General features: G+C 38.9%; 5 protein-coding genes and 1 long non-coding RNA gene across 7 annotated transcripts; 4 read left to right on the forward strand and 2 right to left on the reverse strand.

The window, feature by feature from the left end:
- The first annotated feature begins 2,145 nt into the window (after positions 1-2,145).
- Positions 2,146-3,716, forward strand: LOC135082061 (uncharacterized). The gene is made up of 4 exons (XR_010259332.1): positions 2,146-2,351; positions 2,983-3,135; positions 3,372-3,481; positions 3,572-3,716. It is a non-coding gene; the product is annotated as an uncharacterized LOC135082061 (long non-coding RNA).
- Positions 3,717-4,037: 321 nt separating this feature from the next.
- LOC135082478 (fatty acid synthase-like) lies at positions 4,038-11,103 on the forward strand. The gene is made up of 13 exons (XM_063977273.1): positions 4,038-4,204; positions 4,378-4,490; positions 4,758-4,922; positions 5,573-5,745; positions 6,340-6,486; positions 6,857-7,069; positions 7,215-7,320; positions 7,647-7,821; positions 8,354-8,504; positions 9,080-9,224; positions 9,718-9,894; positions 10,265-10,367; positions 10,508-11,103. Exons 1-13 carry the CDS (start codon positions 4,051-4,053, stop codon positions 11,101-11,103), a joined length of 2,418 nt encoding a protein of 805 aa, XP_063833343.1. The 5' UTR covers positions 4,038-4,050.
- Positions 11,104-14,003: 2,900 nt separating this feature from the next.
- Positions 14,004-50,115, forward strand: LOC135082479 (fatty acid synthase-like). Its single transcript, XM_063977275.1, has 39 exons — positions 14,004-14,209; positions 14,613-14,805; positions 15,573-15,693; positions 17,010-17,213; positions 17,437-17,553; positions 17,885-18,060; positions 18,455-18,597; positions 18,950-19,153; positions 19,612-19,798; positions 24,336-24,498; positions 25,071-25,240; positions 25,711-25,862; positions 26,256-26,439; positions 26,787-26,935; positions 27,277-27,461; positions 27,986-28,105; positions 28,199-28,308; positions 28,964-29,154; positions 32,325-32,491; positions 32,666-32,917; positions 33,268-33,385; positions 33,463-33,717; positions 33,872-34,303; positions 34,385-34,540; positions 34,755-34,870; positions 35,236-35,386; positions 35,538-35,709; positions 36,597-36,709; positions 42,646-42,801; positions 43,163-43,335; positions 43,706-43,855; positions 44,058-44,261; positions 44,425-44,533; positions 44,684-44,837; positions 44,998-45,148; positions 47,361-47,502; positions 48,748-48,924; positions 49,209-49,317; positions 49,450-50,115. The coding sequence occupies exons 1-39, from the start codon at positions 14,063-14,065 to the stop codon at positions 50,016-50,018; spliced, it is 6,942 nt and encodes a 2,313-aa protein (XP_063833345.1). The 5' UTR covers positions 14,004-14,062; the 3' UTR covers positions 50,019-50,115.
- Positions 50,116-50,566: 451 nt separating this feature from the next.
- On the forward strand, positions 50,567-63,903 carry LOC135082372 (asparagine--tRNA ligase, cytoplasmic). Its single transcript, XM_063977168.1, has 10 exons — positions 50,567-50,723; positions 50,796-51,143; positions 52,180-52,400; positions 52,796-52,914; positions 53,386-53,559; positions 56,566-56,694; positions 57,461-57,605; positions 58,402-58,506; positions 59,636-59,846; positions 63,682-63,903. Exons 1-10 carry the CDS (start codon positions 50,711-50,713, stop codon positions 63,864-63,866), a joined length of 1,650 nt encoding a protein of 549 aa, XP_063833238.1. The 5' UTR covers positions 50,567-50,710; the 3' UTR covers positions 63,867-63,903.
- A 1,251-nt stretch (positions 63,904-65,154) lies between these two features.
- Positions 65,155-90,878, reverse strand: LOC135082508 (fatty acid synthase-like). Of its 2 annotated transcripts, none has more exons than XM_063977306.1 (39): positions 90,647-90,878; positions 88,389-88,581; positions 87,789-87,909; positions 87,180-87,383; positions 86,656-86,772; positions 86,390-86,565; positions 85,893-86,035; positions 85,517-85,720; positions 84,877-85,063; positions 84,297-84,459; positions 83,084-83,253; positions 82,541-82,692; positions 82,028-82,211; positions 81,800-81,948; positions 81,541-81,725; positions 81,352-81,471; positions 81,153-81,262; positions 80,191-80,381; positions 79,840-79,997; positions 79,418-79,675; positions 79,215-79,332; positions 78,840-79,094; positions 78,320-78,757; positions 77,833-77,988; positions 77,527-77,636; positions 77,171-77,321; positions 75,505-75,676; positions 75,102-75,214; positions 74,772-74,927; positions 70,866-71,038; positions 70,403-70,552; positions 69,946-70,146; positions 69,468-69,576; positions 68,766-68,919; positions 67,979-68,129; positions 67,461-67,608; positions 66,989-67,165; positions 66,325-66,427; positions 65,155-65,923 (listed from the first exon to the last, which is right to left on the reverse strand). In XM_063977306.1, exons 1-39 carry the CDS (start codon positions 90,779-90,781, stop codon positions 65,343-65,345), a joined length of 6,936 nt encoding a protein of 2,311 aa, XP_063833376.1. In that variant the 5' UTR covers positions 90,782-90,878; the 3' UTR covers positions 65,155-65,342. The 2 variants fall into 2 exon arrangements, with proteins under 2 accessions (XP_063833376.1, XP_063833375.1); XM_063977305.1 differs by having other exon boundaries at positions 69,468-69,591.
- A 15,163-nt stretch (positions 90,879-106,041) lies between these two features.
- On the reverse strand, positions 106,042-120,801 carry LOC135082373 (apolipoprotein D-like). Its single transcript, XM_063977169.1, has 6 exons — positions 120,571-120,801; positions 112,499-112,653; positions 108,780-108,847; positions 107,677-107,828; positions 106,885-107,062; positions 106,042-106,250 (listed from the first exon to the last, which is right to left on the reverse strand). Exons 1-6 carry the CDS (start codon positions 120,685-120,687, stop codon positions 106,114-106,116), a joined length of 807 nt encoding a protein of 268 aa, XP_063833239.1. The 5' UTR covers positions 120,688-120,801; the 3' UTR covers positions 106,042-106,113.
- Between the last annotated feature and the right edge of the window lie 2,051 nt (positions 120,802-122,852).

The raw sequence follows: 122,852 nt of genomic DNA on the forward strand, positions 1-122,852 counted from the left end.
TTGAGTACATTAAGAGAGGCTGATTTATGCTTAAATGAGATGGATTTTAAATCTATAATTTAAGTGCATATTGCTTGTTGCAGGTATTTGATGGAAAAGTTGTACTTGTAGAAGGTACTATAAATGCTATAGCGAAGGTCGTCGTTTCTGAGTCAGTTCTACCTGAAACCGTCACGATGCAATTGAACAAGGATGACATTTACAAAGTATTTTATGAACGGGGACATGATTATTCGTAAGTTTCCAAACAAATCTAAGAAAAATAATATAGATAATATTATAAAAAAACATTATTTACCGATCTTCGAAATTTCAGAGACCAGTTTCGCTGTATACACAGTACAAATACTTCTATGACTGAAGCTAAAATTCAATGGACTGATAATTGGGTAACGTTTATTGATGGTCTCATACAAATGAACGCACTGAGACAAAAACACCAAGGAGTCTCTCAACTAAGCTACATTTCTCGTCTCACCATTGATTTCAAGCAAAATATAAGTGATAGAGTCTATTTTGATGACCTGCTATGCGCCAAGCATGATTTAACACAAGGACGAACTATGTAAATATGTGGTCGAAATAAATAAATTTATTATTATTATGTTTGTACGCTTTGGAGCTCACGGGTCAAAAGTGGCCCGGTCCTTTATAAGGCTTGCGTGGGGATACAGATCCAACACGTAGAGGCCGTTTTAAGCGCAAAATAATCGACAAAAGTGAAAGTGGTGCACATGCTGGATCTAGTCTCTGACTATATCATGGGATGTAGCCAGAGACCATCCCCAGCCTGTGCACAGGAGCTATTGCAGTTATTGAAGAATGGACTAGGGTTATGGATGAAGGATGGAGGGACTGGTTACTGGGCTATGGATGGAGACTACGGGACACCTGCCTGGTTCATAGTCTCGGACTGAAAAAATGGCAGGCGGTGACTAGCCAGCGACTAAATGGGCCCCCCCTGGCGTCATGGGTCGTATAGACCGGACTGAGGGGCAACATTGGCGTCTGCCAGCTCAGGGGTGTAGAGAGGTGTGCTGCGCTTTCTCCGGAGTTACTCGCGGCGTTATGCCCTTTAACACTTCCACCCCTGGAGCATATAGCTCTAGCGACTCCACTCTGGCCGGCCGGTTAAGGCAAGCCAGAGGTGAAAGTCCTGCAGACCCTCTCGGATTCCACTTCGGCAAGCCGAAGACGAGGGTCTTGACCGACTCTCGGGAGCACTCGGATTAACAACTGGCCCCGTGGTGTCGCTACTCACCAACAGCTCGCCACAAAGCTGCCCTGCGGGGCTTATTATTATTATTATTATTTATGAATTTTCTATTGTTATTTACTGCTTACAATTTATTGATGCAGTTGTAGTAAACGTTAAAATCCATAGCATAAGCTAAAATTGCTTTGTTTCTTGCTACAGGTGCAGTGGAGTAATGATTGAGCAAATTATATTCAAAGACAAACCTTTACCTAAGAGGCAAGAAGTGGTATTAAAAACGTTAAAATTTGTGCCGTTTTATCAAAACGACAACATGGATGTAAGTGCCAATACAATTTAAACAATGTTGTTCATAAAAAAACTCTTATTAATTAAGTATTTTAATTTAAACAGCTCACCAAAGCGATGACCATCTTAATGCAAATGATTAGGGAACATAAAAGCAAAGACGAAATAACTATAGCTTTCGTTAATGCTCCAAACAAACTTGATTATGCTAAGAAGATCGAAAAAGTGGTGAATAATTTATCACAGTTAAAAATAAACATAACATCAGTGAAGCTGCAGGACATTTTGGTTTTAAAACCTTTGGAAAAAACACCTGATGCAGTGTTTCTGCATGATCTGCTTTCTGATAAAAAGGTTTGTTATCACTAATCAATTTTATTAATCGAGTGAGACTTTATGCTATTGACATGTAAATAATTTAATATTTTCGCAGATCTTCGAAGCTCTCTACCAAATTCTTGTTCCTGAGACTTTGGTCATCAGCATTGGAGCAGATACGAAATCATATCCCTCATCGATATACAAAGCAATCTCTGTCATTGGCAGTGGTAAAACTAAATTGGAACTGGCTAGATTCAGACCAGCTCCTGTACCATCAAAAACTACAGCTATATCTGTGCGTAACTTGTCAGATGTTGATCAGTACCGAGTCAAGTGTGAGGAATTGACACCAAACCATAGGCTTTTGGTCCTGGCACCATATCCGACACCAGTTGGTCTGAAAGACCAGGTCAATGTGTGGAGGAAGCAGAATAGAAATGTTTCTATGGTCATGTTTGATCAGCGGAACGTAATGGATAAGGAGCTTGAAAATATACCGGATATGCCATTTAGTTTGCTGCATAATGTAAGTATTCTGGTGTTTCCGGACAGATACGACCTGCCAGTTTTCAAGAAGAGAGCGTATCTTTACCTTAAAGGCCGGCAACGCACCTGTAACGCCCCTGGGTCTGCAGGTGTCTATGGGCGACGGTAATCACTTACCATCAGGTGATCCGTCTGCTCGTTTGCCTCCTGTCACATAAAATAATAAAAAATCTCTTATGTGTTTTCTTCTGATTGAAGGTGATCTTCCTTTGGGTAATTAATTGTTCTATACTCTATGTGGGTAGCCTAACTCTCGCACAAAGGAAGACCTAATGAAAGCCTAAGAATTGCGATACATTTGGTCTGAGTTAAGAAATTGTCTCGGGTACAAAAAAAAATGAAGATGTTTTTATTACTTTCATAAATAAACTTGCTTGAATTTTGGTAACATTTTAAACTATTATGTTGCATTTTTTTACTATAAAATTATCACTTCACGGGGTTTAACGTCGGGAGGGTAAATATTTCATTTATCGTTAAAATAGATATTGTTGCAATAAATCCCGTGAAGTGATAATTTTATTTTGGTAACATTCCTTTTAAGTATAGAAATACCTGTATTAGGAAGAAAAGAAGCTTGTTAACGTGGATTTCAAACTAAAATTTTACAGGGGGTCTGGGGAAGTGAGTACTACTTGCCTGTGTCCGATTCGGTTCCAACTAAAAATACAGTGGCGTTACGTTGCTCCCAACTGGGAGACCTCAACTCGCTAAGCTGGGCAGAAGTCAGCGAACCAGTGGAAAAGCGCGGAGTTGATGTTACGGTAATTACATTTGGACACTCTTCCATATTTTGACTAAATAATAATTGACTAGATAGTAATTTTGTATTTTACGCATCTCACTTACCTAAAATCAAAATGTGACCGAGCGAGACAAAAAAGTTCAACCCCGACTCTAAGTTCAAGTTGATGGTGACGGAATGAGTTCAGAACCAGATTTAGATTAATCCTGTTTTAAAGAGAAGGCAAATCCTCAGTTTCATTGATCGTGCATACAGGTACACTATGCTGGACTCACCGCTATGGATGCATCGAAAGCACTTGCAGAAACACCAGAAGGATTGGTAAAAGAAGGATTTGGAATGGACTTCAGTGGAGTTACTGCAAGGTAGGTTACAAAAAATTTTAGAAGTAAAACAGCTTATGATTCTCAGTAAAGATATTAGACATCATCTCCTTTATGTGTTTGGATTCTCAGGGGTGAGCGAGTAATGGGATTGTTACCAAGAGGAGCAGCTTCTAATAAAGTGCGTGTCGATCCTAACATGTTGTGGCCTGTACCATCCCACTGGACTTTGGAAGACGCTGCCACTGTTCCGTATGCCTACGCGCATGCTATTTATTGTTTGGTAAGTCTATAAAAGACTTTCTTCCTTTTATAGAGCACGAAAGAGGATATTTTAGGCACTTACTTTGAGAACTCTATGCTCATCCTTCTAATTAATGAAATATTATGGCCCTGATTTTGATTTTAAATTAGATGAATATAAATAAGTAGAATTCATCATCTTCAGGTCATTAAGTCTCCACAGAATGAGCACAATCCTCTCTAATTTAGTGGACTTAACCTCCCAACGCTAGCAATACATGGAGAGAAGAATGAATGATTAAAGTTGTCATTCTTGAGTTCTTTTAAGAATCCATTTTCTTCATTTGCAGTACATAAAAATTTGGCTCATGCCTGGTATGAACGTGTTCATATACGGCGGGGCGGGGGCTCTCGGGCAGGCTGCGATATCCATTGCCCTAGCTCACGGGTGCCAGGTCTTCACCACTGTCAATGACGTCAGGAAGAAACGCTTCTTGAAGAAGCTGTTCCCTCAGTTGAAAGGTAAAATCACTTGAACAGTTGAAAGATAGACACTACTCCGATTGTTCCTAATTGTTCTCTACGGAAATTGTTTGCTGATTCTATAAATTAACAAGGAAAGCAGACTCTTCATCAAGACAATTTGTATCTTTACCAAATATTTTCTGTTCTATCTGATGTGACTTCCTCGCCAGATCTACATATTGGGAACTCACGTGACGACGCCTTCCAATCTGTGGTCAAGAATGCCACGAAGGGTGAGGGTTGCGACATATTCCTCAGTTGTGCTAAAGGGAACTTGAAAAAGGTATCACTTAAATTCCAATCATGATAGATGTTCCACAGTTCCATCTACGTGTTTGCTCATCACTCAATCACGGACGTATCATTGAATCCGTGAACTTGAATACTGACATGTGTGAATTGAATCACTGACGCAACACTGAAGCACTGATATTTAACTGAGCGAACACGATGACGGAACCTGTGGCTTTACTGATTATGTGTGAATAGACCTTTAATTGACTTTGGTTTTCGCCTTTGGTCGTGTATATCTATATTTTTTATCTGGCAGAGATACTTCTCCTGCATTGCCCTCAATGGAAACATCATAGACACCGCACAACTGGTTTCAAGAGAGAACATAGAGTTCGAATACCGATTCTTGGCTCGGCAAGTCTCTTACCACGCTGTTGACTTCTCCTCCATATTTGATGAGGGAAAAACATTGGAAATTAAAGTGAGTATAGTGTGGTGTCATCATAAGTAACTGAAAAATGCCAATTAACTGATGTATCTAGGTAATCATCGAGATCTTTAACCATTATGCCTGAACCCATAAACTCTCTTTTAAGTCTCTTGTCTGTACGAGCAGTTTTCATATTTAACTACTTTGTTAATTAATTTATTTATTTATTTGTGCAAGAGTAGCCTTTTACTTAAGAAGCGACCTGTTTCTTTGGTTTAATTAGATATGGCTTTCCGCCCGCGGCTTCGCCGGCGTGGAATTTTGTCTGTCACAGAAAAACTTTATCGCGCGCGTCCTTGTTTCAAAAACTGGGATAAAAACTATCCTATGTCCTTTCCCGGGACTCAAACTATCTCTATGCCTCATCAAAATCGGTTCAGTGGTTTAGGCGTGAAAGCAAGACAGACAGACAGAGTAGAGTTACTTTCGCATTTATAATATTAGTATAGATATAGATTTAAGCACACCCATTTCCATATTCTGTTACTCGCTATCGTAGACCTTTTGTTCCTTCTTTGAGCTCTAAAGCTCAAACAATAGGTCTACGGATAGACCTGATCACGTTGTAGTGGTAGGCCCCGTAGAGCACATAATTTAATTAGAACAGCTGAATAATTAATTGATGATGCAACTGTCAACAGAAATTGCAAATAATGCTAAGCGAGGGCATCATCCGAGGATACGTGCGTCCTCTCTCACGAGTGACTTATGAGCCTTATGAGACTCCGCGCGCCTTCCGATTGTTGACCGCCAGCCGCCACCGAGGCAGAGTGCTGCTTAGTTTGAAGGAGAAGACGCTCGTGGTTGAGCCTAGGTAAGTAGATAATATCCAATTCAACAGGATAAAACACTTGTGGTTAAAGCCAGGTACGAAGATCAAAATTTCAAAGCTGGACGTTATGGAACTACCTTACTTAAGCTTAAGTTATGCCTCTTTTTATACCCCATGCGCCGCGACGCAGTGTCACTCTTGATTCTAAAAACGAAAATCTTTAGAAGATTAAGAGTAGGCGCACACCGTTGATTTTTAGTTGGCCGATAGTTGTGCCCGATTTTAATTTGTATGAAGAATCGGCCAAATCGAATCGGCGTAGTGTGCGCACTCCCATACATGCCCATACTGATCAACTGCCCGAATAAACTATCGGCCGACGAAAAATCAACGGTGTGCGCCTACACTAAGGTAGAGACATGCTTTGACCATACCTGAGTATTTATTCCATGGTAGGTAGTAAGAAGTAAGAAGTTCAAAAGCTCTGGGCAGAAGTTCAGAACCCTGGACTTCCAGCCTCGGCTATAACAGAACTTACGATAGTAAAATCACCAAACCTGATTGAATCTCTTTCAAAAATAATGACAACGAGTCACACTAGGTATTGTATTGCGTAAATGTTTGTGTATTTGCCAGGATATCCTGCCATCCTTCTAGCAGCTACGTCGTGGTCTACAACGATGAGATGCTAGGTCTGCGAGTAGCCGAACTCTTGGTCGAACGTGGGGCCACCAACTTGTTCATTCATGGAGAACAGACTTCGTACTTGCACTATAAAATAGAGTAAGATATTTTAACAACATTCTATAAACAAAATACAAATTATTATAATATCTAGCGGCCCGCCCCGGCTTCGCACGGATGCAATGGAATTTCCCGGCTTTTCTCTTCTTTAAATATGCATGTTTTATACCTATACCCTCCTCTTGAGTCACTATCAAAAAATCGCATCAAAATCCGTTGCGTAGTTCTAAAGATCTAAGCATACATAGGGACAGACCGCGGAAAGTGACTTTGTTTTTATACTATGTAGTGATATTCAGAGTTCTATAATACGATGACTGTGGACCGCTTAAATAAAATAGCTACTTGGCCCAAAGATTAACTTACTGGAAAAAAACATCTTCTGTAATGTTTCCGATGTCTTTTTCAGAACTTGGAAGAAACGTGGAGTTCGTGTGAAGGTTTCTTCAGCCAATTTGGTGATTAAAGAAGAAGCGATGGATTTTCTCAAATACTCCAACAGTGTCGGTGGCATAGACGGCATCTACGTCGTTTTTTCAAACCTGGGGAATAATCAGAAAGCCGTGGCCTCCATTTTGTCCAACTTGGACTCGGTTTCAAGACAACTTTGCCCTAATCTTAGGTAACTACTTAGATACGTACTTCTCATTGCAGTCCGAAGCATTTAGCCTTGGGGCTTTTTTACAACGTCTACTTTATCCCGTCTGCAATAAAATATGTATTTTTTACATTCTTTTATTTAATTTGATAAATTAATTTTATTTTAGACACTTTGCCTTGATAAGTGAGAATGATAAGTCGTGGCGAGAAATCTTAAGTAAAAGAGCTCATGACGGTTATCCAGCCTTGTCATTGCAAATGCATCTTAAAAAGGTATGTCGGTTCATGTAATATAATATTTATCAAGACTCAGTTTATAGTATTGCTAAACATTGCCTTAAACTTGTAAGTATCGACCAGATCTGCAGGAATCTGAATCCACGCTATGAAGATAAAGTAAAAAATTTCAAGTGCATTTTACGCAGAGAACCCATCGATCCCTTAGGTCTTAAAATTTCGACAGGTCTTTTTAGTTATTACATAATTTCTTTCTACACAATTATTATAATGTGGAGGGAAACTATAAAGACTTGTTAAAGACAACCACTGTTGTGACATAATTGAAACTTACTTAATTACTTACTTAACTTTATTTACAGTATATTGATTCCGAAGAAATAAACAGTCAAACACCCTCAAGCGACTCAAGCCTCGCCCTTCACAGCGCTATAAGAGCTATAGAGAAGGCGCTCTACAGCAAAGACACCATCGTCCAAGCATTCGCGCAGAAGATAGTTCCGCGTAACATACTGGAAGAAGTGGCGAAGATACCTGGTACGTAGAAAATACAGAACTTATACGAAAATTGAAGTCTTTGAAAGTCTCCAGGAAATGATATGTGGAAAACTAACTGCTGTTCTTTGATTACTAGTATTAGGTACTACGCCTTATATTCCATATTATTCCATGGTATATTGGTTCCATAAGTTAAGTTTTAGATCCAATGCGCCAATGTGTAGAAACAGTCTTTGATTGAACATAAACGTAAGACCAAGACTGCCCTTGGAACCAATATACCTACTTAATGTGTGGAGTTGGCATAAACCGCTGAACTTGATGAATTTGGAAGAAGAACATAGGCTTATTTTTGTCGCGACTACAAATTCGACGAACGTACAGGTACTATTTTCTACCTCCTGTCCTTCCATTTCCCTCTAACTGCTAAATTAGAGCAAACTCAATCTCGCCTGCAATAAGTGATTTTGAATTAGCGGTGGAGACTAAATGATTTGATGATGACGGTCATGACACCACTTGTACTATACACCATCATCATCAATCATCAATAATGAACAATATATTCCAGGTGTGAACATAACCAACGCGACGGTGGACAGAACGAGCCTAGAACAGGTGGGGGTAGACCAGGGCCGAGCACAGGAGCTCTGCTACCTTCTGGAAGACAAGTTCCAGATTACGATATCACCAGCTGATGTACCGCAAATGACCATTGGACAGTGAGTATAAATTCTGAATCTGCTAACATAATGAAACTAGCTGAATTCTGAACTTTTGCCACCTAATAATCATTGTGTTCTATGTATTAAGAAAAAGATTCTAACGCCCGTATTCACATACGATGCTTGCTTAAGTGAAGCAGCAAATCGAACGCACAGTGTTGAAAAGCGCTCTGCTGTGATTGGTTCGTGCGTCCTCTTGCACTGTGAGACCTCATTGTAATGACTGTTTGTGAATATGGGCATAAGAATGGTCATTTGGTACAATGTCTCACGTATAAAATTAATGCCATACACACTGCAGCGCAATGGCAGACACACGGCAGCGTATAAAATTAATGCCAAGAATACAAAAACAACAAAGAAACTGGTGACGTAACAGACGTAGCGAGCGGTAACGTTTTAAAAGCATAATTTTCAAAACTTGGCATCTAATTAGGTCTCAATTTTATTCTTTCATCGAAGAAGACTTACATTTAGATAACTTGGAAGGCGAGAAAATTCGCATCACTTCAACAATAAATAGCTAAGTTTGTTTTGCTGTATTTTTCAATGACCCATAATATAATTTACAGATTAAAGCAGTTAAAGGTGGAAACCGAAGATCTAGAAAAAGAAGTGCCTGGTTTCGGGGCGTATTTGAACGTGTTCGATGAAAAAGCATTAGAAGCCACTGCCAACATTATCGTGTTGCCGACACTCGTGCAACGAGACGAATGTGTAAGTTGTTCATAACAGTTTTTTTTATATCCACAACGAGGAAGCTCTTGGCCTGCATCTTATCTGATATAAAGTGATGATCAGGCCGTAGGTGGCAGTGAGCTTCACCAGCGAAACCTTCAATCACAGAGAAACTGGCTATCTTACCTCCAACTGTAAAAAAGCTGTCAACATTGTTGTTATTGGCGACAGAGCCGACAGACTTAGGTAAGATGGTGGTAGCTACCCAGACGGACTTAGAACAACTCTACCCGCATACACCTATTAGAAAAATTTGGCCCCAATGGGAATCGAAGCCCGGACCTCTGTGTCCGAGGCGGGTGATCCTATCATAAGACCATTAATGTGATTTGATTTATTAATGTCAGACGCCGATGGTATCTTAAGAAGTCTGACACCAGGGTTGTGGCCTTAGATATGAATATGACTCAACTATCATAATTATCGCCACGCTATTACGCACCCATCAAATTCATCGTAATTTTCTTTTCAGAAACTCGAAGATTTCCACGCAAACTTCGAGTATCTATGCATAGTGCCAGGCTTAGACGGGCATCACGGCCGGTTCAGGTCTCTGTGCGAGCGGCTGAAGATTTCGGCGGCTGTCCTGCAACCAGGAAACCAGTACCCGCAAGAGACTGTGACAGAAACTGCTCAGAGGATGGCTAAGGTAGGTACATGTAATACGACAATAGCCCCAAGGCGCCGGTATGGGACTGCACAAAGACAATACACACTAGTTTGATCCTCTTCAACTGCTGGACAACTATAGTGAACTAAATCATACCACAATCATAATTTATTTGGCTTCTTAGCTGGAGAGGTATATACTAGTATTTAGAAGTCCAATATCGTACACCAAGAAATCTTCTCAAAAACCCGTTGTTTTAAGATTATAAAGCCAAATATCTTGCAATTAACTTGGTAGTGCTGCTATAAGTCTCGTTATATTGCTGCAATTCTTATCCACCTCTCAACCATCTTTTTCTTCTAATTCCTACTATACCTAGTACCTACTAACTTTTACCGTTGTTATTCAGGTTATTATGCAGTACATGAAACCGAAGAAAGGGTACAATATTCTGGGGTACGAATACGGCGTGCTGGTAGCCTTAGAAATTGCGGCTATACTTGAAAATTATGGTAAGTTACTGTATTAAGTTAATTTATTTTACAAGTACCATCTCTTCCCATGATCAATCTGAATTAGTGTACCTACTTCTAGCTTTTCTCTAGTTTCACTTGTTGTATTCACTGATTAAAGTAATACATTTCTTCCACAGGCTACACTGGAACTCTGTACATGGTTGGTGGAACTCCCGAAGACATCCGGACGTCTTTCAACGAACAGTGGAAAGATTATGATGATAATGCAATGCAGAACGAACTTCTCCGGCATATGCACACTTTGATCACCCAAACCACCTCCCCTGACCTGGAAGGCATTCTCCAGAAAGCGAAAACCTGGTCTGAAAAGTTCGATTCTCTGATCGCAGACCTGAAAAACAAAGTGCCACACTCCATCCAGTATATGAGAAGCACCATAGAAGTGATATACTCCAGGATCAAGCAGTTGCAAAACTACAGCATCCAACCTCAAAAATTAAAATCTAAAGTGGTGCTCCTTCAAGCAAAACCTTACAGATCGTCTTTAGAATCCCTCAAACCATATTCTCATCAGGAACCGTCCTTGATCAAGCTTCGAGCGAAGCTTCATTTGGCTCACAAAGATTTGAGCTGTTCCAATATCATCAACAGGTATCTGCACCCTGAAATCTTGGAGGAATATGAGAAAAGCAATCACTGTGTGAAGCTGTATGTGACCGTGGAGGAGAAATTGAAGATGATTGGTGTAAAAATAACTAGAAATGAGTCTTAATATGAATAAACTTTTTTGGTTTCCGGACTAGATAAACTTTGGTTGGTATTTTAACTGTTGACTGTTCAATGTTTTAGACCTATTCATGTTTGTACTTACAATGTTTTAATAAAAGTTGTTTGCATTATTTGTATTATTTCATTAATTCGAGTATAATTACTAACTGTAGTATCTAAAATGAAATGAAAATGAATGAAAATGAAAATGATATTTATTTAGTCCAAAAATATTACAGTACATGATCTGGTTACTGTTACATTCAGATTAAAAACGGATTACAATTTATATTTATACAGTAAGTACTAACAGCATCACTGGACTCCACACTAGGATTCCCTGTGTCGTGGAGACCAGTCTTCCCATTGAAATTTCGAGAAAAAGTGCGTGCATGACTTTGTATGTATTTTAAAAATTTTAACTAACTTGAAAAAAAATCGAACTGCCTAAGGCAGGAATTGAACCCACAAATATTTATAATTATTTATAATTTTCAAATAAGTTTGAGATGCGAATGCTAAGCTAATTTGGTTGACATTTGATCTTTCTAATCAGAGCGTCATCACCAGATAAGGTTACATTGGTAAATTAGGTAGTTAGTTTCGCTAACTCTTTTGTATTGCAAAGACCTAGGGACTAGGGAAATACCTACGTATATTCCCCGCATAAAATATGGCCATATTACATTCAAGCCAAGAGATAAAAAATGAGTAGGCACATTAGTCAAAATTGCAGACAACTTCATGAAAGGGTGTGGTTCTTTACGAGTGGTTTATGTCCAGCAATGATTTTTTAGAGGATTAAATTAATAAAATGTTAGTAAGTACCTTACATGACGAGTTAAAGGTAGTTCTGATTTTAAAAGAATGCAGACGCTTTTGAATATCAATCCTTAGACACTTGAGTCATAAATTAATATTAATTAGCTACAAGATATTTTATTATCTGAACCTTTTGAACCTAAGAGTTCCCAATCTGCATGGCCAGTGCAAAGAATGTAGGCCAAATTCTTGAAATCCTCAATTTGTCCGTAATAAAATTAGAGAAAGTCGTGCTCCTGCAGTGGTTAATGATGATGATTGATGACTAAATAACGTTAAAGAACGGTTTTGCATTACATAAGAATACAGTCCCGAGTAATCGTAGAACCAGTAGAACTTTTAGATCCGTATTGATTTAGATCGGACAAAGTGCGAAACCTCTCTAAGGGTTGCTGATATTTTCTATTTTGTGCCACCACGGCGAACCTCTTGGCTGCATCTCACCTGATGGAAAGTGATGATCAGGCAAACGCGTTCTTACGTCATAGTTATTAATTATTATTATTATCTTCGCTACACTAACCAAAGTAATCAGCTTACTTGATGTGACTGTGATTTCATAGACAATTGTTATAAATTGCAGATTTATTTTAATTTTAAATTATATTCTATTGCCGTTCAATGCAGGGCAAGTGAACTCTACATGTTCAAGCGCATTGGCCTTGACCTTGATAATAAACAGTAGGTAATAAATTATCTGATTGACTTAATATTTGAATTTAATAACTACAAAACTTATATCTACAATAGCACCGTTTTAGTTATTATGTTATTTTGTACTTGCATCGAATAAATACTTTTCTTTCTTTCTTTCAATGGTGTCGGTGTAGCATTCGAGTTACGAAGGAACGCGGGTTTGAGCCACGCCGCCGCCGGGCTATTGTGGTGAACAAAACCTAAACCATCTCAAAATATCCCAATGCTTTTGAAGTAAAGTTGCAAGTTAACAACACTGTAAGCGTACAAAATAGGCCTACTTTTGTGAAATTATTTCATAAAATGTACAACAATAACAGTCGCTGAAAATTTAGAAACAATAACATATCTCAAATACAAATTCCAAATATTTATTGCTTTATCAGCGCTTATCAGCGCTTTTGATCTTTTCACTACTTAGGTATGTCAAGTATTTTTGTATTAAAAGGAAGTGCGTATTACATTCAATTAATTAATTTTAATGTTACATTGTCATCGGTCGACTTTCACTTATATATTTGTCTTGACCTATACTCTGACGGTGTTGAATAAATACTAAGGAAATGCAAATAAAAAGTCTCTAACAGCTTTCATGGTTCCATAGAAAATAAAATAATTAATAATAAATGTTGTTTTAAACTTTCACGGTCACTAACATAATTATTGTTACTGACGGGATTGCTACCATTAAATAATTAAGTACCTAACTAACTTTCATAAAGTACTTTTGTCTTTAATACTTAATCGTCACAAGGAATACTTACCATAATGTATTACAAGACATAAGGATAATCTTTTTATGCACTGTATTTTTTGGAAAACCCACTTAACACTTTTTGTTTTTGCTGGGTTAGTAGTAGTTTCGCACGAAATTCGTGCGCACGAATGTGCGTAACGTCCCCTTTCAATAAAAATATTTTTTTAGTAGGTGTTTCGCCCGGATGTATTAAAAGTATTAAAATCGCATGGGAATCGACTCCTTCAAGAACTAGTAATCTCATACTACTAGTTCTCGGAAGAGTCGATTCGCACGCGATTTTAATACATCCGGGCGAAACTACTACTAAAAAAATATTTTTATTGAAAGGGCGTACGAATTTCGTGCGAAACTACTAACTAACCCTTTTTGCTGCGTTTCGCAAAATTTTTAGATGACTAGCCGAAAACTTGGTAATCCGAACACATTTCGACTTGTTGTGACTATTGTGACAAGTTCATTCAAAATATTTTTAACATGGTATGGACAGATCTGGGTACAAATTGTAATAAAAATTTTGCACATAGGTAAACCCTTTGCTTGAGGATCGCTAAACGGAATCTAATTAACGAATGCAATTATAAAGGCACCTTGTACATGATTAGCATTCACTTGTTGTTTTACATCGCTACATTACAAGTGATTATTCGTAATATACAAGTCGTTTAATTTCCGTGAGTCCAAGAAAATGCCACCAGTGCCTGAAAGCGACGTGGGTAAAGTGCCCCAAGTAGACTTCAGGATGGCTGGTGACAGCGTGGTAATCTCTGGTATGTCAGGACTCTACCCTCAGTCCCACTGTGTAAAGGAGTTGTCTGACATACTCTACAATAAGGTAAGAGTTGACTGGTTGACGCTACAATCTAATTGTGTTCTGTCTCATCATTATCATCATCTCAGCCATAGGACGTCCACTGCTGAACATAGGCCTCCCCCAAGTGGCAGTGTTCTGTCTACTTCATGCATAATAAGCGAATCATGCCTCCCCCTCCTCACGCTGCGCTTTTCCTTAGGTACGCCACCTTGTAGGACCTCATAAAGGTCTTCAGGCCGCTACCAGGTCTTTAAGGAAATCATTTTGGAGGCCTATATTCAATCCTATGCAGGGGACGTCCTGTGGATGATGATGATGCCTTCCCAACCCGAGAGTAAAATTATGGCAAACTGAGGGTAAGCCTCTGGTAAATTAGAGAGTCTTCATCCTGAAGCCAAAACTAATGACCTGATGATTTCTTCAGGTAAACCCAATATCGTGTACAGGCACGCGCTGGTTATACAACCACCCTGAAGTGTCTCAATACTCGGGTAACGTGCCTGACCTGGATCGCTTCGATGCCCAGTTCTTCGGAGTCCACTTCAGGCTGGGAAACACCATGGATTCCATGTCCAGGAAGATGTTGGAACAGACCTACCAAGCTATTTACGACGCTGGTAAGTGATTTTCCGATTAGGTGGTGAGAAAGGCAAAAAATATAAACAATGTAGGCGAAGTTTGTCATTATTTTGTATAATGGTGAATTTTTTTTAAAGAATCAGCTGTCGATTCTAATGGAGCCTTCAAACAGAGTAAAAATTAGCAGTAGTTAACAGAAAACCATTTTCGCACTACAACCCGATAGAATTAACTGCGCACCTCACTGGAATTCGACTCTCCCTCCACTTACCCCGTCCGTTCTAAAGCCTTGATCACACGTACCGAGTAATCGGGCGAGACAGTGCTCTCGGCCGAGTACTCGGTGCGTATGAACATAGCGCCGAGTGATCGGCCGAGTGCTCGGCCGAGCAAAGCGGCGAGACAGTAGCTCGCTCGACTCCCTTTCAACTTACTAGGCCGAGTGTCCACCCTCCCGCTTCCCCGCACTGTCTCGCTCGCTCGCTCGGCAGGTCTGAACGTGCACTGTCTCGCCACTCGCCACTCGGCCAAATGATTGACGTCACGTCCACAGATTAGAGACAAGAAAAGTCTCAATAGAACTGAACTGACTGTGCTAATTTCAAAACACGTGTGAACAGCTACTCGCTTACATCACTGTCTCGACCGAGTAAACATTTTACTGTCTCGCCCGTTTACTCGGTACGTGTGATCAAGGCTTAAAGCGTCGATGAAACGTCACGGCTGCCAGGTTCGCAGTTAACTCGACCGGGTTGTAGTTCTAGCAGAACAGTAAAACAGTACCAAAGTTTACTTGTCTTTGTAGGTTTAAATCCTGAGCATCTCTCCGGTAAGAAAGTAGGGGTATATGTCGGAACGTGCTTTTCGGAAACTGAAAAAGCTTGCTTCTACGTAGCCAGTAGCAGGACTGGATTTGGAATTGCTGGGTACGTAATACGTATATGAACACAGAATTTTATTTACGAGTAATATCAATAGACTACTTTTGTTGACTAAAATGATAACCACTGTTACTTGTACTGCAACCAGAGTGTATTGCTGCGTCATAGTACTGCCTCTTGCCCTTTGAGTATCCACAGAAGACAAACGTCGTGGTGTTCCTTACGACACCTCGACATGATGCTGAGTGGATACCGTTTCGGTGATCCGCACATTACCTACTTTATTTAGTTTTGGTTATCATTTTTCTTGATATTGTTTTGTGTCGCTAAATAATAAACCGATTTAGATCAATATGGTATAGAGATAGTTTGGGTCCCGGGATAGAATAGAACATAGGATAGGATAGTTATAACAGCATTTTAGTCAGCAAGTTCTTCTGTATCTACACTAATACCTATTATAAAGAGGAAAACTAAAATTTAAAAATTACTAATGATAAAAACTATTTACAAAATAAAAAATACTTCACCCCCAGCGCCGCAGTCAGGAATGGTGCCCAAAAGGCTGGCAGCATTGCCACGTTGAATGGCCACGCTAATTCTCTGACCGAAATAGCTGCCAGCCTTTTGATCACCGGTCGCCCCGGTGAGCCTCTTTGCCAGTTCCTTATAAAAGGAACGGGCGCTTGGACCCCATGGTCCCATAGTCTCAACCCCAAACGGCACAAATATATAACTCTCATTGAGAGCTGCATATTTGCGCCGCTTGGAGCACTCAGCCGAGGCAGCCGCCGCGCCTGCGGCAAGGGAGGTACCTCCTGTATGAGACGGAGCAAGCGTATCCGCTTTGTTTGTTTGTTTGTTTGTAATCAATAAAGTTGTACAGACCGAAACTCACGCGGACCCTCGCGGGGAAAGATATCGTAGTTAATTTATTTTGTATCTTTCCGTATTTATTAATAAAGCAGTGAATAAATTATCAACCGAGTCAGGGGTTTCATTTCCGCACAGAATAAATTAATATTTGTATACGTCATGAACACCTGTTTGCATTGTAAAATATTATGTACTAAAAAAAACATAATATTGATGTTTTATCCACTGTCTGGCACCCGTAGCATCCTTTGCTAGATGGGGTGGTAAACGATAATAGCCCTACGATGACTGATGGATGACGCCATCGAACTGGCTAACTCGAGATTTGAGGAACACTGGTTCGAACCCCGCTGCTGTACTATTTGATTGTGATGGACCCGCTCGTATCATAAGCATTTGTTTAGCTTAGCAATGGGGCTTAGCGGGACTTAAATCTTAAAAAAGAAGATGTCACGGTCTATAATGACCAAGGATATTTTTTACAGATGTAGCAAAGCCATGTTTGCGAATCGCATTTCTTACTGGCTGAACGCCAAAGGGCCTTCTGTGGCCATCGATGAGTCTTGCTGCAGCTCCACTGTGGCCTTAGAACAGGCCTACCAAGCCATGCTCCGTGGCGAGTGTGATGCGGCCATTGTGGGAGGGGCCAACTTGACTTTGCACCCGCAGTCCTCGGTACACTATGGAAGGTGAGTTTTGGTGTCTTTCGATGACTATTCTTTAACATTAACATTGAGTATGGAAGGTGAAGTCTTTCGCTAACTAATTTGAAAATTACTACTAACTGCCTAAGGTCGGAATTGAACCCACGACCTTTCACTTGCCGGGCGATTGCTCTTCCATCTGAGCTACTTAGACACTGGATAAACCCGTCGAAATTTCGATAACTATTCTTTATCTATTCTATATCAGGACTATAAAGATCTGCATGGACGGTAAAACCAAGTCATTCGATCAGGATGCTGACGGATGCGCGAAGTCTGACGCCATCAACGTGCTATTCTTACAGAAGGCGAAAGACGCTCTAAGGTGAGCACACTTTTAATTTGATTCTATCTGCATAGTAAGGTTCCTAACATGTCTAGCCAGCGTGGGGAGTGCAAACAAAATTCTCATTTACCTCTGGTAAATCAGAGAGAGTCGTCCTCCTACAGTAGTGAAGACATAAGTAATTCTAATAAAATTGAGTATCATCATTAACGTCTATTTTTTTTTCCATTACAAAAATAGATTGGAGACAAACCAGTGACTTTATTTGTTTGCCAATTTAATTAATTAATGCATTTCAGGTCAGTTGACCCTGGCTGAATGGCTGAAGTTGTTTTCTGCTGTTTTACTAGATAATTAACATTTCTTTCAGAATTTACGCAGAAGTCTTGCACGTGAAAAGTGAATTCTTGTCTTTAGGCAACGAAAAGAATCCACAGTTCGGTTTCTATAGAGACCCAAAGATTGTAAGGAACTTTTTAAGTAAATTCTACGATGAAGCCGGAGTAATGCCGCAGGATGTAGAGTATGTTGAAGCTTTTGGATCAGGTAATACAACGTTTAATATCACACAATTAGGCGTGGTTTTATGTGGGTTGCTTTTCCCTCTTACATTGCTATAGTGAAATATGTTTTATCTTGCTTTGTAATCTTTAAAAATGTCTGCAAATTTTCAGTGGTGTGCCCAACAGGGCCCTTATACTCTTCTAATATGCAAAGCGAAAGGTCACTGACTCACTTACCCATCATAAAATCTTAGAAACTACAAGTGCTAAGAGTCTCATTTGCATGGGGGTTCCTTTTAGAACGAAGGTGCTCACTAAAAAGGGATTTTTGCAAAATTCAACCCCTAAGAGGGTAAAACGGAATCCACGCGTATGAAGTTGCGGACGGTCGCTAGTAAGACCATTCTTAATATTTTTTAATCTTATCATGATTTTAGCGGTACCCAAAGCGGATAAATCAGAATTAGAAGTGATCGACCAAGTGTTCTGTGAGAACAGATCGGATCCACTGCTGGTTGGGAGCGTGATATCCAACATTGGGTATGCCGAAGCAGCGACTGGGATATCAGCTATAACAAAGGTCAGATGTTGTAATTTTACAAGTATAGCGCATAACTAAGTAGAATCCTCTGCTGTTCCTGTGCGTCACTTACATTTGATGTTGTAACACGGCTATTTATTCTGAAGCACATCTGAAGTAGCGCTGATGTTTTGACGTAACAAAACCACCCCTCTCGCACTGCTCCACTGCCGTAGGAACACGTTTAGTAATACGTTATACTTGTTAAACTAATTATATTGTATAGGATCCAAAGACAGATACAATAAAAAATACAAAAAAATCGATATAATTATGACATTTTTGAGACTTCGTGGAATTCAGAATGATCAGGCATTGTGGCATATTTATATGGGTTTTATTGTTTCTCCAGGTGCTATTGGGATACCACAATGGCCAATTAGCAGCCAACCTGCATTACTCAAAACCCCGGATGGACATCGCAGCTTTGAAAGATGGTCGAATCCAAATATTGACAGAGCACCAGCCCTTTCAAAGGGGATTGACTGCTGTGAACAGCCTATCGATTACTGGATGCAATGCCCATGTTTTGTTGCATGGACACTATAAACCAAAAGTAAGTTACTCGTACATTTTACATAAACAGCCAAATGGGGAGGTCTATGTTTAGCAGTGGACGTCCTGTGGCTGAAATGATGATGCTAATGAAATAGTCAACGCAGAATGTTTAGGACTTAATTAAGGTCTAATAAAACAAGGTAGGATACCGATTCTATAAACCCGTCTTAAGTTTCAGAAAGGGAAAGCAACCTTTCTTTTCAGCTTTTCTCGAAGTGCTGGTAGAGTCCAAAAGATAAAGAGACAAGTAAAGAGCAAATTGCAGTCAAATGGGAACCCTGTTAAAATATAAAAATTGCACTTCATTTTTTCACATTCACACAAAGATCGATCAACATGGATATCATTGGGGGAGGCCTATGTTCAATAGTCGACGTCCTATGGCTGAAATGATGATGATGATGATAACGACACAAAGATAAAAACTTACTGCATCGTAGCTCTGTATTATTTCAGGATCCAAGCAAATACAAGTCCAGTATCCCATACCTGGTAACAGTTTCGGGAAGACAAGAGTCAGCAGTGCAGTTGATACTGGATGACCTGAAGAGCCGCCCGATAGACCCTGAAGAGCTAGCGTTGCTGCACAATATCCATTGCACGGGCATCAGTGGACATGTTGGGAGAGGATTTACTATACTTGGTATTGGAAGTTGAATAATATTCTGTGTGTGTGATCCTTCTTCTTCCCTTGTGTGAACCTTTGTTTGTCACCTGTCATCCGCTTTTTAATTTATTTTATTTTATTTTATTTTATTTTGTTTTATTCAGAAAACAAACAGCTTACAAATATATAAATTGCATAGATACAGTGTAGTTGGTCAAAGCCTATAGTTTTCACCTCTATATAACCAAGGGGTATAAAATTTAACAAATTTTAATAATACGTAGAAGCAAAGAGAAAAAGAAAGAAAAAATGGATAGAAAGAAGTTCGAAGAAATTTGACTATACGTCAGGTCGACGAGTCTGACGCGTGAAATCACCTGCAATCAGTTTTCTTACAGCAGTAGGGTTGGTACAAAATAGGTCTACATGCGGGTGAGCGCTAACTATCTCATTGAACCTATTTGCCACCCTACAGAAGAACGAGTTCCGACGGTAGTTCGTGCGAGTCAACGGCAGGTGCAAGCAGGGGCGCTTTCGATTCTGTTTGTTGGGGACTCGTAGGCGGACATTACTTAAAAGTTGGGAATTATCAACACGGCCGTTACATATGTTCATTAAGTAAGTGATATCCGCAGCCGTCCTACGCAACTCAAGAGGAATAAAGTGGTGCCTCCTGCAGCGCACATAATAGTCTACATCGCGCTTCTTAGATTTGAACTGCAAGTATCTTAAAAACCTTCTTTGGATGGACTCAATTCGGTTACAGTATACTTTGTACTGGGGATTCCAGACCTGAGACGCATACTCGAGGATGCTACGAACGTAGGAACAGTATAAAATTTTTATAGGTTTTAGATTGGAAAAGCGTGCACATGATCTCATAATAAAACCAAGAGCCTTTGAGGCCTTCTTAACTATATAATCCACATGTCCATCGAACAGCAGTTTCGAGTCATGGATCACTCCCAGGTCCCTTATATGGTCGACATGAGCTAGACTATGGTTATTAAAAGTGTAATTAAATTTGGTTGTATTAGCTTTTCGAGTAAAAGTAATAGCTTGGCACTTGGATACATTCAGATCCAGCTTGTTGTGGATGCAGTAGTTTTGAAAACGAACTAAATCATGTTGTAGTAACATCGAATCATTTAAATTGTCAATTTTTTTAAGTATTTTCATGTCGTCCGCGAATAATAGAAATTCAGAGTTTTGGAAACACTTACCTATATCGTTCACAAATATAATAAATAAGAGGGGGCCAAGAAGTGAACCCTGGGGCACACCGGATGGGACAGACATCCATTTAGATTTGTACCCGTTCAAAACAACTATCTGAGACCTATTCTCAATATATGACTCGAACCATCTAAGTAGGTTACCGTGAACGCCGGCCAACTGCAGTTTCTGTAGAAGCATCACGTGATCAATTCGATCGAAAGCCTTACTGTAGTCCGTAAAGATAGCATCGACCTGGCCACCAGAGTCCATAGATGACGTTATGAAATCGTTGGATAGCAGAAGGTTCGAAACTGTGGATCGACGTTTAAGAAAACCATGTTGTTGTGGTATAAATGACGGCGCTAGAGAGGAGTAAAGTTGCTGGTATACAACTCGCTCAAAAACCTTCGAGAAAATGCATAGTTTCGATATGGGTCGATAGTTTTTAACATCGCCTCTATTGCCCTTTTTGTGGATAGGAGTAATGAAAGCAGATTTCCAGATGTTCGGAACAATACCTTCAAGCAATGAACGCTTAAATAATATAGAAATCGGTACAACCATACTTTTAGCTAATTTTACTATAAAGATGGGTGGTATTTCATCAGGTCCTGCACCTTTGGTTAAATCTAAGGACTTTAATAGTTTGAGCAGATCATCTGTATCCACCTCAACATTACCTATACTGCAGCAGGTGTCGGGGCAAGAGTCGGATATGACGTGAGTGCAAGACGTGCCAGCTTCAGACCCTAAAAAGGTTGAATGAAAGTAGGTAGAAAAAAGTTCACAAATAGCCTCCCCTGAATCCGCCGATCTATTTTCATAGATCATTGAAGCCGGAAAAGAGCATTCGCTATTTTTTAATGCTTTTATATAGGACCAAAATGTCTTTGGGTTATTTATAATAGAAGTTTCAGCTTTATTAATATATGTGTCATAACATTGTTTTTCTAAAATTTTTACTCTTTTCCTTAATAAAGAAAAGGTTTGATAATCATGTAAGTTATTATATGTTTTAAATTTGCGAAAATATTTATGTTTCTCTTTTAAAGCTTTTAAGAGTGCTGGACTAAACCACGGAGGTGATCTGCGTGTAATGATGGTTTTAGCAGGCACGTACTTATCACGCAAAGTGTATAACTTATCATAAAACAACTTCACGGCATTCTCGAGCGGTACACCATATAAACAATCATGCCAATTCGTCTCATCCAAAGAAAATGATATAGCCTCGTAATCAGCAGTATTGTACAGGTATTTACGTCTAGGTCTGGAGTCAAGAGACGGTGGGACAGAGAGATTTGCCAATATCTCCAGCGATTTGTGGTGGGGGTCCTCAGGTACAAGTGGATCGAGGCAGCACTGCACCGAGAGAGGCAGGGATGAACTAGAGAAAACCAAGTCTAAGACTCGATTATTCACGTTACGATTGTTGTTAAATTGAATTAGATTACATAATGTGATTGAGTCAAAAAAGTCTACCTGATGTTCGCCAACTACCCCCACTGGAGATAGATCACCATGGTCTTGGATCCAATCGACGTTGCTCAGGTTAAAATCGCCCATTAAAATAAACTTATCTTCCGGTCGTGAATTACACACTTCAACCATTTTATCTGAGTAATTTTTTAATTGAGTATCAAAAGAATAACCTTTGTTTTGAGGACACAGATATAGTACGCAAATATGAATTAAAGTCTGCTTATTGTTACTATTGTTAAAGATAATAGTTAACCACAGGTCTTCGGCAGTACTACACCAATCTGGTCGCTCAATTACGGTAAACTCGCGACGAACGGCTAAAAGTACCCCGCCACCCCGACTTTGACCCACCTTGGCATAATCCCTGTCTCGTCTGAACACCAAATAACGTCCATCAAAAAGCTCATTATCGTATATTCCATCCAATAACCAAGTCTCAGTTAGCGCAATAACATCGTATGAATTTAGGCAAACACTACGTTTAAAATCACTTGTTTTACTACGTAGTCCTCGAGTATTTTGGTAATAAATGTTAAGTGAATTTAGTTCTTTTATTTTTAAAAACGTCTAAACTAAATGCATAGTACGTTAAATTTTTTGACGGAATCCATAAATATCGTAAACGGTCACTCAAAGTGTAATTAATCACATTATAATCACGTATACTCGGTCCAGACGCACGACGGTCATTCCAATAAAAATACAAGTCCATAATGTTTTGAACTGTGATCATAACTAATGAACGAGAAAACATTGAGTATAGATAAAAATTAAAGGTAATTTTGTATTTCTCAGCCGAGCGAACAGCAAGCGAAATTAGGCTCAACGCGCATAGACGCAGACCGAATATGACCCTTAATGAGTAGACGTTAGCGCTCACTACGGTATGGATGGTAGCAGTTATAACACGCACAATACTCACAACAAATCGCACGAACGCACGAAGTACCGTCCCATCGAAGTTAAGTTGCAAGTCAGGTGCTCCCAAGCGCAACCCGCCGGCCCGCAGACAATAATAATATTTAGTTATTTCAAGCTTCTTCGAACGTAATGTTATAAAAGTAAACAATAATGATATCATAATACTTAAATTAAATTTTAATGAAGTTATTTTATTTTTGAAAGGTCTCTTTCTGTTTTTATAGTAATTATCGGAGAGGTAGGGGACTTTCGGGCCATTATCTTGCAGTGTTTTACCCAAACGAATTGAAAATTAGACTCTCTTCCTAGGGCCTTCGCTTTTGATAGGAGATTCTTGTTTTGCACCGTAAGATGGTCATTTATTAATGGAGGGAAGTCCAACCTTAACTTCGAACTCCTCCTATGTTCTTCTAATTAATTTCGTTGCGGGTCCAATGACAGTTTAACTTTCCCCCGGGACAAACTTGAGCTTCACTGGTTGGGTTTTTAATGCCGGTCAAGCTGCAGATCCTGGCTACACAGGAATTGCAGCGGTGGAAACGAGAGGTGGGAATAGTCCTGTTCCTTGTGTGATACGGTGCTGGGAGTACGGGGGCTGGTTGTCATCAAATAAATGACGACTATCATAGAATCATGATTCATAAACCCATCTACCAATTCTTTGTGTACTAATTCGAAAATCATTTTTAGAAATGGTTGATTCATCTCCTGTGATTAAGTTGCTGAAGCAATGTTGTTGGGTATTACTGTAGCTATCTAATATCTATTTATTATCAAGTATATCTACAATATTCCTACTGCATAATGCAGATTATTTCTTTATTTCATTTCTTTAGTAGACGAAATAGTGAATTTCCCAAGTTTTCAACTCAGAAGCTTTGTTAGTCTGATGAATTTTACAGTAAAGCTTCTTAGTTGTTTAGTTCTTTTACTTATTTTTTTGGTATTCAAGACACGAATGCGGAGTTGAAGACGTACAGCATAACAGAGAAGTGCGAGTACTTCGACGCCGCTAAAAAGCCGCTGTGGTTCGTGTACAGCGGCATGGGCTCACAGTGGGCCGGCATGGGCGCGCAACTCATGCGCATCCCCATATTCAGCGAGGCTATACAAAGGTACGATTTCAAGAAATTAATTTTTAAAACCGCTCCTTTTAAACGCTCTAAAAAGAATTTCTCTCGACTCTCGACACGTTTCGTTGTTTTATCAAATAGTTCTTATGGCTATCTTCCGGCTCCATTATCAGACCAGCCGGTTTGACCATAGACGATAGCGAAATGACAAAGCCACACAATATTGACTAAGAGCTTAGTTAGGACTTGTAGAGTTAAAAGCTTGGCTCTACATGAGATCTGATAACTTTTTCACAATGCGAGCCATCGTGGTCTCCTCTTGAAAACATTTTACTGAAAAATGATTTAGTGGGATCATCATTTCAGCAAATATAGGACGTAAGTCCTCCAAAGAATGTCACAAAATTCTTTCTCTCGCTTTTTAAATATTCAATATGTGTTTTTTATTTAATTCTGATAACTACTAGAGTGGGATCTTTGAAATATGAATGAGTGATATTAGGGTAGGCAAATTAATCTAGCAGAAACAATGACAGAACTATAAAAACATCTTAGAGCAGAAATGGATAGTAATACATCTAAGATCAAAATTTAATCATGGTTCTCATTTTCAGATGCGATAAAGTGTTAAAGCCTAAAGGTATTGACATAGTCCACGTAATAACTTCTCCTGACAAGACCACATTCGACAACATATTGCACTCCTTCGTCGGGATAGCTGCCATACAAATAGGCCTGACTGATGTATTGAAAGCTTTAGGTCTTGTTCCTGATAAAATTATCGGTAAGAATTTTTGAATCATCATTTCAGCCATAGGACATCCACTGCTGAACATAGGCCTCCCCCAATGATTTCCATAATGGCCGGTTGGTAGCCGCCTGCATCCAGCGCCTTCCTACATTTGAATACAATAATACTAGTTATTTCAAATCAATCTGCATACATTAATTAAAATGAAGATTATTTCTTTGAAGAATATTTACTATTGCCCGCGGCTTCACTTGCATGAATTTTCATTTTTACAAGAACTAGGTTTGTGTAACAAAAAAGTAATGAACAGTGAATTTTTCACCCTTCGCATTTTGACGATAGCGAAACGAAAATGCCACATTATTTTGAGTTTAGACCTTACGGTCCGTCTTGACGACATTGTACTTGAAAATATTAAAAAAGATTGGTGGGATTAGTATGGAATCAAAATGTTTTTAAAAACTCCTTAGTGTATTATGGATTTTTTTAAACTCCTTAAATAGGTCATAGCGTCGGAGAAGTAGGATGCGCGTACGCCGACGGCTGTATCACCGCAGAGGAGATGATCCTGTCCGCTTACAGCCGGGGCTTGGTGTCCATAGAAACACCCTTTATCTATGGCTCCATGGCGGCAGTGGGTCTTGGGTACCAGCAGGTAAAAAAACACTATTTTCGACAATAATTTCAAACGAAAATACTTCAATGCTGATGTAATTTCATAAATTGTTTCTAACAGAAATTGTCTAAAGCAGTGGTTCTTAACCGGTGGTCCGCGGACCACTGGTGGTCCTTGGAGGCATTCCAAGTGGTCCATGAAGTGCACTTGCACGCCTTAGTCAAAACCACTTTTAACTGATTTTTGCAGTCAAACTGGTTTACTTTTGAAGTTTTGACCGATTATGATTAGGAGATGGTCCCTGACAAGACAGCAATTTGGTAAAATGGTCCATCATGACTTAAAGGTTAAGAACCAGTGGTCTAAAGGAACTAAAATTTCATTTTGCAAAAAACTCGACCATAAAAGCCCCGATTTTGTAAACATTTTCAGATTGTGAAGATGCTCCCTGCAGAAATAGAAGTGGCTTGCCATAACTCCTCCGAGTCCAGCACCATCTCAGGGCCTGCTGGTGTGATGAAGGAGTTCGTAGCTTCTCTTACTGCTAAGGGAATCTTCGCTAAAGAGGTTGCTTGTTCGAACATTGCCTACCATTCGCGGTACGTCGCTGATGCAGGTAAGCTCAAATATCTGCTTTTCAAAAAACTTTGGAAAATACTACAATTTATTGTAATCAAATCAGACAGTAATATTATCTTTGTAAAACTAAACTATGAGTAAGTAGGAACTTCAAGTGGATTACATATTCTTATGAGAATAAATATTCTTTAAACCAGAGTTTCAGCACCATCTAGTCAAGATCAGAAAAGTGATTAATTTTTCGGGAGTGCCATAGGTAGTTAGTTTATCAATAAATATTGTTTGTTCTTTATTGTTTTAACTTCCATCCAGGGCCAACCTTATTAGGTACCTAGGTATTTTATCAATAGATAATTTTTGTTCTTTATTGTTTACACCTCCCAGGGCCAACCTTATTCAAGTATTTAACAGAAGTGATGAAAAACCCGAAGCCAAGGAGCGAAAAATGGCTCTCTACATCAGTTCCTCAGGAACGATGGGGCGAACCATCTGCCAAGTATTCATCTGCTGAGTACCATACTAACAATTTACTGGTGAGCAACAGTATTTATACAAATAAATTATTTGGAAACGTAGACAAAAATTTTGAGATGTTTTTTTTCTTGTTTTTGTTAAGATTAATGTACTCGTAGGTACCCTTTTCTTTCAATAGCTATGTTCTTAATATGTTTCGATTAAGCGTTTTTTACTAACTTATTTTATAAGACGAGAATAGGTAATTTATATTTTTATAAGACGACGGTTCTAAGTAGGTATTCGGGTGGTATTGTTATGGTCAATCTAATTATCAAAAAACATTTCACACAGTTATAGGGGCGATTTCCCAGCAAAAATTTATACCTAGTCTGATATGCTGTCATTTTGACGATTTTAGAATCCTGTGCTATTTGAAGAAACATCCCGACTGATTCCACCCAATGCAGTTCTGGTGGAGATAGCTCCTCACGGACTACTGCAAGCGATCCTCAAACGCTCGCTTCCATCAACTTGCAACAACGTTACTCTGACTCGGCGTGGACATCCAGATAATAATTTATTGGTATTGGAGGGAATTGGAAAGTAAGTGTGACTGGTCACTACCAGTCAACTCATCCTCAACATTTCAGCTTGGAGCAATCCACTGATGGGCTTAAGCCGCTTCTTCAGACACTGTCAGCTACCCTTCAGTCTATCTGTCCATTCAAGTTTCACATTTTGTCTTACTATAATAATATAATGTATATTACATATTTCGTAAAAATATCAAGCTCGACTTAGGGTGAGTTGCACCATCTTATTTTGACAGTAATTATGACGATAACCGGTGCTTTTTGTATGGAGTTTGACAGATTTTTGACGTTTGTCAAAGTTAAAGTAAGATGGTGCAACCAAGCCTTAATAGTATAAATAAATGAAGTAAGTAAGCAAGTTTATTTTAAAATCCATCGGCAGTTTATGCCTCCTTGTTAATTATCGAATGGTAGTCCTAATATTTGGCGGCAACCGTAAGTTGTTCATCCTTCACTGAAAAACAGCTCTACAATCTTACACAAATAATAATAACCTACTTCTGGCTAAATTGAAACAAAGATTCCCATTTACAGATTGTTTATGGAAGGGTACAATCCGAAAGTGCAAGTTCTGTACCCAAAGATCGAATTCCCTGTTTCAACCGGAACACCATTTCTTTCACATTTGGTGCAATGGGTGCACAGCGAGAAGTGGTAAGAGGAGCTATCTTTTTACCTAAAATAAACTTAAATATTTTTTGTTATGGTTCTAATTCTTCTAATACCAGGTGTGTTAAATGTTTTCAGGAATCTCCCATTATACATATCAGCTCGTAGGAATATAGCAGCAGCAACCAAGTACGTTATTACTCTATTTGATGAAGAACATCGCTATCTACGAGGAAATGTCATCAGGGGTAAGGCCAATTTTGTGATTTCCTAGAATAGTGAAATATGCAAGAAGAAACACTCTTTTAGAGGCTTTGATTCCCTTCTTTCTCTAAACTTCACCTTACTCCGCTACAAGAGTGGCTTTTTCAGCAGCATTCGTGAAATCTTTATGCGTGCAGTTGTTGGGTCAGTGGCCGAGTCCCCCAGTGTTCGACGCACCCGTGGTCGACGCCCCCGGTCAGTTAAATTCGATTTGAAGCAATTTTTAATCAAATGACTGTACGTCAGGCACAAAAATGTTTATAAACGAATAAATATTTATTAGGCCAGTAGAATTAAACACAAAAATGAATCTAATGAAATGAAAATAATTCCTACAAAAGTTTTTTGCTTCTTACTACTGCTGGTTTTGGGTTAAAATTTTGCTCCCAGATTGCATAAATAGCGTCAAACATGCATAGTTTAGTATAATAATTAGCTTGTGAAACTTTTTTCGTTGACTGTACTTAGTGCAAAAGCCGAAAAAAATATGATATTAAATTTATTTAAATCGGGGGCATCCACCACGGGTGCGTCGAACACTGGGGGACTCGGCCACGGACCCCAGTTGTTTACCTTACTATTCAATGAAAATTTTTCCGAAAACCTTTTCACCTCAGTATAAAGATAATGTGTTTTAAGGACGAAACGTGTATCCGTTTGCGGCGGCCCTGGTCGCAGTGTGGGACACTTTAGCGATGTTTACTGGGGAAACGAAGAAGAAAATGTCAGTGAAATTCAACGCAGTCGAACTATTTGTCCAACCATTTCTTAATCATCAGACCCCATTAAAACTACAGATATCTCTTCATAGAGGAACTGGTCGATTTGAAGTGAGTTTTCTTTATTATTTTAGTCTATACTAATCTATACTACTCGTAATAATTATATAAGGTGTTATTTTTTGTACTGATCATACTTTACCAACGCATCTAATAAAATCATACAAATACAACCCAAGTGTTTTTAACCCTAGAGTGCTCGCGCTATGAGCATTTTGCCGCCCTCTGCAAAAAAATCGAGTTATTTTCTACACGATGCGTTTGTTAAAGTCAAGCGTTTCAGTAGCTGCCTCCCCATACTTCACCTCCATGTATTAGAAATTAGAAGAAATGTAGTGCGCAGGTGACCGCAATAGAGAACGATTGTTGAACGTATGTCACGTTTTGCGGCAAATTGCTCACTGCGCGACTACTGACGTAAGTAAAATTTGTGTGTCTGGTTTTTAGTGTAGTTGGAAGATTATTAGTTTTCATTGTGTATAATGTTGTTTTGACATTAATGACGTCATAACATTGATAATTACTATTAGTGCTTAATTTATTTCATGTCGTTTTCGGTAAAATTCACGTAAAATACAAAAAATTAAAAAACAAGGAAGATGTCGGATTTCGAAGAAGCTGGTACACTAAAATTAGTGGAAAATGTTTACTAAAGTTATAAAGAAGGTAAGCATAGTCATAACAATACTGTTATAGAACAATCAGCGGCAGAATCTGAAGATGATGTGCCAAAGGTGCAATAGTTGTGCAAATTTACTGTGCAACGCACATTAAATGCACATGTGACAGGCCTGTTTTGTTGAAGCACATGTCATATGTAAGGAAAACCTTTAAGTGTGCTAGTAAGTTTAATATTTGATGATGTATGTAGGTAAAAACAATAGTGTTTCTAAGATTTCTATAAATATTTCCTAACATTTCCAAAATATATTTTTTTCTTTAAATTTTAACCACAAATCTTTAATAAACGTTATTTTCTAATAGTGTATGCTTTATTCTATCATTTTTAACTGATTTTCATATTTTTAAACTGTTATTTGACACAGAACCGGACTTTAAGTTTGGGCGGCAAAATGCTCATACGCGAGCACTCACGTTTCACGGAAAGGCGCGACTACTCTAGGGTTAAAAAAAAATTCAGGCTAGTTTTCGAGTAAAACGACAAAGAATGTTTCGAAAAAAATAAAAAATAAATCATCCTTTGAGCGCGGTGAGTATTCGTTTGTACGCACTATCGTAGTAGCCGGCCGAGGGCAACGACCACTGCCACGTGCCGCGCCGCGTGAGTCGGCCATATTGATATCGCTGCCAGTCGCTCCGCGCCCACAGCCCGCGCCGAGCCGCCGATCGGCATGCGGGAGCGCAAAAACATAAATAATCGTCCCAGTCCGTCCAATGCGCCCAAACGTATTGCAGTGTATGTGTGATTTATTACAATGCCGCGCTTGATCAATAACAAAACGCAGGTGAAATTATGTTTCGGGCACACTAACTGGCCGACGAGAAACATTGACGAGTCGAAAACCTTCATACCTTGCTTGTTTGGAGCCGCGCAGCGCTTCAGGGAGCGCAGCCGTATCCTGACTTGACGAGATTCCGTGCGCTTCGAGGACGAAGTTCTGGATTTCAATTTCAATCACCGGCACAGTGCTGGCGGTACCCAGATGCGAGCGCCGCAGACGGCGGCTTTTGCGTAAAAATACGGAATGCCTTATCAAGGAGTTGTTGCCAGAGGGCCACGACCGCGACCTAGTTCTATCGATGGTTATTGCGGAAGTCTACCTAGGTACATACCTACAGTGTGATTTGGACAGATGAGTTCTTGTTTACGCGAAAGGGACTTTTTCCGTAAAAAAGTTAGTGCGCGAATTGTGAATACAACATCCGACGTGGTGTCTAGTGAACAGCAAGCAAGTGTGCAGCCCGAAAGCATTACCTCAATTCGATCGTGGCTAGATTAGACAGTGCAAGACAGTGTTTACGTGAACATTCAACAAAGGCTTGACGTTCAAAATGTATTGTGATTAGTGTAATAATAACCTAGGAACTTTAAATAACAAAATTCAAAATAGGTAAATGTGTGAATAAGTAAAATCAATGAATCTAAAGTGTGATGGCAAATCATAATTTAGGAATTAAAACCAGGAAAATTGATCAGTGAGTTTTATTTACAACACCTATTCATATTCAATATTAGGGTGCATTTCCACTGAAGCGAAGCGAAGTAGTAATAGGTATGTACCTATCAATTTTTTATTACGTCTCTAAATAAATTGCGTAGGCATTACGAAACCGTAGATATTGAATTCCAATTTCTATCCTTTTTTAAATTTCTAGTTTAACGCGGATGATTCGCCTCGGTTCGTTGGAAAAGTCCCCCGCTATTACACTAATGAAAATACACTTATTTACCTACTTATGTAGCTAGATTTTGTTTCTCCCAGCGCGTAGTACCTATTAACATGACGTAACATCGTACATACTCACGAGTGATAATTTTTGGTAACGTAGGTCTAATCTAACCTTTATGTGTGTGAACGTTGAATGAATGCGCGCGGCCATTGTTCGTACTCGTATGAATGAAATGAGTAAAGAAAGAGAGAGAGGCAGTGAGTGAAGACAGGATGGTTGTAAAAATAATATCTTTTTTTTGTTAGGAAAAGTAAAAACAAAAACTAGCCTGAATTTTTTTTTAAAAACACTTGGGTTGTATTTGTATGATTTTATTAGATGCGTTGGTAAAGTATGATCAGTACAAAAAATAACACCTTATATATGCGAAAGTAACTTTGTCTGTCTTGCTTTCACGCCTAAACCATTTCGATGAAAGCGAGCGATTTCAATAAAATTTGAGAGATATTTTGAGTACCGAGAAAGGACATAGGATAGTTTTTCACGGTTTTTGAAACAGGGACGCGCGAGATAAAGTTTTTCTGTGACAGACAAAATTTAATGCGGGCGCAAAGCTAGTAGATCATACATGAAGCTTTTACATAAGACCAGCTCCACATATTGACTCAAACGTTGGTTCCAATGCCACTCGTCTAAATCTAGAAAATAGTAGGTATTGGTACCAACGTTGGGATCTTCACGTACTGACGACCCGACCAACGTGGGTACCTACCAATGGTACCTACATTGTTCGCAGCAATAGGCAGTAGCGCCAATGTTAGAAAAATGTGAGAAGAATAATATGTATAATTTGATTAAAATGTTTTCAGGTAATGGATGGTATTTCAAAAGTAGCCACTGGATTTATTTTTGCCTCTCAAATGAAACATTCGCATATCATGGGTTCAGAACATAGCATAGCAACCAAAAAAGAGGACATGATATTCAGCTGCCGAGACATTTATCAAATGCTTAATGAAAGAGAATATTGTTACAAGTAAAGTATCATAATTTACTTAAAAGTTTTAAAGTAGCATTGTAACAAAATATACCTGGTGAAACAGTTTTTTGGAATTCTATACTACCCAAATGTACCTGACCTAGTTATAGCAGATTTTTTTAATATCTTTATTGAGGGCTAATTTTACTTCCATCTTTTCGGCTATTTCAGAGATGACTTCCAGAGTATTCAAGAAGCGAATGAATCTTTCACTGAAGCCAATATTAAATGGAATGGAAATTGGGTAACATTTATCGATGGTCTACTGCAATTGAATGCTTTGAGACTAAAACGCGATGGACTATCACAACCTGCTTACATAAGAACTATCACAATTGATACTAAAGAGCATACTACTGAAGAAACCAGTGGTGATGGAGATTTGATGAGAGCAAGGGTGGATGAAGTAAATTCTACTACGAGGTACAATAATAATTACATTTAAAGTTAAACTGACGTAAATGAAAGCTTCATCATCATCATCATTACAGCCACAGGACGTCCACATCGTCCACTGAACATAGACCTCCCCCAATAACTTCCACATCGCCCGGTTGGTAGCGGCCTGCATCCTGCGCCTTCTTGCTACCTTCGTCGGTCCACCTTGTGGGTGAAAAACTTATTCCAACCAAAATCCGATTCTCATTCGCTTACATGTATGTATGTCCCATCTAGATACCGAACCTAGAACCTCTGATTTCAGAGAGCTCTACTCTATCTTATCAATTAACTATTGAAGAGTGATTATCTTCATCAGTATTGTTTGTTTTCAGCTGCGGTGGAGTTTCAATGAAAAATATACAATTTATGGATTTGCCTCCATCTAAAAAAGAACAGTTGTCACTCAACGCATTAACTTTTGTCCCGCGTTTCCAATTAGACATGACTGATGTAAGTAACTAATTCACTTTATTATTGTTGACGTCAGTTCAATAAAAATTACAAGTAAATGTTGAATCTTTTACCAGGTGAAAAGTTCGCTACAAATCCTTCTACAAATAGTAGCAGAAAATGATAACAAAGACGTTATAAAAGTGCTTGATGTACTCACTGATACTGATCACGATACTAAAAATGATGTGAGAAATATCATAGACGAAGGATTACAGGGCATTAAAATACAGTACGAAAAAATAACTGATCTAAAACTGAAACAAAGAAAAGGGAAAAGAATGCCGAACGTCAGCGTAACTTTACTTCAACGACTGATGTTAGACACTGATGTAAGTATTGGTAAATCTAACACTAAATATTTAGCTCTTTTTCTTATGCAACCTATCATGGGCCGAATTTTACCAAATAGTAAAGATATAGGCGACTAGAAAGTGAAATATAGACAATGCCGTTTCCATTTAACATTGCGTCATTTCATTTCAGATGTTACAACTTCTAGCTGGAATTCTGCCACCAGAATCATTCATAGTGGTCGCGGAAAACAGTCCCACCTTCGACGCTGAGTTTTCACCTTTCTATCGGGTCGTATCTTCTCACAAAATTGGAAATACTTATTTGAATTTAGCTCGTTGGTCAACTGCAGCACAACCGACCTCCAGAAAAGTCGTCACAGTTCGAAGTCACACCGATCTGGCTCTACTATCATCATCAAGAAATAACTTACAACCAAATCAGCAACTCGTTGTGGTTACGTCATATCCACCTGTAGATGGAATCAAGGAATTGGTCAGCAAATGGAGAAAAGATTCCCATCATAACCATGTCTATTTGGTTATGGTTAACCACAAAATCGCTGAAGAAAAAAATATGGATATGATCCCAGATCTAAATCTAGCAATTAACGTGCTAGAGAACGTGAGTGTTTTTGCATTGCATTTCATCAAGCAAAAGGAAAAAATCCCACTAACTATAATTGTATTTTTCTTGATGTTCTAGGGGATATGGGGAGGAGTGTACTACATTCCTCTGGCGGTGGAGGGATCCAGGGTGGTGCACCGCAATGTGGCCCTCCAGTGTGAGAATATTGGCGACCTCAACTCCCTACGTTGGTTCGAAGTGCCAGAACCTTCCAGTCCTGGGATTGGAGTAACGGTATGAGTTGTAGCTTCAAAACAAAATGTAATTCATTGCTTGCTTTTAATAATAGGGGAAATTGTGATGTTTTGTTTTAACCTATTGAAACAACTGGAGTCACAACTGGTTTTTGACTGCTGCTCAAGGCGTCTAAGATGGCTCAATCCGGTGATTTAAAAACACATTTTTCCAACTTAGCAAAATAATATTCTTAACAAGTTTTCAACTTTAGGTTTACTTCGCCGGTCTAAACAACAACGATGTGAAGAAAGCTATAGGCGTGCTCCCCACTGTAAATAGCGAGGTGCAGAATTCTTACGGGATGGACTTCAGCGGAGTGACTGATAGGTACGTAGACTTGTGACAATATCATCAGAAAAAAAGAGTAAGTTAAATAGAATAGGATATCACAAAGGCACATTATGTAGATACCGTACTATAGGTACATGTACACAAGTAGATCGCCAGAAAAAGAAGAAGAAGAAGTGGGCAATGCCACTATCTCTCTCAGCATTACATAATTTTTTATGTTGTTTCTTCTAGTTTTAAGTCCCTTTGTTCTGTTTTTTATTTTCTTTTTTTGTCAAATAAAGTTTTTCTTATTCTTAACTACATTAACTACTTCCACCACCCTGGTTTTCAGCGTATCGTGTAAACAAGTCACTTTGATTGAACCCTATAGGTACTCAAGTAAATACTATCATTCATTTCAGAGGAGTGCGTGTAATGGGCATAGTGCCGAGCGGGTCCGCTAGCAAGCGCCTTAAAGGCTTGCCGCAACTGCTGTGGCCAGTCCCGGACCACTGGACCATGGAGGAGGCGGCTACAGTCCCGCTGCCTTATGCCCACGCCTTCTACTGCCTTGTAAGTATGCCTAATTTGCAGCGATTAGTAGAATAGAGTGGCTATTATTTATGTAGGTACTTGCCTAGCGTCCTGATAAAACCAGTTGAGTGTGGTTTCTTGAATGCATGCAACTGAATCAGATAAATTGTGATTAATGGAACATTTTCAGGCAATCAGATGCAAGATATACGCGAATCAGAGCATCCTGGTCCATGGCGGCGCGGGCGCACTGGGACAGGCCGCCATCGCGATCGCACTCGCGAACGGCTTGGAAGTATTTACCACCGTCAGCGATGTGCACAAGAAACGCTTGCTTATGAGATTGTTCCCCGAGTTGAAAGGTAAGGTTTTTATCAGTCAGTCGGCCGTTTGGTGTAGTGGTTCGAAACGGACTACTATTCCGGAGGTAAGTAGCGGGTTCGATTCCCGCACAGTACAAACATTTGTGTGCATGAACTTGTTTGTTTGTATTGGACTGGGTGTTTTCTATGTACAATAAGTATGTATTTACAAAAAAAAGTATTTAAGTATGTTTATACCTAAATATCCGTTGTCTAGTACCCATAGTAAAAGCTTTGCTTAGTTTGGGATTAGGAGCGCAGTGTAAAATGTTGTCCAAGGATTTTTATTTATTTATTTATCACGTTTTTAAATACATGTTATGTGGTGCAAAATGAAATTAAGATCATTCTACACTATTATATCAGACTCTTTTAAAGCTTTTAAGCTCCATATGAAGCTGGCTTCCATCGTCAACCTGTGATGAAGCTTTTCCTGTGTGGGTAGGAAAAATCACAGTCTTGCATATCGTTTAACCTATTCACTAAGGCACGGCTAAGGCTGAGTTGCACCACCTTACTTTGACTTTAAGAAACGTCAAATTCCATACAAAAACACCGGTTATTATTATAGTTACTGTTCCTGCGCGATTAAACGGGACAGTCCATCCCAAAAAAAAAAAATAGTTACTGTCAGCGCTCCTGCACAGGACGCCGCTACCGCGCCGCTGCCGCGCCGTCGCCGCACATTTGCACTGTCCATACGCACCGAGTAAAAGCGCGACGGCGCGGCGGCGGCGCGGCAGCGGTGTTCACGCGGCGCGTATAAACAGTGTAGCGGGGCGGCGACGGCGCGGCGCGGTGGCGGCGTCGTGTGCAGGAGCCCTTAAAGTAAGATGGCGCATTCCAGCCTAAGTATTTCTTTACGTGTTTTTTTTTTTCTTTTTCAGAGGACCACATAGGAAACTCCCGGGACAACAGCTTTGGCGATATGGTGCTGTCCGTCACTAAAGGTGAAGGCGTCAATCTTGTCATCAACTGTGTCAAGGGAGACCTAAGAAATGTAAGCATTTGAACCTGAATTCTGAAAAAACCTGAACACTACATACGCTCAAGATAATACTAAAACGATCTAAGGCAGAGTGTTTCAACCTTTCCATGACACGACCCCCCCCCCCCCCCCCCTAGTTTGAAAAATAATTATGAGACCCCCTGACCGCTCGCTTTTTAAGGTTCCGTAGTCCTGACAAGGAACCCTTAAAGTTTCGATAAGTCTGTCTGTCCGTCCGAGGTTTTGCTTGGAAACTGTTAGCACTAGAAAGCTGTAATTTTGTGGAGATATGTATAATTAATATTAATCACGCCGACAAAACGGTAAAATAAAATTTTGAAAAATATATTTTTTTATTGTAGCTCCCATACATGTAAAGTACCAACGAGTGGGGTAACGTTATATAGGTCCTTTAAAATGTCTTAGGGGTTTCTAATTTAGGGATCTGTTTGCAAATTATTAAAGTTAAAAGTGCCATCTTTTGTTCGAGTTGGACGTAATTTATTGCTACTGAAACAACTACGGTACGCACGCACTTGGCCAATTTTTATTTTTTCATTAATTTCTCGTATAATGTTACAAAGATGATGTCGTAGGAACCGAATAATTTCAATCTATACAACATTAATGCATTTGCATAATTAGATTTCGGACAAATCTATAACTTTATAACTTTACTGATTTTATTATTGAGGTAGATTTTAGGCCCTTTTCGACCCCCCAGGTCGAAAAACACTGATCTAAGGCATAACTTAATAAAAGATTCATAAATAAATTGACCACAGTTAAGAACTTTTCAGTCTGAACTGAAGCATTTTAGTGAGAATCGAGATTTAAACCTCGATTCTAAATATTACAAACAATCACAATCATGACCAATTTCGTTCGTTCAATGCATGTCACTTTAGTCTGATTCTTAGCTAGTTATAGGCCAGTAGAATTAGATTTTAAATCGGAAATAATTCCTATAAAAGATTTTATTACTTTAATGGCTTCATTGGTTGCCCATTAAGACTCTCCTAGGTTTTCGACTTCGATCATTTTCTACTTTGTCCAAACTTACTTACTTTTTGTCCAAAACATATAAAGGTCTTATATAATGCAGGATTAAGTGCCCTTCAACCGTCATGAAGACCACTTTTCGATAGGGTAAGTCCTTTACGCGGTATAACCGGAAAACCGAAAAAACGCTTCTTTCGGGGCAGTGCCGTAACTAGCCTTTTATGCGCCCGGTGCGAGCTTTCAAAACTGCGCCCTTGAAAAATGCTCTTGTCAGAAATTACCAGAAATATAAAAAAATTAGTGTCCGACCGAATATGGATTTTCAGCCGAAAACGAAAACGAAGCTTCGGCTGCAGTCTCATTTTCGGCCGAAAACGAAAACGAAAACGAAAATGACCTTCAACTCTCAAATTTCAATCTGAAATTATGTAAAAACTTTGAAAACCGTTAATGTTTTGACCAAAAACATAATGACGTTTTACAGTTGATTTTGATAAGGATTGATTAAAGAAAACCGGCATTAATAAGACACAAAAAAATTAATTATGAATTCTTAGTAGAATATTATTTCCGGTGTATATTGAAATATTCGGAAGTGAAGAAGAAATAAAGCACCCTTTATCCAGTGGGAATTTTTCAACTTCAAAAATGTATTCAACAAATAAATTAATGATTTTTTATTATTTATTACTAATGCAAACTGAAGTTTAACAATGCGGATTTAATTTTTTATAGGCAATGTCTTTTAAATGATGCCCGTTTTACTATAGGCACTCTCACAGCCGGACCCTTACATTCGCAACTATGCGAGAGCAAATCGCGTTAATAATTTTCCTGCAACTTCACGGCGGATATTTTCTTTCAGAACCTGAATTATTAAGGATTGTTTGCTGTAAACTTTTACTTACTGATCATTTATTTGAAAAAAAAAATAGTCCTCAGTGTCTCCATCGAGGTACTCTCCGTGTGTGGTGAGACACCTTTTTGCTGAAATAGAGTTACGTAGTTGACCGGGATTCAGTTGCAGTTGTGGTATCAGACATTCATTGATCATTCGACAATACATTTCAAATACTCTAATAATGCTCAACTGCGAACGCTCTGTAGGCTCCCGACCAGTGACTCATGACGTATTTCAAATCCGCATTAGACTCTATTTTGAAATGGTTTTATTTGTATTCAATTTTGAACTTGGAAAATTCTCGCTGGACACCCTTTACAACGTAACCTCACTTCAACGTTATTAAAAGTTTTTTTCTAAAACTGACAGTTTAGCTGGAAAAAAATATTTTCCATCCCAATAGTACGCCGGCTGCGCTCGATTCGGATGATTCGGATATAATGACGTCACGCGGCCCTGCGTACGTTGACTTTTAGCGGCAAAAACGGCCTATGTTTATTACTTAATATTTTATCTTCGTAAGTAATGGTCCGATTTGGATAATTCAAAAAGATATACATATCTTTCTTATGTCTTAAAGATTAACTAGTTTTATTGAATTTTCTACAACAGTACCTACTGATCCTCATTGATCATCAATCATTTACCTAAATTCGAAATTTTGACCATTCCATGAAGACCGAAAAGTGACCGGTCGTATAAAAACGTGTTTCATGGATTTGCGTTTCACTATCGAAAAACATTGGCTAAAACTCATTTTTTATAACAAATAATAAATCAAATTCATGTTTAAATGCAGTTTATGACATAATTTTTAAATTGTCACTATTAATATTTTACTGTATAACCTGTAACCCTTTCAGCCCAGCCGAACACAATTGTGACGTTAGTTTAAAGAAAAATTTTGGCGGTATTTTAAGACGTAAGTGATCGGGCCCACAGCCGCACAATTGTGACGGATATGCTCTATCTATTGGTGTGAGTAAGATAGCCAGCAAGCGCCGCGAAATTCAAATTAAAACGGGTTCATTTTGCCGTTGTTGTTGTTTAGGGTATCGCTGCGTGTGAGTGATTCTAATTACATTAAAATTATGCCATTGCTATGTTATTATTGTGATTTATAGTTAATTATGAACTGTTTTACGTAACAGTGAATAAATTTGTTTATATTTTTGGTTAATTCTCAAGAAAAAGTGTCACAGAAGTATAAAGTCACAATTGTATCACTGCGGGCCCAACTACATACTACATTGCAATGGCTAGAGAATTTTTTTTCCTTAATTACGATACAATTGGGGAGTTACTGGAACAGTAAGATATGGAAGATGTTCATGGGGCATGTGTGCAAGATTAAAAGATTCTTACTCCTCCAAGAATGATGCTCCACTCTCATCTTTGAATGCAACCCCCAATCAAAATGACGGCAAATGGATAAAAAAAAAGATTTCGTGGCAAGACTACTAGTCAAGCTCAAGATAATTAAAGTAATGAACAGCCCAAATCATTAGCGGAGTACTTAGAAATTTATTTTAATGCCGATCTGTTTGTAATGTTTGCTAACGCTGCTGAGCAATATTAAATGGCCGAAAAAGGCCAGCAAATGAAATCGCAATGTAGATCTAATGAAATCAAAATAATCTTTGGGGTTCATGGGACTATGAATTGCATTAAATGCCCTCCAATCAAATTATTTTGTATAGTAACTTTGAATGAGTTGGGCCCACGATGATACAATTGTACGCCCCCTGAAAAATCATGAAAACAACATAGTACCACTGAAAATGTTCAATTTTCATTTTATCTGATCCCCAAAGATAATGAATATCGAGTTTTTTTATTACTACCTTGTTTAGTTTCGTCATGGGTCTGAAAGGGGTAAAAGTTAATTCTACAATTTCTGAAAAATCACCTAAAAGTAACCTTTTCATTAGTGTAACCTAAAAGTAACCAATGCAGTTCAAAAGTAACCTAAAAGGTTACAAAAGTAACCTTCTGGCAACACTGCGGCTATCTGAATGCGTGATTCTCGATGTATCGGGGAATCCCCGAACATTGGGTGGGACGGCGCGGCAGAATGGAACGTTTGTGAATCGTTTAGTTTTGTAAGTCATCCTTTTCACTCTTGTCGAACGATAAATTTTCTATCTATCTCTCGCACGCTAGTGCGTCAGTAACGCCGCACGTAGTTAATGAATAAAATCAAAGATAAAGGGAGGACCAATGAATGTGGCTGACAGCAATGACAGCGTAACGTGAACTATATGTACATCTCCTCAGCTAGATTGACAGATTTGCTTAGAACTTCTAAGTTAGAAGTGGCGCCCTCCAAATGAATATAGACAGAAATTGTCTCATAGTTACGGTATAGGTACTTTTGTTTGTGTATGTAATATTGCGAGCAAGACAAGGTGGATTTATATTTATCTGATGTGTTGTGACGTGACGCGTCAGAACTGTATCGGTTCCATACATAAGCCATCACAACACAACACGTTACGCACTAGTGTGAACGTTACCATCCTACTTATATTATAAACGCGAAAGTTTGTATGGATGATGGATGGATGTTTGTTACTCTTTCACGCAAAAATTACTGAATGGATTTTAATGAAACTTTACAATAATATAGCTTATATACATCAGAATAACACATAGGCTACAATTTATAAACATATTGTTCGAAATACTAATCCTGCGCAGACGAAGTCGCGGGCACCAGCTAGTACTAAATGTATGAAACCGATACCGTTCTGACGCGTCGTCACGTCACGACACATCAAACAAATATAAAACCACCTTTACAAGTGTTGTTGTTTCAAGATCGCTTGAAAAATGCCATATAGATATAGATAGTACAGAGGGCGCGTCTACACCATATTCGCAATAAAACAAAATGTAGGTACCTACTAACTACCATGCATGAAACAAAAATAGATACTGGTCGGGTCATTTCTGCGCCCCTCCAGGGTCTGCGCCCTGTGCCTGGGCACCGCTGGCACCGCCCTAGTTACGGCACTGTTTCGGGGGCCCCCACCACATAAGCGCAACTCCGTCGAAGTCGAAAACCTAGGAAAGTCTTAATGGGCAACCAATGAAGCCAACAGTGCCGTAACTAGCCTTTTATGCGCCCGGTGCGAGCTTTCAAAACTGCGCCCTTGAAAAATGCTCTTGTCAGAAATTACCAGAAATAAAAAAATGTAACCTTTTTGAATAAAAAGTAACCTTCTACGGGGGGGGGGGGGTGCGGAGCGATTGTTTAACGTTGTTCATGGATGGAAAATGAATACAATTGATTTACCTAAATTCGAAATTTTGAGCATCGAAAAACATTGGCTAAAACTCATTTTTTATAACAAATAATAAATCAAATTCAGGCAACACTGCGGCTATCTGAATGCGTGATTCTCGATGTATCGGGGAATCCCCGAACATTGGGTGGGACTACTGAATGGATTTTAATGAAACTTTACAATAATATAGCTTATACATCAGAATAACACATAGGCTACAATTTATAAACATATTGTTCGAAATACTAATCCTGCGCAGACGAAGTCGCGGGCACCAGCTAGTACTAAATGTATGAAACCGATACCGTTCTGACACGTCGTCACGTCACGACACATCAGACAAATATAAAACCACCTTTACAAGTGTTGTTGTTTCAAGATCGCTTGAAAAATGCCATATAGATATAGATAGTACAGAGGGCGCGTCTACACCATATTCGCAATAAAACAAAATGTACATACTAACTACCATGCATGAAACAAAACTAGATACTGGTCTGGTCATTTCTGCGCCCCTCCAGGGTCTGCGCCCTGTGCCTGGGCACCGCTGGCACCGCCCTAGTTACGGCACTGGAAGCCAATAAAGCAATAAAATCTTTTATAGGAATTATTTCCGATTTAATTCATTTTTGTGTTTAATTCTACTGGCCTATTGTTCCATTTTCTTGTTCTAGTGATAGTACCTATCAAGTAGAGTATTTTGTAATGTATCATGTTACTTATTTTATCATATCTAACTACATCTGTTCTTTCAGACTTCCATCAGATCCACTTCAAGCCTGGCTGTCATTTTGGAAACCCAAATCGATGAGAACTTCAATTTCGGGATGTCCCACCTGTTCGGGGATCGGAGCTACATAACTGTTAATTTCTCGTCAATGTTTACGCATAACATTTTTGATAATATGAAAGTAAGTAGACAGATTTGTATGTGGCACAACTTTTACTCATATAAGTTTTGGCTAGTTACAGCTTACAGCCATTGAGTTATAATGTACTACGTAGTAGGTACTTCAATGGTTACAGCAGTAGTGCTTCTATTAGGTATTATGTGATTACAGCTTCTTAGGCTATACATTTTGTCGCAATACAACATGGTGATGCCATATGTTTAAAAAAACTCGATGTAGGTACTGTAAATTGTCTGCCTACTTACACAATAGCCAGTGTCAAGAAATTTTATATTTCCTTAGTAATAAATAAGTGTTTTAAACCAGAATTATTACATCGCCATCAAGTCTAATGGTAGAGCCTTTGAAACTTCTTGTACAGAAACTCCAGTTACTCGTGAGTGAGGGTATCTCGCGAGGGTACGTGCGTCCGCTGACGCGCGTGTCCTACCCTCCACACGAGGCGGCGCGTGCGTTGCGTTTGCTGGAAGCGAGCGGTCACCGCGGACGCGTGCTTCTGCGACTTGCTGATACCACGCCGACTGCGCATCCTAGGTAATTAAAAGTAATTTAGCACAACAAATTACTTGACGGCACAACATCTTACAGTGAATTTTGGCCTCCAACAATATCGGCCAGTTATTGACGTGGAGATGTCTCCCCAAGGGTACATGGCACGGCCAACCGGTCACCGGCCACTTGATCATCCCAAGTACGGCTACTGCAAGGCTATGTCTGGCCAGCGTGAGGAGCTTTGGCTAAATCTTCTTCCGGTAACTCTGGTAAATTCAGGGTCGTGCTCGTGCTTCTGCTGTGGAGACTTAATGACATATAGAAGAGTTTGCTGGTGTTGACCATACATTCCTCTCTTTGGGAGTGGATGGTGGCGTCGTGAAAGTTATCAAATAATATTCTCTCTTTTCAGAATTACCTGTTCACCAGATAAATCCCATCTGGTATTTTGCGATGACGAGTATCATGGTCTGCAACTAGCTCAAAGACTCATTGAGCGTGGAGCCAAGAAAATAGTCCTACATCTTCCGACAGCTCCTACTTCTATTGTTTTAACGAAACAGTAAGTCAACCAATCAATCGTTAAGATAAACTCCTTTGGGTTTATTTTCTATCAATTATTATGTATGTTAATCAATTTTAGTATTAAATTGCTTTTTATGTGCTGTGTATAAGCAAGCCTACGGGGACTAGTCCCATTAATATAGCAAGAGAAATGTTTGCCTTGGAGTAATTGGTGAATCATGGTTTTAATCACTTTGTAGATTCTGGGAAAAGAAAAACATTGATGTGCAGACTTCAACAGTGGCTTTGAACGGAATTTCAAACATTCATACCTTGTTGAAAGACTGTGTGAGCAAAGGCCCAATAGAAGGTATTTACTTCGTAGCTACAACAGAGAAGAAAAGTAATCAAGAAATCTTGAGTGCGTTGGATGTTTTATCTAGGAAGATATGTTTGTCTTTAAAGTGAGTATGTTCATTGCTCTTCTCAGCATCTTCAAATCTTGAATTTTGAATGTTTTTATCAATCACACAATTAAATCTATTCTTGAGACTGGATTTAAACTTGAGTATCGTTTCAATACGGGCTGCAGGTATGTAATAAGATCGCTTTCAAATATTTTTGCAGATACTTTGCCATTGTGAGTATCGACAAAGAGTTCGGGAATCGAACCTGTATTTCGAGGGAGCAAGCCCGTTTACCAGCTACTAAAATTTCACTACCAAAAATAAACAGGGTAAGTTTTATTACCTTTTGACGTTATCCTTCTCCAACTCCGACAACTTAAAAATAATTTTTCAAAACAAGTTTTGATCTGATAGCTAAAGATGATGATGTTAATGGTGATGGGGATGATGATGATGATACCGCTTTCAACTTTTCGCAGTTGAATGCCTCAGATGAGTCTGAGATGGCAGTTTCCTGGAGCAGCGCACTGGATGCTTTGGAAAACGCAGTGAGGTCACCCATAACCGTTGTTCAAGCGCATCTTAGATGTGACGAAAAACTAGGGCTATTGCAAAAGATAGTCGCTACAGCTGGTAAGCATAGTTGTCAGCTAACTGTACTACCGCTAGTACCTAATATTATGTAATTTGAAAACAGATTTCGATATCAAATCCAACTTACCTTGATTCTAGAATAATGAGAAAACTACTGTAGATATTAGAGTTGAATTAATATCCTTGTATGTTTATTCAGATATAAAAATTAAAAGGGATGTAGAAGACACTACAATTCTAAGAGACATTGGTGTGGGCCAAGAAAAGGCGATGAACGTTGCTGCTCTATTCAAGGATGAATACCACACGTGCTTGTCCGCAGACGACATCCCTCTGCTAAGCATGAAACAGTAAGTAGATGGCCTATCAATTCATCATGAATAATTATGATTAGATAGCTAACTCCACAATAAATAATTTCAAGGCGAAACTTTTGTGAAAAAAATACTAAATTTTCTGAATAATCTCAATTTTTGAAATTGAAAGAAGAAAGAAAGAAAAAATGTTTATTCAGTATCATCGACAAATACAATACACTTACATAAAAATGCATAAAAATGCTCATCACAACTAATATTCATCCATCCATCCTTCATCCATCATAATAATATTATGGTTGAAAAGATGATGAGAGCTCATGAGAATTTTATTATAATAAAGTAACTCATTGATGAATAATATATTACCAGAGTAAATACAAATGAGTAGGTCATCTTCATAGAAACGCACCGAGCGCGGTTAGTATGTGAGCGCGCCAATAATACGTATGCGGCGCGCACGCACATAACTACTGACAAAATTCGGCGCACCTCACCGCTAAATTGCGCCGCATACGTGTTGGCGCGCTCACATACAAACCGTGCCCGTGCGTTCCTATGAAGATGACCTACTTACTCATTCGCACACCTAGATCTAAACTGAGACAACTCAAAAATTGTCAATTTTGACTTATGCTTATATTCAAATACTCGGTTATCATACGCATCTTTCCAACATAACAGGTTTAATAAAGCCTTGATCCATTTGCCGCTAGATGGCGTTAACTTACTTTTGTTGAATCAACGCTTGTCAACCCCTTCCACCTAAACAAGCGTTTTGTCAGTTGACCTTCGTTAGTATCAGAGAGTGCACGTATTAAAATAAACGAAAACGCGGATATTTAGATTTGTTACAGTTAAGCAGAATATATATAATGAGTTAATTTGAGTAGTAACAGTATTGATGAGTTGTTCTGCAATAGTCAACCAGAACATTATGACTTGTTCCAGTTTTTTTTGATAAAATAACTTATATTTTGTTACTATTTTGAGTTGAGTGTGTTTTGATGAATCAACTTGTGAATTTCTAGTTGGCGTAGTTTTGTTAGAACAAATTTCATTTCAATGTTATTCTATACAAAACGTGTAGTTTTGCACGTTTCACCTAAAATCAGGTACAGTATGATAATCCCTGTTTCTAAATAGTATTGTTTTAATTTAAACTATCTCCTATTTTGTTTGAGAAGTGTGTTTTGAGTTAACTTACTTTTGTTGGATAAGTAAAATTTACAGTGGATATTATTTTTATTTTCCGAAAAAAATGATGCTGGGTCGTTTTCTTGTAAATATTTTAAGAGAACAATGTAAAGATAATTAAAAAGGCAATGTACAGACGACGGAACTTCAAGTTAAACGCTGTAGTAACTTATTTAGTTGTAATACAAGTGTATAGTCTGATATGCTGTTGTCTGCACAAGAGATAAAACCTTCTTTATAATGTAGAAATATAAAATAATGTAGAAAAAAGGTCTATAATAAGTAAATAAATAATAAATAACCATATCGATCGGCTGATGCTAAGAAAAAGTGACTGAAGAAACTCAAACACCTATCATGTCCACCATGTCATAAAATCTTCATTTATATCTCTTTGCTGATCCAGATCGTGTTCAAAAAGAACTGCTTTCACAAACAATTCCTAAATTGATGATTTAGGATATCGAAACAATCAAAGAAAACCACTTTAATAGTGCAGGAAGAGGACTCAGCCATATCTTCAAATTTTGAAATACAGAGGACCAAAGAACGTGGAAGAGATGACATTTGAAAAGTTTTATGACACTAAAATCTTGCAAAAAATGTGGGGAACTAATTTGGTTTTAGACGAAAATCAGAATCAAGTTAAATGACACGATATAAAAATTTTAAGAGTGGAAAAGGAGAACTCAAATCTCAAAATGTCCAAACAAAACTGATTCAAGTCTAAATATAGTTTATTATTTGTACAAAGTCATTCTCCTAAAATGTAACAACTAAAAAAACTGCGATTAAAGGTAAAAGGGATAGATTTTTTGACCCACTTTATATACAGGGTCATTTCACAGCCTATCAATAATCTAAAATAAAACTGAGTTTCATAACTTCCCTAACAAAAAATGTAGCAATACGTTTTTTTCGCCTCCTGAAAAATGCCCTTTTTTGAGTTGTCTCAGTTTAGATCTAGGTGTGCGATTGTATTTACTCTGATATTACTCAATTCAATAAGTAGGTATACTAATAATAACACTGTGACTATTTTTTGTAGAATCCAAGAAATTGACCAAAACAGTGGGACAATATTGAAGGAAGTCAAAGGCTTGGACATCTTCTTTACCCATGTGGATACCGATGAGTTATCGGCTACCACGGAGATGGTGTTTATGCCCACATTACTCTGTGCTACTATGGTAATCCTCGTCTTTTTTCTTACTTGCTTACCTTCTTCAAGGATTTGCTTTTTGCTCGTAGTAAAATGAAAGAAGGACGTGAAAAAATTTACTCTCTAAGAAATCTTTAAAAATTTACCTTAGCATCAGGCTAAAGAATATTATGCCCATGCACTATTTTATGACTGCTGAACTTACCTACTCTTACTACTTGTACCGTTAATAGGCCAGTAGAATTAGATTTTAAATCGGAAATAATTCCTACAAAAAATTTTATTGCTTTAATGGCTTTATTGGTTGCCCATTAAGATTCTCCTAGGTTTTCGACTTCGACGGAGTTGTGCTTAAGTGGTGTGGGGGCCCCCGAAAGGGGCGTATTTTCGGTTTTCCGGTTATACCGCGTAAAGGACTTACCCTATCGAAAAGTGGTCTTCATGATGGTTGAAGGGCATTTAATCCTGCATTGAATAAGACCAAAATTATATGTTTTGTACAAACCGTTCTCGTACCTATATTCGACAAAGTAGAAAATGTACGTATAATTAATAACCCTCTCTACGTCCAATAGCTCGTCACCTGCAGGCTCCCAAGCCTTGTAAAGGGCCGCCTTAACCAGCGTATCCCTGTCAAGGCTCGCGAGTTAGATTCACCTATCCTTGTTCGTCTTAGCCGATCCTTAACTACAGCTGCTGCACCTCTTCCTTGCACTCTCCTGAACGACTCTTTGTTATCTACTATGGCTGCTGGCTGCTGTCTCTTCCTTGTACTGACTTGGAATCCTGCAGGTAACGAGCCATTGGACGTGGAGAGGGTCATTAATTATTAGTACATTTTCTACTTTGTCGAAGATAAGCACGAGAACGGTTAGTCCAAGATATATGAATTTGGTCTTATTTAATGCAGGATTAAGTGCCCTTCAACCGTCATGAAGACCACTTTTCGATAGGGTAAGTCCTTTACGCGGTATAACCGGAAAACCGAAAAATCGCCCCTTTCGAGGGCCCCCACCACTTAAGCACAACTCCGTCGAAGTCGAAAACTTATGAGAGTCTTAATGGGCAACCAATGAAGCCATTAAAGCAATAAAATCTTTTGTTGGAATTATTTCCGATTTGATCAATTTTTGTGTTTAATTCTACTGGCCTACTTATAAAAGTTTAAACAAACATTTTTCTGGTTTGATCTAATAACGATGATGAGACGAGCTCTTGCTTGCTACTAGCTAGATGTCTTCATCATCCAGATAAAACTATTACACTTTTACAGAGAGACGATGAGATCGACATGAATGCAACTACGTTGTGCATCGTCCCAGGGTTGGAAGGTCACTGTGAACGCTTCAGGGAACTGTGTGAGAGACTCAAGTTGGCAGCATTAGTCTTGCAGCCAAGCCTTGACTTTTTGGATGAAAGTATTCAGGAGACAGCTAAGAGATATGCTGAGGTGAGTCCGAGTTTTCGATCACAACTGTTTGCAAAACTAATTTAAGTACTGCAAGCATCACTAATGATTGGGAATAATAAGTACCTACGGTTATCTAAAAGGGTACATCCGATTCGTCCTAATAATGTTGAAAATTTTCTCGTTGTTTAGGTAAATTATATTAATACTGCCAGAAAAATATGACTCTTATAGGTGTGCCAATAATGATTTCTCCTCCAGTTGAACCAAAATACTTTTTGCTTGTTATTTATCACCGATCATTAAAAAAAACGTTTTTTTTTCAGATCCTGCTGAAGAGAATAAATTATAATGTAAATAAGAAGTTTTACCTAGTGGGCTATGAGAGTGGAGTCTTGGTGGCATTGGAATTAGCAACAATACTGGAAGGACTTGGTGAGAAAATCAGACATAAACACTTAATTAAATTGCAATAGTATAAATTATCTTAAAAGCTAGCTTCTCTCGCTCTCACAGGACACTCGTGTATTTTGTGTAACCCTTGGTTAAGCTTATTTCTTTTCACAGGATACGATGGCATCGTTTACTGTATTGGAGACGCACCAGAACAATTCAAGATGCTTCTTGAGGCAGAGTTCCAAGGATTTGATGAAGACGGATTAATCCGTCACATGTTCGGCTTGATGGGCGGGAAGTGTGGGGTGGCGTTCAGCGAGGGTTCATCGTGGGAGGAGAAGGTGGATGTATGCGTACGAGCGTTATTAGGCCGTGTGCCGCAGTCAGCGCAATATGTGCGCAGTCAGTTCAACGCAGCGTTGGCACGGCTCATCCAAGCTACTCAGTACACCCCTTGCCTAAAACCTTTGCGCTCTCGCCTCATCCTCATTCGTCCTAACAGCTTTAAATCCCTCAACCCTGAACCTTTGCAAAAGTACTCCCATCAACCCATAACAGTCCACAACCTGAGTTCAAGTCTTGCGCATGCGCTGAAGGACCTACGCTGCGCTACCATCATCAACCAACATCTAGATCCAGAAATAAGGGAAGAATTCGAAAAGAAGAATCTTTGCGAAACATATCTTTTGAATGCGGATAGTTACATGACCATGGAAGATTTTGATGATGAAGGCAAATAATTTAGAAGGATTACTTTGTGTTTTAGGGATTTTGGGATTATTAAGTTTGTTACTGACTGTTGATTAAAAAATTTGGAGAAACCTAAACTTTTTGTAAAAGATAAATACATAAATTAATAAATAGCTTATTGGAATGACGTCTTGTTTTGTTAATTTTCCTTTTCATATTGATCTGCAATGTGATCATCATTCAAGTACCTATAGTATGCTCCATAAAGTCAATATCTTATAAGCTCTAAACTTAGAAATTAGGTAGGTGATTGAATCTTAAATACTTAAGTTATTGACCAGGTGCAATGGGTTCGAATCCCACAGGCAGAACAAAGAAGGTTAATATGATCATGTTATGGTCAACTCCCGGGCATAGAGAAAGAGTCCAGTCCAGTCGCACATTCAAAATTCAATACCTATCACTGTGAAAAAGCCTATGCTTTAAATTTTTAAACAGTAAAAAGCAAACATCATAAAATAGGATATAAAATCGATTTTGGCCTAAATCGGAACAAAAATCAATATGCTAGAGCTGTCAATGTCAGCTGTCATTTATGTGTTCATCCATCTGTCAGGTGTCGTCTATTTCGTGGTGCAATGCGGTGAAAAAATTGCAGCATTTAATTGTAAAATAAGTTGCATTTCCACTAATCGTTATTAGTAGGGTCGTTTTTATTTATTTTTTATAATAAGCAAACACCATGCCGGAAAGCGGTAAGTTATATCCTACTTTATAACCTTATGGTTGAACACGTATGCAGTGGATGATATTAATAATTATTTTAGGTGAGATTTATACGTCTGATAAGACCGGGAGCGATGAGGCCGGGGATGGGACAGCTGAGAAGCCTTTTAAGACCGTTCTGCAGGCCATGCGACACGCTGGAAAGGAGCCCTTCCCTACTATTTACGTCGACTCGAAAGACGATGGGAAACAGTATGACGTCGCTGCGAAGTCCCAATTAAAGAAGATCCAGAAAATATGGGTCAGAGAGAACTACAAAGCGGCTGATAAAGCGAAGGCCGAGGAGGAGTCCAACGACAAGAGACAGCAGAACCTTGAAGATGCGAAGAAAATCGAAATTAAAGAGGATCCAAGTCTGCCGAAAGCTAAAGTCGTGAAGATTTTCCAAGGTAAGATAAGATGAGACTCTAATTTATGTATTACTTCCACAATAACATTGTAAATAACTATATTAAGTTCAGTATAAAATGATACTTGAGCCTGTAAAAACTCTATTTGGTCAAATATTTTATTTCAGTAGATCCTATTCATCATTGTGTATAGTTTTAACGTCTGCCTGAATTGAAACAGCGTATCAATGATAGCGAAAAGAATAGTTCGTTATTTTTTGATGAAAATATCAAAGTATTTATCAACTTCAAGTGTAAACACACAAACACTTGTGTAAATAGTCACAATTAAAACTATTTGTGTGGAGTTAAAAGCTGAATGCTGAAATTATTCAACATGTCAATGTTTAATTCATTGATTTCCATTTCAATACATAATATAGGTACATTCATTAAATCAAAAGCACCTATATGTAAAATATTGATTTGTCTGTTTTAATTTACATTTTTAAAATTAAATGTTGCATGACCTTGAGGCTGATGCAACACTGTAATTTCTCCCTCCATACATCCAATAGTTACTATCTTGGTGTTACTGGTAAAACCAAATAGCTATCAACTGAGTCACGATTGCAATTCTGACTCATACTTAGCATGTAGACCCAATGCATTCTAGTATTCAGTCAAGATAATAAACTTTAGTAGTTAACCAGTTTGTAAAAATTGGCATTAATATAACTTTATGTTGTATAGATACATATTATGTTGTATAGACAAAAAAGATAACCCTTGTCAATATTATTATCATTTCAACAAGTGATAAAATGAAAATGCTGCATTTTAGTTTTAGTAGCAAAACTCAAGGTTAAGGCATATTAAAAAACATCAAGAAATATAATATTATCTGTGATTAAATTGATCATCTGCATATTTACTAAATTCCTCATCTACTTTGTATCCACATCTATGGTTTACTTTGTTGACAGTAGTTGTAAATTAATACACAAAAACCTCATTACTACTTTCTTAGTGTACAGTAAAATTGTAAATTGATCTACCAAGTATTCTTTAAATATTATATTTCTTCTTTCTTCAGCCTCCGAATACCGTGGCCAACGCATATGCGTCCGTGGATGGGTGCATCGTCTCCGAAGACAGGGTAAAGCCCTAACCTTCTTAACTCTCCGCGATGGTTCCGGATACCTGCAGTGTGTACTACACGGAGTGCTCTGTCAGACGTACAACGCTCTTGTGCTGTCAACGGAGTCATCGGTGACATTGTACGGAAAGTTAGAAGCTGTGCCAGAAGGAAAGACGGTGAGTTTCGTACTATAAAGAATGTTTCCTACTATATTTCCTCGCCTTAGAGTGAAAACCTCAGGAATGCGTTTTTTATCATAATTATGCATTTTGCCGCTGGATGCAGGCCGCCACCAACCGGCCATTGTGAAAATCATTGGGAGAGGCCTATGTTCAGCAGTGGACGTCCTATGGCTAAATTGTTGATGATGATGATGCATTTTGGTCAATAAAATTAATACAATACAAATTTTGTAATTTTCCTAAAGACAAACATTTGCCTAGTCTAAACTGCTCTAGATTAACTACCTACATTTTGAGTCATATGTGATTCAAGGATCACTAGATTGACTACCTAAACTTTGAATGATATGTGATTCAAGGATCACTAAAGTCCATATTACATTTTCCAGGCACCAGGAGGTCATGAACTCACAGCCGACTACTGGGAACTGGTAGGCCTGGCCCCGCCCGGTGGAGCTGATGCAATTCTCAACGAGGAAGCCTTGCCCGACGTGCAATTAGATAACAGGTAAAGTTCAATAATATATTTCCAATCAATCCAACAAAATTTCGGAAAATTTGAACGCTGGCTCTTTCCTTGCACAAAGGCTTAGAATTGCTATCCAGCAAAAAAAAGCAGCCTTTGCTTCGCGGACACGCTTTTATTTTTGAGTAATCAACAAGTTATTTTTTCTTTCTTCAGAGTTAAGTTTGTATTAGAATTTAGTAAAAATATCTGTTTATTTTAATAATTTTTAATCAAAAAAATCGGACTCAAACTGGCCGCAAAATTAAAAAAAATGGCGTAAAGTTATGATTGTTCAGATTTGTTTGTGTCTAAGATACTAAAAACCTGACCTGTGGCATAGCCGCATAAGGAGTGTCTTTAAGAGTATTTATCTCAGGTAAACAAATTGGATTCTACATTGAAGACTGAATATGAAGACACACTTCTTCACCTTTTTTTCAAGTATAATTCCACTGTTCCCTTCTCTTCCAGGCACATAATGATCCGAGGCGAGAACACTTCCAAAGTGCTGCGAGCGCGTGCGGCCGTCACGCGAGCCTTCCGGGAACACTTCGCGTCGCGTCACTACACTGAAGTCACTCCGCCCACGCTGGTACAAACGCAGTGCGAAGGAGGCAGCACCTTGTTCAAGTTTAGCTACTTTGGGTGAGTCGTATTTAGTACCACTTCTACGCCTCATCCAGTTTCTAAGTTAGACGATTAATCCGGGAACACTTCGCGTCTCGTCACTACACTGAAGTCACCCCGCCTACGCTGGTACAAACGCAGTGCGAAGGAGGCAGCACCTTGTTCAAGTTTAGCTACTTTGGGTGAGTCGTATTTAGTACCACTTCTACGCCTCATCCAGTTTCTAAGTTAGACGATTAATCCGGGAACACTTCGCGTCTCGTCACTACACTGAAGTCACCCCGCCTACGCTGGTACAAACGCAGTGCGAAGGAGGCAGCACCTTGTTCAAGTTTAGCTACTTTGGGTGAGTCGTATTTAGTACCACTTCTACGCCTCATCCAGTTTCTAAGTTAGACGATTAATCCGGGAACACTTCGCGTCACGTCACTACACCGAAGTCACCCCGCCCACGCTGGTACAAACGCAGTGCGAAGGAGGCAGCACCTTGTTCAAGTTTAGCTACTTTGGGTGAGTCGTATTTAGTACCACTTCTACGCCTCATCCAGTTTCTAAGTTAGACGATTAATCCGGAAACACTTCGCGTCACGTCACTACACTGAAGTCACGCCGCCCACGCTGGTACAAACGCAGTGCGAAGGAGGCAGCACCTTGTTCAAGTTTAGCTACTTTGGGTGAGTCGTATTTAGTACCACTTCTACGCCTCATCCAGTTTCTAAGTTAGACGATTAATCCGGGAACACTTCGCGTCACGTCACTACACCGAAGTCACCCCGCCCACGCTGGTACAAACGCAGTGCGAAGGAGGCAGCACCTTGTTCAAGTTTAGCTACTTTGGGTGAGTCGTATTTAGTACCACTTCTACGCCTCATCCAGTTTCTAAGTTAGACGATTAATCCGGAAACACTTCGCGTCACGTCACTACACTGAAGTCACCCCGCCTACGCTGGTACAAACGCAGTGCGAAGGAGGCAGCACCTTGTTCAAGTTTAGCTACTTTGGGTGAGTCGTATTTAGTACCACTTCTACGCCTCATCCAGTTTCTAAGTTAGACGATTAATCCGGGAACACTTCGCGTCACGTCACTACACCGAAGTCACCCCGCCCACGCTGGTACAAACGCAGTGCGAAGGAGGCAGCACCTTGTTCAAGTTTAGCTACTTTGGGTGAGTCGTATTTAGTACCACTTCTACGCCTCATCCAGTTTCTAAGTTAGACGATTAATCCGGAAACACTTCGCGTCACGTCACTACACTGAAGTCACGCCGCCCACGCTGGTACAAACGCAGTGCGAAGGAGGCAGCACCTTGTTCAAGTTTAGCTACTTTGGGTGAGTCGTATTTAGTACCACTTCTACGCCTCATCCAGTTTCTAAGTTAGACGATTAATCCGGGAACACTTCGCGTCACGTCACTACACCGAAGTCACCCCGCCCACGCTGGTACAAACGCAGTGCGAAGGAGGCAGCACCTTGTTCAAGTTTAGCTACTTTGGGTGAGTCGTATTTAGTACCACTTCTACGCCTCATCCAGTTTCTAAGTTAGACGATTAATCCGGAAACACTTCGCGTCACGTCACTACACTGAAGTCACCCCGCCTACGCTGGTACAAACGCAGTGCGAAGGAGGCAGCACCTTGTTCAAGTTTAGCTACTTTGGGTGAGTCGTATTTAGTACCACTTCTACGCCTCATCCAGTTTCTAAGTTAGACGATTAATCCGGTAACACTTCGCGTCGCTACACTGAAGTCACCCCGCCCACGCTGGTACAAACGCAGTGCGAAGGAGGCAGCACTCTGTTCAAGTTTAGCTACTTTGGGTGAGTCGTATTTAGTACCACTTCTACGCCTCAGTTTCTAAGTTAGACGATTAATCCGGGAACACTTCGCGTCGCGTCACTACACCGAAGTCACCCCGCCTACGCTGGTACAAACGCAGTGCGAAGGAGGCAGCACCTTGTTCAAGTTTAGCTACTTTGGGTGAGTCGTATTATTATTCAGTTAGAGTAGGCGCACACCGTTGATTTTTAGTTGGCCGATAGTTGTGCCCGATATTAATTTGTATGAAGAATCGGCCAAACGAATCGGCGTAGTGTGCGCACTCCCATACATGCCCATACTGATCAACTGCCCGACTAAACTATCGGCCGACGAAAAATCAACGGTGTGCGCCTACTCTTACTCCGTGACCATGGCGCTTGCAACAGTGCCGAAATATCGGAAACTGAAAGTTAAGGTACATGGTAGCAATCCCGTCAGTAATAATAATTATAAATCATATTTAGTACCACTTCTACGCCTAATCTAGTTTCTTGGTTAGACGAAAAATTGACTGGGAGATAATAGTAAGTTATGACACTAAGTTCGCCTTTTGTACCCTTTTCTTTATGCAATAAAGTTAATTCGTGAATCATATCTGATACAGGAATAAAACTAAAATAATGCAGTGCACATTTACGTCGGATTAGACGCAAAATGTATCATACATTTTGTTGCGAATTTTCATTTGATGTGTAATTTTCTGTACATTAGTAAACTTATATGAGCGTGAAATTGTATTTAGTAACTGAATGACATGAATCATATATGATACATGACTAAAATTAAACACATTAAGCAATTATAACGCGGTATATTCTTACGATTTATTATGTTACTAGCGGCCGCCCGCGACTTCATACGCGTGGACCTCGATAGATGGCGTTTCACGGCTTCCCCCGCATGGATATTTACGAATGTCAAAAATATTTGTCCAGCGCTGTAGATTTTAACCAATGACGATAGATAGCGCTTTTTACCCACGTCTTATTTATTTATTGAAATTTAGTTTGTCATATATCGTCATAAATTATAGCCTATGTTAATCTGGGTTTCAACAAAATCCATTCAGTAGTTTTTGCGTGAAAGAGTAACAAACATCCAGACATCCACACAAACTTTCGCATTTATAATATTAGTAGGATTTATAATATTAGTAGGATTGTTATCAGTCCAACAGTTAACACTAACCCATACATTTGTCCGCAGCGAGCAAGCATACCTGACCCAAAGCTCGCAGCTGTATCTCGAGACGTGTCTGGCGTCTCTCGGCGACGTGTACTGCATTGCGCAGTCCTACCGCGCAGAGCAGTCGCGCACCAGGAGACATTTGGCCGAGTAAGTATATTCACAAATTGTATGTTACTCCCGTATTCACAAACATTACTATGAGGTCTCATAGTGAGCGTGAACGAACAGGATGAGACATGAACCAATCACAGAGCTCTATTCCACGCTGTGCGTTCGATTTGCTGCTTCACTTAAGCAAGCATCGTTTGTGAATACGGGCGTTAGACCTATAGACTAAGAGCTGGTGAACGCCAGACCTACGTCATTTTGTAAAAGCTGAAAATTTGTCAGCGTATGCTCCCAATATTGGTTAGAATGTTGGTGCATCATGAAGTTTGGGCCATCGTGGCTTTGGCAGCTAGCCTCAAAAGATTGTCTGGCAAGGAGTTGGAACTGTCAAAACTGTCTAGCTGATGAGGAAAAACTACGTCTAATTATTGCCCAAATATTATAATATACTAGCGGCCGCCCGCGACTTCGTAGGTGTGGACCCCGTTTTACCCCCTTAGGGGTTGAATTTTGCAAAATCCCGTCTTAGTGAGCACCTACGTTCTAAAAAGAACCCCCATGCAAAATTTAAGACTCCTAGCACTTGTAGATTCTGAGATTTCGTGATGAGTGAGTGAGTCAGTCAGTCGGTGACCTTTCGCTTTTATAAATATTGATAAAAATCAGCTTTTATGGTATAACGTAACCTAACTTCTACGGTGGCCTTTGCTGTATATTCATAACTCTACTTACTTACTCGTACGTTTGTAGTGAACTTTATTGCCCTACTGTCTGAACTGATAAAAATGACTTTATCCACCCACAGATACAGCCACGTAGAGGCCGAATGTCCCTTCATCACGTTCGAGGATCTGCTAAACCGGCTTGAGGACCTGGTGGTGGACGTGGTGGACCGAGTCTTGGCCTCACCTGAGGGACAGCTGGTCTACGAACTGAACCCTAACTTCAAGGTAGGAAAGTATTAATTAAGAAAACACGTGATTTTTTTTAAACTTCTATGTTAGTACCAAATAGCATTTGTGCACTTACCCCTTATTTGAGCACCAGAATCACCCCCTCTCAATCGGTTTTTACTCCTTATTTTTTGTTCTCAAAGACTACACAACATTGACTCTAAACTAGAAATGAAGGCCTAAATGCTTGAGCATTAAAACCATTTATTTTAATTAAGCTTTCAAATCCCGATAATGTATTTATTTATCAAAACAATTTTCATACACAGATATAAAACAGTGAGACTAAAAATAGGACAGAAAAGCAGTTTCCACAGTTCATTCATAGATAAAAAATTAGATGTAAAAAATAATAAGAGCATGAGTTTTTTCCTGTCTATGTACGTGGCAACGTGATGACATAAAGTAGGTTATGGTCATGACCAAAATTTTTATGCTACATTCTCAATGACATTGTAGTTTTAAATGTAAAAAAAATACCTCAATCTCACTCTTAAGGCCCAGAACAGACGGTGAAACGAAACTGCTAGTTACTTTTGAGTTGCATCTAAGTTTCTGCCATAGCGTCCGTTGAGAGACCACACGCGCGACCAGTTTGAAACTTTCAACTAGCAGTTGCAGTCTCGTTGCAGTTGCGTTTCACCGTCTGTTCTGGGCCTAAAACTAAACAATGTAGAACTCGTCTTTTGTATAAGCGTATGTATTGATCAGAATGACCACAATACATAGAACAGTACAGTGCATGTCATGGTTAACGTCCCCTCATATTGTTAACAACAAATGCCATCAACAGAAGCCGCAGAGGCCGTTCAAGCGCATGGCCTACACCGAGGCCATCGAATACTTGCGGGAACACAACATCACTAAGGAGGATGGGTCTTTCTACGAGTTCGGAGAGGTAAGGAGTTTTAGTTTAAAATCTAAATATGTATAAAAGGAGAAACTGACTGACTGACATATCAACGCACAGCCTAAACGGCTAAACGTAGGTACTTGAAATATGGAAGGGACGTAGCTTAGGTACCGTAAAAGTGCACTAAGAAAGGAATTCCCGAAATTCCCACGGGAACGGGAATTAGCGGGAAAAAACATTTGTATGATAAAATCTAAACCGCGTAAGATAGATGAAGGGGGTAAAACGGGATCCACGCGTACGAAGTCGCGGGCGGCCGCTAGTGTTTATATAAATTGGGTTTATTTGAATCGAAATCAAAAGGTCAAATCGAAAGGTCACTGAACACTGACTTACTCACTTATCACGAAATCTCAGAAACTACAAGTGCTAGGAATCTCAAATTTTGCATGGGAGTTCCTTTTAGAATGTAGATGCTTACTAAGACGGGGTTTTGCAAAATTCAATCCCTAAGGGGGTAAAATGGGGTCCACGCGTACGAAGTCGCGGGCGGCCGCTAGTATTTTGTATTTTTGCGCATTGACAGTTCAATAATGTATGGGAAATAGTGACGTATTTGGATTATATTGAGAGTGAATAGGCACTTACTTACAGGACAGATATTATTATGTACCATCCTAGACTGCATCTTACTTAACACCAGGTGCGATCAAATACCTGCCTTGTCATGCATGTAAAAAAAGTTTAAAAATTGATGGGAAGTGCACCAAAATAGAAAAAAATACTCAACTAACAGACAGTTTTCATAAAAGGTCTTGTACTCAGATCTGAAACATGTCAATAGGCTAGATGACAAAATTTCAATTATTTGTCCGTCAGACAGATAATTAGAAAATATTAGACTCATATTTTTTATTTTCTTTCATAATTAAATAATAACAGTGCTACATCGAGTTAAAATGGCGCGATACGTCACGCTTGAGTAGAATTTTTACTCAAAAGTGACGTCACGCGACATTTCAACTCAATATAATACTGTAATTATTCGATTATGGAAAAAAATAAAAAATATGAGTCTAATATGTATTTTCTAAATATCTGTCTGACGGACTAAATAGAATTTCGATTTCATGACCCAGTCATCATCCCTATTAACTGTTTTCACACATTTCAGGACATTCCCGAGATGCCAGAGCGCAAGATGACAGACGAGATCGGCGTCCCGATCCTCCTGTGCAAGTTCCCGGCGGAGATCAAGTCGTTCTACATGTCCCGGTGCGACGACGACGAGCGGCTGACGGAGTCTGTGGACGTGCTCATGCCGGGCGTGGGCGAGATCGTCGGCGGCTCCATGAGGATATGGGACCACGAGGAGCTCATGGAAGGTACGTGGGTTGGTGGCAAACAGCGCAGGACACACCATGGATCAGGACACATGACCATGAGGAGTTGATGGAAGGTACGTAAATTGGTGTGAAACAACGCAGGACATTACAGATTCCAGGGCGCAAAATTAGTCGCAATCCAGCGGGGCTACTCCAAAAAATATCATCCGAAGTTTCGAATGTTGCCATCCCTCTCACGCAAAGCGAGATGCCAGCATGAGCGAGGGTGACAGAAGACCCAAAACTTTGAGACGGCATTTCGGAGTAGACCTCTTACTCTGCAAGTTCCTGCCGGAGATTAAGTCGTTCTACATGTCCCGGTGCGACGACGACGAGCGGCTGACGGAGTCTGTGGACGTGCTCATGCCGGGCGTGGGCGAGATCGTCGGCGGCTCCATGAGGATATGGGGCCACGAGGAGCTCATGGAAGGTACGTGGGTTGGTGGCAAACAGCGCAGGACTTACAACAGATGACAGAGCTCAAGATGACAGCGGGGTTACTCTGAAAAACGTGACCCGAAGTTCCTAATGTTGCCATCCCTCTTACGCAAAGCGAGATACCAGCATGAGCGACTGTTACAAATAGACCCCGAGGTCGTCGGCGGCTCCATGAGGATATGGGGCCACGAGGAGCTCATGGAAGGTACGTAGATTGATGTCAATCATCGCTGGACACACCATGGACCAGGACACAGGACCATGAGGAGCTGATGGAAGGTACGTAAATTGTCATGAAACATAGCAGGACATTACAGATTCTAGGGCGTAAAATGAATCGCAATCCAGCGGGGTTACTCCAAAAAACGTCATCCGAAGTATCATATATTGCCATTCCTCTCACGCGAAGCGAGATGCCCGCATGAGCGACAGTGACAAATAGACTCGGAGATCGTCGGCGGCTCCATGAGGATATGGGGCCACGAGGAGCTGATGGAAGGTACGTTAATAGGTCCTATCCTAAAGATCCCAGAGCGCAAGATGACAGCGGGGTTACTCCGAAAAACGTCATCCGCAATTCCGAATGTTGCTATCCCTTTCACGCAAGCCAGATGCCCGCATGAGCGACAGTGACAAACAGACCCGGAGCCCTCCTACTGTGCAAGTTCCCGGCGGAGATCAAGTCGTTCTACATGTCCCGGTGCGACGACGACGAGCGGCTGACGGAGTCTGTGGACGTGCTCATGCCGGGCGTGGGCGAGATCGTCGGCGGCTCCATGAGGATATGGGGCCACGAGGAGCTCATGGAAGGTACGTGGGCTGCTGTCAAACAGCGCAGGACTTAACAGATTCCAGGGCGTCAAATGATAGTCGCGATCCTGCGGGGTAACTCCGAAAAACATCATCGCTTTCGCAGCACATCCTAAAGATACCAGAGCGCAAGATGACAGCGGATTACTAAGATGTTGCTATCCCTCTCACGCAAAGCGAGATACCAGCATGAGCGACAGTGACAAATAGACCCGGAGGACGTCGGTGGGTCTAACCTCTTAGACCCACATATGGATATGGGACCACGAGGAGCTGATGGAAGGTACGTCAATTGATGTAAAACATCGCAGGGCATTACAGATTCCAGGGCGCAAAATTAGTCGCAATCCAGCGGGGCTACTCCAAAAAATATCATCCGAAGTTTCGAATGTTGCCATCCCTCTCACGCAAAGCGAGATGCCCGCATGAGCGACAGTGACAAACAGACCCGGAGCCCTCCTACTGTGCAAGTTCCCGGCGGAGATCAAGTCGTTCTACATGTCCCGGTGCGACGACGACGAGCGGCTGACGGAGTCTGTGGACGTGCTCATGCCGGGCGTGGGCGAGATCGTCGGCGGCTCCATGAGGATATGGGGCCACGAGGAGCTCATGGGAGGTACGTGGGTTGCTGTCAAACAGCGCAGGACATACCACAGGTGACAGCACAAAATGACAGCGGGGTTACTCCTAAAAACGAAGCGAGATTCCCGCATGAGCGACAGTGACAAATAGACCCGGAGATCGTCGGCGGCTCCATGAGGATATGGGGCCACGAGGAGCTCATGGAAGGTACGTGGGTTGGTGTCAAACAGCGCAGGATATTACAGATTCCAGAGCGACAAATGACAGGTGCGATCCTGCGGAGCTACTCCAAAAAGTATCATCCGAAGTTCCGAATGTTGCTATCCCTTTCATGCTAAGCGAGATACCAGCATGAGCGGCAGTGACAAATAGACCCGGAGGTCGTTGGCGGCTCCATGAGGATATGGGACCACGAGGAGCTGATAGAAGGTACGTATATTTATGTCAAACACACATGACAGAGCTCAAAATGACAGTGGGGCTACTCCGAAAAACGTCATCCGAAGTTTGATATTGCCATCCCTCTCACGCAAAGCGAGATACCAGCATGAGCGAGGGTGACAGAAGACCCAAAACTTTGAGACGGCATTTCGGAGTAGACCTCTTACTTTGCAAGTTCCTGCCGGAGATCAAGTCGTTCTACATGTCCCGGTGCGACGACGACGAGCGGCTGACGGAGTCTGTGGACGTGCTCATGCCGGGCGTGGGCGAGATCGTCGGCGGCTCCATGAGGATATGGGGCCACGAGGAGCTCATGGAAGGTACGTGGGTTGGTGGCAAACAGCGCAGGACATACCACAGGTGACAGCTCAAAATGACAGCGAGCATACTCCTAAATACGAAGCGAGCGAGCGAGCGACAGTGACAAATAGACCCGGAGGTCGTAGGTGGATGCATGAGGAGCTGATGAAAGGTACGTAAATTGGTGTCAAACATCGCATATGCAGCACATCCTAGAGATCCCAGAGCGCAAGATGACAGCGGAGTTACTCCGAAAAAGGTCATCCGAAGTATCATATATTGCCATTCCTCTCACGCGAAGCGAGATGCCCGCATGAGCGACAGTGACAAATAGACCCGCAGGTCGTCGGTGGGTCCATGAGGATTGAGGATATGGGATCATGAGGAGCTGATGGAAGGTACGAGGATTGATGTCAAACATCGCATTCGCATTAGTGATGTACAAAAGGCTCGAGGCTTACGAGTCCTTTTGCCGAGAGCTCAGAGTCGTTTACAGGGCTCGCCTCGTTTGTATGAAGCTCGACGACTCGGAAGTCTTTTTTAGAGTTCGAGCCTTTTTCGGGGCTCGCCTCGTTTGTATGCAGCTTGGAGTCTTTGGCAGAGCTCGAGCCTTTTTGAGAGCTCGAGCCTTTTTGAAAGCTAGAGCCTTTTTGAAAGCTCGAGCCTTTTTGAAAGCCCAGTTAACTTTTGTACTAAGATCGTTCTATTGAATAAAACTGCAGGAATTCTGATACCTACAATAAAATACATACATGTTTGAAAAACGCATAGCGGGGCTACTAAGAAAAAAACATCCGCAGTTTTGAATGTTGCCATCCCTCTCCTGCAAAGCATCTCGCCCGTATGAGCGACAGTGACAAATAGACCCGGACGTCGTCTGTGGATCCATGAAGATATGGGACCATGAACTGTTATTTCCAAACTTGAGCCACTAATTTATCTTGCCAGTATTAAGGGTTATAGACCCAATATACTGAACTTTCCTACCCGTGACATTGACAGCGGGGCGCCACCGTCAATACGGGATCGCTGGTTCCGATTTTTGCCATGTTGTAAACTATGTAGTTGAACGATGGTGGCGCCCCCTTGTCAATGAGTTTGGTGGGACAGTTCAGTTTAGGTCATTTATACCTTTCTAGAGTCTATTATTTTATTTAGCAAGAAAAAGGCAAAGGCATAATGCCATACAGCCAAGTCTCCAATATTCATAAATCTTTACTTTTAAACATTTTACGGGTTAAACTTTGTTTTTTTTTATCCCCAGGCTACAAGCGCGAAGGCATCGACCCGTCGCCGTACTACTGGTACACGGACCAGCGCAAGTTTGGCAGTGTCCCGCACGGTGGCTACGGACTTGGCCTGGAGCGATTCCTGTGCTGGCTTCTGGATCGCTACCACATCCGCGACGTGTGCCTCTACCCGCGCTTCCTGGAGCGCTGCACGCCATAAACTGATTCTTAATTCAAATATAACGCTTCTGACTGTCTTTTGTTTTTCTTTTTTCGATTTCTTTTCGTTTGCAGCCTTGCAGGATTCTGGCCAATGTCTTGATTTATTTTATGACGTTCGAAAAGCAAGACGCATTCTTTATTTTAAAAATCTGTTGATTTTGACGATTATTACCACAGCCTTTTGTTTACGCTCAGGAGTTTTTTGTTTGCTTCTTTTGCAACCGAGTTTAAGTACCCAAAACCAGCGTGACCAGTGTCTAATCACTAGGTTTCTTACTAGTCTATGGCACACATACTATGATGTCTATGGTCTGATGTAGGGCGTCGACCCGTCTCCATACTATAGGTACGGTCACATCAGGCTAAAATTTTGTCGCATTATAGCATCTATTCCAAGTACATAAGAGCTAGCTCTCATCTACGGACTCGGCCTGGAGCGCTTCCTGTGCTGGCTTCTGGATCGCTACCACATCCGCGACGTGTGCCTCTACCCGCGCTTCCTCGAGAGATGCACGCCATAAAGTGGACGCCATTCTGATTCAAATATAACGCTTCTGACTGTCTTTTGATTTTTTCTTTGTTTCCTTTGCTAATTTTGTTTTTGGCCAGTAACATCACGGTCACGTGTAAAATGACAACCCATGGTGCGTTCTGTTAAAAATCTTTTGAAGTTTACTACGTCATTCTTTTGTTTTTTTTTTTTGCGCCTTTGTTTTCTTCTTTTGCCACTGGCCAGTGTCAGTGTAGATACGGAAAACTAGTGTAACCAGTGTCTTAAAATACTAGTTTCTTTACTGTATGCCACACACAGTCTATGTTAACTACGCCTACGGTCTGATTCATAAATTAACATCAGCGCGAGGTCATCAACACAACATACTACACTGGTACAACAACAGAGCACAGACTCCATTATATCGCAACATACTACACTGGTACAACAACAGAGCATAGACTATCCTTGACTTAGTTTTTTTTTTTTCGTTTGCAGGTTTCTGGCCAGTGTTAATTTGCATACCTATGAGCTCTTTCAAATTAGACGCTTTGAGCCGGACGGTTGTCATGCGGATGCAAGTCCGCACATACTGTTGGTAGGTAGGTACTTATCAATTTTATTCCAATGCAATTAGTATCATACAATTTTCCGTGTGCAGTCCTACAAACGGACGCGTCTCAAAACGTCCAATTTGAAAGAGCCACGCTGTGACTGCTATGTTGCACATTGCACTATACTTTTAAATTGAAATTCTTGTATAATATGGGCGAACAGCAAATAAAAATAATAATTCCTGATCATATTTTTATTATTGATACAAACAACATAATTATTTTCATGAATCACAAGCAACAATTGTAGTGTGTGTAGTGCACCTCATCTTATTACTCAGCCTTAAATAACTAGAACAACGAGGCTATGCACATTATGCATTTTTGGTTATCCTATTTATCCTTATTTACCCATAACCTTGTTAGCCTATTCATCATCATCACAAACTCCCGCGGTCAAAAACTTATTTGCATCCAAAATATAAGTGTCGCAGAGATTCTTGTTTTCATACTCTTCCAGCACGTCTGGATCCAGGTATTGGTTGACGATGGCAGCGCAACGTAAGTCCTTCAACACGTGCGCAAGAGTCGAGCGCAGGTTGTGGACTATGATAGGTTGCTCGGAGTACTTTTGCAATGGCTCGGGGTACACCACTTCGAAGTTTTCTGGGCGAATGAGGATGAGGCGAGAGCGCAAAGGTTTCAGGCGAGGAGTGTACTGAATGGTTTGGAAGAGCCTCGCTCGCGCCGCGTTGAATTGACCACGAACATACTGCGTGGACAGCGGTATATGCCCCATCAGTGCTCGCACACAAACTTCCACCTTCTCTTGCCACGATGTACCCTCGCAGAATTGCACCTCGCTCCGGCCTCCCATCACTCCGAACATGTGCCGGATTAGAGACTCTTGCAATGCTTCACCAGAGCCGTACTGTTGGAGCTCTTTCTCAAGGAACGCCTTGAATTGCTCTGGCGCTTCTCCAATACAGTAAACGGTGCCGTTGTATCCTGTGATTGGAAAAACAGTCAAAATTATTATATTCTATTTTGCATGCTGGCTGGCTTTTGTAATAGTACTCTTTTAGGCTTACTAAGTATAGTAGGTATTAAGTTCTGGACATTGTGAAGCATAATTTTGTACCTAATCATGCGCGTTTCTCTTAGATTTATTCGGTGTGTTGCCTTTTGAAAAACCAAAGTGATTGCAGCATTTTTATTACTACTGTTTCTACTCTTAACTAGCTACCTCTTTCTCATAAATCAAAATAACCCTCCTTCTGGCGCAGTCGGGTAATAAGAATCTAATGCCCGTTTCCGTAATTTTAAGTGGCCCCTACACATAAAAGGTTCAAAGGTTAGGATTGATGGTGAAAACGGGCATTATGCTCACTGATTTACTATTATCTTACCATGTTCTTCCAGTATTGACGCTAATTCCAGCGCCACCAAAACTCCACTCTCGTATCCCATCAGACAGAACTTCTTTTCCGCATCTATTTTCTTCATCATGACCTGCAAAAACAACTTGGCGTGTTATCTTTTTGATTTTTGCTATAAATCAGAATATGTAACTCTTGAAGACTATTGAAACTTGGTAAGTAGATGTATTCTGTGAACCGCATTAAGATTTTGATGAAAAAATAAAAAAATAAAAAAAAATATTGGGGGCTCCCCATACTTAGAACTGAAACTCAAAAATTATAAAAACTACCAACGAAAATTGTTTTGAACGAGATCTAGTAAGTAGTTTTTTTTAATACCTCGTAAATCGTAAACCGCTTATTACCGCGTAATCTTTCATACAAATAACTTAAATTAAAAAAAACAAAAAACAAATCAATAGTACGGAACCTTTTGTGCGTGAGTCCGACACGCATCTTGGCCGGTTTTATTTTATAAAAGCGACGGGGTGGATAGTCAGTGGACGAAACGCTATTTAAAATCATACAAAGTAAACTAAAATCCGTTATGCGTCGGGTGCAGGCCAATGGACGCGTACCAAGCCTTGGTTAACAGATATTTAAGATAAAATAATACCTGTCCACTTTAATATAAAGAGAGAGTTTAACTTACATTCGCATATCTCTTGGCCGTCTCCTGTACACTTTCATTCAAAAAATCAAGGCCGGGCTGAAGCAGTAAAGCTGCCACCTTGAGTCTCTCACACAGTTCCCCGAAGCGATCCCAATGACCTTCTAATCCTGGGACGATAAATAATGGGGTACCCGTCATTTCGAGCTCTTCATTTTGCTGTAAAAGTCGACTCAATTAAGTTTACATCGATGATATGACGTTTGTTTCCTATTCTAAGAGCTAATAAAGAGAACGCCCTTATTCACAAACTTTACTATGAGGTCTCAGGGTGCGCGTGGACGCTCAGGGTGATCCACGAACCAATCACAGAGCTCTATTCAACGCTGTGCGTTTGAATTGCGTTTGTGAATACGCCCGTAAGTAACTTAAGTTTTAATCGCAAAATTAACGAAAATCAAACATAATATCAGTCAGATTGGCCTTAAAGGCAAGTTGAATAACACTAAATTACCATTGAATTTGAAGTACACAATAGGGTAGGAAGAAACACCGTATCCGTAGCCAGCATCTCATCGTTGCAGATGTAAGAAAAGAACATGTCGAATCCTTTGACTTCCTTGGTTAATGATCCATTCATCATTTGGTCCATCTCTTGAATTCTAAAAGAATGGTGATGAAATAATGATTACTACTTAGTTTCACCACAAATACTTAGTCCAGCGGCGACGGGTTCGAACCGGCTTTCCTCGGATCTCGTTTCGGCCAATCCGACACCGGCACCACTGGGCTACTTACACAAAATTCATTTAGAATATTGTATACCGAGCCGGAAGATGTAGTGTGGGCAGGCCTCCCACTAGGTGGACCGACGATCTGGTGAAGGTCGCGAAAGGTGCCTGGATGCGGGCAGCGCAGGACCGGTCTTTGTGGAAATCCTTGGGGGAGGCCTTTGTCCAGCAGTGGACGTCATTCGGCTGAAAAGAACGAAGAAACGATACCAGGAGATATTGCTAATGTTGAACAACTTACTGTTTAATGCTCAGCATAGGAATGTCATCTTCAGACAAACACAGATGGTACTCATCTTTGAACAGAGCCGCAACTGCATGCGCCTTCTCCTGCCCAACGCCGATATCACTCAAAAACGCAGAGTCGTCCAGGTCACCGCTAACTTTTATATCTATACAATAATAAAATACCTAATTTAATACTTCAGGTGTATTTATAATTATGCTGGTTTAACTTAATCAAATAACATTAAATCTGTGCCAGGATCTGATAAACCGGTACATAAAAGTAGTGGGTTGTTTCCAAAGGACCGGATAGTTGGAATCTATTTATTTCTAAAAGAACATAATTGCTAAACATAATGTTACTCAACTACCTTCTGGGAATTTTGCAAAGGTTCTAAAAATTGCTCAGGCTATTGACCCGACATTTACCTGTGCATTTAATACTTTAGACTCCAATAATTCGCTCCTTTAGGAACCAATCATTTCTGATGCGAATAAATTCAAATTCAAATCATTTATTCAGTACTTAGACTCTTTCCAGAGCACTTGTATAGCGTCCCAAAGACATACTCTCTAATTTGTGGTCCCAAGTATAGCTTGTCCTACCATCACCATTATCTCAGGAAATACCCATAAGCTTCAACCACGCCAACGCGTGCAGATCGCCATCGCCGGAGCGATCAAAGGCCAATGACAGGTCGCGCGACCCATGACAGTTCACGCGACCTGTCATTTTCCTATGATCGCGCCGGGTGATGGCGATCTGCACGCGTTGGTGTGGTTGAAGCATTACACGAACTTACTAGCTATAGTCGCTATCTTCTGTAGCAACGTCAGTTGAGGTTTGCTACTTGGGTGCGCCTGGGCAACTGTAGCGGCTGTCTTCACTACGGTCTCAAATGCATCTAACGCACTGCTGAAGGATACTGCGCCTTTACACTGATATGCGTCATCCATCTGGAAATCAAGTTACCTCCATTTTTTTCTGATTTTCATTTATACTTACATCAAAAAAAAAAAGAAAAGAACCCTGTAGACTTAGTAGGCGATGCTAGTTACAGCAACCCGAATGATTTAACTGCGCACCTGGCAGCCGTGACGTCACATCGACGCTCGTAGCTAGCACGAAAAACTTTCGTCTTCGAATCGTTTGCGTATTCGGAAAAATGCGATACCCAGCCTTCGAATTCAACGATAATGTGACGATCTCGACTGTTAAAATTAGTTTCGTTCTACCATTTCTCATACTGAGTTCACTTTACGACACGTTCACAAGGGCGCTGTTGTAGTTTTCGTACTAAATCTTTTGATGACGATTCGAATACGCAAACGATTCGGAGTCGAAAGTTTTTCGTGCTAGAGGTACTGGTACTCGTAGGGACAGGGCGAACGCCCCCGCTCTGGTGAGTGCGAGGAAGAGTAACATTCCAGCGAGGTGCGCACTTCATTCAATCAAGTTGTAAAAATTGTAACAATTGGAAGATTAGGTGGTTGTTTATACTCACCTTCCTTATTTTTGGTATACTTAGTTTTGTGGCTGGCAATCCGATTTGTTTCCTCGAAACACATATTTGGTTACCAAACTCTTCTTCCGTACTCATTATAGCAAAGTACCTGAAAATTATCGGGCTACGGTAAGTCATCTGTCCAAAGGAGCTATACATCATAAGTTTACATTATATAATAGTTACAGGCTTACAGCCCTTAGTACAAAAGAAACGTCAATAGAATCCAACCACCAACCAGTTGGGGCTGTAACAGACCCCGGAGTAATAATTTAAAACTACCATGAAAACAGTTTAAAGCTGCAAGAAAGTCCAGCAGTCGAAATAGGTAATTAAGGCAAATGTGATAAACATAATTCGGTTTGATTTGTAGACATTAAAATATTGCTGTTCATTTTTGTAATAGGTATAAACAACCCTCCAGTGGAAAGCAGATGACGTCGGACTGTCCCATTGGCCATCATTAGATCCTACTTACTTCAAATTTGTACATAGTTTTCTAGATAAATCATCCAATCTAACTAGAATTTCTTCTTTCTTCATGCCAGTTGTTGCTATGAAATAAGTTCCTTCAATGGGAGCTATGGCGGCACAGTCTTCCAGCATTGACTGAATGCTTGAGATTCCATTCAAAGGAGTGGTGGATAGTTTCACTTCGGAGTTTTGATTTTTCCAAGACCTTGTATTACAAAAAGACAGTTGTCAAATTAATCATGTTCGAAGATGATAAATAAAGAATTAATTGAATTATTTATTAATAAATTAAAACTCTCTTAAAACTCATTTATTTGTGCAAATTGACTCTTAAAAAGCACTTTTACACGTCCCAACCCTACCACTGCTTCGGGACAATAAATGGGCCAGTGCTGAGAAGAAGCAGCGCAAGAAACTCTGTCACTATGTTGTGTAATTGTTATATCCATTAATTAACTTACTGTTTCTTAATATTTATAGAAGTAGGAACTTTTGGTAAATGCACGACAAGTTTTTTAGCGCCGTGTTGAATGAGTCTGTCTGCCAGCTGCAGACCATGAAATTCGTCGTCACAAATTATCAGGTGCGATCGATTTGATGAACACGTTATCCTGAAAAATAAAATGCTATTATGATGCTTATTTGCTTCTGTTCTATAATACCGCATTCTATATTTTATCTTGAGAAATATTTTCTGAAATCATTGGGGGAGAACTATGTTCAGGAGTGGACGTACTGTGGCTGAAATTATGATGATTAATATTTTCTAAAGACATTACCTAATTTTAGTTCAAGAACTGTCTGTTCTGAAGAGCAGACGTCTGCAGTTTAGTCTATCTAGTCTACTAGACGTGTAATGCCACTTATGGTTGAAAAAATTCAAGTCTAAATACCAAAATCACATCCTGGAGGCGTTTTTGTTACCTGGGTTGGATGGGCGGCGAGGTGTCAGAGATTCGGAGGAGCACGCGGCCGCGGTGCGCGCTGGTGCTTAGCAGACGAAGCGCACGCGCTGCCTCGTGCGCTGGATACGTCACATGCGTCAGGGGTCGCACGTACCCTCGCGCGATACCCTCACTTATCAGCAACTGAAGTTTCTGTAGCAAGAAAAATCGTTGTAATTTGTGTGATTTAGAGATGCTTAGATGTGCTTTTACCCTTTTTTATTTACGAGTAGCTATAGTTTAGTTAAGTAGTTTGTTTGTTACTATTTAGCTGTATACGAGTACCTATATAGAATATTGTTACATTCAATATTTAGAGATAGGTAGTACAATTAGCGTCAAATAGTTCCTGTTCCTGACATCCAAAGTAGCCAAAAAGTTCGCAAAACGTCTTTGTTACAATTGTTTGGTTGTGTTGTCAACTTTTTGGCCACTTTGTCACGAACTACATATTTGATGCTGACTGTATAGAATACTGCTGTATTATCAGTGATTTAGATTGCACATGAATTTTGGCACTTTCATCTCATATTAAGTAGTAATTTTTGCTTAACTTCAATGATGTCGTGCCCCACGTGCCCTAACAACTGGACGCAGGAAAGTTTTATGAATGCTACTGACAACGCCACTCTTGTAGCAGAGTTTTAGGCTGACACTGTAGGTTTGTTGTCGACACGACAAGAAGAAGAAGGACTTCAGAGTTTGAAGCGGAACATAGGTTTTCTTTATTATTTATTTTATTTTATTTTATTCAGAAAACCAACTGCATAATTAAAAAAATTACACGAATGGTACTTATAACTATGAGTAAAGCTAATTACAGGTTTCCCTTAAATAATATTCTTAGCATAGAACGTGAAAAAAAAACAAAAATACTACATAATATGCAATCTTACCAATTTATATACCCTACACAATATATAAATAAATAAATACCACGCAATATATAAATACATATAACACAATATATAAATACATACAACACAATAATTATAGCCTGACCAGGAACATAAAAACCCTCGCCATGTTGCGGAAAACTAATGGTACTAATTTCTTTTAATGGCAACAGTAACTGAAAACTTCATTGACATGTCACCTTGCATGTCAGTCTATTGCTGTCAAAGTGTAAACAAACTTTATTTTAAATGTGTGCAATTGATTTTGTGAAATAAATTGCTAAAATATTTTTATAGTCGTGAAAGAAAAGTGGTTCACAATGTGTTAATGTATTTGTCGAAGAGAAATACCAAGGGTTCGGACAATATTTTCATTGAATAATGTTTCCGACAAAGGTTGACAAATTGACTGACATGCTCTGACATGTTTATCGTATAGTACAGTCCACTATGAAAATTAGCTGTAGTTTGTTTCAACTACCTATTTTAAAGTTTTTTGTCACTTTCTAAGTTTTGAAATTTATGGAATTGGGAAAGAAGTACCGAGTTTGAAGCGTTCATGAGCAGACATTGCAGTTGAATATTCAAGTTCTGAATTTGATTATTGATGAATAATAAAATAAATCCTACTAGCTCGATTGATGGTTTCATTTAATTTATTTAAACCAGGTTACCTTTAATAATATTTTTTCGTTAATTTATGAAAATATTAAATTAGCCCGTAATCCTGAATCCAGATACATAAATTTAGCCTATTAATTTAACACAGGTACGACTGTACTCAGTGTTGCACTATCAAATGCAATTGACGCGCCTCTATGCCAGGGTTTTTATGTTCCTGGTCAGGCTATAAATACATATACACCTACACAATAAACCTACATACATTTTTGTCTTTAATTTAATCGCTCGTTATTTAGAATTTCCACCGCTTTATGTTTAACTACACCTTTGCTGTGAGCAAACAAATCAATATCCCGAAAAGTATCATTGTACGTTTGCAGCAACCGTGAGATAGGTGCATTACGCGCATAGTTAGTGCTCACCTTGGGAACCATGAACAATGAAGGGAGCCGCCGACGGCTGCGCCGGGTTGGTGCATTGTACCTTATACTCTCAACCAGTTCGGAGCAATCTACATTACCCTTCACTATGTCGTACAACAAACACAAATCCAGCATCTTTCGCCTGTCTTCGAGAGGGACCAAACCGTATTGTTTGCAACTTTCCTTATACGTCCTTGCTTCTGGCTTTGGGAAACGGTACTTCAAATGACGGATCAGGATTTTTTGCAGTCGCTCCAAACGGTCTGTGTAAATAGCATACTGTGGATTCCAAATAGGACTTGCATATTCAACAACGCTACGAACATAGGCAAAATAAATAGTCTTGATTGTCTTGACATTCTGAAAGGGTTTGCAGGTTCTCATTACAAAACCAAGGTTTTTGTAACCCTTATCCGCTATTATACCGATATGATCTCTAAGAAGCATCTTATCGTCAAGATGCACACCCAGATCTCTAACTATAGATGTTCTTTGGATAGCAATTCCATCAAAGTTATAAGGGTACATTAATGGTTTAGGTTTACGGGTAAAGGTGATGCATTCACACTTACTCGCATTCACCGTAATGTTATTTTTTTTGTAGTAGTCTGTTAGCCTATTCAGATCTGATTGTAACTTTAGACAGTCTTGTTCATCGTCTATTTTCATAAATATTTTTTTGTCGTCCGCATACATTAAGTGTCGCGCAGATGTGAAGCAGGACATAATGTCTGCTACATATACATTGTAGAACAGTGGCCCCAAATGGGATCCTTGTGGTATACCTGTAGGTATACTAATAAAATCTGACTTATATCCCCCCACAACAACAGCTTGAGAGCGACAGTTTAAGTAGGATTTAATCCATCTGAGCAAATCGCCGTGTATTCCCAACCCTAACAATTTATGGATTAGAATGTCGTGATCCACACGGTCAAAAGCTTTAAAATTAAATTGAATTTTTCATTCCGCATATTTACTTTGACTTGTGCCGTGTGGTGACGGCAGAGTAGAATACATTTGTCACCAACCCCTACTCTTCCTGCGGGTGTCGTAAGAGGCGACTTAGGGACTACACATAATACACATCAAACAGAGAACGGGCAGCAGCGCTCTTTGTAAAACATACTTATTTTTTAAACTGCGATCTCGAACCCGCCTGCCAAGCGTGGGCACAGAATAAGTAATAGTACAGGTACAGAAGGATTACTCCGCAAGACGATTTAAATAAATGCGAGTCTTGCTACGACGCGATACAGTGGAATTCAGCTCGCACAGCACTACGTACCTACAATTTTATTCACCTACAAGTTTTGTCTCTTTCTATCGCGTGCCTCTGAACTCTTCTTACGCTGTTAGGGTTGCTGTCTAGTAGTGTCTAGTAAAAAAATAATTAATCTACTTATTTGTAATGAGGTACGTATGTAGGTAAGTACGCATTCATTATGGAAAACCTTGGGAGAGGCCTTTGTCCAGCAGTGGACGTCATTTTTGGCTGAAACGAACGAACGCATTCTGAGCAGTAGTCATGGTAGGTTAGGTTCCTATACTATCCTAAGAATTAATTGATTACCTACATGGCCAACATACCTTTCAGCATCTTTGGGTAGCGAAAAAAAAGATAAATCCGGTAAATTTCTTTTCGAATTTAAACACCCGAACGCCGCACAATAATATTTCTTTCTCTTTATGTCCATTTTTAAATAATACTTCGATCATAGAATTAGGTACTACAACGCACGCCAGCGTCCTGACGGGCTCGCGCGTGACACTCGATTGATATAATACCCGCCGGCGGGGCGCTTCGCTGTAGGTAATTATCGGATGTACCGCGCGGAGTGAGCCAGGCCTGGCGTGGGGCTTATGGCAAAACCCGCCACTATAGTGGAGGAGGCTTATAGTCCAGCAGTGGACTGTAAAGGGCTGTTGATGATATTTACTTACTTTCATAGTGGTGGAGTCTGCTTCAGTAAATATTGACGAGAAATTAACAGCAATATAATTTTTGTCCACCATTAAATTACTCATTCCAAAGTTAAAGTTGCTATCAACTTCTGTATCGAAAGTAATTGCCGTATGCATCATGACTCTAAAAGAAGTCTGAAACAAAACCATTAAGCCGAGTATTAGGTAGGACCTACTCAAAGTAAAAAGTAAAGTAAAACCAATAAGATGGAGACGCCATCTTTAACAGCTTTGGAGTTCGCCCAAAGCTGGATGACTAACAAAGTAAAGATCTTCTTCTGTAAGTTTATTAAAAATGGTTTTGCTTACATTCCTGAGATCTCCCTTAAGGCAGTTGATAACATAACCGACTCCTAATCCTTTGGTTTGTACAAGAATCATATCTTCAAAGCTACTATCCCGAGAGTTTCCAATATGATCCTCTGAAAAGCAAATTGCAGGTGTAGGAAAAAAATCAAGATTTTTTTGTAATAAAATTCTGGTTGCTTTATGAGTTTTCTAAAGTCCGGTCGCCGATCTGATAAAACTTCGTCCAATGACCCCAAGCTACCCATTCTTATCGCTCGCGCGGAATTATATTGCTGTCGCGATTGTGCGACGGGCGGCCGCAGTGAGTACAGTGACAGCAATATACGCGCATTTATAGGTCATTGGACGAAATTCTGTTTACTCCGCGACCGGACTTTAGTGTTCTAAAATCTGTTAAATTAACCGTTTAACTCCGGGAAGAGCTTCAAGAGGAAACGTTTCTTGCGCATGTCGCTAACAGTGGCGAAGACACGCATCCTAAGCTCCAGCGCAACAGCAATGGCGGCCTGCCCTAGCGCGCCCGCACCGCCGTGCACTAAGATGCTAAGGTTTGGCTTTGCCTTAGCTTTGATTACCTGAAAACGACAAAGTGAGGATTTAGACAAGAATGGCATTAAATTCCCCCAATAGTCTTTGGTAGGTAACTACATCATTTTTGCATGAACTCTTTATAACTCTTTCTATCCGCTTTACCGTGTCACTCGATTTAAAAAACACTCTATAATGTCGAAAAATGTTCAGTCCCTTGAGTGTCGTTATACAGAGCATATACTGTAGTTTATAAACGACACAAAGTAGGTATCTATTAAAGCGTTGCTGTAATATTATACATTTTAATGCGAAAGTTTGGATGTCATGATGTCTGGATTTTGTTGAAACTTTACAGTATTACTGTTTGTAATTTATGACGTTCTGTGACAAACTAAATTTCACACGGGTGAAACCGCGGGCAAAAGCTAGTGTAAAATAATTCTAAAAAAAATATTTTCGTATAATAGAAAAAATAATTGAAAAAGCAATTTGTTCCCGTTAACCCCTCGTGGTAAGCTAAATATGCTTGTGTTACGAGTGGGTTCACCACGATGAACCCGCGTTCCTCTACTAGTATGACCCCTTCACCGTTCGACTACCGTGGCTTTAATACACTGCTAATACCCATTAGCAGTCTGCTCACATGACTTATGGTTCGGAAACGTGGTCTTATACAGAAGCTCAAAGTTGCACAGCGTGCTGTGGAGAGGGCTATGCTCAGTATTATGCTCGGTGTTTCTTTACGAGATCGAATCACAAATGAGGAGATCCGTAAACGAACTAAAGTCGTTGACATAGCCCGACGGATTAGCAAGCTGAAGTGGCAATAGGCAGGGCACATAAAAAGTCAAAAGTCAAAAGTCAAAATTTCTTTATTTGTTTAGACTAATAAATAGTTCTTACAAATCGTCATTTTGCTCTTAAGGAGCCTTTACATGTCTCATAATCTTTTTACCCTACCAGCGCTTCGAGACCAACATTTGGCAAGTGCTGAGAAGAAGCGCCGCAACAAACTCAGTCACCACTGTCTGCCGGTTAATATAAATAAATAGAAATAGCAGTAGTAGGTACATTCGATTCAGGAGCAGTTCACTGAATTTACCATGCATTCTTGTATAGTGTAGGTATCTTATAAGAATGGGTATACAAAATTGCGTGGTATATTAAACAAGGTAGTGACGTGCTAATATCTAGACTTACAGATTACATACTTAAATACTTGTAGAAATGACTCGCATACATAAGTTGGAATAACTTGGATTGACCAGTCCCCGAAAGCAGCGCCTGTTCACAGACATGACGAGTGAATTTAATTATAGTACGCAGAACTGACGGCCGATGGGGCAGCAAGGAATGATGTGGAGGCCGCGTACCGGAAAACGCAGCGTGAGACGTCCACTCACAAGATGGACCGACGACATCATAAAGGTAGCAGGAAAGCGCTGGACGCAGGCCGCTACCAACCGGGTAACATGGAAAGCATTGGGGGAGGCCTATGTTCAGCAGTGGATGATGATGATGATGATGAGTCTACTCACAAGACAGTAGAAGGCGTGAGCATAAGGCAGCGGGACTGTAGCTGCTTCTTCCATGGTCCAGTGGTCGGGCACCGGCCACAGCAGTTGCGGCAAGCCTTTAAGGCGCTTGCTAGCGGACCCACTCGGCACTATGCCCATCACGCGGTCTCCCCTGAAACATTATAATGTTTTAAACTTTCATGGTATTATTTACGGAATCCTACCATGTACCTTAGGTACCTTATTATTAACGAGCCTCGAGATCATCGTATCGAGAATCGAGATCATGGCACTTGCAACAGTGCCGAAATATCGGAGGCATTTACCAGCCAGAAATCACAGAGATGACCAAAACATTACATTTTCGGTATTCTTACCTGTCAGTTACCCCACTGAAGTCCATCCCGTAAGCGTTGTTATCGCTGTTATGATTATACACGCCCGTAGCCTTTTTCACATCAATTTTGTTAAGTCCAGCGAAGTGAACCTAAAAGAAAAACATGGCTAGAACAATAAATTGCAAGTTCGGAACATTTGTAATTTTATTGACAGTAGAATTTTTCAAAAGAATCCATCAAGATTCCTCTTTGAAATTCTATCTATGTCCTGTATTTCTTCGACTCATATTAGGTCGGTGAACCTACGGCCCCATCTATAAAATATTTCAATGATAAAAATTATACCGTTATTCCAATCCCAGGACTGGAAGGTTCTGGCATTTCGACCCAACTCAGGGAATTGAGGTCGCCAATATGTTTGCTCTTGAGTGCCATATTATGGTGCATATCTTTTGAATGGTCTTCAGCTAAAGGAGTATAATATACTCCTCCCCATACCCCCTAAAAATAATAAACGAAAATATTAATCTTTAGGTCATATTACATTTAAATTATGTCATAGATAAGGCCCGTAATATACGGACAGCTTGAAGCAGTATACTAGTATCGACAGCTTTAAGCAGCGAATGCATAGCAAACTAGGTACAGTATTCAAAACACATACACGAAATCGCTCGACCAGCTGTTGTTGTGACTGATTTATGCAATTGTACGCTGAAATTTCAATTAACTATTACTACATCACTGCAAGAGCGATCCGTTTAAGTTGATCACTAGCTAACTGCTCTTCCTGTCCGTATATGGCAAGCCTAACCGTTAATTTGATACTGACACTCTGCAATACATTAACGGCTAAATGTAGATCAGCAACGCCTTCTATGTCGGATTCTTCAGGAATTTTATCATTAACCATAACTAAAACGACATGGTTACGGTTGGCTTCCTTCCGCCATTTGCCGACTAATTCTTCGATTCCTTCTACAGGTGGATAGGACGTGACGACAACAAGCTTATGATTAGGAGGCAAATTATTTCTAGCCAAAGTCAGCCTCTTAAGATCAGTCTCACTTCGCACAGTAATAGTTTTCCTTGAGTTTGGTTGGGCTGATGGTTTCCAACGTGCTAGAGTCAAGTAACCATTCTCAATTTTGTGACAAGATACGACCCGATAATATGATGATGATGATGATACAGGTTTGAATGTGTGACAGTCTGTTGCGGCTACTATGAACGAGTCTGCTGGCAAGATTCCGGATAGTAACTGTAAAATCTGAAATAAATTTATGCAAGTTTTTATATCTTTATCATTACTACAACATGTTCTTTTATATTGTGGTGCACCTATCACTTACGTTGTCATCCAATTTCAATCGTTGAAGAAATGTAACACAGACATTATACTTTTCCTGGTTTTGCCGAAGTTCTAGGATATCCTTTTTTTCATATTGAACATTAAGACTCTGTAGATCATCCTGTACTATATTTTTTAGCGTGTCATCTTGGGTATTGTCACACTCCAAATCATTAAATACTTCCAGAACCTTTATATAATCTCTACGATTATTTTCTGCGACTATTTGTAAAAAGATTTCCAATGAACTTTTAACCTGGTAAAACATATAATTGGTCATATTATTATTACCTAATTAGATAAATATTATTGCTTACTTTTTATGTCTGACGATAGTAAAAGTTTAGGAATAAAATTGAATGTTGTTTTAACTTACGTCGGTCATACTAAATTGCAAGCGTGGAACAAACGTCAATGCATTGATTGATAGTTTATCGTTTTTTGATTTAGATAAATCTATAAATTTAATATTTTCCAGTTGTATTCCACCACAGCTGTAAAATATGATGAACTCATATTATTAATTTACCTTATTGAACTAAACGTTAGCATTATTTAACTTCCTATCATTTACTATACCTTGTAATAGAATGCAGCGCATCTATGCGTGCTTTCATTACATTTTTTCCTTGGGAACTAGTTACTTGAGTTGATAAGTGCTTTTTGGTATCAATTGTGAGAGTTCTTATGAATGCAGGCTGTGACACTGCATCATGTTTTTGTCTTAAAGCATTCAGTTGCAGTAAGCCATCAATAAAAGTCACCCAATTGCCATCCCATTTAACAGCAGCTCCCGAAAAAGTTTCATTCGCTTCTTGAAGACTTTGGAAATCAGATCTGTAATTTTGTTATTGATTTTAAAGAAAAATGATAATGCTTTTAAAGAAAAATATTTAAAGTAAACGATTAAAGAAATTTTACTAACAGACCATAGCCTAATTGATTAAAAAGTGAGTAATAAATTAATCTTAAGTCAATTTATATGAAAAATGAGAACCTACTTGTAACAATAATCTCTTTCGTGAAGAATTTCATAAACATCTCGACAGCTGAGGGTTATTTCCTTATTTTTAGTTGTACTGTTTTCTTCAATGGTTTTAAATTCATCTTTGTTTTCTAAAATAAATCCATTAGCTATCTTTGAAATGCCATGCATTACCTGAAAAAAAAGGTTGCAGACTAATATTTCTTTCTTTTTTGCCCGTATTATGTATGTATTTCTAGTCAAGACCTATGAAACAAAAGACTGTGTTGGTTTTCCAGATTAGTTCCATAGGCTAGACATCAGCAAGTGGTAAAACCATCTGCTTCTTTGAATTATAAAATACAAACAAATAACATTGTGCACTCACTTCAAACCAACCAGAACCTCTGTGGAGAGCTATAGTTATTGTTAGTGACGTTCTATCATTCAGTAAAGGTTGAACAAACAATTCAACTTTGCTAAATTTGACGGAAACTTTCTTTTTTTCTTGTCCAGTGGACATCGCCAGAGTGTCCCAGACAGCAACCAGGGCGGCCGCAAATGGATATACGTTTTGACCTTTAAAAGCAAATTCAAATTAAAATAGTTTATTCAAGTAGTGTAACCCGCAGAATCGCTAAAATCAAGTGGCAGTGGGCAGGGCACATAGCTCGTAGAGCTGACGGCCGCTGGGGCAGGAAAGTTCTTGAGTGGCGACCACGTAGCGTGGGCAGGCCTCCCACTAGGTGGACCGACGATCTGGTGAAGATCGTGGGAGGCGCCTGGATGTGAGCGGCGCAGGACCGGTCCTTGTGGAAATCCTTGGGGGAGGCCTTTGTCCAGCAGTGGACGTCTTTCGGCTGAAACGAACGAACGAACGAACGATTCAGTAAATAGGCCTTTTCCAGGGCATTTATACACGTCCCAAATATAGCTTGCCCTACCACCACTTCGGGACAATTATATGGGCTGGTACTGAGAAGAAGTGGCGAAAGAAAGTCAGTCACCTTTATCAGCAAATACAACACATTAATCTTAAACTACCGGACGAAAAATATTTTTTAGGGTAACTATGTATTTATAAGTATTATCGCCGTGACTGTTTCATGACTATGTCCATGGAGATGTAAGGAGATCACGTAACGCCGTGACTGGTGACATCATCGAGCCAAAATCTAGGTAATTGCAAGCTTCAACCACACCAACGCGTGCAGATCGCGTGCCATCGCCGGCGCGATCATAGGGAAATGACAGGTCGCGTGAACTGTCATGGGTCGCGCGACCTGTCATTAGCCTTATGGCCGGTGTGGTTGAAGCCTTATTCGGTTCTTAGTTTTGGGTTTTACTTACCTCTGAGGACGTTTCCCCGCAAGTAACGATATTCCTCGTCATAGACAGTAACTATTTGTTTAGCAGCTGCTGCCACTTTTTTTTGTATCGTTTTGTACAGGGGAAGAGCCCTGTAAATTATTTAGTTGAGCGTTACGTATAATTTAGTTGAGCTACACGTTACTTTAGTAATTGTTTTGAAGTATCAATCATCTCTTACCATATCTCACCGTGAGCCCATTGCACCAGATGTGAAAGAAACGGTGTCCCCGTTGAAACTGGAAATTCGACCTTCGGATATAGAACATGCACTCTCGGATTGTAACCTTCCATGAATAACCTGCAAAATTATCTACCATGTCATCTACTTCATATTTACAAACATTTGTGTACCTAAACCATTACTTACTTTCCGATACCCTCTAAAACTAATGCGGGGTTATTTGGATGAGCTCGACGAGTCAGTGGAATATTATTACAGGTTGAAGGCAGAGATCGTTTGAGAATAGCCTGTAGAAGTCCGTGAGGAGCTATCTCCACCAGTACTGCATTGGGTGGAATCAGGCGAGACGCTTCCTCAAAAAGCACAGGATTCTGAAACCAATCAAGATTTATGTTAGAGAAGGAATATTAATAAGACATTTATCTTAATTCCTTTATGTATTCACCAGTAAATTATTTGTGTGGTACTCAGCAGAAGAATATTTGGCAGATTCGTCGCCCCACCGATCCTCTGGGACTGATGTTGAGACCCATTTCTCGCTGCGTGGTTTCGGGTCCTTGATCACTTCTGATAAATATTTTAGTAAGCTTGGCCCTGAGAATAAAACATTACATTGTTTTATTGCCTAAATTATGACGTAAGATTTTGCATGAAGGATATTATGACACTATACCTGCATCAGCAATATACCGCGAGTGGTAAGCAATGTTTGAACAAGGAACCTCTTTAGCGAAGATTTTCTTATTAGCGAGCGAGGTCACGAAGTCCCTCATCACTTCAGCAGGTCCTGAGATGGTGCTGGACTCGGAGGAATTATGACAAGCGACTTCTATTTCTGGAGGAACCATGTCCACTATCTGAAATACATACGAGTAGTACCTATAATATAGCAAGTCACTAAAAACCAATTTTATTTCAAAAGCTTTCAGAATATTGTTTTTGAGGTTGGTTCAATAGATTATTCAGATTTATAACTTACTTACACAGAATAATTATTTCAACGGAAACTTAAGTAGTATTATTATGAAATTCAGAAAGTAATTTAATTAGGTAGTACGATTACGTACGATTTTTTTGATAATGTTGACATTATCAAAAAAATCTTTTTGAAATTGCCCATCCACTGCTGTTATTCACCAACTTTGTTTTAGACAATTTATTTAATAACTGGAATAATTAACTTTACCTGCTGGTACCCAAGACCCACTGCGGCCATGGAGCCATGGATGAAGGGTGTTTGTATGGACACCAAGCCCCGGCTGTAAGCGGACAGGATCATCTCCTCCGCGGTGAAGCAGCCGTCGGCGTACGCGCATCCAAGCTCACCGACGCTATGACCTGCGAGTTTACAAACGAACCTTTGACAAGTTTGTTCTCATCATCATCATCAACAGCCCTTTACAGTCCACTGCTTGGATTATGAGCCTCCTACAGTGGAGGGTTTTGCCATAATCCCCAAGCTTGGCAGGCTGGTCGGAAATTGCAGTTTAAAAGATTGATGTTTTGAGAGAGCGCTGTTGCCCGTTAGTTCTCTGTTTGATGTGTAGTCCCTAAGTCGCCTCTTACGATACCCGCGGGAAGAGTAGGGGTTGGTGACAAATGTATTCTACTCAGCAGTCACCACACGGCACACGTTTGATCTAATTAAACCAAATTATTAGTGACTCATTGTCGTCTTTGCAAAGCAAAGTATTAAATTATTTTTTTGTAAAAGAAATAGTATGCTTACCGATGATATTATCTGGAACTAAGCCTAATTCCCGTAGAATGTCAGTGAGGCCTATTTGAACAGCGGCTATCCCAACAAAAGAGTGTAGTATGTTGTCGAAAATAGTTTTGTCCGGCGAAGTTATTATGTGCACGATATCAATGCCTTTTGGCTTCAATACTTGATCACATCTGAAAGAGACATAAACATAAGTCAAAGGATCATCTTTATAAAAACTGTTTCAAGTAGAATTTTTCCCATCAAAATTCATAAATTAAAATGGGTTTTCATAGGTCCGGTCACCACAGGAAAAACAAAGCGACCGACATAACCCGTAGAAGTGATAAAATCAAGTGGCAGTGGGCGGGGCACGTAGCTCGTAGAGCTGATGGCCACTGGGGCAGAAAAGTTGGCTGGATGACGTAGTGTAGGCAGGACTCCACTGGGCGGACCGACGATCTGGTGAAGGTCGCAGAAAGTACCTCGACTGGTCGTTATGGAAATCCTTGGAGGAGACCTTTGTTCAGGAGTGGTAGTCATTTGGCTGAAACGAACGAACGGTCACCGGTACCGGCTTAGTAGGTAAGTAAACTCGAACTTGATGCAATAAAAATACAATTTGGACTTGGTCATCGTATTTTTGTTGACCAAACTTCATCATCATCATCATCATTTCAGCCACAGGACGTCCACTACTGAACATAGGCCTCCCCCAATGACTTCCAGATCGCACGGTTGGTAGCGGCCTGCATCCAGCGCCTTCCTGCTACCTTTATCAGGTCGTCGGTCCACCTTGTGGGTGGACGTCGCACGCTGCGTTTGCATTCCAGAACCTTGCTGCCCCATCGGCCGTCAGTTCTGCGTACTATGTGCCCTGCCCACTGCCACTTCAGCTTGCTGATCCGTTGGGCTATGGCAGCGACTTTAGTTCGTTTACGGATCTCCTCATTTATGATTCGATCTCGTAAAAAGACATCGAGCATAGCCCTCTCCATCGACCAAACTTACTTTTGGTGTAATATTTGTATCGTTAAGTTTCATCCACAAAAACGCGCCCCAGCAATTTTCGATCGACGGAAGCGCGGGGTGCGGGGAGTTTGATTCGAGCAATCCGAGCGTCATTATTGTAGTGTGCGTGCGCACTCATGGATAATTTAGCGTGTACCGATAACACTAGTTAAAACATTCGCGGAAGAATGGTGGGGCGCGTCTTCGTGGATGAAACGATCTGTACCTTTGTATGGCCGCGCTGAATATAGGGATGCGCATGAGTTGCGCGCCCATGCCGGCCCACTGCGAGCCCATGCCGCTGTACACGAACCACAGCGGCTTCTTCGCGGCGTCGAAGTACTCGCACTTCTCCGATATGCTGTACGTCTTCAACTCCTCATTCGTATCTTGAATAAAAATATTAGTTTGTAAATTATGTTATCCTTTTCTATGTTTCGATACTCCATTTAATATTTGCGGTCTTTCAGGCAGAGTGGTTACTGGCTACGTCATGCTCTTCCTTCAGCCAATTTCGGGACTCTGCTGGATAGGAGCACTCTGTCTCTTGCCATATCACTCAGACTAGGCGTCAAGACAAACCATCCCCATCGCTGTCGTTGCGGTACCTACTCGCGTCGGTGAGTTAGGACACCGTTGCCTCCCATGGCCTCTCATGCCAAATGAGACATCCCATGGCGTCTCCCGACACGCGTGCATATTCTATGATTGTTACCATTCCTACATCCGGTGAAATCGAAAATAATTTGTGTTTTTTTTTTAGAATAAATCTAACAATAAAAAAGTATAATGTAAAAAAAAATTACCGAGTATAGTAAATCCTCTCCCAAGATGTCCACTGATGCTTATTTCATGGATGTTGTGCAGTAAAGCCAGCTCCTCGGGGTCTATTGGTCGGCTTTTCAGGTCATCCAATATTAATTGGACTGCGGATTCTTGTCTTCCCGAAATTGTTACTAGGTGTGGAATACTAGACTGGTACTTGGTTAGATCCTGCTGATAACATAAGCATTAAAATGTTGCAGGCGATTCGTCACCTCCAACATTTCTCCACAAAATGGACTATTCCCACCTTTCGTTTCTACAGATCAGCTTGAGCACTAATAAAAACCCAACCAGTAAAGGTCTTTGTCTCGAGGATAGTAAACTCTCATTGGACCCACAAGGAAATTAATCAGAAGAGTATAGGAAGAGTGTTTAGTATTGTAACTAAATCCTAACAGTTCAAAATTCAGAATATACAAGTGGTGTCTCACTAAGTGTTTTCTTTATGAACCTCTACATAAACATCACCTCAAATAAACAACATAAAAAGTGGTCCTTCGAGCCGGATTAAGTTAAGGTTCAACTTGCCTCCAGTGCAAAGCGGATGACAAGTGACAAAACAAAGGTTTAAAACCTATAAGAAAAGATTATGCAATGATAATAATTAAATTAAAATATTGCCTTTGGTTTGTAATGGCCATGTAATAAAACATGAGCATTGCACCCGGTGATGGAAAGAGAGTTCACGGCCGTGAATCCCCTTCCGAATGGCTGGTGCTCTCTGACGATCTGCATGCGGCCGTCGTTTAGTGCTGCTATGTCGTTCCGAGGTGTTGAGCAATGGAGGTTTGCAGCTATTTGTCCTTTATGGTATCCTAGTAAGACCTGAAGAAGAAATAATAATAAGAACTTACATTTCAGGAGACCGTAAGATTAATCTTAAAAAGTCGCAAAGTAAAAAGCGCTTTTACAGTCATTTCATGGTCATATCGCAAGAGAAAGTCGCTAAACTTAACATCGACACTATTTCTACCGAAATTATGATCCACAGAATTACCTTGGTTATGGCAGAAATTCCAGAAGCTGCTTCAGCGTATCCAATGTTAGACATCACACTTCCAACCAGCAATGGATCCGATCGGTCTTTACAAAAAACGTCGCCGATTGCTTCTAGTTCAGATTTATCTGCCTCGGACGTAGCTAAAACAAATTTATCGTTTGTTTTAGCCAAAAAAATAAGTACCTAAATGAAGGATTTGAACTACACTCCTCAAACTTATAAAACGAGTTGAGGAGGTATTGCAGAATAAAATTATATTTTTTAAAGATTTCAATTCATTTATTTTAACTTGGAAACTGTCGCCCGTATTCACAAACGATGCTTGCTTAAGTGAAGCAGAAAATTGTACTCACAGTGCTGAATAGAGCTCTGTGATTAGTTCGTGTGTCACCCTGTGCGCCCACGCGCACTGTGAGACCTCATAGTAATTTGTGTATTTCGTTAGAATACGGATTATCTATTGGTATGTAATAAATTGTAAAATTAGTTATTACCCGATCCAACACCCTCAACATATTCTACAGCCTGAGGCACTATTCCAGCTTCATCGTAGAATTTATTCAAAAAGTTCCTTACAATTCGTGGCTCTCTGTAGAAACCGAATCGAGGGTCTTTTTGATTGCCTAACGACAAAAATTCACTTTTTACGTGCGTGATCTCTGCGTAAATTCTGAAAAATTTATTATGTTTTTAAAACTGCTGCACAAAAATTAATTAGCAATGAATCAACATAAACATAAAAAAGTAAATAAATGCTAACCTAAGTGCATCTTTTTCTTTCTGTAAGAATAACACGTTAATGGCTTCGGACTTCGCGCACCCATCAGCATTTTGATCGAAGGACTTAGTTTTGCCGTCCATGCAAATCTTTATAGTTCTGTAAATAAAAAAATACTTTATACAAAAGTTCCAATGCCAAATTAATAATTTAATCTTCTTATTCGTTTCGCTCTTGGCAGAGCGGTTGTGGTCAATAATTTAATACCATACTTGGTTAAATTATACGGATTATATTGAAGAAAATTCGGTAATTCCATTGAATCATCATCATCATCATCATTTCAGCCACAGGACGTCCACTGCTGAACATAGGCCTCCCCCAATAACGTCCATTATGAATAGAGGTAGGTAAAAGTGCTTTATAAAAGTCTATAATATTTGCAAAATTAAATGAGTTTTATGAGAGTTCTTTATGAGTTTTAATAGCTGTTTAGTAAGATGTTCATCAGACAGACTAAGCACCAGTGTGCCTTGTCTAATTTTAATATTTTACCAGGAACGTACCTTCCATAATGCACCATAGACTGTGGATGCAACGTCAAGTTACCGCCTCCTACAATGGCAGCATCGCATTCCCCTCGAACTATGGCCTTGTATGCCTGTTCTAAGGCCACGGTGGAGCTGCAGCAAGCTTGGTCGATCGCCGTAGATGGGCCTTTAGCGTTCAGCCAGTAAGAGATACGGTTCGCAAACATGGCTTTGCTACATCTGTAAGAAAATAATGATTTACAGATCTCGAAAGCCTTTACTTTGCACAGAACTGCTTGAACATTATTAGAAATAGAGATGCAGAATGCAACTCGGCAGTCACTGCCTACTAAATCTCCTTTTGAACTTTACCAGTATTGCATAAGTTGATTTTTAATAGTTCAAATTGTGATTAATTAGTAGATCCTTCTCTCTTCTAATTGCATTGCCCGACAGGGTCCATAATGATCTATTTAGCTTTAAGCCTTATCTATCTTTCTCCCATGTTACATTATGGTGATGCAAATAAATATCTATCTAGCTACCACTGAACGTTTATTGAAATCACCCCTGGATATTACGTCATTTATGACAGTTTGATCGTAATATTCAACAGCTTGAATTTCCATTTGTTCCATTACATACCCAACTATGCCAAATCCTGTTCTAGAGGTGGCAACGTAGAAGGATGCCTTTTCGGTTTCAGAGAAACATGTCCCAACGTAGACTCCAACTTTTTTCCCAGAGAGGTGCTCTGGATTCAAGCCTATAAAGGAAATAAATTCTTACTGTTGTCCTGATTTTTTTTCAATGAAAAACAGACAGACAGATGACATTTTACACACGATATTATACAGGGTGTCCCAGAATGGGTGAATCAAACTGCTAGGGGAGGTAGCTCTACTAATGTAGGTACTACTATCCCTAAAAAATATGAAAAAAAAAATAAAGCGCATAAGAACACAATTTTTTTTAAACTGAAAATAAATCAGCTATTGCTGTGTTTGGAGTTTATTTGTACTTTTTTCTTACTAATATTAATTGTACATGATCGCTTCGTATAACTGTAAACAAACTTTTAAAATAATGACTAGATTTCGAGTTTAGAGCACTTTATTTAAAAAAAATCCGAACTCATAATTTTTTTTTCATATTTTTAGGGATAGTACATTAGCAGAGCTACCTTCCCTAGCAGTTTGATTCACCCATTCTGGGACACCCTGTATGTAATTTGGTGATAGTTACCAGCATCGTAAATGGCTTGGAACGTCTGCTCCATCATTTTCCTCGACATGAAGTCCATGTTACTGGCAAGCCTGAAGTGCACTCCAAAGAACTGAGCATCGAAACGACCCAGCTGAGGCACGTCGCCCGTGTACCGGGATACCTCCGGGTGATTGAATGTCCAGCGCTTGCTTCCAGAGGTTATGGGATTTTTCTGAAGGGATACGATTCAATTATGAAGTCTTTTATCAACATTTATGAGAAATAGCTGTCTATTCTGTATTTTTATCCCATTTAGTGACATAATATAATGTTTTCAGTATCACGAAACTTGTCCATTGTGAAAAGATCAACAGTTTCAATCTAAAGGTCAGTAAGAATATAGCCAACCTATAAAGATGTCATCTATACCTACTTATAATAAATCTGTAGAGAGGTCAATTCTGTACATGAAATATAATATTTTCAAAATAACTATCAGGGGGTGATTAGTGATCGATACTGATGCCAAAAATGCAATCAGTAAATTTTTTTTCTGTCTGTCTGTCTGTATGTGCCTTATAGAAACAGAAACTACTCGACGGATTTTAACAAAACTTGGTACAATTATTCTTCATACTCCTGGGCAGGTCATAGTATACTTAAGAATTCCCACGGGAACGGGAATTAGCGGGAAAATCCTTTTGTATGAAAAATCTAAACCGTTTAAGTTAGACGCTTGAAATTTGGCATGCAGGTACCTTAGTAAACTTAAAGCTTAGTTACAACAGGATATTGCAAAATTCCCACGGGAACGGGAGTTAGCGGGAAAAAACATTTGTATGAAAAAATCTGAACCGCGTAAGATAAATGAAGGGGGTAAAACGGGATCCACGCGTACGAAGTCGCGGGCGGCCGCTAGTATTCAATACAGTATACAGGGTGTTGATTTTAATACTCGCCATATTTATTTAGGTGATCTAGGTATCCACAAAAAAAATTACAAACTGAAGTGGAATTTTTAGCAAATATTTTCCGTGTGACATCAACTGTACTGCTCTCCATACTGCAATGCGTTTAGTAGCATGTCGGATAGCCTAGTGAAGGAAGCCACGTAAAGTGGGTAGTGTAAATATGTACTTATTTTTCTTTGAATAACTTATATTAAGTTAAAATTCGTTTTAAAATTTTTTTCGAAGTAAATTTTTTACTGATTCGGGATCAGAATAAGCTACCCTAAATATGGCAAGAATTGAAATCAACACTGGGGAGTCCGGGAGAGTTTACCCGCCTTCCACTAAAATGCTCATAAATATTTCTATACTTACAAATCGCTATTTTTTATTAATTGTATCTTAAGCTACATTATTTAGCTATATTTTCTTCTAAGAAACTTTAACACATCATTATTAGTTTAAGAGTAATTAACAATTTTAACCAAAGTGATATTTGGCTAATATCTCCCGCCTGGGTGGGAGACTTGACCCCCCAAGTTTAAAAAGCCTTTAGCCGGGTTTAAAAATAAGCAAAATAATCACTACAAATTATAATTCTATAAAGAAATTTAATCTTCTTGAATGAAAATGTGTAACAATTTAATTCTTTGAGGTTTTTAAAAAAATCAGCATCGTTTTTTCTATTAAAACTGGTTGATCTGGATAAACTGGTTTCTACTGGGGCAACACCTCTAAAATTTTCCTTTATCAATGTTACATACCTATAGCATTTCTTATTACTGAAAGATCTAAATTGATCCTGTTTCTAGATGTTCCTTTTTATATTTGAAAGGCATTTTGGATGATTATCTGCAATAAAAGTACCAGATTACCCTGGGTAAAGTCTCCTCCCGATGCCAGGCTAATGTCTCCCACCCCAGGCCAAGCTGTTCATTATTACATTTTTTTAAAAACTATAACACTTAAGTAAAAAATGTCTACTGTAAATGGAACTAGGGTAATTACATTTACGATGTATATAAATGACATGTTGGTATGTATTCATAGTAAACAACTGAAATCAAATATCGAAAATTGAAAAAAGTTATATAGTTAGTTAGTTAGTTTCCGGGCTCGAAATTGTGTTATCACTTGTCACTCCTAAACCAAACTGCCAATCGCATCGGCAATGCGTGAGCGAGGTGGGACGCGCCTATGGAGTCTAAGAAGTGTGGCTACGTCGCAATATTTAAGTAGTTCCACAAAAATTCTATGAGCAGTGGCTATTGTCTCCCACCTGCTAAACTCTCCCGGACTCCCCCTACTATTCCGCATGTTTTAGTTAAGTGCTACTTTGGATCTTACCTTGTTGTAAAGAGTTTCTGATAGCTCCTTTACATTATTAGCCCGTGGATAAAGTCCTGACATCCCGGATATCACGACTCTTTCCCCGTCCATCTTGTACTCAAATTTACCGTTTTGTTCTTTTGCCACTACCATTTTTAAAGTACATATATGCCTAACTTTACAAGTAGTACAAAAACACAACCTTTAAAAAAATGGTTCAATGACGAGTTCTTTGACAATGAAACAATTAATTAAAATAAGGAACTGAATTTCCGTGTCGACACACAAGTCTTTTTATACTCAACAGCCAAAATTTAGGGCACAGCAAATAAAAAATCTGGAATTCAACAATTTATTTGCTAGAATACCTACATAGCACATTTCATGCTAGTTTTACAAAGCAGATCTTAAAGCTATTTAATCATTACTGATATTTAATTAGACACTGGATGGATCGTGGGTTCGATTCCCGCCTTAGACATTTCCGATTTTTTCAAGTTATTAAGTATGGTGTTTCAATCAAAAATGGCGGCACGAACTTCACCGGGACAACGAGTTACCAAACCACAAAAAATCTGTTTCCATACTTACTTTTTCTTTTTCTACGGGACCATATTATTTCAAGTTGCCAGTAAGCACAATAGCCTATTTGAATTAAGAATACGGTCTACATAAATAATTCATTAATTCGTCGAATTTATTTTGACTTTATTGGAACTGAATAGAATTACGTCTAATTTAATTATTTTTAAACTTATACGAGTATATATGCACATAAATCACAGTACATTAGGCGCACTTAGTGCCATAATTCAGTATTTGTATTTAAAATGAGGTAGGAGTCATTCGCGTGGAGGCCACTACTGCGGTTCCGGCACAGTAACGGGACTATTCCCACCTCTCGTTCCCACCACTGCAACTCCTGTGTAGCCAGGATCTACAGCTTGACCGCCACAAAAACCCAACCAATGAAGGTCAAGTTTGTCCCGGGGGAAAGTTAAACTGTCATTGGACCCGCAACGAAATTAATCAGAAGAACATAGGAGGAGTTCGAAATTAAGGTTCGACTTCCCTCCATTGCAAAGCGGATGACAGGTGACAAACAAAGGTTTAAAACCTTTAAGAAAAGATTATGCACCACGGACAATAAATATCAATTAAGGGGGCCTATCTCCGGCACAGTAAGGCCTGAGCGTCCCGAATTAAGCCGAACGTCCTGCGCTAGAGTGTGGTCAGCCAGAGTCCTATTTTCTGGCTAGAGGCAGTGAGGCTCACCGCGGTCCCGGTCAATACCTATCTAGAAGAATGCGATGTTTTTGGCTTAGTTTAGGTATCACTAGCGGCCGCCCGCGACTTCGTACGCGTGGATTTCGTTTTACCCCCCCTTCATCTATCTTACGCGGTTCAGATTTTTTCATAAAATTTTTTTTCCCGCTAACTCCCGTTCCCGTGGGAATTTTGCAATATCCTGTTGTAACTAAGCTTTAAGTTTACTAAGGTACCTGAATGCCAAATTTCAAGCGTCTATCTTACGCGGTTTAGATTTTTTCATACAAATGTTTTTTCCCGCTAACTCCCGTTCCCGTGGGAATTTTACAATATCCTGTTGTAACTAAGCTTTAAGTTTACTAAGGTACCTGCATGCCAAATTTCAAGCGTCTAACTTAAGCGGTTTAGATTTTTCATACAAATGTTTTTTCCCGCTAACTCCCGTTCCCGTGAGAATTTTACAATATCCTGTTGTAACTAAACTTTACGTTTACTAAGGTTCCTGCATGCCAAATTTCAAGCGTCTAACTTAAGCGGTTTAGATTTTTCATATAAATGTTTTTTCCCGCTAACTCCCGTTCCCGTGAGAATTTTGCAATATCCTGTTGTAACTAAGCTTTAAGTTTACTAAGGTATCTGCATGAAAGGACATTGTCAGAAATCGCCTAAAAAACCGCCCAAAAACATTAACCCATCATAATTATTTTCTAATTTTTTTAATACATTAAGCACCCTTTCATTCTAATGGACACTTAAGCATTGAAAAATTAAATAAATAAGTCTTTTAACGTTTATTCTATAATACTATTACAACTTCCGGACGTTTTGGTGCGTGGCATGGTCTAAAACCTATCAAGTTCCATAATTTTTGCCGATAAAATCTGTACGAGGCATTACCGTACTTTATTGCTGGGAGTCCATGTATAGTGATGTTCCTGCGGCCATCATAGACAATAAAATATCGATTTTGAAAATAAAATAAATCGATTAAACTGCTTTGAAGACTAGATTTGCGTTAAAAGCTAAAAAGATATTGACACAATTACAAGAAGCTATCTAAAGTGTCCAACTGGTCGAAGGTCGTAAATAAAATAAAAATAATTAGGACCATAAACTGATATTCATGGTATCACAACTGTAAAAGTATCAGAATCCGATGTTGAATCCAATGCCAGTTGAAGTGAGAGAAACATATATCAACCTAGTATAGTTGCCAGTCTCTCATAATCTATGCCAATGAGGGTTTTCGCGATTGAAAAATCCGCCAGATGGCAATACGTAGACGTGAGGTCCAAATGCTGCATGATTGGTTATTTTTGACAGGACATTGACAGATATGTCAAAATCCACCAATCATGCAGCATTTGGACCTCGCGTCTACGTATTGCCATCTGGCGGATTTTTCAATCGCGAAAACCCTCATTCATAGCACATGGTATTATAATAGACCAAATGAACTTTTATAGATTGTGAAAGAGAAGATAAAGATTTTATTATTTTATTAAAATCTTGCCACGAGGTAGTTTTTCAGTAGAAACCAGGATTGGATAATCGCTACAGGCAAGTATCAGAACATTTTATAAATATTTTTAATCGATTATATCCTTGTGAATCGTTTTAATAAATTGTCATTTTACTTTTTCAATTAAAACTTTTTCAATCCCTAGTCTTGTCAAACTGTCATAATGTCAACAAATTATAAATGTCACGTCAGTTGAATCAATTTCAGTCTTCTGTGCGTTTATTGTATTTTTATTTCAATGAAATAGTGCTAAAGGGTTAGTACTAAAAGTGAAAGCCTTTTTTCAGAAAGAAAACCAATGTGGTGTCCTTATTATTCATACTGTTTGAAAGTTACAAGTCAGTGATACAGAGTTGCCGCCATTATAACTCCGTGGTGATACCATACCAAAGAAGAAGTTTTCCTAAAAACTTGTGTTATTTTTATATGTGATCAAATAAAAAGGATTAATTCTACTGCTCAAATGGAATAACTTATCCCAAGAGACCGAATATAAAAAAAAAACCTCTCCATAGAAATTATCACCATCACGAGGATGTGAATTTTTTTGAGAATTTGATATTGGTCCTGTAAGAAAAGTAGTTGTATTTCAGTAGTAGAATCAACCCTTCTTGTTTCATCAGCAAGAGTAACTATAAAAACGCCCTGTAGGTAGGTATTATTAAGCTGAAGAGTTTGTTTAGTGTCAAAGACTGTCACACAGTGTAACTTAAATTGGCATATTATGATAATGAACATAAAAACTTAAATAAATATTTATGTTAATATTTTTTTTATTTATTTATTTTCCCAAAGCTTCACAGTGACAGCTGAAACAGCAATACTGTTGTAAAACTAAACTTAGAACAAACTGTTACAAATATTTTACAAATTAAAATAAAACCGCATGTTGCTTTACTTTCTCGTATAGGTAATAAATGTAATTAATGGCTAGATTATTAATGTTACTTTGTTACCCTCAATAGTGAGGAGATCTTATAAAATGGTAACCCTGATTTTCATTGTCATTCAAGTGCTCTTTCTTCGCATAGGCTTCTGTGATTTGGCCAAGGGCCACACACATTGCGATAACATTATGCGCCATTGATTTGACAGCAGCGGAGTGAAGTCTTGCGACTTTGCAAAATGATACCCTGTAATCGTAGCGCATATAGACATAGACGGGGCGGGGCACATAGCTCGTAGAGCTGATGGCCGCTGGGGCAGGAAAGTTCTTGAGTGGCGACCACGAGCCGAAAGACGTAGCGTGGGCAGGCCTCCCACTAGGTGGACCGACGATCTGGTGAAGGTCGCGGGAGGTGCCTGTATGCGAGCGGTGCAGGATCGGTCTTCGTGGAAATCCTTGGGGGAGGCCTTTGTCCAGCAGTGGACGTCTTTTCGGCTGAAACGAACGAACGAACGATACGTATTACCACTATTTACCAGACATTACTATTTATTGTATACTCGCCGGATTACACGTAGGAGCACGCGCGTTACAGCTTCGGCCTTGCATTATTATAAGATCTTGTTCCGCCATTTTTCGAACTTCCTCCGTGAGGATATCCCCGCCGAATTCTATGATAAACCTATCAAAAGTCATATTCTGCAATGTCAAAATTAATTTGCCGAAATTCGCCGAGCCAGCTATGTCAAATAATATTATTAGGTGTCAAACAGGATACGTTCAGAAATTAATATTACGATTTTAAAGATATGACAAGACAACTTTTTATTGACGAAGTTGCTGGGACAGCTAGAAACTATTTTTTTTCCGGCACTTTAAGAAAATAATAAATGAATGAAAACGCAGCGTGGGACGTCCACCCACAAGGTGGACCGACGACCTGATAAAGGTAGCGGGAAGGCGCTGGATGCAGGCCGCTACCAACCGTGCGATGTGGAAGTCATTGGGGGAGGCCTATGTTCAGTAGTGGACGTCCTGTGGCTGAAATGATGATGATGATGATGAAATGAATGAAAATGACAAATCTTCGAACGTGTATAATACCGTGCCAAAGTAATCATATAATTTTGGCACCTTAATAACTATTGCCGTTTTTGTTGTAAAGATCATGCAGCGCTACTTGCGGATATTATTGGAAAGAAAACTATGTAGGCTCTAGAACTGAAGCCGCTTTAACGAACACGAAGTGCTCATACAATGCGGCGTATTTTCTTCCAGTCTTTAGTCAGGACTTTAGTCGAATTAAAACCCCGGTTGAACGTGATATAGCCGCACTAGAATACGGTGCTTTTTTGCATTTCGTTCCGGTGTCGACCGAATGTTATCACGATGTATGTGGCCCAGGGGTTACTGTAGCCGCTAAGGTTTGAAACTTCTTGCTTAAAATATTGTAGTCTTTGGCATAGACTACGACGGTAGTCATGGAGATAGGAGTTTGTTATCTCGTGTCAGATGTAAATGGTGAAAAGAAAACTCATGATTCGTGTTATTTTTATGCAATATGTAGGTATTTTATAAAAGTGGAACCCCGAGTGATCTCCAAAACCCATTCTATTATTATATACGATTCGGCTTCGATATCTATAATACAATAGGAGTTTATTTCATGTGTCAGATGACAAGGGTGGAAACAACCTACGATTCATGTTGTTTATTTACGTGCAATATGTGGGCATATTATAAAAGTGGAATGCCGAGTTGTATTTCTAAAACTTGTTCTATTATTTTATACTATTTGGCTGCGACTCGGCGTGACGACAATACAAAACATTTTTCGCGAATCGGTGTTCATACATTCACACAATACAATCAATGTGATTTAGACGCCATGTTGTCATAAACGACATATTATAAAATCGCTGTGATTTAATATTCATAATCATTAATTTTATGGCAAGTGTCCATCAGGAATCATTGTTCTTACACACAGAATTGTATTATTTCGCTTTCGGGTAGTAATATGTCAAAATTGTTGGTTCTTAGGCGAACAATGTATGGAGAACGAACATTGTCCTTTCAAGCGTCTAACTTAAGCGGTTTTGATTTTTCATACAAAAGGATTTTCCCGCTAATTCCCGTTCCCGTGGGAATTCCTAAGTATCCTATAACCTGCCCAGAAGTATGAAGAATAATTGTACCAAGTTTCGTTAAAATCCGTCGAGTAGTTTTTGTTTCTATAAGGAACATACAGACAGACAGACAAAAATTTTACTGATTGCATTTTTGGCATCAGTATCGATCACTAATCACCCCCTGATAGTTATTTTGAAAATATATTTCATGTACAGAATTGACCTCTCTAGATACAGATTTATTATAAGTATAGATTAATTATTTTCGCACACCAATTTAATTGAGTTTTTTTTTTAAGATTATATTAGCAATTTGTATTGCACAAATTACTAATAGTCCCGTTAGCCCCTACCACAATACGAGTAGTCGAGCGGCGCCGCGGCGGTGGGATTCGAACCCGTGTTCCTCGGATCTCGAATCGCCCAGTCCGACCACTTCACCGTTGGGCTATCGTGGCTACGACCCTCTGAGCCTCTGACTCATTAAACTGCGAATTTTTACCGTCCCCAACATGTTTTTATAAATGCATAACAAGGCAGGTATTTGACCGCAATCGCACCTGGTGTTAAGTGAGATGCAGTCTAGGTTGGTAAATGTCTGCCCTGTAAGTGCCTATTCACTCTCGCCTTGAAGAAGCCCGGATTATATTGTTCGGGAATGACAGCAGCAGGCAGCGAATTCCAGTCCCTAGCTGATCGCATTATAAAAGAGTTTATCAAAACTGTACAGCTGTACAGAAGAAGTAAAGATTACGCTCTTTAAGGCATATTGCCAGAGTATGTACACGGGAAACCTGTGGGTAAGTCATACCAAAAGATCGCTAGAAACCCTTCGCATCCAATATAATAATGTCTTTAGGATGATGTTGGGGCTGCCACGTTTCTGTAGTGCATCGGGGATGTTTGCGGAATACCAAACTGATGGCTTCAATGCTATCATCCGCAAAAAAACGGTATCCCTTATTAACAGGGTGCGAGGCAGTCGCAACAGCATACTCAAGACACTAGCGGACAGGTTAACATCTCCGCTATGGAAATGCTTCGTGCAGAGAGTGATCACGGGAACCTGCCCGCCTTGTTGTGATCTCAATTGATAATTTATTTATTATTTGATTTTAATTTTATTTTTGGTTTGATTCTGATTTTAATTTAATTTTAAATTCCTGATTCTAATTTAATCTGATTTTAATTTGATATTACTTATTTTTAATTGTTTGATGCCCATTTTAATTTTAATTTTAATTTAATTGTTTGAAATATTTTTACTAACCATTTATTGTTTAAGCACAAATTGTTACTAACCCATATGGATACTGTTTATCTGAAATAAATGATATTATTATTATTATTATTATAAAACCCTTAGTGCGAGCTGGTGGGATGTCGACAATGTAGAGATGGTACGCTAACCTGCGTCCGGTTCCCCGTTTATGGAAGGATGTAGGTACGTACATTCTAAAGAGCTTCGAGTCATTCTTACCTATTTTTAAGGGCAAGGGATATACAACCCAAGAAATAAGTACTACATTTCTAAGCAGACTTGTAATATTTTTTTCTCCAAAAATCTCGCTACACAAGAAAAGATATTACAAGAAAACCTACAGTATGTGTAATGCATTACTACGAAATCTCAAGAATTGCCTGATAGACTGCTGTATCTTATAAATATCAATCACTTTTTAATGACCATTTTGCATGTTGAAAATGTAAAGCAGAATAGTAAGCACTGTTTATAAATTATAATATAGACCTTGTATGTACAATACCTATTTTATGCAAATAAATGTTTCTATTTGAAACCAAACATGCACTACCTAGACCTCAGATCATAGAAAGAGAATAGATATGAAGTCGCGCGTAACTACAACGAGAACCAGTGTCCCCACATTTCCCCCACCACAGCTCCCACACACACATTCAACTGTGTAAAAACAAAGCGACTGAGAGTCTACGACAACATGTGCAACCGGCTTAAAAGTGCTGTGATTGGCCAGAAGGCGTGCCTTATGGCCAATCAATGGCCGCGTGACGTGACGCACACTTTGAAAAAAGCAATTAGAGAGAAGAAAGATAAAATGGAGTCGATAAGATATCGATACTTTAAATCCTGGGGGCAAGGCTCGAAATTGGTTTAAAAAATGCTTGTATGAAAACCTTTTTATTATTATACGTTATTATTATGTTCTTTAACGATTTTTGCATAAAGGAGTCAGTTCCATTTTGTATGGACGAAAAACTCAGAATCAATTATTGGGACTAAATGAAGTTACATACCTTATATTAATTTACCCCAACCAAAGCTCAATGTCGTTATCGATGGAGTATAGAAGTTATAGACTGACAAAGTTTGTATGAAAAGTCATGGGTAGGGGAGAGGGGGGCAGCTTTGGACAGGGGCAGCTTAGAACAAATGAATTTAAAAATCACTGGTTTAGGCTACAATGGTATAAATAATAATTTATATTGCCAGCACTGATGCGCATAGCCGTCACATCTCATTTTTAATATCTAACTGTAGGTTAACCGGCAAAAGTGGTTTTTTGTTTTTGACTGCCAATTTCGCACTTTTTTATTTTGGTTCTAAGGATTTTGTGGACGTAGTTTTATAAAATAGTGAGTGGTTTGTTTACTATATGGAAGTTTAAATAGTTTCAATGTAGATTTGATAAGAAATTGCGATATAAAAGTATGTTCCGTTATTAAATTTATGTTTTTTTCTGGAAATATACCCATGGGGCAGCTTTGAACGAAATGGTTGGGGCACCTTTGAACTTTATCAATTTTCTTTTTTAAGTGGTATTATGAAACCTTAAGTTTTCTAATACTTCGTAGAAGGTTTTTACATAAAAAATAAGCAGATTGCTTTACTGTGACAGATAAAATTTCAAGCTGGTTGAAGTCCGGGCAAAAGCTAGTTTTAGTAGTTGATTGATATTTTTTAAATTATGCAGTTTTGTCTTTGATGTGTCATTAAACAGAAAGTTTATTAGTATTTAGTTAATTGATATATCTTATATTTACTTTTTTTTAATAATATCCCTAAGTTTTGTGTTACTTTGTACAGAGTGATGTAAAATAAAATAAACATGTTAAATTGATCCCAAATGACACTGATCATTTAAAATTTTGTTTATTAATTATTTTAAAAATACACATTCATAAATATTCAGTTTTATTTCATTGAAAAAAATACTAATTCAAAACTGCCCCAGGCGTGTTCAAGGCTGCCCCGACTACGGGGCAGTTTGGAACGTTTACAGGTCTGTGCAAAAATCTAAATATCTTAATAAGCGTTCATGAATAATTAAGAAGAACATCATTATTTTGTTGTGTGATAACCATGACCTCTATCTAGGAAGAAAAAAATAATGAAATCGTTCAAATTTGGAAGATATTTAATAAAGTATAAAAATTGTTCAAAGCTGCCCCCCTCTCCCCTATATTAGTAGTATGATTTTTACCAGTATTTACAATATTGGTAATATATTATTATTTACTTTAATAATAATAACAGGATCACTGTAATTATTATTAACTACTATCGCGCATTAACTTTTTAATTATGGCGAAATTCGTACCGCCTATGTTTATCAAAAATAATGCCTATATTAGGCTTTCAACTAGCTCTTATAGTAATTACATAGTTGACAGTTACTAATCCCTTCTACTATTGTTATTGTTTTTGTAAAAACTTAAAAATCGCAAGCAACTCATGATTTTTTCATTCAAAATTAGAAAATAGAAAATAATAATTTACTTCTATTTATCGATAATAGGAAACCGTATTAGAACACGAGCCCTGCACTATGTTACGACCGGCACATGCGGCCGTACTGTGTATTTTCACGCGTCAGTGGATATCGGAAGAAATAAAATACATTGCGCAGTAGTTACGCATGACATAAAGTGGTTGCTAACTAAATCGTCAATGTACAACGTGTTTGAATTTTTATCACCACTAATTTCGATATCGCAGTAAATGTCACGGCACTGAATTCGTTCGTAAAAATGTTTAGTTTTTTTTATTTATAAGCAAAATACCAATGGATTTGCAATACTTACATGTGGTAAATGACTTCATTGTTCCTGTAGTTCTTCGTTTCACTTATGTTATTGCACGTTACGACGCATTATCCAACAATATCGGAGAACATTTCCTCAGTACGACTGAATCGCGACTAACCTGGCGTCGCGGGCGATGTTCGTTTCTGGGCATATCGCGGAGACACGCGCCACGCCCCCGTTTCACATCTATTCCCTTCTATGATCTGAGACCTAGACTAAGTTTTTATGCAGTAACCAAATGTACCTATTTACTATTATTTATACATAATTGCCGTTGGAAGGAAAGTTGTCGAGTGGCGACCACGGGCTGGACAGGCCTCCCACTAGGTGGACCGACGATCTGGTAAAGGTCGCGGGAAGAGCCTGGATGCGGACAGCGCAGGACACGTGCATTTTGGAAAACCTTGGGGGAGGCCTTTGTCCAGTAGTGGACGTCATTTGGCTGAAACGAACGAACGAACGATATACTTGGCCTTCCATGACTTCCACGCGTTCGGAAGCGGAGCGCACCGCTCCTATAGCGACTCCGCTTCAGTACAAAGGGTATCCTGAAGGCATTGGCTGACAAGGAAGACTCGCCGATTCTGGGACGCTGCAGCTGGCTTACTTAACTTGCACGCCAGGGATGTTAAGAATATGAAGTTTCGGTTATGTATACGGTTACGGATATTATAATAATACTATACCGGTTTCGGTTACGGATATTTCTTTATTTCGGATATCCGATAGTTTCGGTTAAGGTTACGGATATCCATCCCTATCCCATAGCGTGCAATGCATGCCACCAAGCTGACGTAGCGACTCTCGCTTCTACTTATGTAATTCCTTTTATAACTTTTGTTAGTATTTACTAACATCGTTAGTAACACTACATGAACCCTGGTCTGACATTATATTAATTCATTGATTCATTGCTTTCACTAAGAAGACTCAGGCTGAGTTGCATCATCATTACTTGGCCCATCTGTAAATATAACCGGTGTTTTTTATAAGGCTTTTGGTGTTTTTATATAAAATAATTATGGTGCAGCTTCAAGTATCTATTTGTTGTTTCAACTTAATACCTCTACGCGTTCCTGAGAATAAAGGGTGTTTATAGACAGACAGACTAATGGACACCAAAACCTTTTCCTTTTGAGTTATGGAATGAAACTATAAATTAACAGTTGTTATGCTCAGTTAAGCCTGTAATTGAAATATTAATAAAACATTTTATGGAGTAATAAAAATGCAATCAATGTATTATGTAATGTTTTTATTGCACCTGTATTGCTTGATCAATATTAGGACAAGTAAAGCACCTTAGCTTTAAACAATAATGTTTGAAATGATATCACTTACTCTACATAAAATATAAATTATGGCAAAGATCACAAACGTCTTTAATACCTGAGTATTTGGTTTAAATCTCTTGTATATAATAATAGGAATAAGTAGTACTAAATTATACTAGAAGGATTTTGTATTGGCAATTTTTCTATGAGTATTTGGAGACTTCTTGACGACAAAATGATCTTGTTCCAATTCTTCTAAGTATGCCCTTTTCGGGGCACTTTTATACGTCCCAATATAGCTTATCATACCACCACTTCTGGACAACATTTATCGGCTGGTATGCTAAGAAGCAGGTAGTAGGAAAGCGCTGAACGCAGGCCACTACCAACCGGGCAACATGGAAAGCATTGGGGTGGACGTCCTATGGCTGAGATGATGATGATGCTGAGAAGAAGCTAAAGGACATTGTCAGAAACCGCCTAAAAAACCGCCCAAAAACATTAACCCATCATAATTATTTTCTATTTTTTTTAATACATTAAGCACCCTTTCATTCTAATGGACACTTAAGCATTGAAAAATTAAATAAATAAGTCTTTTAACGTTTATTCTATAATACTATTACAACTTCCGGACGTTTTGGTGCGTGGCATGGTCTAAAACCTATCAAGTTCCATAATTTTTGCCGATAAAATCTGTACGAGGCATTACCGTACTTTATTGCTGGGAGTCCATGTATAGTGATGTTCCTGCGGCCATCATAGACAATAAAATATCGATTTTGAAAATAAAATAAATCGATTAAACTGCTTTGAAGACTAGATTTGCGTTAAAAGCTAAAAAGATATTGACAGTTTGACACTATTACAAGAAGATATCTAAAGTGTCCAACTGGTCGAAGGTCGTAAATAAAATAAAAATAATTAGGACCATAAACTGATATTCATGGTATCATAACTGTAAAAGTGTCAGAATCCGATGTTGAATCCAATGCCAGTTGAAGTGTGAGAAACATATATATTTTTTTTTTATGTGACAGGAGGCAAATGAGCAGACGGATCACCTGATATCAACCTAGTATAGTTGCCAGTCTCTCATAATCTATGCCAATGAGGGTTTTCGCGATTGAAAAATCCGCCAGATGGCAATACGTAGACGTGAGGTCCAAATGCTGCATGATTGGTTATTTTTGACATGACATTGACAGATATCCACCAATCATGCAGCATTTGGACCTCGCGTCTACGTATTGCCATCTCGCGGATTTTTCAATCGCGAAAACCCTCATTCATAGCACATGTATAATAATAGACCAAATGAACTTTTATAGATTGTGAAAGAAAGAAAAAGATTTTATTATTTTATTAAAATCTTGCCACGAGGTAGTTTTTCAGTAGAAACCAGGATTGGATAATCGCTACAGGCAAGTATCAGAACATTTTATAAATATTTTTAATCGATTATATCCATGTGAATCGTTTTAATAAATTGTCATTTTACTTTTTCAATTAAAACTTTTTCAATCCCTAGTCTTGTCAAACTGTCATAATGTCAACAAATTATAAATGTCACGTCAGTTGACTCAATTTCAGTCTTCTGTGCGTTTATTGTATTTTTATTTCAATGAAATAGTGCTAAAGGGTTAGTACTAAAACTGAAAGCCTTTTTTCAGAAAGAAAACCAATGTGGTGCCCTTATTATTCATGCTGTTTGAAAGTTACAAGTCAGTGATACAGAGTTGCCGACATTATAACTCCGTAGTGATACCATACCAAAGAAGAAGTTTTCCTAAACACTTGTGTTGTTTTTATATGTGATCGAATAAAAAGGATTAATTCTACTGCTCAAATGGAATAACTTATCCCAAGAGACCGAATATAAAAAAAACCTCTCCATAGAAATTATCACCATCACGAGGATGTGAATTTTTTTGAGAATTTGATATTGGTCCTGTAAGAAAAGTAGTTGTATTTCAGTAGTAGAATCAACCCTTCTTGTTTCATCAGCAAGAGTAACTATAAAAACGCCCTGTAGGTAGGTATTATTAAGCTGAAGAGTTTGTTTAGTGTCAAAGACTGTCACACAGTGTAACTTAAATTGGCATATTATGATAATGAACATAAAAACTTAAATAAATATTTATGTTAATATTTTTTCTATTTATTTATTTTCCCAAAGCTTCACAGTGACAGCTGAAACAGCAATACTGTTAACAAAACAGTAAAACTAAACTTGGAACAAACTGTTACAAATATGAGGGGTTTAATATTTTACAAATTAAAATAAAACCGCATGTTGCTTTACTTTCTCGTATAGGTAATAAATGTAATTAATGGCTAGATTATTAATGTTACTTTGTTACCCTCAATAGTGAGGAAATCTTATAAAATGGTAACCCTGATTTTTATTGTCATTCAAGTGCTCTTTCTTCGCATAGGCTTCTGTGATTTGGCCAAGGGCCACACACATTGCGATAACATTATGCGACATTGATTTGACAGCAGCGGAGTGAAGTCTTGCGACTATGCAAAATGATACCTGTAATCGTAGCGCATACAGACATAGACGGGGCGGGGCACATAGCTCGTAGAGCTGATGGCCGCTGGGGCAGGAAAGTTCTTGAGTGGCGACCACGAGCCGAAAGACTTAGCGTGGGCAGGCCTCCCACTAGGTGGACCGACGATCTGGTGAAGGTCGCGGGAGGTGCCTGTATGCGAGCGGTGCAGGATCGGTCTTCGTGGAAATCCTTGGGGGAGGCCTTTGTCCAGCAGTGGACGTCTTTTCGGCTGAAACGAACGAACGAACGATACGTATTACCACTATTTACCAGACATTACTATTTATTGCATACTCGCCGGATTACACGTAGGAGCACGCGCGTAACAGCTTCGGCCTTGCATTATTATAAGATCTTGTTCCGCCCTTTTACGAACTTCCTCCGTGAGGATATCCCCGCCGAATTCTATGATGAACCTATCAAAAGTCATATTCTGCAATGTCAACCCACCACAAGGTGGACCGACGACCTGATAAAGGTAGCGGGAAGGCGCTGGATGCAGGCCGCTACCAACCGTGCGATGTGGAAGTCATTGGGGGAGGCCTATGTTCAGTAGTGGACGTCCTGTGGCTGAAATGATGATGATGATGAAGAAATGAATGAAAATGACAAATCTTCGAACGTGTATAATACCGTGCCAAACTATTGCCGTTTTTGTTGTAAAGATCATGCAGCGCTACTTGCGGATATTATTGGAAAGAAAACTATGTGGGCTCTAGATCTGAAGCCGCTTTAACGAACACGAAGTGCTCATACAATGCGGCGTATTTTCTTCCAGTCTTTAGTCAGGACTTTAGTCGAATTAAAACCCCGGTTGAACGTGATATAGCCGCACTAGAATACGATGCTTTTTTGCATAATCGCAAGACTTCGTTCCGGTGTCGACCGAATGTTATCATGATGTATGTGGCCCAGGGGTTACCGTAGCCGCTAAGGTTTGAAACTTCTTGCTTAAAAAATTGTAGTCTTTGGCATAGACTACGATGGTAGTCATGGAGATAGGAGTTTGTTATCTCGTGTCAGATGTAAATGGTGAAAAGAAAACTCATGATTCGTGGTATTTTTATGTAATATGTAGGTATTTTATAAAAGTGGAACCCCGAGTGATCTCCAAAACCCATTCTATTATTATATACGATTCGGCTTCGATATCTATAATACAATAGGAGTTTATTTCATGTGTCAGATGACAAGGGTGGAAACAACCTACGATTCATGTTGTTTATTTACGTGCAATATGTGGGCATATTGTAAAAGTGGAATGCCGAGTTGTATTTCTAAAACTTGTTCTATTATTTTATACTATTTGGCTGCGACTCGGCGTGACGACAATACAAAACATTTTTCGCGAATCGGTGTTCATACATTCACACAATACATTAGACGCCATGTTGTCATAAACGACATATTATAAAATCGCTGTGATTTAATATTCTTAATCATTAATTTTATGGCAAGTGTCCATCAGGAATCATTGTTCTTACACACAGAATCGTATTATTTCGCTTTCGGGTAGTAATATGTCAAAATTGTTGGTTCTTTAGGCGAACAATGTATGGAGAACGAACATTGTCCTTTCAAAAATTCACCACTTTACATAAATGTCTTAACTTTTAGTGGTGACCGTAGTTACGTTTAATTTCAAAAAAGTAGTACCTACTTACAAACAATTTTAATCAATATAAGGTTCTTTACATCAGATTGTTGTCTTTGCGTATCATCTGTTGTCTATGTATCCGATATAGCCTCCTTTAAACCTAAACTAAGAGAGGAACTTCTTCAAGGTAACCACTCAGCGTCCATATCAAGGTTACGTTCACGCCCATGCGTGGGCGTCTCGGTGAGATCCTCCTTGCTGCTGGCTACCTTGTGGTAAACCTTCTTGCCTGCTTCTACGACGTATTCCACTCCGTCAGCTGAAAATTAAAAATAGCTGTTAAAATCAAAGTTAAAACGAATAAAGTTGGGAAACCCAATCGATTTCTATTTTCCTCCAGTAATACATTAGACAAAGTTTATGAAACTACATCGTCTACATCCTTTGAGTGAGACAATAATAATATTATGGTAAACGGGATACATAGATAGTACAATGATATCATCTATGTAAATATCAATAACAGTCTACTGGGGGTATTGCTTATGGGGCTACTCTAGACCAAAAGACACAGAGAACATGAAAATGATATGAATCTCAGGCTTATTATGATAATTGCCTACCTCCATTTTTTTTTATGCAAAACCAGAATTAGTTCCTTCAGATTTTAATGAGAAATCCTTTAAAATATCAAGACTTAAATTCAATGTCCAGCTCAGCTCAAATACACAATATTCTAGCAAAGCAAATGCGTGTGCATTATCTTCTTTTAACAGTAAACTCTACATATAAGAATCAGTTGTGGTTTCCGATGTTGTGCTTTTTCAAACCTGGCCTTCACTGGTTTAGTTTTTATTGGTGGTCAAGCTGTAATGTAGCTCACGGCTACACAGAAGTTCCATCAGAGGAAAATAATATCCCTTAAAATATAATAAAACTACAGGAATACTGACCAATGGTCTCTCCAGTCTTCCTGACAGCCTGACCGATGTTATGGGAGGAGAAGGTGTTGGGATCGATGTTGATGTTGACGCCCTCTGTGGACCCATTGGGGTGGAGCGGGCAGCCGGTCTGCGTGATGATGGACAGGTCGTACGGGTCTACGCCGAAGGAAGACAGTTTGGTGCGCATCTGGAAAAATCAAGAGATAAAAATACTAAGTATTCTTGGTGAATTCGGCTTAATAGCCTGGATAACTAGAGACAAATCTTCAGATGTTGGCGACTTCGAATTGATAGTCACATCACATTTATTGTAATTTCAGAAACAAAACTTCAGATATAGTTTAAAAAACCATTCTCTGTACTTTTAACTTGCAGATCTCTACTCTAAGTATACAGAGAGGGATTATGAGTTGCCAAAAGTTTATTAAAACTTATGTGCTTAGTTATAATTTTTGCAAAATTAACCAATAAAAAGGGCTGATCAGAATGATATTTGCCAATCATTAAAAATAACGTTTCCGTTCGATCTCAAAAAGATTTGGTATTAGAGGTACTCGTGACTTGTAAAATACTTTCGATTGTAATCAACTCCTCTTAGGGTGGATTCGACCAAACAAGAGTAAATAGTAATCTCAGATTAAATCGTCAGTTTTGACATATTTCCCATACTGAAACTGTCAATGTGCCAGTTATACCAGGAGTTATTCTCGGATAAGTTTGGTCGAATCAAGTCTCAGTAGTAAAACTAAATTTAATGAAATTCCTTCATAACAATGAACTAGCAGATAGACCAAGACCTACCTTGTCAACAAACATCTTGTCGAGCTCCTTGCCGCGCGACAGGATCGTCGCGGATCTTCGGTGCGCGAACGCAAGCTTCTGGCAGGTGAAGATGGCGGCGTACGTGGTGTAGTCTGTGGCAATGACCGTGTACTGCGCTGAGCCTGCTACACCTAAAATAATAAATATTTAGAAAATATCAAGAAATGAGGAGATCCGTAAACGAACTAAAGTCGCTGACATAGCCCGACGGATTAGTAAGCTGAAGTGGCAATGGACAGGGCACATAGTACGCAGAACTGACGGCCGATGGGGCAGCAAGGTTCTGGAATAGAGGCCGCGTACCGGAAAACGCAGCGTGAGACGTCCACCTACAAGGTGGACCGACGACATCGTAAAGGTAGCAGGGAAGCGCTGGACGCAGGCCGCTACCAATCGATCAATATGGAAAGCATTGGGGGAGGCCTATGTTCAGCAGTGGACGTCCTATGGCTGAGATGATGATGATGATGATAGGAAAGATCACTCAGTCCACACGCAATGTTTTTGAATAGAAGGTTGAAGTAAAAGCACCGGTTTAAGTAACATGACTACAGCAGTTGCTATTTGTCAACAGAACGTGTAGGAATACTTATATCCCATTACAGATTACTTTACATAACTATATGTACTAGAAATACCATCAATGGATTGCTGAGCCTATGATAAATCGTCTATAAATAATTTCCTCATCACAAGAAAATGCCTATACATACCTATGATGATTGCTTATGTAAGATGTACTAGCATCCTATTTATTTACTGGTAAGATAAAACTATAAGGTCAGTATTAAACATTACAGTATGTAACTGTTATGTAATGTCTATAAATGGCTCTACTGTTAGACTTAGATAACTTCTATTAAGAATATGGAACATTCTAGTCTAGTTTACCTCCTACATATGAGCAGGGTAACCACTAGTTAATGATATTAAAGGGATTGGGTCTTGACTCGCGTCATTTCACAGAATTACCTATTAGTTAGGTATTGTAGTAGCGTGTCGGAAAGCCGTAGGTTATCCTATTAGGAAATTCGGATAAAAGTAAGTAGTCAAGAAAAAACAAAGAATGAATATCTACTTACTAAGAGGGAATCGCACTTTCATCCTTGCAGGAACAGCTGGGTCCGGGACTGTCAGGATACCGGTGTATCTAAAAACATAATTTCCTATGTATTAGAATACTCTAGCGCCTAGTACCCCAACAATGAACTGTCTCTATCCAATCATCATTGGATTAACCTTGATTTGGCGGAATGCAAACCACCAGCCCTCCTAGAAGAAGTAACGAAACTACTTCGCTCCGGCTTTATTTTTCATACTAACAACTACTTGGCCTACTTGAAGTTTAGATTCTAAACTTATAAAAACATTACGTTCATAAACCTTTTCTTACTTTTAAGACAAGAAATAAAGTATAAATATGTTGGTTATGAACTTATGTAATTTTTTCAGCTTAACTGAATTTTTGGTAGCGTAGTGGCACCAATGATCGACACTTTAAGGAGATATTGGGCTTCTTATTAAGATTAAAGGTCATTTAGTCATCTTTAAACCAAAAGTAACGATTGAGCATGATAAGGTATATTCTTGAGATAAGAATAGGATGTATTATTTTTATTAACTATACACGGACTAGAAAAAAATCCCAAAAAATGAAAAAGCATATAAATCTCCAATCATCGACACCGAATCTCCAGTAGTCAACACCCAGTCATCGACAGCTGCCACTTACCGACACCCAGTTATCGACGATCTCCTTTTTTGACCAGGTTTAGGACGGAAGCTGTGCCAGTCCTGGCTGGTGTACTGCCGGTCGACTTAGAGGTACAGATAGGTGCGGCTATGTACTTCGCATCAAGGGAAAATATACCTAACCTCCGATTTCTTAAATAGCCGCGATCGTTCTAAAATAAGCCGATTATTTGATTCCCGAGAAGTCGTTGAAGAGGAATTACTTAATGAATGGCAAAAAAGATGGAATACGTCAGTCAAAGGGCGTCACTTATATACTATGTACGCGAACGTCTAACTAGGCGATGGTTAGAAATCGACCATTGCTCGTCGCAGTTCCTCATGGGGCATGGCAACTTTAAACATAAACTTCACTAATTCAAACTAGTTCCGTCTCCTTTTTGCGAGTGTTCCACTAATGATGTCAGTCATGAGCAGTCTGCCCATCATATTATCTTGTGGGAGTGTGATCTTTGGAAACATGAACGTAATTTAAGCTATAGGTATGTTGTATTGAACAACATACCTACATCTGTTTCCGCAATTTATTACACCAATCTTGTCGCGACAAGGAAAAATTTCCGTGCTTTTAAGCGATTTTGTGAAAAATATTATTGGCAGGTAGTTGCTAATTGCTCATAAGATAAGCCCCCTTAATTGATATTTATTGTCCGTAGTGCATAATCTTTTCTTAAAGGGTTTAAACCTTTGTTTGTCACCTGTCATCCGCTTTGCAATGGAGGGAAGTCGAACCTTAATTTCGAACTCCTCCTATGTTCTTCTGAATAATTTCGTTGCGGGTCCAATGACAGTTTAACTTTCCCCCGGGACAAACTTGACCTTCATTGGTTGGGTTTTTGTGGCGGTCAAGCCGTAGATCCTGGCTACACAGGAGTTGCAGTGGTGGGAACGAGAGGTGGGAATAGTCCCGATTTTAGTTAAAACTGTGCTCGGCCCCATTATACAGGGTGGAAACGAAAAGTGATCTCTCTCGATTATTTCTAAACTATCTATACAAGATATCGAAAAACTGGTTATTGATCCTGAAAGTGCTTCACGAGCTCTTTCAAACGGTATCAGTAATAGGTTACAGAATTAACTGGATCTATCCGAAAATTCAATGTTTTCAGGCTTCATACTAAATGTATGCAAGCCACACAATATTAGAAGTGTTAATTTTTTTTAATTCCATAATAAACACTTAAATTGAACTCCAAATTGCATTCTTATTTAGAAAACATTGGTTTTAGGCTTTACTTACTATAATATTATCAAGACATGAGTGCCATGACTGTGGCAGTACTAAATGTGTGGAAGCTGGTAACATTGAATTTTCGGATAGATCAAGTTTATTTTGTAACCTATTATTGGTACCGTTGGATAGAGCTCGTGAAGCACTTTCAGGATCAGTAACCAGTTTTTGGATATCTTGAATAGTTTTTAATATTATGTGGTTTTACTAAATGTATGGAAGCCGGAAACATTGAATTTTCGGATTGATCCAGTTTATTTGGTAACCTATTATTGGTACCGTTGGATAGAGCTCGTAAAGCACTTTCAGGATCAGTAATCAGTTTTTGGATATCTTGTATTAGTTAAGAAATAATGGAGTGAGATCACTTATCGTTTCCACCCTGTATAATATAGTGTAACCCATTGTTGTTTTTCCCGAAATTTTATCATGGAGCGTAATCCTACCTAGGTACTCCGAAACGTTTAGCAGCAACTGCAATCTTTTCGCAATTTTAACAGCTTCTACAGCTTTTTCTAACTGCTCGGGAGAATATTTTTTTCTCGAACCAATCATCGACATATATTATTCCCCAATAATCGACACTTGTCGATTACTGGTAGCTCGACTATGAATAGTTTACTTCAAATATCTACTAAATGCGCAAAGTCATAAGAACTATATTCGGTTGTCAAATGAAAAATGTTCCAAAAAATTACTATCGACACGTGTCGATTATTGGAAAAGTCAGTTTGTGAAAACCAGTGATCGACACCAACATTTTACTAATATCAAAATAACATTTTAAATTCGTTATAACAAAAATGGATTCTATAGTTCTTAAAGTAACCCGTGAATAAGATAAAACTCAAATAAGTTACAATACAGTAGTGTAATTAACAAAAAATGTACTCACTTCCTTAAGGATTTTACTAAGAAATGTTGTTATTTTCACCGGTATTCCAGCCGCAATCAGTTGTTATACTGCCATTTTCAAAATAAATTGGCGGATTTTGCTTAAATGTCAATGGGAGGCAGTCAAAAGTGTGCTTTCTATGGTACAGTGTTGACATATTAAGAAATCGATTTTATACTCTTATTTTATTGAATCAAAAAATAAAGTGTCGGTCATTGGTTCTTGTCGGTCATTGGTGCCACTACGTTAACTCTATCTAGGAGCAAGAGGGTAGGCGTCCATCAAATGCCGTCCAGAATCATCATCATCGCATCAAAATAATGAGACGCTGATCAAGACCTCTCCCGATGTGGATGAAAAACATAAAGTTACCTTATCAGAAGGGATGTCTGCAATCAGGGGGCGTATTGTGAGTTTACGTCAAATTATTCCATGTCGACTGCGTAAAAAAGTGACATTTAAATGTATAACGGATTGTACAGCGCCAGCGCAATCTTTCCAGAACTAAAATCTTCAATTATATTTTTTAAAGCAGTCGATATCGAATGCGTTTGAGTTTTGACGTAATACATGCACACTACCTACATCTTCATAGAAACGCACCGAGCGCGGTTTGTATGTGAGCGCGCCAATATACGTATGCGGCGCGCACGCACACACTGACAAAATTCGGCGTACCTCACCGCTAATCACCGCTAAATTTTGTCAGTGTGTGCGTGCGCGCCGCATACGTGTTGGCGCGCTCACATACAAACCGCGCCCGTGCGTTTCTATGAAGATGACCTACTCATTTGTATTTACTCTGACACTACACCCCCAGGAATATTCTTCTACGAATGCAGTAAATAGGTTCTTTGCCTTGGGGTAAATCAGTTCGCTGTCAAATAGATTGAGGGCATTATAGATAACTGAAAGTAACAAACCTGTAATCATGCTTCAACGGAGTCAATCCCAAGATGAAGTGCTGGGAGACCTGCTCCAGCTCATACTTCCCGGGCTCGGGCGTCTTGGTGAAGTTGTACGTGATGCAGTGCGAGGCCGTTGAGGTCTTCTGGATGACGTACCATACGCCCAGCAGCTGGAAAGGTCAAATAAGTTCAAGATAAGTTCATCAGTAAGCTAAATAGTGTTGTGTTTGACTTTTAAGGAAAGTAAACAATGTAAGATACTTTATAACGTGTAATTTAAATGTAATATTATACAGTGTGAGTCACGTTAAAGTGTACATATGAAAATAGATGAAATTAGACCTATTTTTATCGACAAAAAAGAGGTCAAAAAATTTTTGAGATTTTTTAAAAAAAATTATAGAATTTTTTTTCTTCCAATTACTTATTGTAAAGAAAACGTAATAACTTTTAAACTAAACGGTATATCCTGATAAAATAAAGACAGTAATAATGCTAATTAACAGGCGATACTAAAAAAATACATAAAATACACAAAAAATGCCAACAAATAATAAAAAATGACACTTTTTGAAAAAAATCTGCTTTTAAATTCGTGTTTTTTTGGTTATTTGATAAATTTCTCCAAACAATGCCCTTATAACCGGTGGTTTTTATTACTTTGTATTATTCTCTATCGTATTATCTTTGTAAAACCAAAAATCGCATGTCTCTATCCCTATCACAACATTTGCTATGATCGTTTGAACAAAGGCCTGCCACAACATTATTCTGCGCTACAGGTAGAGACAATTTTAATTTTAACTAAAATGCTTATTTTACTTCGAAATCTTTTGTTTCTATTTGAAATCTAACTTGTCTTTATCAAAATTACAAATCTAGAGCCATTTTCAGTTTCGTTGTTAACGAAGCGTTGAATGGAGCGCCCGGAGAGGCTTAGTTCAACCGATCATTGCAAACGTTGTGATAGGGATAGAGACATGCAATTTTTGGTTTTACGAAGGTAATACGATAGAGAATAATACAAAGTAATAAAAACCACCGGTTGTAGGGGCATTTTTTGGAGAAATTTATCAAATAACCAAAAAAACACGAATTTAAAAGCAGATGTTTTTCAAAAAGTATCATTTTTTATTATTTGTTGGCATTTTTTTTGTATTTTATGTATTTTTTTAGTATCGCCTGTTAATTAGCATTATTACTGTCTTTATTTTATCAGGATATACCGCTTAGTTTAAAAGTAAGTAAGAAAAAATATTCTATAAAAAATTAAAAAAAAATCTTACAAATTTTTTGACCTCTTTTTTGTCGATAAAAATAGGTCTAGTTTCATCTATTTTCATATGTACACTTTAACGTGACTCACACTGTATAGGTATGTGCAATTGTTGTGCATAGTATCTCTTTTTCAGGGTGTCCACGGAAAAACAGCGTCATGGCATTACTACCTACTGAGATGCTAAGACCGATACCATGCTGAGAGGATACCTTTTTTTTATCCCCAACGAGGAAGCTCTTGTATCTCATTGTGTGTAAATTCATTTTTAAAGATCTGTCTGTCTATGTTATGTGTAATGTTATTAAATAAATATTTTATCTTTCTTCTTTCTTTCATTACTCCATTCTTCATTCTTTCATTCCGTCTGCTCGTTTGCCTACTGTCACATAAAAAAACTCATTAAATAATCACACTATCATAGTGTGTATGTTTGTTACTCCTTCACGTCTAAACAGCTGGAGCGATTTTAATCAAATTTAGTATGGAGTTAGCTGACACAAAGATAATTTTCCAAACGAAACTGTTTTATAAGTATTTCTTATGTTCTTACTATTTTTTCACGACATCAAAGAACATTTTATTTAAGCCCAGACCATCAACTTTTAGTTGGTCGATAGTTGGGCCCGATTTTAATTTGTATGAAGAATCAACCGATACCAAATCGGTGTAATGTGCGCTCTTCCATACATGCCCATACTGATTTTCCCGACTAAACTATCGGCCGACAAAAAATCGGTGGTCTGCGCCTAGGCTAAATTCAATAAATGGGTAAAGTAGCCGTAGTAGGTGTATCTGAACAATAGTGATTTGATATCGACCTCTTTTCAATCGACATGCATAGTAACAAAACGTACAAGTAAGTGTAAAAGTTAACTAGGTAGCTACGTGATGGTATTGCATAACACAAACCAATAGACTGGTTACAATAACAAAATTCAATTTAACTTAGGCGTACTTTATTTGACCACCTATTATTATTGACCATTCTTATAAATATTTTGTTTAAGCTAGCATTTTTATATAGGAAATAAGAAAACAATCCTGCGTCTACAATATAAGTTTAATTAATTTTGTAGAGACCTTTCAAAATCAAGTTACGATATACTCTGCCTGAACAAAATTCTGTAGCTTCAGCGGGCTTTGTAGTCATTTACAAACGTATTCACAAACATTACTATGAGGTCCAACATGAACCAATCACAAAGCTCTATTCAACGCTGTGCGTTCGATATGCTGCTTCACTTAAGCAAGCATTGTTTGTGAACACGGGCGTTACTTACATGTTAAACGCACAACAAAAACTAACAATACAATGGCACATTCTATCTAAAGGCGCATTGCGGGGTATAGCACGTAGCGTAGCCTTCCAAAGCAAGTTCGATATACCATTTATAACTCACTGGTGAAGTCTCACTTAGACTATCTAATCGAGGTGTGGGGATCAGCCGCTAAAACCAATCTGATAAAATTACAGACATTGCAAAATAGAATTATCAAAACACTTTTTCAATATGATTATTTTACACCTACAAAAGTAATATTTATGGAAACAAAGTTAATGAATATCGCTCAAATATTTAAATTTAATACTTGCCTTTTAATTAGAAAAAATTTTAACCGACTTCAAAAAAGGAGGAGGTTATATGTTCGACTGTATGTATTTTTTTTTTTCTATGTATGTTCACCGATTACTCCGTCAATTGTGGACCGATTTTCAAAATTCTTTTTTTGTTCGATAGGGTATACTTCTGAGGTGGTCCCATTGTCACCAAGTTAGGATCTGATGATGGGATCCTAGGGAAATCGAGGGCAACCCTCAAATTTTATAGGCACGTATATCGTTTTTCAAACTTTTTCTTAAGTTATTCAAGTATTTGCTCCTGGAAATCATCATTTCATATTGATGAGCTGATGATAGAAGGTAAAACTCCTTAATGCTTAGGAGTTGGAAGATAATTCTTTTAATTTTATAGATAAGTATAGTTTCTAAAGTTATTCAAGTGTTTACATCTGATATTCATCATCTCATCATGATGAACTGGTCATGGTAGGTACAACTCCTTAATGCTTAGAAGTTGGAGGATAATTCTTTAAATATTATAGTTACAAATAGACCAACAGTTGTATTCTTTCATGTTTTTAAGGTGGGCTGACGGTTTAAGGTCTTTTTAGGTTTCCTATATGGTAACCTGTATTTTGTAGGGAATATTATTTTACAGTTCATGAAGAATATGGTCTCAATGTACTGCCTACCTTCAGTGGTAACATCAAGGTAATAATTAGTTAACTAAAAAGCAAGAAATAAGTAAAATTTTATAAAAAAAAAAAAAACCGACTCCACTAAACCTACACTAAAAAGTAGAAAAATAATTACTACTTACCTACTTATTTATTAGGACGAATTAATATTTATGTAGGTATACCATGATTGATACTTTTGGAGTCGGTGCAGGCAAACTTTACATGTTTCATAATCTTGGCTCATGGTATACCTACATAAATATTAATTCGTCCTAATAAATAAGTAGGTAATTAGTAATTATTTTTCTACTTTTTAGTGTAGGTTTTTTGGACAAAAGCATTCACATTGACATAACTTTCATAAAAAAATCACAATGTCATAAACTTAGAACTCGCCAATCAAATAATATCTGCTTGAGTAAGCCCCGAACGAACTATGGAAAAAATAATATTATGTTTCAAGGTGCACAATTTTTTAACAAATTGCCCAAAAATATAAAAGATGCTAAAACCCAATTAACATTTAAAAAGTTACTTAGAGACCACATCTTAAAGGATCAGTCACTTTTAAGTTGAATTAATTTTGTTGCGTAAATGAGTTAATGTATCCGCGGCCTTTTAGCGCCTGCATTGAACTCGATCAGCAGTTGAATGTTCGGCGTGTGAATGTTCTTATAATATGTACCCACTTTTGTGTTCGCGCGTTTACATAATTAATATTTTTGTTGAATTGTATTTTCTCTGTAAGTGATTTTTGTAATCTTTTGAGAAAATAAATATCTTAAACCATAAACGATTTGAAAACAGGATCTCCATAAAAAAAACTACGTACAACAATAGAAATTGTCGTAGTTATGCATTGTTATGTTATGTTATCGAATCGCAATTTTCATAATGGTGTAAAATGTTATGATGCATACTATAAATCATAACATTTTATGAATAACTCAAGTCGCAGGTAATACGAGTTAGTCATCTTATAAAAGTTTCCTCCATATATCCTATTCTAATATACAGGGTGGAATTTTGTAATGCCACCTGGAGGGAAAGTACTCTTAATACTGCAGATAGAAAATTTTACAGAAAGAAAACGTTCCTTTATTTTTGAAAAGAAAAAGAACTGCATTCATAGATTTTCAAAATTTTTTCGAAAATTCACTACCATACCATACAATTTTCTGTACATAATTAAAATAATTAAAGATTTTATGGATTTCCTTTCATTTGATTTATCAAGTTTGTTAGAAAGATTTCATTCTTATACTTGACCCTACGAGCTATGTGCCCCGCCCACTGCCACTTGATTTTAGCAATTCTGCAAGCTATGTCGCACTATGGATCGAAATTGCGATTTATGGACATAGCGATTTTTTTCACAATTTCTATTTGAAAAAATTACCTATCGATAGGTTACGTTACTCTGATGAATAAATGCTGCACAAGTTTTGATAGCGTAGGATTATAGTCAACAAGCCATAAAACAAGGCTCAAGTAGTTTCAAAGCAAGATCTGTCAAGGCTTAGTCGAAATCGACCACTTTATGTTTCATTCCATACAACGAAAATGGAAAATATTTTTTTCCAGCCAAACTATTGGTTTTAGAGAAAAACTTGTGCAGCATTTATTCATCAGAATAACGTAACCTATCGATAGGTAATTTTTTCAAATAGAAATTGTGAAAAAAATCTCTATGTCCATAAATCGTAATTTCGATCCATAGTGTGTCGGTCACTTTGGTTCTCCTGCGGATCTCCTCATTTCTGATTCGACGATCGATGCAATAAAAATACAGGGTGTAATTTTTAACAGATTTTAGTTGGTTCGATACCCAAGTGTGGCAAGCAAATTTTTGGAAATCTTTGAATGCAGTTCTAATTCTTTTCAAAAATAAAGGAATGTTTTCTTTGAGAAAAAATTTCTATCTACCTACAATATTGAAAGTACTTTCCCTCCAGGTGGCATTACAAAATTCCACCCTGTATATAGTTATTTGAGAACCATGAGGGACAAGCAACGTGTCTTACATACCCATCAATAACCCTCCTTCTGGCGCAGTCGGTAAAAAATGTAGCTAGAGTCGTCTTAAAGAATCGTATCAAAACAGAACGTTTTTGAGAGGAAAAATAAAACGTTTTCTTTTCCAATTACAGGCTTTGTTAAACCTGTATGTATTTTTTACTGGACACCGTTAGTTAATAAACTTCCAAGAATTAAATCTAAATAATAATATGATTATTTAAAGTGCCTGCATGCAGATTAATGTCGCCTTAAAAGCCATTTATTTACTGAAATTAAGCTGCTAAAAGAACGTCTTAAATAACTTCAACCTGAGAAGAAGCAACGCAAGAAACTTAATCACCTTTATAACATGACTAGCTGTGCCCGCGACTTCGTACGCGTGAAAACCTGTTTTCGCAACATTTTTCATTATTGCTCTGCTCCTATTGATCGTAGCGTGATGTTGTATAGCCTCCCTCAATAAATGGGCTATCTAACAGCAAGTTGTGCTGTTAGATAGCCCAAAGAATTTTTCAAATCGGACCAGTAGTTCCGGAGATTAGCGCGTTCAAGTAAACAAACAAATAAACAGACTCTTCAGCTTTAAAATTAGTATAGATTGGATATGCTATTATTCGTTTCACATACAACTATTTGAAATGACAGTGCTGCTGTATTTGTGCGCACATACAATCTCGCTATTCATACGTACAATAAGTACTGATCGTTGTCTGAATGTGAGTCAGTGTTATCAGAGGGGTCGTCAGCGAGTTCTTCCTTTGTGACTGTGAGACATATCTTCTGTTATCTAGTATAGAGATATCGTTGGAAACGGTCAACTCTACGTAAACATAGAGTAGGTTGAGAAAAAGACAATAACAAAAACGTTGATGTTTTTTCAGTTCAAAATCTACTCGTATGTCGATTTTTTGCATGAATTATGCACTTAATTAACTAAGTACATAGTTCTCAATATAAATTATATTCCTTCTGCTACAGAACGATACTTTTTTCGTTACCGTTTTGTGATCTGGCCTGAGTGGAAACCGATCTGTGGTGGACCTACCTTCGAAGACATTCAGGCCATCATCATTGAGTTTTCGTGTCCTATTAATGTTTAAATGGGAATTTGGTTGGTAGAGTCATTTTGAAAATTATAAATAACTTGAAAATATCGAACTGCCTAAGGCGGGAATTGAACCCACGACCTTTCGCTTGCGGGACTGCTCTTCTATATGAACTACTTAGATAGAGTCATGTTTGTGTCTCGTTTCAGCCAAATGACGTCCATGTTTGTGTCTACAAAAATACAAACATAATGTCAAACAAAAGACTGATGGATTAACATTATACGGTTACTTTACCGTTATCAATTAGCGCAGACATGTATGTCAACATCCTTCTTCGATTACAGATAGGTACACGGCTGAGTATGCCCGGTGTTTCTTTACGAGATCGAATCAGAAATGAGGAGATCCGTAAACGAACTAAAGTCGCTGACATAGCCCAACGGATTAGCAAGCTGAAGTGGCAATGGGCAGGGCGCATAGTACGCAGAATTGACGGCCGATGGGGCAACAAGGTTCTGGAGTGGAGGCTGCGCACCGGAAAACGCAGCATAGGACGTCCACCCAGAAGGTGGACCGACGACATCATAAATGTAGAAGCAAGCATTATTTGTGAATACGGGTGATTGTTTCGTTTATGAGTAGGTACAGCTCCTTAGACAAGAGGCAAACTTATAATGTCGAAAAGCGTTTGTTTGTATGGAGTAACATCGCTCCGTAAATGAATTCGATTTTCGATTCGACCAAAGAGTGCCACTTGTCTAAACCTACTGATTCATCTAAGTGTAGATAATATTATAGGCCAAAATAATGAAGATAGTGACTTCCAAAATTCTTATTGATAGGCAAATGTTTTGAATACAATGGATTGAAAGTCAAGGCTGTATTATAAATAATGAATAATTTAGTCATGCGCTCTTAAATTAGCTAAATAAACATTAGTTTTTTATTTGCTTCCGTACCTAAGTATAATTAGTGTTAGTTAATGATCAAAAATTGTGTGACTCACATAGATTATGCTAAAAAACGAATTAAATAAACCCAGTAAACTACGTTACGTACCTACTTAATGAAACTTTAGTTTGCTCAGAAAGAATTAAAATTTTGAACATTCAAAACTAAGGCTGGGCACCATCCTACTTTAACTATGACAGACGTCAAAAATCTGTCAAACTCCATACAAAAAACACCGGTTCGTTGAAGTTACGGTCAAAGTTAGGTGGTGCAACTCAGCATAAGTAGTAGCTAAAATGGTAGCTCTAGTATTATGGGATGCGACTCCTTGTCTTCGAACCAGACAAACGTATGGTTATTCACACAAAAACTTACCCGATTTAGGGTGGATTCGACCAAACAAGAGTAAATATAATCTCAGAATAAATCGTCAGTTTTGACATATTTCCCATACTGAAACTGACAATGTATCAGTTATACCAGGAGTTATTCTCGGATAAAAGTTTGGTCGAATCGGGCATTACTCGAATAACAACAAAATGACATACCTTATTCATTTCAAATCCAGGCATCGGCTCTACCACAGGACAGGCTCCCAAATGGTATGTATGAGTATAAACACCCCCCAGCACAGCAAGCAAAACCACCACCGAATACCGATTCATTTTGCAAAAACTACGACTAGTTGTTCCAAATTCAACTAGTTTTTTATCAAAACTAGTTTACAAAGTGACGCGTGCGCACTCTGTAGAATTCAACAAAAGACTGACTCTACAAGATCATAATACTCCATTCATATAAACAAACCGGTTGTGCGTTCAATACAGCGAATGTGATACGAGTTCTGAGAAATATTTGTTGGATCTCGCTGAATAGAAACCAATTTGTCTTAATTAAGTACATATGTATAGTTGTTAAGGAAAAAGTTATTTGTAGTAAAAGAAGAAGGCCTATTTAATTAATTAAATCATTGGTTTCCTATTTACAACTTGATTTTTTTAACCACTGGTTAGTGGTTTAGTAACGCTAGATCACTGCAAATGGTTGTATGAGTAGTATCATATAAATTGCTTAAGAAATCATACTCCAAATTATTATAGATTCATTCTCAAGCATAGATTCAATTATATATTTTTTAATTTCAATCAATCGACAGCACATCAAATTATACTATTTGTTTAAAACATAACAGCAGCTGCATTAAATAATTTATTAAAAAAAATTTGCGTTAAGAGTCACATCTCGAATATTTTAATATCTTGAAAATCTTCGGCCTGATCATCACTTACCATCAGGTGAGATACATACAGGCCAAGAGCTTCCTCGTTGTGGATAAAAAAAGCGAATTGCCTTTGGTCGGAATCGAAATTGAGCTGTCGCCCGACAAGCGAAAGCCGCGGCTTCGACTCCCGCCTTGGGCAACTCGATTTTTTAATTTATTATTAACTACATTAAAGCCACAGTCTTAGTTTAGCTTTATGTACAGCTGTCGTTTTTAAGGAAACTAGGTAGGTAATGTACGTCATAATACCAGTTTACTTCTTATCAAAACTTCAGGTCAAAGTTCCTTAAATGAGTAACGGCAGACAAAACTGCTTTGTTATTTAACTTTAACGTTATTAATAATTAATATCATTAACGCTAATTGATGAGTCAAAACGTACTGTTCCTCTTTTTACATAAAAACATCACAGCTTACTTATACAGGGTGATGTTATGTGCACAAACTAGAGTTTTGCACAGAATCAAAGATTTTTAAAATCTCAAACCATGCGGTTTGCAGCCAGTCTGTAGTGCCCAAGTCAAGTGTCAAGATTGTGCTGTTGTCTTTTTTTTTAAATCCAAGTGCCCTTTTCCAAGGCAGTGTCAAGATTGCGCTGTTTCTTGCATCTTATTTTTTAACCACAACGAGGAAGCTCTTGGCCTGCATCTCACCTGATGGAAAGTAAGTAATGATCAGGCAGAAGGGTACTCAGTAGAGCCCTTTTCAAGTGTCAAGATTGCGCTGTCTCTTTTTTTTAAATCACAAAAAAAAGGAGGAAACTCTTGGCATGCATCTGATGCATCCAACCTGATGGAAAGTGTTGATCACGCCGAAGATGGAAGTGAGCTTCACCCGGAATCCTTAACTACAGAGGAACTGCACAATAATGTTAACGTTTTTGTTTTAGCGACTCAGGTATGATGGTGGTAGCTAGCCAGGCGGACTTAGAACAAGCTCTGCCAACCAAACCGAATAGAAAAATCTGCCCCCACTTGGAATCGAACCCGAGACCTTTGGGTCTGAAGCAGGTGGTCTTACCACTAGAGCACTAGATGACTAGACCAGAAAGGCATTATTTTAAATCCACAAGTATGTTATAGATAATAATAAAACATAGAACACAGAACATCCTGTATCTAAGGTTAATAGCACATTCGTCGTTTTGCGCGGCCACGCAGTAAACGCATTATGACTCACCACAACGAAGCCGTATTGTAGGAAGACCAAGTGACTAAGCTGTATGAATAAACTTGAATGGGACACTTTCTTCTGTTCGATGACTTACTTGAGTCATATTGTTAGTAAGTAACTTAAAACTAGAGTAGAGGCTGATAATAATGGTGACCCAGTTTGACTGTCACTACATTTAAACAATCCATCCAATCCTAACAACGACAACGTGAATATGTCACGAAGAGGCCACACAACAGAATAGTACTGGCCGACCATGATGGTTCCGAAGTGAAGCAGCGGTAGGTTTAAAAGTAAAAAGGAAATTTTGGGATGTGTATTATTGCTATTCACAAACATCAACTTACTGAGAGCAACTACTTTTTTCACTCCAGA

This window comes from Ostrinia nubilalis, chromosome 21, assembly GCF_963855985.1.
Source record: "Ostrinia nubilalis chromosome 21, ilOstNubi1.1, whole genome shotgun sequence".
In the NCBI taxonomy this organism is placed as follows: Eukaryota; Metazoa; Arthropoda; class Insecta; order Lepidoptera; family Crambidae; genus Ostrinia; species Ostrinia nubilalis.

What these genes read in the sequence shown, in the direction of transcription:
- LOC135082478 (XM_063977273.1), top strand. Translation starts at nt 4,051, where the DNA reads ATGCCTGGTATGAACGTGTTCATATACGGCGGGGCGGGGGCTCTCGGG. An exon ending in GCTGTTCCCTCAGTTGAAAG is followed by an intron (nt 4,205 to 4,377) that starts GTAAAATCACTT and finishes CTTCCTCGCCAG; the next exon opens with ATCTACATATTGGGAACTCA. An exon ending in ACGCTCGTGGTTGAGCCTAG is followed by an intron (nt 5,746 to 6,339) that starts GTAAGTAGATAA and finishes TGTATTTGCCAG; the next exon opens with GATATCCTGCCATCCTTCTA.
- LOC135082479 (XM_063977275.1), top strand. Translation starts at nt 14,063, where the DNA reads ATGCCACCAGTGCCTGAAAGCGACGTGGGTAAAGTGCCCCAAGTAGAC. An exon ending in TCCTCGGTACACTATGGAAG is followed by an intron (nt 17,214 to 17,436) that starts GTGAGTTTTGGT and finishes ATTCTATATCAG; the next exon opens with GACTATAAAGATCTGCATGG. An exon ending in TCAAGGGAGACCTAAGAAAT is followed by an intron (nt 36,710 to 42,645) that starts GTAAGCATTTGA and finishes CTGTTCTTTCAG; the next exon opens with ACTTCCATCAGATCCACTTC.
- LOC135082372 (XM_063977168.1), top strand. An exon ending in GACGTGCAATTAGATAACAG is followed by an intron (nt 52,915 to 53,385) that starts GTAAAGTTCAAT and finishes CTTCTCTTCCAG; the next exon opens with GCACATAATGATCCGAGGCG. An exon ending in ACCAGGAGACATTTGGCCGA is followed by an intron (nt 56,695 to 57,460) that starts GTAAGTATATTC and finishes ATCCACCCACAG; the next exon opens with ATACAGCCACGTAGAGGCCG.
- LOC135082508 (XM_063977305.1), bottom strand. Translation starts at nt 90,781, where the DNA reads ATGGTAGTGGCAAAAGAACAAAACGGTAAATTTGAGTACAAGATGGAC. An exon ending in TTCAGCGCGGCCATACAAAG is followed by an intron (nt 83,254 to 84,296) that starts GTACAGATCGTT and finishes TGTCTCTTTCAG; the next exon opens with ATGTGATCAAGTATTGAAGC. An exon ending in GATTGAAATTGGATGACAAC is followed by an intron (nt 78,758 to 78,839) that starts GTAAGTGATAGG and finishes AATTTATTTCAG; the next exon opens with ATTTTACAGTTACTATCCGG.
- LOC135082373 (XM_063977169.1), bottom strand. Translation starts at nt 120,687, where the DNA reads ATGAATCGGTATTCGGTGGTGGTTTTGCTTGCTGTGCTGGGGGGTGTT. An exon ending in CCGTTGAAGCATGATTACAG is followed by an intron (nt 108,848 to 112,498) that starts GTTTGTTACTTT and finishes TTATGTTTTTAG; the next exon opens with ATACACCGGTATCCTGACAG. An exon ending in GAAAGTGCGATTCCCTCTTA is followed by an intron (nt 107,829 to 108,779) that starts GTAAGTAGATAT and finishes TTATTATTTTAG; the next exon opens with GTGTAGCAGGCTCAGCGCAG.